The following is a 144179-nucleotide window of genomic DNA, read 5'->3' on the forward strand; positions in this document are numbered from 1 at the left end:
TACTCTGCCCATTTTCCGCTCAAATACTTTCCACATGCATTAACCATAGGCTTTAGTTTAATTATTCTCTCCTAATTTAATGCATCGAATAAATTGAAATGTTTTCATGTTAGACATGTAGAAAAAAAAACACTTTTGTCGCCTCTTTGAATAAACGTCCATTTTCACAAAATGAACCTGCAACTGAATTGAATTTCATAATTTTTCAATGAATACCATTCTCATTTTTGTGAAGAATCCAAACATAATTCAAACAATTACTTTCGACGTCCATAAGCTCTACGGGCGTTGAAATTCTTAGGACAAACAACGCGGCTTCTGTGGTTAGCTCTGCCGGTGAAACTTTCCTTGTAGTTTCTGGAGAGTTAAGTGACATCATGAGCAATAAAAAAGACCGCACTCCTTGTTTTTAAAAGTTCCCGAGAAATGATTGAAGCGCATTCAACAGCCATGGTCGCAATTGGATCCGAGACACAATTAAGAGTTAGGACCATAAACCGAAATTTGAAAGGAAAAAAATGCGTGAGATGTAGTTGAATTAGTTAGTGTGCTAGGCGTCACTTCGTGAAAATTACTGACATTAATCTTACAAAATGAATTGCAATTCACCGAGTCACCTTTCACGTGGCATACACTGAACCGACCTTGATTTCAACAGGCTATGATTTTTATTTCATACGATGGACCAATTCATCCATCTATATAAAATCTCTTTCCATGTCCAGGATGGTTTTTATCAAAATGAATGTAATATTAAATCTCGGTCAATCCAAATTTCTTTCCCACTGACATTCCAATAAGGCAAGACACTCCGAGCATGACTTTACTAATTGTGATTGAACGACTTTTATATTTTAGAATTAAAATAAATTTTCCCAATAAGGCTTTTGGGTCGCATCCAAGGTTGCAGGGGTTGATTTGTTGTTTTCGTGCCAAAGGCCGATTCTCTGCAAATGGGCACGTCATGTTTCTAAGTCTGTGTTCAAGTTTATGGTGCATTTCACCTGAGAGGGGAACTTAGTAATAGCCCATTGGCTAAACATTTCGGCTATTATTAGGAGGATACTAGAGTCCGAATATGTAAGAACTCATCCTGAACACCCTCTGGTTATACCCGACGTCTTAGTAAATCCATTCCGAAGAATATTATGTGAAGTCCAAGGTTTCTGGGAAAACCTTAGACTGCATGCTGCATGTTGGGTGAAATGAGATTTCCCCCATATTAAGAGTGTATTGCCCAATTAGGAGTGAATTATACACGCCGCGATTTGCGCTTTAAATGTACCTATGAATGAACCTATTATGATTGAATCCGTCCTTCAAGAATTCACAAAACTATTATTATTATTATTCGAAAAGGAGAAATTTCACGTGGCAAACTTCATTCGCCTTGGCCAGGACTTGAGCCCGGATCCCCTCGAGTTCGGGTCGAGTGCTTTAAGCAATTAAGCCACCGAGCTACTATTTCAATGTGAATTTGTAGGGGCTTCAAAAGTTCAATATTTTGTGACGTCATCGTGCATTCAATATCGCTATTAATGGTAATCGTGCGCATCGCGCCACAGTGCGCGAGGTTGAAGTCAACTTCAAACGTGTGTGTTCGGACACCCATTTTTAATTATGGGCAACTATTCTTGTTTGCACACATAATTGAAATTGACATGGCGGTATTGAGCTTAAAAGTTAAAGAAATATTTGAAAAAATGGAATGCCTGATTTTGACGAGGTAATTTTTTAACGATTTTAGGCATTATTTATTTTATCTACTACAAATATTAATCATCATAAGGGACCAGAGGAGCGCCTAATTCGAGAGATGAGGATGATACGGCAAGTGGAGAAGTGTACGAGATTTTTCGACAGGTAGTATGTACTTGCTGCTAGGAGTAATAACGGAACTAGGAATGAAACCAATAATGAAATCGAAGATCCAAGGGATGTATTTTAGCAATATTGGTAAAATCGAGCATGCTGGTTTCTTTGGGCGTAGCGACAGCCCAGCGAGTGGAGCTTACAGCTACATCTCTATCTATGTAATACCCCGCAAGCAGTTGCAAGGACGTGTGGTAGGGGTTGGTAGGTCACCAGCCATTCAACATATACTCCCTTTACTTTCTCATGCACCTAGCACCCCGCGATCCACCAAAAACCGCGTGAAAAGGGGGCGACCGAACACCAATCATGCAACATGCCTGCATATATTACTGGTATTACATAGGTAGCAGCTATTCCTATGCCTACACAAAGAGAACAAGAAAAAATATTAAAAGAAAGCTGGCACACATACAATTCAGACACTTATTACCGGCTACTATTCTACACATTCCGGGCGAACAATTCACAAATACGATAGATTTTATATGCATTTACCTACAACCTATCTGGCATGACAAGAGCGCACGGGTGAGGGCGTTCGGACGCCAGACTAGGAGAGTGTTTTGTGAGAATTTCTACTTGCATACCCCTATTTACGACAGCGCGTACTAATTACTTTCTTAGGTGCTCCATCTTTTATTATTTTCGCGAATAGCGAAAAACGAATACTAAAACCTATCTGTTGGACAGACTAACTCTCTCTAATTTTTTGACAATTTTTGGCCCTGCAAATTTAATTTAGGGGCTTAATTAAATCTCCAAAGTCGAATGGAAAACCAAAAATATCTTTGTAATAAGTTTAATCTAGCCCCTAGTCTTCGCATATCTAAAGGTTCCCTACTCCATAGCTAGTAGTCATAGGATTCACGGTTCAAATGCAGGTGACTCAATTGTGCATGCAAAGAAGCATCACCCAATCTGTGTGCGAATTTTCGGATAGCGGGGGAAACCACAGATGCCACAGAGAAAGGATAAGACTGCTCTGTCTATCATCCTATCTCTCATGCCGTGTGAGCTCAGTACGAGTCGATCATCAAGTGAGCATTTGGCGGATTACCCTAATTGAACAGGTTTTGTGTGGGAGTAATTTTAGAGGAATTACATCAAGATCTCAAAGTGCCGTAAGGCGTTGCCTTTTGCGGTTCCGTGTTGTTTTTACATGTTTTTTTTGGTTCCCGTTTCGGGGCACTCGCTGAAAATATCCTGCACCTCGTCCCGTTTGTTGCTACCAGTTTGCCGCTGGCCTCGCGTGTCGGGTAAAGGCAATGGGCGTGAATTTAATCGGCTCGGACTGGCGGTCGTGGCGTCCCTTAGGTGTCAACCCCTCGGGTCATTCTCAGCATCCCCGGTCGTCTCCACGGGGGAAAGAACAATAGGCTTCTTATGCGATTGCCAAACAAATATATTTCTAATCCCGTCACATTAAGGTAGGATAGCGAAAATAAAATGAGAGGAATTAACCGCTGGACCGATGATTTTAAATGTCATTTTGTCAGCAAAAAATGAAATTTCAGAATAATCTTATACGACGGCGGTCAGAATAATATACTTAAAAATTGAGTAGTCTAGTTTGTATCAATTATTGTATTTCATCTGAAGCTTGTTTTATTATAAAATTTTACCAGTAGCTCTTATCTGGTTCGTAAAGTAGTGATTCAAGCTTAGATAATCTTTTGGGCATGAAATTTTTTTGCAATAATTTTACCCATCATTTGAATCATATTATTTCCCAACAAGTCGCTAAGATTTCAGTGACACATAATTTCCCAAAAGTTCCACCATGAAAGCATCACTATTCCCGGACGGGATTCGAATCTATATCCATCGAATACCGATCAAGTGCTTAAGCTAAACGGAGCCGTAGTTGCCGTAGACGCAGTTTCATTGAAAATGTAATTTTTAATGCTGCATGTCTCACGTGGAATCAACCCCTGCCACAAACCTCTTCGTTGACTCGCAGCGTATCGCGTATCATATCCATAATAGTAGATGGTAAATCGCCCCGACCGACGTCGCCCACGGCGGTCGTGCATTTGCATCGCTCCCAGGGCAGCGGTCCGAACCGCAGGTGCCTATACGTATGTGCGTCGTGTGTTTCCGCGCGAGCCAAGAGTGCCGGACTACTTTCTCTCCAAGTCGGAGGACGAAGGGAGGGAGGGGGGGTGCGGACTAGGGGAAGTAGGAAGGGGGGAGATTGTGGGCACCCGCGAAATATGGGACGGCCATGTAAGACACGCACACACATAACGCGTGTACGAAACGGACGTATCGAGTTCTTTCTCCCCCTGAAGTGGTCCCGTTGGAGCTAGAGGCCAGCTGGTGCTGAACTCTGCGGTCCGATCTCGCCAGAATTTCAGCTCCTGCATCATCTCTGGTGCGAGGGAATTTCCCTCTGTTTCAGTCAGGGGCGGAGAAAATTTCACCCGGATGAGATTCCATCAGTTTTGACCTGATCCATCACTACGATTCGCCGGGCCTCGGACCATCCCACTCGTTCTGCTCTTCCGATAAAATGCAACATTCTTTCATCATTACCGATTTCTTTTTAGATCTTATTAGAGTTGAGTGCGGAGTGGTGGCAACGGTAGTGCTGAAATCACTCGCTCGTCGAAGAATTCCTCCAACGCTTAAAAAACGGTGAAATCTATTACTCTAGTTTCAGTGACCCTTCCTGAATGCAACGAGAGACAGGGAAAAGCTCCTCGTTTTGCGTAAGATCGTTATGAACGAACTGATATCGTCATACTATCATTGTATATCCCGAGCAAGGTAGCTACCAGAAGCACTAAGATGACCTGCAAGACTTAAAATGAGTGAAATACACTTACTTATTCTTTATGTTCAACAGAGGGTTCAAGAGAGGTTTCCTTTCAATCCCTCGTCCCTCTCCGCGGGGGGAAATTCCTGCCATCTGCAACGTTGGGTAATATTCCCGGCCTTTTACAGTCTCTTCGGGGGGTAGAGTGTTTTGTGTTGCACGTTCATGTGGTGGGGGAGTCTCGCATTCTTGCTTGTTGTGTCCTGGCTTGCGTGTTGTAGGATGGCTTTCGTGCTGCATCCTGGGGTGCAGTTTTTTGTTGGTTTGGGTTTATGTGTTTGCATGAGTGTTGGATGAAGGGATTTTTGCATGAGTGTTTGCACTGCTGTGGGTATAATTTTCCACGTTGTTGTTTTGCATGTGGTATTGTTACTTTTTACGGTTGGTGACCTAACACCCCCCCGCCACACGCCCTTGCGGCGGCTTGCGGGATATTATGTAGATGTAGATGAGGGGATATGTTTAGCCACGCATCGCACTCATAAGCGAGACCACAAAGAGACGTTAAGGTAAACTGATGGCTGGTGATCTAACATCTTCTGACACTCTTGTTGCAGCTTTATTGGTATATATTGTAACTAATGAATTTAGTTACGTAAGTTTATTGTGTAATTATCAACTCCTGCAGTACCTGTATTTTACGTAAACAATGCACAATGTTTTGCTAGGTTCACTATGTTTGCATTCAATTTCGTTCTTAACGAATTTGATTTTAAAAAAGCCCCTCTTTTCTTGTCCTTTCCTTCGCACCTCCATTTTAAGGAAGGTATGTTAATTGAAACCACCCCATCCGGTTGCAGTGGTTGTGTGTTAGAAGAGGTTCCCTTTTATCAGGACTCGGCAATCGCCTCTGCCGTCTTGCCTCTTGGAAATAGTGTGTATCTGACAAGGAGAAAATAAATATCTCGACACCGGCTAATCACTTTCGAAATGTCCTCTGAAAATTTTCACCCCTTCGTCAAATTCACAAAGTCCATGGCTTGTAAATGGTATTCCATAGTCCTAGCGAAATCCGGAATGAAATATTGTGCGTAATTTCCAAAATAAATAACACACCCTATATGGGAGAGCAACTAGTTTTGATTAACCCGTGTATCTTCATAAGCTAGGGTAAATGATTAGTGAGGGTAAGCAAACCTCTGTGATGATGAGAAATGAGGGGTTTGGCAATGGGTGAAGGTAGGAGGGTACGATTGAGTCGAAGGTAATACTGTGACCTGCGACCGATCAACATCAGATCAGTACAATATGCAATGTCCCAAAAATCTAATAAGTTCTACTTTTAGTACACATTTTTATGAAAAAAAAGACTTTACAGGGTGCCCTCCAAAACCAATGCAATTATTTTTTTTTAATTTTACAATATGGAAAATATATTCAATTGGTTTCTTATGGAACGCACTCTGTATGACTCACACACGCACACACAGGCAAACGTAATGTCCTCATCAGGAGAAATATAAGATTTCCAGGGGAACTGAAAATTATTGTTTCCATTAAAATTTCGGTAAATCTGTAGTTTCAAATGGTCATCATACTTTTCCTTGCGCTGCGTGCGGTGAAATTAAGTTTTATCGATGTGTGTATCGGGAACATATCGTAGTTTAGATAAACTTCATCAGTATATTAATATCGACATAGTTTGCTCGTTAGAAGAACTGGGGAGTACCGCTTGGTGCGCCATGAAACTTTCGTCCAAATCACCCACATTCGTAGTGTGGATGTGATGTGAATACATCACCAAAATGATGGTAGAGACGACATACACGTCGTTTATTTAGCATCAAATTTCCACTCTCAAATTCATGGGCAGCGTGATAGACAAAGATTTAGATAAACTTCATCAGTATATTAATATCGACATAGTTTGCTCGTTAGAAGAACTGGGGAGTACCGCTTGGTGCGCCATGAAACTTTCGTCCAAATCACCCACATTCGTAGTGTGGATGTGATGTGAATACATCACCAAAATGATGGTAGAGACGACATACACGTCGTTTATTTAGCATCAAATTTCCACTCTCAAATTCATGGGCAGCGTGGTCTTTACCCATCCAGCGTATTACGTGAAAATGACCACGACAGTCGTGGGCCAAGCTTTTTACAGGCTGTGAGTCACCCGTGGCCAGCAAAGCGTTTGCAAGCGTAGTATATTAAACAAGCGTTTATTAAACGTTCAAATATTTTCTACAGTATGCACGACTCAACTGCGCAATTGCTCCATTTCACTGTAAGAATTTTTCAATTGCTTTCGCATGATGGAGTCCTTATGGAAACTAAAACTTTCGCACACGCCGATTCTTAAAAAAAAATCCCAAAGAAAACCTTAAATAAACCGCATGAAGAATAATCCTTCCCGTGATCTTTGGTGCAGCATATTACACAACAAAAAGGCTTCGCTTATATCTTTAGTTTTTACAGCCTGGATATTTTTTTTCTAAGCTCCCGAGGGGCAACCTTGGCAATTTCCATCGCATGAGCTCGTGGTAATGTGAAAAAAAATACAGAATGCTCAAGAAAAGATACTTTTTAGCATTTTCCTGGGAGGGCCTCGAAAAATATTTTCGAAAAGTTTGTTGCCGCGTAAATGATACCGATCGCGTTTGCCCGCAAAAATGGAGCAAAACTTGTATCTGCACCTCGGCGGCTTCACCGTAAAAAGTGAGCTGGGCGTGGTTAGAAAACATTCCCTTCTCCCCGTGAGTTTCCACACAGGCGCCGATGACATTGCTTATACGAAACGTTCTCCGCGTTTTCGAGTCTGTTAGAGAGCTAGTTAAAGCATAAATTCGCATACCCTGACCGCAAGTATTTCAAACGTTGCCTTTGATCCGCTTTGAAAGACTTCAAAAAACTAAAATATTGAAGCAATTTTTTTAAAATAACGGCTAATATCTACTCACGTCTCTACGGCACTCGCAGGGGCATGCAGCTCTGGTTGTTAAGAAATTATCAGTATCAATTCCCATAGTTTCCGATGTCATTTTGTGAAGGTGATGTATTTCGAAGGTATCATACATGGTATTCTTCTTTTTAATATCAATGGTAACCATTACAGAATATTGTATATTATATGGTATTGTATATTATATATATGCAGATTTTGATGACGACGGTCGTCCAGAAAAAACGACGTATGTGAGTGTCCTTTATTTGTGTTTCTTGATTTAAAAAAATTTATATGTGTTTTTATATATTTGTGCGTCGCTGAAGAGTGTTCTATTTCGAAGAGATACATATCAATATACACATATATATATATATATATATATATATATATATATATATATATATATATATATAATACATTGGACAGCAACAAACAATATAGAAACACATAAAAAGATCACTCACACGTTATTTCTTGATCATTTCGACGGAATTCTGCTCCGTCTTCATCGGAAGATAGAGAAGTAATGCATACGAAAGCATTATCTATACGTGTATATATATATATATATATATATATATATATATATATATACATACATATACATATATATAAAAACACGTATAGATAATATACTTTCGTTGGTTATCTGTTTGATTCCGCCTACCCCACCTCTCATGTGTTCTTCCTTTATATGTGTTCCTATCCCTTTTCCTTATATCTATTTCCATGTGAATAAATAAATAAATACATATAATACATACATAAGCAACCACATTTACGTTTGCCAGAATCGTGACTTTTTAAATTGAACGAACAGCTCCAGTTAGAGCACCGCCAGCTATAATTTCTCATGTATAGTTTCAGTGCATGCCTATACAATTTCAACTACCACATCAGCTCTAAAAATATCTCTTTTATCACCTTCTGCTTGGTTAGATGAAAAACCAAAGCTTCTTCACTATGCCTCCGACGAATGACAAAGTGCACGCACGTCGTCCCTACCACACTTAGCGAATAACCGATCGAATTTTCATAGATTCCTCAAGTAGTCCTATATTATTCAAGGTTCGTCATAATGTAAATCCAACACTGTAATCAACCATCGATATTCTTCTTGCGATGGCATTTGATGGCATGGCGAACGAGAACCTTTTTATGATGGTACATTCACTGTTATTTTATCAGTATTTCCATTCAATCCATGTACCTTATGGCCTTGTCGTGGACGACGGGAATTGGTATTACAGCATAAAAGAGGAGAAAACGGTTTGAGTTGTGACTCGAGACTGAGAGGCCTATTCTTTTCTGATCATGTGTCAATCGGGTAAAAATATTAAATCTATTCAAAGCAACAATTTTAGAGTGTAAAAAACATTCGCCTTGACCGCGATCCGAACCCGCATCCCTCGATGCCCAGCCGAGTTCCTAAGCCAGTTAGGCTATCGAGGCATCGTCTTACATTCCGAAATTGGTTAACTCGCAAAAGCACTCGACCAGACATCGAGGGATCCGGGTTCGAATCCCAGTCAAGGCGAATGATTTTTACACTCTAAAATTTTTGAATTGAAACGCATATTAGCGGATCGTCAAAAAGTTACTGTTGCGGCATCTCCTGCAGTTTCTTCTAATTAAATCTATTTTTCTTCAATTTGTAAAACCATTTTCGAACGGTAATATATCATTAAAACGATGAAGTGTTTCAAAAATTATAGTTCCTCATGAGTGTTGTATTGATGAGTACCATGTCTTGATATCATGCATTTCACTAACGTGCTTGTTGAAATCATTAGTTAGTGCTTGATGCGGTATTGGTTGCCTACTGTAGGTGTCTGTAGTCATTGGCCTTGACAGGTGTGCCGGGTGTAAGTGGACGGGATTGGCTAAACTCGTCAATATCGTTAGGCTTTTGTCCGGTTTATAGCATACCACATTCATGCCCACTCTGGTACCCTTATGTTTCCTTCCAATATTTTTATATTTTCTGGTGTTTAACAACATTGAAGGAGGTCGTGGAAGTCCACTGGATAGAGCGCTGGGTCATTGACCCGGGAGCCCGAGTTCGTTCGATCGGGATAACGCCTTGGGGCATCCTCAAACTGCACCAAAGCTGCGTGATTTTCGCGGACCAGATCTTCCTGGGAAGCCGCAGGCGACGAAGGGCAATCAACTGGGCCCCTTACCACCCTGATCTGAGAATTTCAAGCGCTGTTTTGCCAAGTACAAGTAGACATCTACTCTCACCTGTGAAATTAATCTTGGGCTTGATTACTGTGGTTGGTTAATAATATTACTATATGTCTTAAATAAATTCAGTGACATAGCAGGCCATATCTGAAGTGAGTTATCCATAAATTTGCATGGCAATGCCTTAATCAGTTCAGGGAACGTTCTTTGTAGTACAAAAGTAAGTAAAAGTCAAATTTGTGAATGATTTTAGAGCGGTTTTAAATATCCTAGGTTCCTCCCTCGATAATATGTACTCTATAACACACTAAGGTGTATAAGATGGACATTTTTCATCAATACGTTTCCAGTAAAAGGCATCCACTCTTCAATTTCGTGCATCGCGTACTTTGACCCTAATGGTGTGTTCAGCATGAATTGCACACTATTAGACGCATTTCCATTCTATATTCTCAACCATTGGAAATATCCGTAAGAGTTAAAGATTGAAAGTATTGGCTCTGACTCAATCTCTCTCCTTGGCATTTGTAATCTGTGGTGATTAAATTATGCCTTCGAAGGAATTTTCACCCTCGGCCACGTGCGTAACATGAAGGGAAAAAGAAATCAAACGGGACGTGCGTCAGTAGCACTCCTCGCATTTTGAAACAAAGTCATTATGAGATGAGGACAAGGGCAAAATTTCTTTTCGATCGGTCTGTGACATGAAATCAAAATTCAATTAGGTGCCGGAGATTTTCTATTCTTCGTAAAAGAAAAATATTTGCTATGTTCCCCTTTGGGTTGATGCAATTTGAAAATTTTTATAACGTTGCGTAATGGTGTATTATTTATGAGGAAAGGGGAAAAAATTCATTATTTAACTTTCAACTGACTATTAATGCATATTAAATTGCTTAATGTTGCGTGTCCTATAGCGAGTTTCACTTTTCGTCATGTCTTGAAAAAACTCTTCTCTAACCTTTTTTTTTACGTCTCCAAGTCGTTATTTTCTCCGAATATGTTTACATATTTTTGATTACAGATTTTTCTAAATCTCTTCGTTGGAGATATTCTAGTTCTTAGGGTACAACAAATGAGAGGAAGGAAGGAGGATGGAGAGAGATATTTCCGAGATGGATATACGGATTATCTCGATGATTCGAACCCCCAATATGTATCTCCTTATTCCAAGTTTTATTTCCCCGATCTGTTTATCGATAAAGTAATAAATCAATGCTAAATAATGAGACTAATTTTATTTCAATCTAAACTGCGATTGCATTCCATTTCCGTTGAGTTCGGGGTGTTCTTGAAACGAATGTCAGGTAATTCTATCATATTTTATAGGGTGTGTTATACTAAATTTTTTTGTGACAAAAAGTTTGGTGAAGGTAAAAAAAGGATTCAGAAATAGACATCGGTGACGGATGCAGTCATTGTTATTTTTACAGGCTGGTCTGAATCTGTCAATTTATCATCGCGTATTGAATAAACGCATTGGCGTCAAAATAAATTCGAGTGCTTACGAGTGCCATTCCGGAAGAACGAAACTCGCTGGGTATCTTCCTGATTGCAAATCATCCATTTTATTTTTTTCGATAATAAGTTAGTACCTACTTCTAGTGACAGTGCTAAGCAAATTTATCGAATAAGATTTCAAGTGTGGTTAATACATTAAATAACAGCATGATGGGTCCAAAATACTTGCTGTATTTTAGACATCTAGACCCAACAGAGAAGTGAAATTATTCCACTCCGTTATTCAAGACTTATATATACTTACCATCATTCTAATGACATTTAATTATCAGTCTAACAAAGTTTTCTTAAAGCGAACTCGTATATTCTTCTTATTAATGCTTTCGATGATGAAGGGTTGGTGGTAAAGGTGGCAGCTATTTGCTTAACGAGTTCCGAGTTATTGAATTAAATCGCGTTTATTTTATACTTAATGTCCATTTACTCATGTTGCTTAAAAAAAGCCATTGATAATTTTCCACACTCTTTTATTAAAATAATTAACCGATTTCGGCTTGTTCACATCATTATCGAAAGTACAAAGTTAACATAATAAACTTAATATATTTATTAAGTGTTAAATGGCATTATTTTGTAAACTATTGATCACTTTTTAATGCTTTTATTCCCCTTTTCTCTCAACCTCTGTCTACTCCCCCCCCCCAAATGAATTGCGAATATTAACCTTCGTTTGATCCAAGGACACGTGGAGTATCCTAAAATCCTCCTCTACCCCTTGCACGATCCCTCTAATTTCCCATCTGGACCCCCCTCTTCTCATCTCACGGGCGAAAGTCACTGAACTGCGCCTTCGATGTTGATGAGAAAACGACGAAACCCGTGAAGTCTTTTAGTAAACGAAGAAAATCACCAAGTAACCAGTGATGCTAGTGATACTATATTTAAATGTTTTTGCGAATAAATATTATTCTGTTCTGATAATATTTTAAATATTCATCGTGATTTTAGCATGAATGTTTTAAAGTCTGTGTTATTTTCCTCAATCCATAAATGTTATCCTTAAATACATATTTAAGCTTTCAATCGAGTGAAGAGTGGAATTCGCAAATTTTTTGTTGCGAATTAAATACACCACATGCGCGAACATTCCTGGTCACAAATGCCAGTAAGCATTTCGTAAATACGTAATTAATCACTCTCAACAAGGAGAAGAAACTGTACAGAGCTACAGAAATATTTCATTCATTGTGAAATTAATGTACGTATGCAGTGAGTCTCCTCTGAGAAATGAACCTTAGATATGAAGACCACTTGCACGTGAAGTGAAATCAACACCACGACGAGATCGTTCAGAAGTGAGTAAACGGTGCAACGGAGTAACTCTCACGGTCATGAAATACAGCAACTACCTAAAGTCAAACTCGGCGTGTGTCACTGTGACTTTCTTTAAATAAATAGCTGATGTAGCGCCGTAACCAGTCGGCAAAATAGGAACCAAAATATTAAAGATATTATTTTCATTTCAAACGTCCACCTCGATTCGTAAATTTTAAAAAAGGTCCCGTTCCAGTTGTGGTGGTTGCTGCTGGTAAGAAAGTCAACGCTCCAGTTTCCCCGTCGAATTCCTTGTTCCCCGAATTCGTGGACGGGACGATTGCGTGACGCGGGCTGATCCAAACCATTTCCTTTCGTGTCGCAACACTCCTGGGGCGCACAAAGTCTTTGATTTTAATTTAAAATCGGTCCCGCGGGTCGGATGGCGGTTTTTTTTTTCTCCCGAATCACTCGAGCAGAAAGCGTCCAAAACAAAAGAGTGGGCCCCGAAGCAGATTCGGCGAAGAGGAAAGTTCAATGCCACGCGTTCTTCGATCAACGGAAAGGAATGATCGCGGACGAAATTCTCAGTGGACACGCTGGTGCCCGTCAGCGTCTCTTCTCTGAACCGTTCTTGGCAGGTCGGGAGATTCCGAGTGAAAGTTGAGGATGCGTCTGGCGTTTTAATGCAAGGGCACTGCGTGTGGCCAAATAAACCCGTGCGCGCGAAAGAAAAGACAACATGCCTCCTGCGTCGCAAGTATTTCTGGAGCGGAAATAATCTGATTGGTTCAAGATTATTTTTCATAGCACGTTTAATAGATAGGATCTAAATATAATATGAAATTCGGGATTTTTAATGAGGCAGTCATTCTCCTCAAGCAAAAACATGAGGAGAAAATCTATTACCGCTAAAAACTTGTATCGATTTAGACGAGTGCCCGTGGCGTTGTGAGTCTCGTGTCCCCAACGTGACTTTTTGTCTTGTCAGGATTTCTGGCAACATGAAACGTTACTTCCGTTCTAATCGTGTATGAAAAGTAACAGCCTCAGTGTACTCAGAGAGATTTTCACGATAGCTAGAGGAGGTAATCACTGAAGAACTCCAGCATCAGAGGGAAACGGGAATCAATTTGGACGATTGGGCGTGACGTTACGAGTCACGTGACCCCAACGTAACGTTTTGTCTTGCCAGGGTTCTTGAAAAAAGAAAACATTACGTCCATTCTAAGCGTTTCAGGAAAGAAACAACTCTTTGGCTAAGGTTGATGTGATGTGGTGTATTCGGAGATTTTAGCGATAGATAGTTGAGGTCATCACGGAAAAACTCCAGCTTTAACTTTTTGATGAGGAATCGCATGATACACGACTAGTCGTGAGTATATACGTATCTTTAACAATCACGGATAAGTGAATCGTTAAGAGTGAAAGTGTTGATTTCTGCATGCAGCAGAGTCTATAGAAACAGGAACTGTCGTGAAATGAATTACCCGTCAAGTCTCTTCAGATAACATTTACTTTGCGTTGAAGAGATCCATTATCATAGTCGGAGGAGTGTTTTCTCCACTTTAAAGTGTACACGAATGCGCACATGCAGAGATAAAATAATCGTGGAAGTGTCATAATAATGACGCCGAGCGTTAAGATTTTATAGGGTGCCTAATTTTTTTAACTCATTACAGCCATTGATTTTAACATGATTAAATGAGGTTTGCAGCAGCATATGCAAAACTGCAAAAATGATGTAATGCGCATTCATGTGCACTTCTGAGATATATTGTTGGATCAGTAATGCAGGGGCAAAACTTGCGGAAAAAAAATGTGCGAAACGTATATAAAATCTGCGATACCTAACTAGTTATTTGAAATTTTGCTAGCGAATTTTATAGCCGTAATTTTCTTTCTGAAGTTAGAAAATAATCGTGAATGAAGGAACTATTGAAAGGATAAATATATTTAATTTACATTTGTTGGAGTAGTAATGTTACTACTCCAACAAATTAATTTTAATAACACTTTAATAAATTGAGTGATAACACTTATTAAGTGTTATAACTCAATTTATTATCAATTAATAACACTTATTTAAGTGTTTTAAATTAATAATTTAAAACACTTAAAAAAGTGTTATTAATTAATAATACTTATTTGTTAATACACATATTATCCAGACGCTAGTGATTTACAGTTGGAAAAATCACTCCCTCATCGGGGTTCGAACTGGATCCCTTGATTATGGATCGCTAGCTAGAGGAATCCTGGTTTCAATCCCATTGAGAAGAAATGATTTTTATTTTTTGAAAGTCTAGTTTTTGTGTGCACATCAGCAAGCGATTTCGCGTAAGTCACTGTTGTGGCGCTACCCTCATCTGAATTATTTCGGCTAAATAGTCTTCCCAATTCTTTTTTAAATCACGCAAAATATTACAATAACTATCACAAAAATAAAATTTTATTGTACCAATTTGACTATAGGGGAAATAGGCCGTTATTATTTTGCATTTTTATGTTTGTATGTGTGTACGTGGAGGTATTCCATAATATTAAATATATAAAAATCTAAATTAATGCACAAAATGTCTAAATTTCACATTTTAATTGAATTATGTGCCCCAAATAGTAGTAGTTATAGGGGAGGCGATCGACAGCTAAGGCTCATTTGCGCCATTAGGAATGTATGGGAAAGGAAGGGTGGAGAGGAGCCCGGCGTCGGCATTAGCCTGCTCTTTACGAAAGGCACCAAGGGGTCCGTAGTTTAACGTCCCATCCGATGGAACACGTACTTACTCAAAGTGCTATCCACAAAGCTTCTCAATTAGAGATCGGGATACCTCTAAAAATTATCTGCCGCCTAAAAATATATCTGGGATTCGAGCCAGCGCCCTCTCAGTGGGAAGCCTGCACGTTAGCCACGGCACCATCCCGATCCCACCTTATGTGCCTCCACTTTACAACTTTTCCCTTTGCATCTTCTATTGAAACAGTCGACGCGAAAACTCGGCATTTCCAACGACAAAAAAACCAGGGTTCTAAATGATTTTTCCCGAATGGATCGGAACCTTAGACGTGGAACTATATTGCGGAACTTATCACTCGATAGGTATCGAATGAAACGGTCGGTCCCGCTGCCGCATTTCTACTGGATCAACTGACCTGCCCCTCGAATCAGAGGCCATTATTGGCAAATTGGCAACCACAATTGCATTCCTGTTTACCAGAAACGTACAGATTGTCCGCAATAGCACTAGATGAGCAAATGTATTACGTCGCGTAAGTGGGTTATGTCGCTCATTGCGGTTTAAATTAGGCGAAAAAAACCGCATCATCACGAGAAGATGGACATTGGTCAAAAAACGTGGACTGATCGCAAACTGTCCCAACCACAATAGAGACTGTTTTGAAACCAATGTCAGGAAAAATTTGCAAAATAGATTTCATTAAGTAAAAACTTAATCATAAGATATTGATGGTGAATATTCTCGTGGATTAGCTCCATGCCGATCGAAATTTGCGGTGTACGTGTATTGCGGGAATTTGGGACGCAATAGGATACCACAAGGTCATAGCTATATTCTATCTATCCCTTGTTCTATATTCTCATTATCATGGTGACCGCGAAACCACTTATAACGCATTTAACTCGTGTTTTCCATCTCATACCCCATGCTCAGTTTTTACATGGTTCTGGCCATTGGTCTTAAGAAGTTGAAATTCCACGCTAGGGAGGGTATTCCCATGCGGTCGGATTTCGGGAGAATGTGGGGTGTCGGTGGACCGCTAGAGCGTGGTCAGGAGCACACATTAAGAGGCAGAGTATTTCATTCTTGTGGGACCGACTGAATCAAAGACACCCGAAAATGATTTCAACAAAAAGCTGCAAATGTCAAAAGTCGCATGATGCAAGGTGGGGCGTGAAAACTCCTCAAGGTGTTCCAGAAAGAATAATGCAACTAAAACTATAAACCTTTTTCTCATAGCCAGCGGCCCAAACCTATATTGCTTGCGTAGGATTTTTTTGAAAGTCGTCAACGCTTGAGTCATTTTTTTCCTTCCTCTCCTCATTTTTTGGATGCAGGCTTGAAATACTAGGTTATGAATTGATTGGGCACAATGCTACAACGATACAATGAAGAATGGTGAAAAGAGAAAAGTGGATAGAATTAATTATAACAACATTGAGCACAATATTACTTTCACTAACAGAGATGCCTCCTGTCGTATGAGAATTACCTCGGCGTCATTTAGAGTATGCATAAAATTAACTTAAGTCCATATTATATCTTCATAAAATTTACAAACGAAAATGATTTTTGATGCAAGATTCGTCTTTTACTGTAATAATACTTAAAGAGTGAATCGAACATTTAATACTGCACATTATAACTTATAACGTTTTACAAAAAATATACATTTGATATACTATATAGTCACACGGGAAATAAAAAATAACGATAGGATGATAGAAATATATATAAACATTTTCTCAACAATCAATAGTTAACAAATAATAAAAAGATGAAAAACCGAAATATATATATATATATATATATATATATATATATATATATATATATATATATATATATATATTTATATATATATATATTAATTCTAAAATAGTAAGTGACAAATTGTGAAATAATAACAAATAAATATTAAACTGGGACTTAACACTATAAAACTCCAAAGCTTTAACAAATATAAAAAAAATATCCTTAGATCCTGTAAAACATACGACTTATTCTTTAGCACTGCATACTTATACTTTTCATCTCCCCTAATGTCTTACAAAATCACTACTTTTCCTCCCTCTACCTCATTTTCCCAGCACTCCCATCCAATCACTGTTTTCAGCTTCACATTGCCTCTCAGCAACCCCTGTATCCGCTTGTCCGACTTTGTTTGATTTCCCCACTCACCATACCTAGAAACCTCACCTTTGCTATCACTTTTCGTCACTTTAATTTTTTCCATTCTTCTCCGCGTCCATATCTCCATGTTCTCCAATCCACGCTTATCCTTCTGCCTCAACAACCAAGTTTCTGAAGATAATAAAACGACGCTTTATATTAAAGTTTTCATCAGTTCTTTTTGATTTCTTTACTTCAGTTTCCCGTTATCAATTCCCGCCTCTTTGCAAAAGTAACTCACAAATGAATTACTGAAGTCTCGAATAGTCATAGCACATACTATTAATAATAATAATAATAATGCAAAGTTATACGTCTGTCGAAACTCAACGCTCAGTCATAATAATTTGAAGGTAATTATTTATTTATGAACTAGTCTTTGTCGACGACGGCCGCCATCCATCCAACGCCGCTCTCCGAGCGGACGACGGGACACACCACCCCTGGTCACTTTCACTCTCACCTCAGCCCTAATCCTGGCCGCGCTGCCAATCTCCATTTTCCCGTTCGCCGCGCTGACCCCATTCCGGCGTAACTATGCACTCAATTTAACACCCCCTTCCCTTTTCCTCCTCCCCGCGCTGCAGGCAATTTAAAGTGACAGCCGTGAGTCCTCGCGCATGTGTTATGGGTGCACGGACTCGACGCACTCCGCTCGGAAGGTCTAAGCGTCCATCGGCCGGCGTCCGACGCAGTTTGGTCATTGCCGGAGATTTCTTCTCAAGAACATCTGTCGCGTGCGCCGAGAATTCCGTTCGTTCCTCTGACGTTTTTACCTTCGGCCAAATCCGCCCTCGAACGCAGAGTCGGCAAATGGCGTGATGAAGAGTCACTCGTCTGATCGGACTTTCTTTGACACCTCTCTCCACTAGGTTTCCCTTTCGTATTAAGAATAGCTCGATCCCCCCAAAAGGTAGAAAGTTATCACGAGTTTTTTTGTCATTATTTTCGATTTCCCATCCTCCCCAGCCATACTTTTCTTTTCGTGGGGAGTATTCCACGACCGTTCCGTTGTTTTGGTCGATCCTTCGACAGCCTTACTTCCGGGAACGAAGTCTCCGGAGCGGAAATTTTTATTCTGCGTGCCGTGCTGGCATATTTCTGATATTCGAGCATTCCCCTAAAATATTCCCGTCTTTTCCCCAATTATCCGTGGTATTATTTCATCACTTTAAATAAAAAAGGAACTGATATGTTCTCTAGATCTGAAATCGGTGATGAAAAATTGCATTTACTTTGGTTAGTCAATGCTTTTCTATTCTGAGCCATCCTTTTTCCTATTTTCTCGTGATATCGTTTTAGTTGTACATGACTCTCCCGTACATAACCGTTTTTCTTTGCTAGTAGAGCAAGGTCTGTTTCCCCAAACAAAAATTAACTCTCAGTTATCGTTTATTTCTTTCGATGAGAATTCATCAGGGAAGGCATTTTCATGGTCGTACCTTGAAAATCGCTAAGTACGTGAGTATAGACGTCACAGTCACGATGAATCGATCACTCGTAACTGCGATGCCGAAAATTGAAGGTTTAAGAGACAAGGAATTTTTGTCGAGACGATCCCATCAATAAAAAACCACCATTGACCCAATATCATTCTTTGACGGAGTGAATTTTAAGGCATAATTGTCGATTAAAAAAGTAATGGATCCCACGGGTTGCCTATCAAACTTCGGTCAAATGGAGAACGAAATAGCAGAGACCGTAAATTTGATTGGCACTAGGTTTGTTTAAGGGGGGAGGTAAAAATAAAATTACAAGCATGAACAAACAAAAATGAGCGAGTGAGTGAGTGTGATTCACAAAGGTCTAACACATCCGAGTGATTGAGTGTCTGTGAACGAGAACTTGGGGCTTTTTCTTTCTTAATTTTTATTTCAATTTGTTTTTCATTCCTGTGCGAGTACAACGGGTCCCTGGCATAGGATATATTCTTTGCAAACCCTGAGTGCGTTTGTGAATGCGATTCACGAGAGTGACTGTTATTCCTTAACACACCTAATTGATCGAGTGGTTGTAGTTTGTTTTCTTATTTATTAATGTTGCATTGTTTGTGTGTGATCGAGGTACACGTGGGTCACTGTTTCCCAAACACACCCAAGTGACCTAGTGCGTGTTCTCTATCTATTGCCTTACTGTCCCCGGCGGAACATCCAAATCTGCATCGGTTGCCTAACCACCAACAAACCCCAGTGGGCATTTTCATCGCAGTCTCACGGTTATTCTTCCCCCGTAAATTCTCTTGGTGGACTAAAAAGAAGCGGAACAAAAGTCCGGCGTGGAATCTGTGGTGCGCAGTGGTCCAAGCTCACAATCCAGTCATTCTCGGTCAAGTCAATGACGGATCCCATGTCGCCTCGCTTTAATTCTGACGAAGGGTGCACACTTTTTATACTCTCCCGGATTCCCACCTTCCCGCTTGATGTCCGTTTGAGTAGGTCAAAAGTATTCCACAGCGACTTTCTTCGGGTGGAATATTAAGCCCTTTTCTTGAAGGGAAAAATACAATGTGTGCGTGGCAACCACCACACTTGCTCGGTACCCTTCCCGCGCCATTTTATTCAGGTTGTCACACATGTGGGACTCTTAAATCACTATCCACCCCCATCTAACACACTTTATGTTATGAATTTCACCTTGTCGTGTATGCGGTTTAAAATCATATCTACATTATTCCTATTGAAAATAAACTAATGTTTGGAACGCTTTACTATGAAATCTCAGGCATAAATAGTTAAAAATACGATTACGTCTATGGCTTTATTTTCTCCACCCATCTTCTTATCCCCATCTCAACTCCACCAAACTGCCCGGTTATTTTTACATCACAAATCTTGTCAACGTCCGTTCGCCTCCTGAAGAAACAAATGCTGCAAGTATTGAAACAAACTTCTGTAGCCAAGTAACTTAAACAATTCTCACTTAATTTCCAATAATAAAGCATGAAGATATACCATGGGACACACTACACTGTTAAATAAGCTACCTAAATATTTTCAGACCTAAACGGAATGGCGATCCATAGCTTAACTCCGATTCTGAAATTAGGGAAACTAAAAAAAATTATATATATAGAAATATATATAACAGGTATACACTGTATATGGTTCAGGGGTAGAGTGTTGGATTACTGACCGGAGAGCCCCGGTTCGATTTCCGTAAGCCTCTCTGGGCACCCTCAGCTCCACCCAAGCTGTGTAATTCTACGGGTACCAGATCTTCCTAAAAAATCCTAGTCGGCATAGGGAAAGGAACTGCGCCCTGATGATGTTCTACCCCTACCCTGATGAGTATGCACCAATTTCACTCACCGTCTGGCTTAGTATAATCGGGCACTGGGTAAACTCCATCCACCATAACCAACCAAACCGAAATTCGGTTTGATTACTGTGTTTATGGTTAATGTATTAATTTGAGGTGCCATGTACCTAACGATACTAAGGAACATCTGGAAACTATGCTCTCGTCTGTTTCCTGAGCAGCATATTTCAATTGAAAAACTGTTATTTTAAAAAAAGTAAAATTGTCTTCATTCTGGCGTAAAATTTTAACTTTGTCTCTAGCTCCATCATTAAGAATTCTACTGCTTGATATACATTTTCTTTGTTCCGGCCACGCAAATATTGTGAAGTTCCAGTACGGAATCAATCATTCATAAGATATGTTCATTAATATATCTGTATTTTGCCTTTTCTGTCCTTAGCCCACTAACCCATTGCGCTCCTTTCGAATCTTCCAGAGGTTAGAAGAAGACGTAGCCAAGGCGGAAACGGCCCAACTGTTGGCTGGAGCCATAGAAGCCGAACAGAAGCTTGAGGCCGGGATCCTATCTTCGGCTGCCGCTGTAGCCGCTGCGGGTCTATCCCCCGGGCCCCCCGGCGAGACCAGCGAGGCCCGCGAGAGGAGGAAGGCCGCCGCAGTACAGGAAATGGGAGTCCTCGAGGACATGGTCGAAAGGGATAAGAGAGCCGTGGAGATCATCCAGGGTATCCTCGGCGGCAGCAGTGGCGGGGGAGACGCAGCCTCTGGCGTAAGTGACGTCCTTCCTGACGCCCCTCGACTTATAAAGCAGGGATAAACCACGAATGCAGAATTTCAAAGGTCTATCAGGGAACTTGTTGAGCGACAAGATGAATCGAATAAAACGTTGTCCGTATTTTCGTACTTAAAAGTTGAACTCAAATGAGCTATCACAGCTAGAGGACAAGAGGTGAGAACCTTGAAAACAATGGAAGACCTTGGCCGTAGTCCTTGTTTATAGTAAAAACAATGAAAGCCAAGAAACAGGCAGATTCATAAGAATGCCCTCGGTTTACAGATAATTGAATCTTTGTAATGTACATTCATTATTTTTAATGACAAATAATTTATTCAAAAGTATATTAGTAAAGCGTTATTGACCGACGGATTTAATCTGCCATTGTCGCAAAACTCACCCATTATTCGAGCGCTCGTTTCGCAATAGGTGAGTGCAAATTTGATTATTACGATAAAATATTCAAAATAAATGCTCAACATTCCGTTAAATTTAGAAAAACACTAGAGCTATTTGTTTTCATTGATTACTTCAGGCAGAATTGAATTTGAAATACCGCGTGTTTTTCGAGTTACACTAGGTTTAAACCGAAATATCTTGAACACCATCCCAGATATCTAGCTCGAATTTGATATTTCTTGTTTTCTTTTTAATAAGATAATTTCGCTGAAAATTGAAAAGAAAAGATGGGTTCAACTATTTTCCAATTTGACGTGGACATGTTCAAACTGTACTACAGAGAAAAATTTGTAAAGTATAAAAATCACATAGTTGATAGCAATTACGTGTGAAGATGGAGCCATAATCCCGGTTTCGCTTTGAAACTGAAACCCTCTCAATCGAAACGCCTCTCGGAAACGTGTAAAAGTTTCCCTCTGGAAAATTGAAATATCTTCAATGCGTCAACGCTCGCTCGAAAACTCGGAACTTATATCCGAAACGCTTCGTTCGGCAACGAATTTCAAATTCCAAAGGTATTAGTTCTGCCCAGGAGAAAAAGGATGGGAAGTGGTGTTGTGGAGGAGAAAGGGACAGGAATGAGATTCCACCACTCTGTCCATTATGTTTCTACCAAGTTCTGCGCTTAGCTGAGTAACGGATGTCAAAATGGAGCAGGACCTCGTAAGGGAATATGTGGGTGGAAACGTCCTAGCTTCTTGGAGAAGATATCCGGTGGATCATTCGGCCAAGACTTCATATGATCCCTTGAATTTAAAACATTGGTATCCCCTCGCAACGATTGCGCTATTGGTTCGTTTTAGATAGCTTAATTTGAAATAACACGGATATTTCCCAACCCCCGACGTGAACTTCGGTGAGGGTTAGAGGAAGAAAAAAGCGTGAGGAAGGTGAGAGGAAGAAACTAGATCAAGTGAGGCTCGCCTAAGATCACTAGTGATCTGTCACTCTACATAATGTTTCTGTGGATAACATAATTGGACGACGTCTCCTTGTGAAAGGCACTTTATTGTGGCGTAACTTTTCCTCGGACCATGGCGATGCTATAAAACATTTCGATCTGTGAGTTTTATGACTACAAATGAAGGTCCCTAGAAGGCACATTACCATCCCCGTGCCACTTTGTATCTCCACCCAGTACTACAACATTCACTCTTCCGAAATATCTAAGTTGTTTTCTATTGAAGTCAATTGGCTGTCAAGCAATGCATATTACTTATTTTAATGATAACTTGAGTCTTCTGTTCATTTGTAAACTGTTATTATTAGGTCAACTAAAAATTAAGATGAGGAAAAATTACTTAAAGAAGCCCACTGCTATCATTAATCTATTCTTTAAATAATTACAGGATATTCAGTTTAATATTGAAAATCTCATTGTACTGCATCTATATTACCTACCCCCCCCCATTAAAACCATTGAATAATATTCAAACAATGAGGGAGGGCTTACATACATTATCAGTGGCATAGCGAAAGTGATAGGACTTCGGAGGAAAATTGAACTGATGTTGTGCAACACTAAAATAACACTGAACTATCATAAGCAGCATCCTATATCCTATTGATATTCCCTTTGGACGCCTAAGAGTCATTCGCTTAACTTATGGCAAATTATTAAGGTCCAGAATTCCCATATCTTATGGAAGATAACTGGAATGATTCTGAACATGAAGGAAAATCATTGATTTTCACAATTTTTTGTCATAATGATTTCCAGAATGAAACTATCAAGTGAAACACATTAAAATGTAGTATCTAAAAAAATATTATGGCAGTAACTATCACTGAAGTTTAACATAATAATTTTTTTATATTTTTATCAAGGTTTAAAGGTATAAATTCACGGTGCTGCAGAATAAAAAGTTTGTGTATAGAAAAATATGTTCAGCAGTCCATTAATCAATAAACAGCATTTTGAGATTTCAATAAGTACTGAGATATTAGTTTTTAAGAGCTAATCATTTAGGCTAGTATTACTTAACATTTCTTGTAGTATTATATGAGTACACCAATCCCATCAGAAAAGTCATTGAGATGGTATTGTATGAAAGTTATGCTGTCAGTTTGAATTGATTAAAATTAAACATGCTTTAGCAACATTTTGGAGAGGGACAGGATGTTCTTGTGGAAAAAGGATAAAGTGACTTTTGAGGAAGACCTGAGTTCCATACCTTGAGCGTTCAAATTTTCCAGGATGCTAAACAAGATGATGGAAGTGGAAGCGGAGGTTCTTCAGGATCTGGAGGCATCCTTTTCAGCCTCATCTCGAGTTTCTTGAGTGGGAGCAGTTCCTCCTCATCTGGATCAGCTAAGGCTACAGATGATGTAAGTACTCCGATGTGGTGAGCCTACCCTAGCCAAGGTATTAAGGGGTCATTATTTGGTTTCCTATATGCTGTAATAAAACATTGGGGAGGGATAAACTTCGTTAAGTTTCTGATAAATAGGGATAAAAAATTAATGACAATTAAAATAATTAGTTATAAATAATACCCAACCCATGCAGTTGTAATTTCACAGCATTTGATGTAAACTTTCTATAGTGTTTATTTCTGAATGTACATTCATACAAGAGGGATAATATTATTAAATTTTCATAATACACAAATATTAAGTGCTATGATAATAAACACCATATTTATAATTCACAATCCTTTTCACTAATCAAAATAAATAATGTGCTGTTCACAATATGTAATCATATATAAACAAAGTTACTGCTGTTATCACATGAGCACGTCACTTTTTTGGGTGCTCTCTGGTGTGTAGTTGTTAATACCCATGAAAATGAAGTGCGCTACCCATAATGATCCAAATTTAAAACTGATGCTACTTACATTATCATTTAATTAAAGATAAATTAGATGTTATTTATACACTGCCATTTCTTATAAACAATAATGTTGTTACTATCACACTTGCAAAACCTTCTTGGAGGTTCTATGTATTCAGTAAGTTAGGCTGCATGAAAATGAAGTTCAGCTCACATGATATTACATAGTTGAAATAATTGTAATGTACTAATCCCTTCATTAATGAAGAGAAATATTACTCCCTTCATGCATTGTCATCACACATTAAACAATATCGTTGTGTAAGAATGTGAATATCACATTTTAACTATATCCTACAGGAAATAATTAATAATAATTAAAATTTATCAAGCTTAAGAGGAAACATACAAAAATATTTAGAAATATGCCACTAATACATGAAAAGATCATAAATAAGGTGAATATTATGAATGTGAGACAGAACCTCACTGAAAATTTTAGGGTGGGATTGTTCAATTCATGTTTAATATAAAGGACAAATTATCTGCAAATGAAAAGATATGAACATACAAAACACAAGTACTTTTTGTGACACTTGCGCTTTCCCATGAAATCACTCTCTAAAAAATCACATCATTTAGGTATTGATAAATTGAGTAGTTTCAGGCGTGATGTGGTGGAATTTTAACATAATAAATAAGAGATAGTTACAATTTTCCTGACCTGAAGATGATTTAATACTTCGAAATGCAGTTGTACTGTTAAATTTATCTAGGGGAAAAGTGTTACAATCTTTTCTTTATTTAGGAATTAGATTTGTTAACCATTATGAACTGCAATTGTTTTCTGATGTACAAAGGTACATAACAACATTGAAATCAGTCACCTCTCTTTCTATGCAATGCATAGGAACTAAAATCGGCATATAGCAAAATCATCTAACCAGCATAAGCATATAAAATTGCAGCATCTACTGAGATCAGCTTTTAAACTCATAATTTTTCCTTTCAGACCACAACTGATGATGAAAGTTCTGGACGTCAATTCAGTGCCTTAGGATTAATCACTAGTTCTGTGTCAACAGTCCTCAGGGTAAGTTTGGAAAAGTTTTTCATAAAAAATATTTTAATGTGAACCCACAATATATTGTTTTATATTCCAAAAATACCTGCTGAAAACTGTGTAATGTTTTCGCACACCTATATTTGTACCAATGTAGGATAATCTATCTGAGCCAGTCGGGAGGTACCAATGTATGAACTAAAGTACTCGTAGAACTCTTAGAAATAGTGCATGAGATAGGTTCCTAAAAAGCAATCTTTGTGAGGATATTATAATCCAAATCAAATTTAAATACTTAAAAATCTTAAGATAAACATTTTTATGTAGAATAGAAACTTTATGATAAATTTATCTGTATTTATATACTTATATTATTAGTTGATTATGCTAATATGTTATTACTCCTTGCAAAAAATACGTTTAATCACAAAAGTAGCATATTATGAGAGTTTCATTGTAATAAGCAATGTTGATGTTTTACTTAATGTTATTTTTTTAATTAATTCTTGACTGAATGATTGAATTTTCAAGTTGACTAAAAATATTGTACATCTCTTTCAGATCAAATTCTCCATCTTCCGCACCTTGTTTTCATTTGTGAAGGGACTGATCATACCGTCATCATAGGCACACCAACAATTAGCATAATACTCATTGTTATGTTTCATCAGTGGCTTTTTTTAAACCCTAAATTTTATAATGAGCATTATTTTATGACCAATATAAATGCGCCAAACCATACTTGGCCTGTTTTCCCCTAAACATGAAGTTTCAACAATAAATTATGCTTCATGAAGATTATTTGAAATGTTAAGGGCTAGTCAAAAATAAACTGGGGCAAAAGTTTCTGTATAACAAGAGCCTAATTTGTGCAGGGAATCTTTGCTGCAATATATTTATAATATCATCGTGGCCTACTTTAATGACAGTATTCTTGCCTAAGTTGATACATATGAATGGCTAACTGATGATATTCAGCATTGATTAAAAAATTGTATAGAATGCAAAATCCAACTCTTAAGTTAGTGAGGTACATTTTCATTGAACTGCATCAGCCTGAGGAACTTTAATTTAGAAAAATTTCATCCGAAAATTCATAAAACTACCAAGGAAATAATTTTAGTCATAGCAGATGAAATTTTACTGCCACAGTAATTTTATTAATTCAATGAGTGCAATCCTATTAGTGGGATTTGCAGGCACCATATTTTTCCGTGGCATGCAAATTATTTTATGCCTGATAATTTTGTATCTCAATCACAAAAAGTAAGATAATATCAAGAAGAAAAAGCCTCTCCTATATCCTGGCTTGGTATTTTAACATTTTTTTCTGAAAACATTATTCATAATTAAGTACTTATCCAAATGATAAGCACATATGCATCATCTTTTTAATGAGAAAAAAAGCAAGTGTTATTTATGAGGGCCTAAGTAATGTGCCTGGTCCATTATTTATGGAATGTCATTCTGCAATAATTGTGGTAATGAGGGAAGGGACCATGGCTTAAGATTGCAATATTTTTGTAAAAAGAAATACCTACCATTTTTTTCCTGTTTCAATGGGTTAACGTTTTTAACTACCGAGACCATATTTTTGTGAAAAAAATTGTTTTTAACATGAGAAGGGGGGACCACATTTTTTAAAAAAAAGCTTCATTGTAGCATGTTTCTTCAATGTGAATATAAGGTATTATTTTGTCTTCAATTCCTCTTCAAATAATATTTATAAATTGGAAAAAGGGGAAAACACAATTTAAAATGATTTGTTCTACAGTTAATTCATTCTTTCTTTAAAAATAGTTTCTCGGTTTTTAGAATCAGAGCATTTGATAATTACAACACCCATTAAAAATTTTATTTGAGTTCTTAGGCTCACTAATATTACCCATTGCAAAGTCATGATTAGTAATAAAGGTGAGCTACAGTAGGTAAAAATCTCCTTTGAAAAATTCCAAATAAAGGGTTCTTATGAGATAAACATTTTGTCAAAGAGCAGTTAAAAATGTGGTCAAAATGGAGATAAATCGATTGAGATATGCTAATTAAAATGGTTTAATTTGTTTCCCATTGCAGCTCAATTTGTATATAATACTATTAAAGTTCAATTGTTGTACAAGTGTGAATGAAACCTGTACATATATTAAAATACATACATACTTATTTCCTAATTAACTAGCAATAATTTTTATCTAATTGTGCGAAAATAAATTACTTAATACATTTAATTTAGAAGCAAATTGCTTTAAGAAGCATAAGCAGGCAATTGAAAATATTATCAACCTTTGCATTTGCCCTTCTATTGTGTAACAAATGTCAAACCTTCAATGAAATTGGTTGTTTTCAGTGAACAGAAAATGTTATGAAATAAGGTATCACTCTTCGCCAAGAGTGATTACACAATGAAAAATGTAATTTCCTAAGCTCAAAACGTTACTCATTCATGTGAGTGTGAGTAAAAACATTAGCATTGATAAATGTTTACATGGAGAAACTTATTTTAATCCACAAAAAACATTTATCAAATGGACTTATATTTTGTTATTTGGTTAGAATTCACCGAAAATTATATGTATTTGTAAAATATTATGTATCAAAATAAATAAAGATCACAAAAAGATTTTTTGTCACATTGCTTTAAATTTAATGGAAATTCCAATACCATATAGCGCAAGCAACAGTGGTGTTTATTTGGTCATGTGCATTTCTAGGGTAAATTCAGAATAGATAAAGTCTCCATATAATTCATACCACGTTGTAATATTGACATGTAAATAGTTTATCAAGCTCTTCCAATCTGATTGTTCCATTTTTTTAACAACAAAGTACATTTGCTCATATTTCTTTTAATAACCATTGACCATAAAATTTCCCATAGATAGGTAAGAACCTTACGGAAAATATGAAAAGTTTCCTGTTATATTTGTAGCAAGGAATCAGTTTCCCTGGGGCAAATCAGATTTGTGTCGACATTAACACAAGTTGAGGGAAAGAGAGAATCTGAAATAAAGGCCTACTTGCATTTCTACAGTGTTGTTTCATCTTGCCTGCCGATGGTTTGGCAGACATTTCTGTAAGCTTCTTTAGGTCCAAATACTGCTGGCCTGAAGACACTAGCTGGAATACCCTTGAAACTTATTCCACAGAAGATGAAATAACATAGAAGAAATGCCTGAAGACCTATATAGTTAATTTAGAATATCTTCAAGTGAATTTATTACCCTGAATAAACCTTTATTTCACAATTCATGGAAATTCTTCGTCTTTTTGTCGGGAAAATATCAAGGTATGTATATCTATATTATCAAAGCACTCGCATGTTAGCAGCCAGATGGCATGCAAATGCTGATAGTATTGCAATAGAATTCATTGTCCTTTCCAAAGTGTTCAAAACTTTAACACAACAAGGTTGTGTCTGTAATTCTGCATAAAGTTTGCAAAAATTTCATTTCCATAATCTTTCTTCCCTTAATTCCCAGAGTTAGGTTAGGCAGGCCATCTCATAATGAATACATGAATATAACAAAGATAGGGGATAGCATAACTGCTTTGCATCATGCAAATTTTAAGTCTGTTTGTGTATGCTATATGTTCCTTATGAGCTGTGTATACTCAATAGTGGAGTGATTTAAGTACAGATTGCATCCAGGCTCAGCCTTGTGACTCATAGGTATAGGATTTTGTAAAAATACTTCATAGTTTTCATGAAACTTTCAATCTAATACAATCATTTCATCACATAGCATAGCATTTTCAGGAACAAATTTTCATGCATTGGTATGACTATTGTCATACATTTTGGAACACTTTGCACCTGAATGTGTCACCTGTGTAATTGCCTGTGAAGATGTAACATTCAAGTTATCAATAGATCTAAAAGATTTTCCTTAATCCTCATTAAATGAAGCCATCAGAGCACCTACAGGATAGTTTCCGTAAGTATATTCCTAGTGGTAAATCACCACACAAGAGAAACATAGGTTAGTAAAAACACACAACTATTTGTGTTAGCTCACACAACCATGATGTCATTAAAATTCTGAAATTGGATATGTTAAGGTGAACATCATGTTCAATTATCTTTTGATTGTATTAAATTATCTCGACCATATTGGGTAATTATTTTTCTTGACCCCATCATTCTCAGGGAATACTTTGTAGGAGAGAGTATGAAAAATCTTTGTTCATTCCCATCTGATGGTATTTTATACCACAGACAGCATATGAGACAAAGATTGAAGACATTTTGGCTTCATTTGGTGTTGATTCCCCAAGATATCAACTGCATCAATAAAGCTACAAAGGTAAAGTAAGTGGCCCCTGATTCTATGGTACCTCCCATAATTACTCAAAATATAGTTTGTTAGTATATTTATGAATAAGCAACAGTGAAGAAAATTGAACCCAAAATTGAATGATTATTAAAAAAATAAGGGGGTCAAGATGGTGCGGTGATTATCATACTGGCTTCCCACCCAGAGGGCCTGGGTTCGATTCCCGGTGGTGTTGAATATTTTTCAGTGGTATCTCAATCCCTACTTGAGGTGCTTTGTGGAGGGCACTTTGAGTGAGTACGTCGTCCGTCTGATGGGACGTTAAGCTGTGGACCCCTTGGCGCCTTTCGTAAAGAGTAGGCTAATGCCGACGCCGGGTTTCTCTCCACCCTTCATCCTTTCCTGTCCATCCCCTATGGTACAATTGACCTCAGCTGTCAGTTGCCTCCCCTAAATACTACTACTACTATTTAAAAGTAATTAATATATATTCCCTCAATTATGTTTCTAGCCAACTGAGGGAGGCTTGTGTTCCTTATTGATTATGGATGTTCTAAAATGATTTTCTCGATAATACATCGGCTTCAAATAAAGTTTGGCTATTCCCATCAACAAGGGGAAAGGTAAAATCATGATTTATGGAGGAAAATGAAAATTAAAATAAGATCACAACTGCTGACACCCAAATGCAAGTTCTGTGGCTGTCTTTAATCAGTAATATGGATTGGATCTCATAGTGCAACAGAATGGATTTCACTATGATTTTGAAACTAAATATTAAGCACTGGTGTAAAAGTAAATACAGTGGCTAAACAAGGTAGGTGATAACATGGAGCTGTATTTTTTGCCTCTGATATGTTCTGTATTTCAGACCAAATATCAAATGAAGCTTTCAAAGGTGTGAATGAAAATAGTTTATTATCAAACAAGTAATAAATCCATAGAAATTATAGAAAAGCAAATTTGTGAAGCAGCTTTAGGTAATAGAAAATATACATAACTACAGATATTATTTAGGTTATTACCTAGATGGTACTAGGAAAATTGCCAGGGAAATGAAATTCCAAAATAAGAAAACTCACTTGGCATATTTTCATTCATAGTAAATGTCATACGGATTTTGCAGAGAGTTATGGTGTATTGTATGGTGTATTTTGTTCTATCCTGTTTGGTATAGCAATGTTAATCATCTGTGATGCAGCACTTAAATAGGGAAGCATGTGAAATGAGTGCTTACAGATGCATCCATTAAAAAGGACAACAGGGTAGCAGCAGTCCTCATAACTTTGCTATTGTGTAGGATAGAGTCAGACAGCCATGCAAGGGCTGGGTCGCCATTGTGTACACCGCAGTGGACAACACCGCATACCAACAAGTCACCAGACAGTCAACAATACAAAAATTTATTTTTCAGATGCTAATTACTGAGGCATGTTTATGCTCAACCCATTCATGGTAGAATTAAGGCATTACAATTTTTTGGTATGATGACAGTGTTGAACCAGTTAGACAAAAGCGAAGAATATTTTAGATAGATAGATGGAGGCCTTTATTTGGGCGAAATTGAGTGAGACCTAATGGTCACTTCTTCCATCTAAAGGCAATCAACAAATTGTCATGAAAAAGGTATCCAAGGGTCACCCTTACAAATATATCACTCCTCGAAATTTTAAATGTGGTCTTGAAATGAATGATGGAAACCAATATTTCAGTGTACATAATTATAGATTTTTAAAAATATAAGAATAAAAAGTCTACATTGTAAGAGCTTGCATTATAAATGCACCTTCTATAATAATTTCCAGGTAAAAAAGGAAAGACTTTCAGCAAGACGGAAGAAGATTACCCTAGCCCTAGGGAGGCCAAACAAGTAGCTATTTTTAGAAAACAAAAATATTGTTGATACAAAGTAAACGCATTCCTTATTAATGGGAAATTATCCCTAAAAATATTGTGAAGCAAATTTGGATAGATTTACCTTTATGAACAATAGGAAATATATAATTTGTCATTCATTTAAAATTTTTAGCTTCTTACCCAAACAAATGGAATATTAGTACCAAATTTTCTGATGCTTCAAAAATGTATCGTGTACTAATTGAATACATTATTTTATAAATCTCTTACATGTTTGCAATTGATTTCTAAGTATTCTTCGCTCAATTTTCACCACCGCTAGAAATAAGTATCCCTAATTGTTAATTTAAAAACATCAACCATTAAAAATGCGAGGAGAATAAAAAAAATATTTAATCATTGGTGATGCCTTTTCCCAAAACCAAACTGGAAAATTTTATGGAACTTATTAGTAAGGTGTAAAACTACCATTCTTCAGATTCATATTCAAAATACTGTCTTGTAAATCTATAAACATAAATTGAATACTTTTTACTTCACTTTGTACATTGCGCCAGTTACGCTCGCAAAAACTCTCCGACAACACGCGCGACATCTGTCTGCGGCGACAACGTTACACGATAACATAGGAGTAATTAAATACGAAGTGCTAACGTACCTACTTCCTTTTCTACGGTTATCACGTTCGTGACCTATTATTAGTAATCCGTGCAGTTTGGTAAAATTCTACTTCGGGGATTAAGTGTTTAAAACTTTTCTTATAGCTGTTTTGTGAAGAGTGTAATGGAGTGTTAGAAGCTCTTATGTAAGAGTGTATGTTTTAGCTTAAGTTTAACAACTCATTACCCAATCTGGTTTTTCGTCGCAGGGTAGTCGGATTGCTAGAGATCATTTGAGTAATTTTACTGATAAATTTTATTACGGGTTTTGTTTGTACTCCATGTCTTAATTTTCTTAAAAATGAGTCGTTTTTGCAATGTCCTTGGTATTCTCACTAAGCCTAATTATCCCCTTGGTAAAACTAGCCGAACGTTACGAAAAAGGTTGCTTAATCCTACGAATGCCTTCTCTTTTGAAAGTGGCAGAAACGTATCAATAGAATCGACCCCCAGATTTTCCTTGATCAAGGGGAATGGACCGAGAAATCAAGTTCTAGGGTCACCAAGGAATAAGGAACTATTTATTTTGGATAAAAAATATATGTCCTCGGTTCCAACACAGTATATTGATTTAGATGGCGGCAGAAAGATAGCCTATAAGTTAACTGTAGGTGATCTGAGGAAACCCACGGTCGTGTACGTCCCAGGCCTTTTGAATACTATGGAAGAAACCAAAGCAGTTGCTCTTCATACATTTTGTGAAAAAACACAGCTAACCCTTGTTAGGTACGTAGAATGAACGCCTATGGTGCTTGCGCGGATTAATCATATGCTATAGGTTTTAATGTATTTCACCAGATTCGATTTTGAAGGAATTGGGGAGTCGCCGGGGAGTATTGAAAAGGTTAATTTCGGTCAGTGGATCGATGACCTCCGTCATGTAGTTAAAGAAATTTGCCAAACACCAGTGATATATGTAGCCTTCAGTATGGGTGGATGGGTTGGTAAAACTATTTTAAATTACATCCTAGAAGGTATGCGTTTGAAAGTGTATTTTTTCCTAAGAAGGTATTAATTGACACCTTTTCAGATTTCCACCAAGATAGCCATTGAAATTCCAGAAAAATTACATTCAATATTGTACGTGGCGCCAGGATTCAATTTTCTCCAGTATTACTATGGAATATTCTACGAGAAACTTCCTCCAGAGGTCATTATCTTCCTCGTGTATAAATTCTGGTTTATATTTGGACTCAACCAATGCCTATAATTTCAATAAAGGCATAGATGAAGTTTTGAGAATGGCTTACTTTCACAGATGATCCATGAAATTTAATGAAAGCACTATCGCTTGACCCTAGTGCGTTGGCATCAGGCATGTCGGTACCTATAGCTATTGATAATGTTTTTCTTAGTTTTATTTCTTAACATTTGTAACCATATGTTTCATTTGTTTACTTGTAGCAAAAAAAAGCCCTTGATGATGGAGCATGTATCTACTTCAATGACCTATTTATGAGGAAAGATTTTGCGACTGAATCGGTGAAGCATCATATCAATTTGAAGGAGAAAATTCCGATAGCTGCTCCAATAAGAATTTTGCATGGAATGCTGGTGGGATTATTTTATTTATCTCTTGAAGATTCAAATAATGTGCTACTTCAATTAAATTCCAGAATTAGTACTTTAATTGATGCATTAAGTTCAGTATAATCACTGCTGCTTGTGTTAATTCAATACTCAACAGGCTGAGCATTTAATTTAGATTTTAGGTATGGCAATATTATTTATAATACATCGTTGATTATTTTCTCACTCCAATTAAAAACGTGCTACAGCTATTGTGGAAAAAATTACCCAGGCTGGTCATAATTTCTAGTACTTGCGAGATGCTGCTGTTCACCCATTTCTCCTATCGGCTAAAATGTTCTTGTCTGCATAATTCTTTGATTTGACGTATGTCTTTTCTGTCTCTAATTTTCCTTGTGGGAACTTCCCGTTCAATTTCTTTGCACTTTTCATTGTGTTGGGTAAGGATTTCCCTGTCATAACTTTCGTTTTTCTCCATTTGCCACAAATCGCATGCAATTTTTCTTCCACTAGAACCTCTTAGTTATTTAACACATACATTTCTTTCTCTTGTAGCACCGCATGTCATTTCTTCCTTTTTCCCATGATAATATTGACTTGTAAAAGTTAAAATTTGATTCATTTTAAAAACCAAGTATGTGTTAAGTATATATACTTATGAGACTATGTTTTGAAGTATTGTTTTCCAGTTTTATCCTTCCCAAACCATTTTATTTAAATAGAACGTGGCTATTAGTCTGGGAAATAATGGAAGTACTGAAAAAGTCAGAGAATATATGTAGAACTGGAAAAAATTTTGTCAAGTTTTAGAATTTATAAAAAAAATACCCTTCTCCTACAGAAGCCTGATCATTCTTATGTTCATTCTGTGTGTAGGAAGGCGATGGGCCATGCTGGCGCTTTAAATTGTGCAAAATAATTTTTTTTAATTTTTTGAGAATGTATAAAATGTTTATTTTCCTTGTGACAGTCTGATAAATCTGGCACCAAATGGTATATAAATCCATTGATTTTCAACCATGTAATGTTTACTACCTGAACATAGTGTGCAGTTGTAAAGAGTGGTTATATCCCACAATGGTTGAATATAACCCCTAATGAGTGAGGAATGAACTTATTTGGGGGAAGAGTACTCAAAATTGCTATATTTTATTTATGACATGAACCATTTCTTGAAAAGAAATGGTTTAATTCATAAAGATAATAAGAAGCCCTAGACATTAATAGCTAGAAATGGTTAAACGTACAATAAGTTTTTTCCCACAGCTGCCTAGGCATGTGTATAAGCATGTTCTGGAGCTTAACAGTTAGCACTAGTTCATGGAAATTCCCATTTTTGATTTTGCTTTGGTGGCAAGCAATGGCAATTTTATAGTTGAATTGTTTGAGCTACAGGTAATTTGCTCCTTTTCCCCTAGAGCTAGTAATCTAATGGCTGATTCATTAAAAAAAATTGAATGTTTGGACTAGAGAGAGTTCAGACAGACATATAAGAGATTGTTCTGAAACTCCACATGTGTTCACCAACAAACCAGCTGTGTACTGCCAGGCAGATATAGCTTTAAGTACAGATTGAACTGAGTAGTTAAGAGTTTCAATTAATTAAAAATTGCTAGCTGGCTGTCATACATGCCACAATGGATTGATAGGATACCAGCTTTCATCCTGTGTAGGTCTGGTTCTGTCTGGGTTAGAAATTTAAGGCTGTGGGCCAAAAAATTAATTGCTTGTTGGCGATCAAATGTAATCGCAATGCCCATAATTAATCACACTGATTCATCACTCTATTCAATGGGATCATCAATTATATCAACGGGCTAACCTCAAATATGGATCCTTTACCTCAAATTCGGTGTACACATTTTGAAAAAAATGTTGAAGTCTAAAAGCATGGCATGTGTTGCTGGTGGGTTTGCTGGAATGCTGGTGGGATTATTTTATTTATCTCTTGAAGATTCAAATAATGTGCTACTTCAATTAAATTCCAGAATTAGTACTTTAATTGATGCATTAAGTTCAGTATAATCACTGCTGCTTGTGTTAATTCAATACTCAACAGGCTGAGCATTTAATTTAGATTTTAGGTATGGCAATATTATTTATAATACATCGTTGATTATTTTCTCACTCCAATTAAAAACGTGCTACAGCTATTGTGGAAAAAATTACCCAGGCTGGTCATAATTTCTAGTACTTGCGAGATGCTGCTGTTCACCCATTTCTCCTATCGGCTAAAATGTTCTTGTCTGCATAATTCTTTGATTTGACGTATGTCTTTTCTGTCTCTAATTTTCCTTGTGGGAACTTCCCGTTCAATTTCTTTGCACTTTTCATTGTGTTGGGTAAGGATTTCCCTGTCATAACTTTCGTTTTTCTCCATTTGCCACAAATCGCATGCAATTTTTCTTCCACTAGAACCTCTTAGTTATTTAACACATACATTTCTTTCTCTTGTAGCACCGCATGTCATTTCTTCCTTTTTCCCATGATAATATTGACTTGTAAAAGTTAAAATTTGATTCATTTTAAAAACCAAGTATGTGTTAAGTATATATACTTATGAGACTATGTTTTGAAGTATTGTTTTCCAGTTTTATCCTTCCCAAACCATTTTATTTAAATAGAACGTGGCTATTAGTCTGGGAAATAATGGAAGTACTGAAAAAGTCAGAGAATATATGTAGAACTGGAAAAAATTTTGTCAAGTTTTAGAATTTATAAAAAAAATACCCTTCTCCTACAGAAGCCTGATCATTCTTATGTTCATTCTGTGTGTAGGAAGGCGATGGGCCATGCTGGCGCTTTAAATTGTGCAAAATAATTTTTTTTAATTTTTTGAGAATGTATAAAATGTTTATTTTCCTTGTGACAGTCTGATAAATCTGGCACCAAATGGTATATAAATCCATTGATTTTCAACCATGTAATGTTTACTACCTGAACATAGTGTGCAGTTGTAAAGAGTGGTTATATCCCACAATGGTTGAATATAACCCCTAATGAGTGAGGAATGAACTTATTTGGGGGAAGAGTACTCAAAATTGCTATATTTTATTTATGACATGAACCATTTCTTGAAAAGAAATGGTTTAATTCATAAAGATAATAAGAAGCCCTAGACATCAATAGCTAGAAATGGTTAAACGTACAATAAGTTTTTTCCCACAGCTGCCTAGGCATGTGTATAAGCATGTTCTGGAGCTTAACAGTTAGCACTAGTTCATGGAAATTCCCATTTTTGATTTTGCTTTGGTGGCAAGCAATGGCAATTTTATAGTTGAATTGTTTGAGCTACAGGTAATTTGCTCCTTTTCCCCTAGAGCTAGTAATCTAATGGCTGATTCATTAAAAAAAATTGAATGTTTGGACTAGAGAGAGTTCAGACAGACATATAAGAGATTGTTCTGAAACTCCACATGTGTTCACCAACAAACCAGCTGTGTACTGCCAGGCAGATATAGCTTTAAGTACAGATTGAACTGAGTAGTTAAGAGTTTCAATTAATTAAAAATTGCTAGCTGGCTGTCATACATGCCACAATGGATTGATAGGATACCAGCTTTCATCCTGTGTAGGTCTGGTTCTGTCTGGGTTAGAAATTTAAGGCTGTGGGCCAAAAAATTAATTGCTTGTTGGCGATCAAATGTAATCGCAATGCCCATAATTAATCACACTGATTCATCACTCTATTCAATGGGATCATCAATTATATCAACGGGCTAACCTCAAATATGGATCCTTTACCTCAAATTCGGTGTACACATTTTGAAAAAAATGTTGAAGTCTAAAAGCATGGCATGTGTTTGCCAACTTTTTGTGAATTCATGTAAGAAAATAAGTCAATATCATCATCATATGGCACCACCAATATGCCTTTTACAAAAATAGGTTTAATTATTCAATTGCATTAGATGTGAAATGTATCTTATAAATACATTTGGCACTGCCCATTAATCATTTCTGAGTTAATGGCAAATAATCATCAATTTAGAAGGATTGAAATGTTTCCCTTTTCTGATACATGGTTTTCACCAGGTGAATATGTTTTAGATGGATAAGTTCCCATGTCTTCCCATGGATAACTCTCATCTGACCATAATAAAACTACTGATATGTTTTCTTACAATCACATAGTTGTGCTTGTAGAATTACAATAACATGTATTCCTGTAGTTAATAATCAGTTTATTGAGGCTTAAAATTTGTATAATACCTAGATAGTCTTAAGTCTTAATTGTATCAATATCAGTGTAAAACTTCACAAAAGGGCCTGGAAATTTACTCTTGCTCTGGAACAATCTGGAAATTTTATCTCGCAGACTTCAGCATCCACCTTTTAACTTGAACATACATGAATGGAAACCAAAGATTTCCTTGTTTTACAACCAATCATTCAATGTATAAATGATCACATTTAACTGAATATTTGACTAGTGATAATTTTTTGAACAAAATTTATTATTTACTAGGGTTAAAAGTGCCTGATTCAGGATTTCAATGCAAGTCCTGTCTTGAGGGTTGGTGATTAAAATGCATTCACTTATAGTTAGTTGTTTTCTACATAAAACATGCTCAGAGAGTGACAGCTTTGGTGCCATGCCATCATTCATTGTCGTATAGACACATTTTATTCTGAAACTATTTTAATGTGGCCTTGAGTTACCCAGCTATTATTTATATGAATCTGCCAGGTTCTTTTTACCTCTTCTTCACTCATCTCAATTGCAAGGAAAGCAATTACGCTAATAAAGACTCAAAAAGCAAAACTAATTGCATATCATCAAAGATATCTGAACTAGTGGTGATGTCTTGGTTCCATGATTTGAGTGGAATTGTTGAGTTTTAGGGTGACATGATGCCCATTCTCCAGTGAGAGAGTGACATGAGAATCTCAGGGCCAAAATTACCACCACAAAGTACACTGTATTTTAAGTGAAGCCAATAGGGAAGAGAGAAAGTAATGGAGCAGGAGAGGTCAATGGAAGTTGACAAAACCAAACCAAAGCCTAGTGTAGCATCGCCTTCCGCGTACACTACACATTTGTAACATACTCACTAGTATTAAGAGTATAGAGAGCTGGAGTTGACTGTATGGGACAAAAATGCTATTTGTGGAACATGAAGCATAGAGGTATTGTCCCACTTTTTTTTCTTGTATGGTGGCGAAAACTAAATCAGTCATCTGGCATTTAAAAGAGTTCAGCTTTCAATGAATTAAATATTTGTTGAATAAGTGTCAATTATTGTTGCAATAATTTGTGTAGCCTCACAAAACCAAATGGTGAAATGCAACAGTTGCCACTTCAACACCATTGCTGCAAGTTATATGGGCTTTACAACTTTTTTATGAATTCTAATTGCAGTGTGAAATGCATTTATGTTTATGGATTGGTCAGATTAGTTTTTAATATCTTCAAATACTTAGCTTTGTTATCCTTATTGGTTCTGTGGCTTACTGAAGATTGATCATCCACAAGTCTAACTGATTTTCTAAATCACTGCCTTTTTTCGTTCATATCTTCAGCTCTTCAAATGCCTTTTTTATCAATTCCTCTGCATTGACATTGTAAAAGCATGTATGAAAGTGGACAGAATCCTGTTTTACCTTCCTGACTGACACTGCCCATCCCTCAAGTGTGTGTATTGTCCTAGAAAATGTGGTTACTGATTTTTGTGTAATTCCCTAGTGTTCTGTATTAAATCATCACTCTAGCAATTATGTTGCACAGTATCATTTCAGAGATATGCATAACTGATAGGGGAATTTTTGAAAAAAATCAAATCGCTCAAAGGGTTATTATGACAAGAAAAGAGTAATCTAATAATTTTAATTATTTCAGGATAAAGATGCTCCATATAAAGTTTCCTTGGATCTTCTCCCTATGTTTGAAAGTTCAGACGTTGATATTTATTTGAGGAAATCAGGGAAACACTTCATGACGGAACCCAGTGATTTGGCAATCATGATATCTTTATTGGATGAATTGGTACAAAAGTATCCCCTGAAAAAGTAATCGGCATAGACATCATGAAGATCATTTGTTCAATTTTGAAAATAGATTTTGTAAAATATTTTTATAAAATTCAGAATGGTCTTTGTTGTACTTTTATATGAAGAAACGGATAATTTTTGATAATTATAACAAGTGAATTTATATCAAATAAGACGTATTTATTTACTTGAGTGTATGGTGGTATTAGTGTTTCAAATTTAAATTTGAACACCACAAAGAGAAGATGCTGGTATTATTTTAATCATTTCCCCAAATCACCTACTCCTTTCCCCTCTTTCTGGCTGATTTTTTCTTTCTAAAAAGATTTGTTCTTTCATTATCATTCATTTCATTCACCTGGTATTGTCATGGAATCACCTTGAATGTTGAGACTATTTGTTCATAGTTAGCATCACAGAGATATTAGGATTTTATTTTAGCCAAATGTATTAAGGATGCTTGTTACTTGTAAAATTAAGTGGTATTTCATATGATTACCATTAGTAATTTTAGTTATTTCCTGTTCGAACTCATTGCCGGGAAAGTTCCCATTTATCTTTGGGTATGCTGCGGAAGAGAAATTCATTCTGATTCCATTGAATACAATCATTCCATATTGAAAAAAACATTCTGTAACCTACCTTATTATCAAAAAGTGGTTTACATTTATGGTGGCTTAAAGGGATAAGGAAATTCTCCCCTTCTATCATCCCCCTCATCATCTATATCTCGTATATCGTATGATTCTGCAAAATTAAAGGTTAGTATTAATATAGTTTTTAGGAAGCCCCAATAAAGTTTGTGTTTGGTGGAATAAGATGGTTTCCGTAAGTCTTCATCAGAACTCAGAGCCATGTAAGGTGCATCGAAGATAGGAATTTTTGGTAGAGAACTTCATTATTTTGCAAATTCAAAGAACTGCAGGAGATGCCACAAGAGTAACTTTAACAAAGTCATCAGTTAATTTGTTTTATTAAAATGCATCGATTTCCAAGTTTTATGAACTTTTCAGATTGTTGCATTGTTTGATACATTGAAAGAGAAAAATGAACAGTTGTCACTAAGATTTCTGGACTCTCCTCTAGATCAGATTTGATTAAAATTATGATTACCCCACTCAGATTTTTTTGTTCCCTTTTCAGCCATTTTTTGCTACACATGAAGAGGACACTAGATGTGGTGCTCACAACTTGCCATTAAGTTGCCCACAGTTTTTATGGGTTATTTTTTTGGCAAAATTTAAGATATTCCTTTGTTGATTTTTCCATACAAATTCTCCATAGTGGTATAAAAAACTTCTGTTTGAATGAAAGCACCCTGTGATGCCATTTTTCTGTTTCTTATAGGGTCACATCATTCCAAAAGATTGGATACAAAATGAAAGATAAGGTTTATTTGATGGTATTAATTATTGCCGCCCGATTGCACATGGATGTCCAATTGCAACTGAAGGGAGTGCGATGATTTGGTCTTAAGGATGGGGGTGGGACACTAATGCATAGGGTAATCTCCATATGCTCCCTCATCATCCCCTCTAATGTACGTAGCTCTGATCATAGTTACCCATTTCTTGCCTTGGCATTATTTTTTGTTGTCACCATGAATAAGCTAAAGATTTGTTATCTCGGTGTAACTTTATGGAATTGGCATAACATAATGAAATGAAATGATTGACTTTGTAATTCCACACACTTTATTTTTAAAACTTATTATTTCTCAAAAAGTAATCAAAAGTTTTCCTAAAGAAAAAAATTCAAATATGCCTTTTACAGTGGGTTCACGCCTTAAGAGGCTGACTCTCGCACTAAAGACTAAGTGCCCAAAAACGAGAGGAGTGGAGTGTATGAGTTAAAGTGCTTAAAATGTAGCACAAAGTATATTGGGCAAACAGGACGGAAATTTAAAGAAAGAATTAAAGAATATCAAACGTGTAAAAAATAAGAACATAGCATCCCTCATTGCAAAGCACGTCATCAAAAATGACCACAAAAGTGACTTTGTGACAAAAATTATTCATTTTGAAAATAAAGGTCAAAGGCTCGATGCTTTGGAGCAGTTAAAAATTTTGAAATGTGTCCTTTAGAGAGATGAACTTGCCAACGAAATTTTGTATCTCTCCCACTCCCCACTCCTAGACCTACCCCTCTTCTAAGTCAAAGATTTAATTCTCTTTTCTTCCCAGCTACATTGTAACCTTTTTACCCCTCCAGCCCCACTCTCTGGCCAACCCCCCTCCCTCAATCAGAAGATATAAATAGCCAGCTTGCTTCTATGTGGACCACCTGATGATAATGTTCAATGTCGAAACCTGGGTCGTGTTTTTAAAATAAAGTATGTGGAATTACAAAGTAAATTATTTCATTTCAATAAGCTAAAGATGTTTAAGCATTCTATTATTTTTATGACTGTGGGCATTCTTTTCTTTGATTTGCAAGGAAAAGGAGCATTTGGCTTGCTGGCCCACCCTTCTTTAGCCTTTACTCTCACTTTAATGCTTTCAATTGAAATCATGTAGCTTGCAGTAATATACTAAACTGTCTGGCAGGAGTTCTGAATAAAAAATAACATCACATCCATCTAAAGTTACATAATGGACCATCAGCTGTTGGGCATTTAGCAAGTGGTGCTAGGACTTGAGCTGTAGATTATCCATACATTGAAAGAAAACCAAGCATGGAAATGGAGGGTGAGAAGTCTTTAAAGAAGATTGTTCACTATGTTAACTCATCCTTAATTTTTTGCTGTGGTTTTGCATACATTTGCGGGAATACTTTGCATCATAACTGGAATAATGGACAGTGAAAAATTTTAATATTTTGTGAGAAAATGTTACATGATGGAATATTTGAACACTTAACCATGAAATCAGGACTCAAAATTCCATTGAAATAAAACAAATGGTTTTTGATTACTTATTGATTGGAGAACTGTAGTTATACACACAATTGCTAGGAATGAAGTAATATAATGCAGGGGGCATTGTAAAAAATTAAAAATATTCCTATTTTAGATAAGATAGGTTTTATTCAAAGATGAGCCTTTTGGATTTTAGAAAGTTTATTTATCTCTTTCCTAAGTGCATGCACCATTTTTATCTGAGACTATTATTTATGTAATTTCTGGAATTTTTGCTGTAAAGCATAAGTTAGTAGTAGGTAAGTAGCTTCAGTTGTAGGCAATTATTGAAGTGAATCGTCCACTAAGGCTGAGGTTGTCTAAAACAACTTGCAATAATCTGTGAAAGAAAGGGTAACTCCCAGAAGTAACTCCCTAATTCATTAACAATGCATTTACTTTTGTGAATTATCAACTTGGAGAGGAACTCTACAAAAGCCATCAATTATAGCACGTTAATATCTATTCTTTTGGCTCATCCCTAGACTACCTTTAGTCAGCCTGCTACACTCGTTACTTTAGTACAAGAAGTGTTCATTACATGGAGAGGCCGTTGACAACTCATCATTAGAGATAAGTGAGTAATTTCAATGCGGTAGGATTTCTGGGGATTGGGGAGCGAGGATAAAGGGACACCAAGCATTAGTGTTAGCTTACTGTTATTGCATGACACCAAGGGGATCACAGAATTCAAAATTCCATCCAACAGATGTTATGTTCCAGTTGTTCTTTCTGCGTGACACCGTAGTAATGATCAGAATACCTCTGAAAAATACTGCCTCTAAATTCTCTAAAATTAATTTAGGGAGAGTATTTTGAAAATTTCATTGAAAGTAATGTAATAGTTCACAAATAAAGTTAAATGAAACAATTTCTGTAGGCTGACAAACTTGCAGAGTGATATATACAAAATTGGAGCTTAATTTTATTCAAATTTATTTCATGGTGGAGACTTTGCTGTTGATGGGTTAGGAAGAAGATATATAGGTACTTCAAGAGATCCAGGAGGGTTGTTGACATTTTTAACAGACATTGTTCCTTATAACTTGCGGCTCAGACAGTATGAGATAAATGTGGCCCCATAAAGAGGGTGAATGAACTATTAAGTTTTCTTCAAATATCTGTAACTATATTATTAAGTAACCAAGCAGATTCTTGGATATCCTCATACTGTCTCTTCTTTGTTACTACCACATACATATAACCGGTAACAGTCCACACAATTCCTTTCCTCACCTTCAAGGTTTCTACTTGAAAATAATTATTTGACTGATTACAGTTATAGGTAAAATTTCATTCCCTGTTTTCATCATATTTACGTGTATACTTACCTTGTCATCGACCAAGATGGCTCCTGCTGATTCATATGGAACAACAAAAGTTTTTGGTGAAACTTTTTCCAAGAAATATCTTTAAAAATATTATTTGTTAATGAAGTCAGGTCAACTTAGATTTAGGATAAAAACTATATGAGAGTATATTGAAAAACAGTGAAACCAGCTCCAATTTTAGCTGGATCTTGCCAGCACTACTTTCTTAGCTGCAGTGACAGTTAAGTAAAATGATTAAAATACTAATGGCAAAGTCTGCCACCGGTAGCAGTTTTACCATTTCCAAGGATTCATGGTATATCCAGGGTCAATGAAGCTGGATTCTTAATAAAATCATTTCAGTAAATGCAACTTGCATTGTGAATTATTTATTTATTTTTTCTTTAAAATACTATATTTACCTTTGTATAAGACAGTGGAAAGATATATCTCATACTGCTCAATTTTGTAGATTTCAACAGCAATTCTAAAGTGCTAGAGTTGCCATTTATGCATATTGCTATTTTATTTTAAATATTTTACAGTAATACATGTTATTGCAATGCCATTATTTTACTCACACTCGTAGCACTTATAACATTATCTTTCTCTCTTTAGAGATTTATAAATGGTAGTAGCATTAATGCTCCCTATTGTTAAACTAAAGTCTTGCTAGCCAAAAAAGCCAAAAAAAGACTCAAAAACTGTTTTTTCCTAGTTGCCCAGACTTATTACATTTTGATGATAAGGTAATGTTAAGGTTTTAAATGGATTAATATATAAATCAACGATAAAAAAATGTAATTAAGTGCTGTAAGTAATTAAATGTTTTTAATTAATTAAATTCTGGAATCCTGCTCTTACATTACCATCAGCCATCTTTTATACATCGCCATGTAAATCCAGAATGTATCAGCTAATTATGGCCAATCAGATTTTTACTCATTACAATTTGTCATCAAATTTATTCCGAAGAGAGGATTTTTCACATTAAATTCTTCTTTCAACTCATGATGCATAGGAAGGATGGAAATGATTATTGAATAAAATATTATTATCTATCAATTTGAATTATTTTAGTCTCGAAAAGGAATATTGAGCAATTGAGTGACTGGCCAAAATCATCTAACTACGTCGAAAATATCCATTGTTTTGACATCAAGCAATCTTGAATTGTGATCATCGTGATATGCTCTTTGAAAGAAAGCGGTCATAACAAAGATGTCGCGCAAGCGCTAATGCCGCAATATTTGTCATTTTCGGCCGTTTCTATCAGTTTACGTTGAGAAAATATTCCATTTCTCTGTTTTTATCTCTGAATGGCTATGTTTTTAAGAAAGCGTTGACCTCTTCTTTTCTTATCTCACTGGTATTAACTCTAAAGCGGTTTAACAGTGTCACCAATTCCGACGTATCGTCCTTTTTATTTACAGTGCACCAGTTTTGTTGCTCTTATATTGTAAGTCATCGCACGTATGGAAGTGCAATCTACAGCTATCAGAAGTTAATTTGATTCCTTCTAGTTGTGGTTGGCCGTTATTTATAGATACCCATTCCGTTTTAACTTAAGTGAGTGATTCGTACGTTGTTTGATCCTTAATACGGGCAAAAATGAATCTCTTTAGAGGGTTTCCAAATATATTTAAACGTATAAATTTTAATGTCGCCCGGCGAAATGGATTCCTATCGTGTCATTCAATATTTTGTGAGCATTATAAAGTGATACCCTTTCCATATTTCGTAGGTATTCGAAAAATGAGTTGTGTCGTGGACACTAGGTTCTTACAAATACAAGGAGAGAGAAAAGTGGCCTACAAGAAAACGATAGGTCCATCATCTCCTACCATTGTGTTCGCACCTGGATTTATGTCTAATATGAGTGGCAGAAAAGCTACGACACTTCAAAAATTTTGCTTAGATAACAGCCTTAGTTGCGTAAGGTGTAATCCCTTTACCTATTTTATTTGGCTTTTATAAACTTAGTCTCTCAAGATTTTTGAAGATATACTAGGTTTGTGATATATCCTTGTATTTTTATTTCATAGGTTTGACTACGAGGGAGTTGGCGAATCGCCCGGTGATGTGAAAAAACTTCATTTGAGACACTGGATGGAGGACCTAAAATATGTAATCGAAAAACTTACCAGTGGCCCGGTTTTGCTCGTGGGTTCAAGTTTGGGTGGTTGGGTATGTATTCATTCGTTCGTTATTGCGATAGCTTTTGCAGAATGCCAAGATCTCTCAAAAATAACTAAACATGCTATAAAATTGTTATTTCCAATTTCCAAACAAAATCATTCCAATCCTAAACTATTTTAAGGTCCACCATCTCTGGGGTTTAGTCTACTTTAATAAACCAATGCGCCCTTCCAAAGTACCGAAAATGATAGAAAATACCATTGCAATATATTTGTAGTAGAAGATAGTTCCTTAAGTTTAATCCAAGTAAAAAATGTAAGGAATTATAATCGGCATACCACCGGTTAAGGTAGGTTTTTTGATTGATACAAGCAACCAAGTAATTGAACGGTACAGTGACAATTTCCTTACTTCTCATAGCAACACATAAACCAACACCCAACCCTACAATTAGCCCCTATGCAATGCTGTATACTTCCTCCCTTCATTCCTTCCAACATGCCTTTTCTATTCCTACCCCTTCCTCATTTGCTTGATTTGACTCATTCTCCCCTCTGTCACAGTCATCAACATCCCCTTACAATCAGAATGCTCTGCACCCATCTCTCCTGACTCCTTTGGATTTCTCCCAACAATCCTCTCTCCTCCCCCACCATATCCAGCAATCCCTAATTTGTTTTCTTTTCTGTTCAATTCATCCTCTCCACCCTTATCCACACCCATATTTCAAAACCCTATCAAAGTTTGAAGGAGCCTTTCCTTAATATTCTTTCTCAAAATCTCTGCCATGAGTTCTATCCTCCTTGTGATAGCTTTTTTGCTTAATGTAATTCTTCTCATTATGTCCTTACTACTTTGACCATTTCGGTCCAAAACACTTTCAAGATTGGTAAACTCTTTGACCTGCTCTAGTTTTTGCTCTCTTATGTTAACATTTAGATTAGCTCTTCTCTTTCTAGAAAACCATATAACCTTTATTTTATTTAAATATATTCTCATCCCCTATACATCACACTTAATGTCCAATGTACTCTGCAATGTTTGCTTGTTCACCCTTGGCTAACTGACAAACTACCACTTGAACATCAGCAAATCTAACTTATTTTATGAATTCTTCACTGACTTTCATTCCTTATTTCCAGTTCTTCCCTTGCTTCTTTAACCATTTCCTCCACACGTACATTAAATAGAACAGGTTATGATGGACAACCGTACCTCAGTCCTCTTACTAACACAGCCCTGCTGGACTCTCCATCCACCACTCGAACCTGAACTGTTTGGGACATTTACAGGTTGCAGATAAGTCTCCTATCCCTTGAATCTAGTCCTATTTTGTGCAATAAATTTTTTAATTCAATGCGGATTGTATTTGATGTTCCTCTCTATTTATATAAGAAACAGACATATACATTCTGATAGTATTCTATATTCCTATTCCTTGTCTCTCCCCTTCCTGAAGCCAAATTTATCAACCCGTATGTATTCATTTGCCCTGCTCTCCAGCCTCTTGTTGATAATTCTGGGAACCACTTAAGCTGTGTGTAAAGCCAGACTTATGGTTCTGTCATCCTCACATATTGCTGCCTCTTCCGTTTTTTGAACTACGACTAAAACTGATCTGACAAAGTCTCCGTGGCAATTTATTCTCTCATTAATGCTATGAGTTAGTCCATGAAGACTCATCCTCCCACATTTTTCTAAACCATTAAAGTGTTCTGCAGAAATTCTGTCCACACCCATACCTATTTAATTTAAAATCCCTTAATGCCCTTTATATCTCATCATCAAGTATGCCTGGACCTAAGCTATCCTCATCTACATCATATTCTCTCTATATATTTAATCATGCTGGTCTAATTTGTTTACCGTACAGTTCCCCTATGTATTTCTTATATCTCTCTTGGATCTTGTCTGGTTCAACCAATATTTTTCCTGAATTGACTTTGAATTATAAGGAATATCCAATGTATTTATATCATTCAAGATTTTCTCCTTATTTAAAGGTAGGTTTCATATTGTCCCTGATGACTTTACTTCTAAGTATTGGGAGAATTTCCTCTTTCCTTCCCCAACATTATTTCTTTCTTCATAACGTTTCTGCCCTCATGCTGTTGAAAAATCATACTGACTGCCTGCTAACCCCACTTCCTTCCTTCTATCGTAGCCTTCAACATCATTGTACTTTTCATTGTTCCTTCAATTCACTTTCTCTGCCTTTTTTGGATATCCTCCACTAACTTCCTTTCTTCACCCGCCCTATAAGAAACCTCAGTGTTTGTCTTCCTCTATCTATGCCTTGCCACGCCCACATCTCAAAAGCTGCCAATCTACGCTCATCCTTTTGCCTAAAAGACAAAATCTCACATCCATAAATCATTACACTTAATATTTGTCATTTCTAATGTCATTTTCATGCCTTTATTCAGTGTACCTATCATAACTTCCCTTCTCCTCGCAAAATCCTCCTTCACTAATGTCCTCCTTCTCCTAATGTTGTCACTGCTCTACCCATTTTTCTCTAAAATATTGCCTAAATACAGCAACTCTCCACCTTCTCTAGTTTATTGCCTCATACTTTATCTCCAACTTTAAAATTTAACTTACTTTTCGTATTTCTTGAGATTTCTATCATATGTTTTTTTGTGGTTCGTCTTCAAGGTATATTTTTCACATTGTTCATGCAAAACACTTAAAAATAACTGGGATTCTTTGAAGAGGTTACTAAATGCTATATGTAATGCCTCTGGCCAGAGTAAATAAATATTAAATAAATATGATGCAGATTTTCAATGTAAGCATTACCGTTCTCAAAACTATACCAGGCTTTTGATTTAGTGGCAAATAGAAAACCTTCGGTGCAATAGTTGGTCTTTCATGTTTTAAAACACAAGATTTGCATATGCAAGTTCACTTTGTAGTTAAAAACCACCCTAAGTTGCTAAAAAAATAAACCCAGGTAAACAATACAGTATTGTATAATGTCTTTAACAGTGCTTGAATTTGAGCTCCACATATGTCAGGTTTTTGCCATGTTTGTTGCCTTGAATAGACAACAGTTCACCTGCATACCAGCTTTTGTCTTCTGGTCAAAGGTAGATTGCTGTGATGAATTTGATAATTTGAAGCTCTAATATAAAGTTTTTGTGTGGAAAAAATACCAAGGTTAATTATTCATTGTAGATTTCTGTAATTTTCACTACCATTATGCAGGCCATCTCATCTTGTCACTGCCTTCCGATTGGTTAGTTGCTGGAGAATTCTTTTCAATGCACTTTGTAGTAATCCATATTTGCAGTTGAAATTTTTGGTGTTTTTTTTAGCTCTACTGCCTCTCTTAGCAATCCTGTTAGCTTCCTTCTCTAACTAAAACTCTCATTTCTTCACCTTTGATATCATCCCCTGGTTTTCTCCATTTAAGTATTTAAAAAATGACAAATAGACTGTTCAGCCTATTATCCACAGGCAAATGTATTTCATACTAAAACACCTGTGGGAAATGCAACAAATAAGTAAAATGTATTTGCATAAATTGTGGTACTTATATCCTGCAATTTTACCTTGTTTTAAGAACAAAGTTTACTTTACATCTTTACCGTCACCTATTTACTGTTATCACTTTCCTTTGTAAAGTCTTTAAAAATGTTTTATATTCAAGTACAAAGTAATTTATGCAAGGTACTGTACCTACATAGTTTGGTAATGATAATTAATGATTGAATGAAACATGTAGCAAATTACATCTAAAAAATTAACGAAAAGCATGGAATCCAAACTCAGCTACATAGGTGAAAGTGTGCAGTGGTGATTGCATAAGGCTATCGTTAGCCTAATATTAAATAAAATAAATGGCAAAGTAAAATGTACTATGTACAAAATCAACCTTATATATTTCATGCCATTAGTAGATGCAAATTATGTATAGCCTTTTACAGTGGATATAGTGGGGTAATCCTCAGGCCACTGTGGAACTATGTCCTTGGTCAGATAAATGAAAGATTGTTTCCTCTGAATAAATTCCCCCATAAAGGACATTCCCCCTCATCTCTGAACCATAAGTTTTGGAGGAAATTCTTGAATCCAAGAATGGATCTTGCATTTAATATTCGAAAGAGGTTACCAGTTACTTGATTAAATTAGAAAAACTTCAACTGCTCTGTATTTGTCAATCAATGCTATTTCTTTTAGGATGCAATTTTATGGAAAGAATGTGAATGCTAATATTTATGAAATAAATTTATTTATTTATTTATATCTGACTAGACCTTGGAAAGTATTTACATTCAAAACTAGAGCTTGAGGTCTCATTAAGACATTTATGTGTTTAGTTTTTATGCTGGTCTACCTCCTGAGCTCACTTATGGTGGAGATAATGTCTTTTCTGTGAATATATTTGTTATTGAGTACCATTTTATTCTGTTGGGCTCATAATTTAGGAAGCATTGGCAGTTTCACCTATGCAGATACCTATTTAATTTAGATCTGGAAAAAAATATGGCTAGATGAAGTGTAAGATAATTAAGGTAAAATCAAGGTAGATAAGATATACACTGTAGTAGATCCTTTGCACTATGGTAAGCTGATAAGATATCTTGAAGGTAATAAGAATTAATTTGAGTATTTGAGAGGACATAGACTGTGACATTTTTCTTTTAGTTTGAATGATAAGGAAGTGAGCACATTTTTTTATCAGTTTAGATATTGATATCTGTCAGAATGCATTCAAGAACTAATTCGTCATTCTCTCTCCAATTTCAGATTTCAATTAGCGTCGCTCAGAAAATTCCTGAAAGGATTTGGGGCATGGTACTTGTTGCGCCTGCATTGAATTTTTTTGTGGAAAAGTATCACTTTATCTACAATGGTGTTTCCCCAGAAGTAAGGTGTATTATATTTTATTAGTAATTTATTTGTTTGCACTAATTAACTATATTTTGGAAGAGGGGAATGCCCTGTATTAGACCATCACCAGTGGGGGTTTTTATGATTACTTCCTCTGTCCTAAGCCATCTTATTTCCCTCTGTCCACACAATCTGCCCCTGTTTATTGCTCAGCCTTAACCAAAACCCAATAATATTTTTTAGCTCCTGTTTCTTATAACCTAAAATTTTGTCTTGTCAGGAGAAAGGTAGCCTCAAAAATCTGACCAATGTTAAATTTTGTGCTTGAACTTCAAGTGGACCTAAGTAATGAATATATAATCATATTCTGTTTAACCATCAACACACAATCAATGGGAGGTTTTTATCATCCAAATCATTATTGATATTAAATGTATATGAACAGAATACCCAAGACCCTGGAGTACCTTCATAAAAAAGTATGCATTTTGGAATGCATCAACACCTCATTTTTTTCTGAGTCAATTTTTTAATACCGATTCTCGCTCTAATCTTATTTAGTTCAAATCAAAATAGTCACAAGGGTAGAGTATGGCTTTCAATACTTATTTTAACGGATCCATACATTGTTGAATTAGTGGTAAATTAATATCTATGCACAATAATTACTTCAGAGTATGCTTTACACATAGTATCATTTATTGTGGAATCAATCAAATGTACACATAAAACGTGGGTCATTCAATGAATCCTTTGGAAAAATAGGATGCAAATCATTTTGGGCAGAGTTTTTAAATATAATCTCCTTTTAGCTTGATTTCCTTTTTCCAGCATTTTTTCAACTTTTTGAGGTGGTCCAAAAAGTGGAATTTTGGAAGGTCCTCCAAATAGGCATCTGTATTGTGATAACCTCCTCATTCGATGTGAATTGTTTTCTGCAGAGTTATTTGTTTAAGTTTGGATATAAAATAAAGTCACTGTGGGCCAAATCTGGTGAATAAGGTGGATTTTGTAATAATTTGAACTTTAATTCCATGATTTTCACCATTGAAACTGTACAGTTTTGCACCCATGCTTGTCTCAATGGAAGAGATTTTCTCACTTTGCCAAATGAGGATATTTTTCTTGATTTCTTCGCTCAGCTGGTGCAATAATGTCGCATAATACTCTTGATTTATTGTTTATACTTTTAGAAAGCAATGTTAATGATTCCGTCTGAATCCCAAAAACATTGGCCATCTCCTTGTTGGCCGATTTACTGTCTTCACGTTCTCAGTAGTCGTGTCTCTTTTAGAAAACCCTTTGTTTTTACTTCCTTTGTCTCTGAAGTGTGGTAGTATATACATGTTTCATCCACAGTCACGTATCTAATCAGAAACTGGTAAGGATTGCAATGGAAATGCACCAAACCAGCCTCAGAATCAACCACGTGATTGCTTGATTCTCCACTGAGAGCAAATGCGGTGGCACCCATCTTGCTAAGATTATTTTCACCCCCAGTTTTTCATGCAAAATTAAAAACAGTAATTGTGATATTCTTGTGGCCTCAACTATTTCGTGAACTTTGAAAATGATAACTCAAAACCAGGTCGTGGATTTTTAAAAATATTTTGGAGGAAGTCACTTTAACTGGACCTTTCAAATGATATTCATCATTTGTGGATGTATGGCCATATTGGGCAAATGGCCGCAAACACAGAAGAAGATGTGCTATGAACTTCATTCAACTCGGCTTTGATATCTTTCAGTGTTAATCCTTATAGATAGAAGTGTTTAGCCACCGCATGAAACTCTTTTTTTTCCATTTTTGTAAATAAACAAAAGTTTGTTGCTTCAATCAACTATGAAAATGAAACCACATGATGGGGAATAGCTGGAACATTAACAGCACTCTAGTGAGAGATTGAGGCTCACTAAAAGCAAACCTATTCTGATACCTTAAGCACCATTGCATGAATTTTCAAAGGAATTATTGAATGACCCACTTACAATAAACCATTGTCTAGGTGAGTACATATCAATTTTAGTTCCACTAAAAATATTAAAGTTTTGCATCACTCAGTTTATTCCCAGTTTCACCATATCTTTCCATTAACGATGGGACTCAGCCCATGTGATTTTTTAGTTCTTTTGGAATGTGTGTATTTCCCCACAGTAAACTAAAAGAAATTGAAACTCCTGCTATTTTGGGTATATTGAGGATTTTTAATTTTCAATTTGTGTCCGAGTAACTTATTTTTCCATTTAATGGATACCTAAATTCTTTATATACTGCTAAAAATCACCTTATTCATGAATATTTTTGCTTTTTGTATTATTTTAAGACCTTTGTATTTTCCTCATGCTCAGTCTAGAAGCCAGTCATGAAAGCTTTATTTTGTCCCTAACAAACGGAAGTGTATGGAGAATAGGGATGGAAGAGGTAGACAGAGGTGTAAGTTAGGTTGTCATAGTATCGATGGTACTTCTCTACTTTTGCACTGAGGAAATTTTAAGGGTAGCATGAGAAGGGCTTGAAATGGGAATAGAAGGGGATGGTCAGATAATTGAGTTAGGTTTTCCAATGTTCATGCAATATTTAGTCTGACAGCCAAGGGTTTGCAGTAATAACTGGTTGCTTTACAGAAAGAAATTTACAGGCAAGTAAAGTATGGAAGAAAGATTGATGAAAACTTCAATACTTGAGACCTGATCTTTCAGGCAAGAGAATGAGAAATGAAAAAATAGTAACTTTGTGATTCCACTGAAAATTTATTATGATACGACCTGGGTTTCGACATTCAACATCATCTTCAGCTTCATCTAAGAGAATGAGCTCAGAATTGAGGCTTTTGAGTTATGGGTGTGGTGAAGAATAATGATAATATGTACAACAAAGAGGAGAATTCTAAAAAATTCTTCACAGTTAGTGGGTGGGAGAAATATTTTTGAAGATAGTGTGATGTTGAAGGCCATGTTAGACTGGAGATGGTTAGGTAAGGGGGTTAGAGAAAGGAAAAGATAAGGCCAATCAGGCAGCAAGAAGGCAGACTGAAGTGAGTAAGGAATGAAGAAAGAAATACTGTAGAATAAAGAAGAGAGAGGTCTTGCGGTAATGTGGAATTAAATAGTCATTAGGTACCATTCAAAACTTACCTTTGATTGAAGGAATATCTTGAATGAATGAATATGCCATTAGGTGTAGAAGAATTGAAATTTGAGAATATTTAGCATTGAATTTGGGACGACTAGAGGTGACATTTTATCTTCATGTCTCTCTCTTCATTGCAATCAACCTGTCAAAAACTACATGCATCAAACTTTAGCTGTTTAAATTGGTGATTGATTCATAATTTAGGGATTTGATTGAATCCTTTTGAATCAATTGATTTGATATCAAATCCTCAAAAAAAATTATCAAATTTGAGCTCTGTTTGTGAATGTTGCTTAGGCAGTAGGTCTTGGCAATGACAACGTGTCCTAATGGTGGACTCTTATTGCCTCCACATCCATTCAATTTTGCAATGACTCCAAATAATATGAGAGGGTAGGCACGCCTTGAAGGACCTTGCTGATTGTTTTGTAAAGTGAAAGAGACATTGAGATAAGCATGTGAGGTCCCAAGGGGGGTAATTTAAAGGGTACTAAGGCCTTATTGTTCTAGGTTGGTTATTTTTCTCAAAATATTGTATGGCTGGATCATTTCCAGACAGACCTCATCTAATATGCATCAATTTGAAATACGTTCCACTTCAGTCAAGGGGAATAAGAAAAAGAGAATGATAAAATTAGCAATGAAGCAAAGCATTCTGTCGGAGGCACTTGGCGATGTCTTTTTCTATCTTGTCCAGTAAGTTTTTGAACAATGAACCCGTTTGCCCAAAAATGACTTCAGTGCAATTATTTCAAAAATTTCATTGAATATAGAGAGAATGAAGAAGTAAAGAAGGAAATATAGTAGGCAAGAAGTAAATATAAATATTCAGACTGTCACTGAGTTAGTGCTGAGAAATCCATTACAATGTATGGACATACCTATTATACAAGGATATCTTGTAGCTTTGAGGAATTTTCCATAATCTCAAGTTCAACAAGTTCTGTATGATCTACTAATTTTTTTTCCTGACTAACTACTTGTACCGGAAAGCTGAAATTTCCACTCTTTCTAATCATAATCTCCTTCTAGATGTACACATTTTTCACAATGCTTGATGTCATTATTCCATGGCCACTGAGAAGCAGTACAGCTTCATTGGAACTGCAGCAGTTCCTTTTTCCCAATCAAAAAACTGGCAGGCCTGTGGCTGAGGCTTCTTGGGTTTGTTGTCACATGATATTCAGCCTTCTCTGAACTGCCGCACCTACAAACACACATATTTCTCAATAATAACACCATCACTGCTTCTCTGGCGCCATTGATGATGAATGTTAAACCAAGCAGGCGGCAAAAATTGATAATCATGTGATTTTGGTCTTGTACATCACATGATACTGTTTTTAAGTATTGAAAACACTTGGCACACTATCGGCAGCTACACAAACCTTGCATACTCTACTGTACAGCCATCTGTGTCTTGTATTCTTAAAGAATGGCTGCAGATTTCATACTAAACCTCATCTTTATATCTATTCCCCATCTTTAAAAAAAATGGATGACCTTAGAGCTTCAATGCACCTCACATACTATGTATACTTTCTCCTTGTGAGATTAGTATGTATTGTGATGGGTAGTTAAATTTGACTTAAAAATTTAATTCTAAGCTTAAAACGTTAATTATAGAATTGAAAATTTAGTAATATTATGTATTTTTCTCTTTTTCATGTTTGGTGTATTAGCAAAGGGCGATTTTGGACAGTGGTGAAAATCTTTTGTTAAATGGTCCCTATGGAGAAATATTTATTCGAAAAGAGTTCTCGGAACAGTCTCGGGAAGAGCATATTAATCTGAGTAAACCAATTCCATTGAAAATGCCAATCAGACTGATTCATGGAGTGTTGGTATGTTCTTTTCATATTAGTTTTAATGGCTAAATAGACACTTTCCTGAAAAGTAAATTGTTTCATGCTTGATTACTTCAATTTAATAATTGGTTCAGTTTATTTTATTAGAACATAAGCTAATATTAATAAATACAATGAGGTTATAACTTTTAAAATATATCAAACAAGCACCAAGATTGGAATAAGAAATCTAAAGCATGAAATGCAGACTAAAATGTCATTCTCACCGTGGTCAAGATCCAAGACAGAGAAAATTCACTCATGATGCTAATTTAAGGTACAATTGTAATTGCACAGAAAGTTATGACTATGTGTCATTGTTGTCTTAGTGTCATTAATTTGTCATTTTGCCATAAATTTTGCCACACATCTGCAGGGTCAATTATTATTTTGATATTCTGACCAGAAGTAGATGTTATGTTTCTAGCAGATTTGGGAAGGATTTCAATCACCAAAACGGAGAAGTTTGACTGTTAGTTCTTTGTTTGAAGAGAATCTCTGTCCTCAGGGGAAAATTTTGAGATTGTGGAAGAAATGGAAATCTTATGGAGCCAAATCAGGCTAACTAGGCAGGTGTGGCAACAATTCTTATCTTAGTTCACATATGATTTTTGCCATGGCAACAGCATTAGTTTGTGGATGTGTATTGTCTTGATGAAAGATGGCTTTCTTTCTTACCAAACCTTGCCTTTTTTGTGTATATTTTGCAGTAGTTGGTCCAGGAGGTTAGTATAGTATTTTCCAGTAATTATTTGACCAGTGGGAAGATAATCTTTTGGCAGAATCCCTTTCGAATCCCAGAAAACTGAAGGTATTACCTTTCCGGCCAACCATAATGCCATTTCTTTCTATGATGGTGGTGAATTAACAGCTTCCACTGCTTTGACTGATGTTTTGTCTCTGGGACCTAATTTTCATCTGTGGTCACCAACCAGCAGAGAAAGACTTTCTGGTTGCTCTTAAAACGAGTCAAACATTGTTCGGAAATTTCCATTCTGATTCATTTGTGATCCTGTGCCAACAGTTGGTGTAATCTATGGAAGTACAAAACATTTTGTCATCTTGTGCCCCAGCCAGCATAAGTCACTGAGCCATGGAATTTATTCATAGATGTTAGATCATGAAAAAGAGTTGTGCAATCATTTTAGTTTAGTTGATCATATGGTATATACTATCTTCCTCTTTCCTCCATATGACTTTCTTGTCAGCATATACATCAGGATTACCCTTAGATTAATCAAATCTGCTTTCATTTCTAACAAATAAGAATCTTCATTCACCTGTTCTATTGGCCTTCTCCCCATATTCAGTATAATGGCTACCTAATGTTGACTCTTCTTGCCTTTCCACTTGATATTATTATTCCCTATTACTTCAATAATCTCTGCCATCTCTCCATCTCACCTTTCACAAAGCTAAGGTGCCTATATTTCTGTACTTAAATATGCTTAAGCAAAATTTGAGGAAAGTGGTTAATAGGAGTAATTCCTAAATTATCTCATCCTTGATTTAATGGTCTCCATTTTACATTGCCAGGTGATCAAGAAAACATTGATATACCCCCTTTTTATTATGCATTGAGCAAATCTCATTGAATTTGAGTGCCTGTTAGTGACTCATGAGCTGGCTGCTCTCTCTGTGGTTGCATGTACTTTACCTGCTCTCGTCCTCTCCAACTTGCCCGTGACCATTTGTGACAAGGGCAATGAAGTGTAGGTATGCTTTATGTAAAAAAAATCAATATTATATAAGTAATATTGATTCTTCATAATCATAAAATAATTTCAGTGTGTAATAGCAAGGTTTTTATGTTAACTTCATGGAGACAGCATCACTTTTCTTCTGGTTTAATTTAATTATTGAATTTCTGGCAATCTCCCCAAATCCATCTATAATGGTCAACCAAAGCTTTATATGTTGTAGAATTACATTGCAGCAAATAATTTTCCTAGGTGAAATTAGAACCGTATTATTGATTTCCATTAGCTTAAATTATGCGAGTGATTATCATTGATGCAGATTCAAGAGGAATAGGTGATTTCTGTGAAAAAGATCAAACTTTTGTAACTTCAAGGAATATATTATAAAGGAGGCAATACCCATTAGCAGTTGACTGAAATAAATCCAGTGAATTTTCATGTAGAGCTATTTCCCCTCAACTTTCTGGATTGATCCTTTGTGCAAAATATCAGGGCTTGTTTCTGAACTACTTATTCTTAGAAGAAATAAACCATTATTATTAATTATTATTATTATTGGGTAATCTACCGGTTAAGGTAGGTTTATGGATGGACATAATTACTAATTAAAATAATTTGTGACCCCTAGCAAAACACAACATCCTACTCTACATCAGGTCTTTTCAGCTCTGAGTACTTTCTTCCATCCTTCATCCCATCCAACATCCCTATCCTGTTCCTTCCCTTTCCTCGTTTGCCTAACATTCTCCCTTCAATTACAGTCTTCAACATCCTGCTGCCGGTCAATACCCCCTTCATCCACTTTTCCTGCATCCGTCGGATTTCTCCTAACAAACCCCTCTCTGCGCCCACCATACCAAGTACTTCCTCATTTGTTTTCTTCTCTGTCCATTTCACCTTCTCCATTCTTCTCCACGCCCACATTTCAAAAGCCTCCAATCTACGTCTATCCTCCTGCTTCAATGACCACGTTTCCGCACCGTACATAGCTGCGCTCCATATCAAAGTTTTTAGGAGTCTTTTCTTAACATCCCTACTCAAGGTTCCTGTCATTAACTCCCTCCTCCTTGTGAAAGCCTCTTTGCCTAGCGCAATTCCTCTCCTTATGTCCCTGCTACTTTGACAGTGTTGGTCCAAAACACTACCGAGAAACCGAAATAAACCATTATTGGGTAACAATTAAATTGATATTTACTTAACACGTTTTTGTTTTTAAAATTTATTTTAGGACCCTGATGTACCATACAAGAGGTCTTTGCAGTTGGCACCACTGTTTGAAAGTGATGATGTCGATGTAATCCTGCGGAAAAATGGGGAACATCAAATGTCTGAGGAAGCTGATCTGGCACTGTTGTTGTCAACCATAAATTTATTAATTACTCCTATTACATTTTCAAAGCTTTGAATTCCATTTCAATCTATCATCATGCTATGTACATTTTTTTGGTGTGCACAGTCATAGAAATATTTGATATTTTTTTATAACTTTTACTGTTCGCTTTCATCAATTTGTTTAAAATATTCTTTTCACAGCATACCATGCTATGTTGGAATACATTTTTATGTCTGTTTTTGAGATGAAAGTTTTCCTGAACTATTTGCTACAGTCAGAGTGTGCATTTAAAATAGCTTAAGGTAAAGTACTTACTTAAGGGAATGTGTAAGGTACCTGATTATTTTTGTTGAAGTCGCCTCATGGTCTCTTGTAACTCTTTTTTTAATAAGTTACAATGCTGGAAAACAACATTTGATCTTAAGGGTTCCAGTGATCCAATGTTTCATTCAGTTCATCCCACTTTTTATGTCATAGTTATCAATATTGTAAATAGTATGAGATATTTGTAACTCCAGTCAACCTGGACTTAATTGAGGTAATAAATGATGAAACTTATTGAATGTTAATTTAGCGTTCAAATCAATTTAAAAATTGTATGCAATAATTAATAACCCTTCACTGTAATATTTAAAGATACAACTTAATATCCTCGACAAATTGAAAGTTCACGAATTGACTGAAGCATGAAATTTATAGGTTAAGTAATATAATAAGTAGATAAACATGCTCAGAATTACAGCTCAATCAAGATTTCTTTCCATTTATTTGTAGTTCTCTCTTATTTTGGCCATCGCGTTTCCGACTTCCTCAATTTTCAAGTATCGCCTTTAAGTTAACTGCCAAATAGGTTCAGAAAAATCAGGTTCCTGTAGGCAAACTTGGGTAGTATCTTTTCATAATTTACTATCAGTTTGACGCTTGAGAAACTTTCACTTCTCCAAACTTTCACCTGGTATATACTGTATTTTCCCAACGATAATGCGCACTCAGAACTTTGTAGTTCTCATGAATTTGTATAGATACCACACGCCCAGGGCTTTATAGTTATCTTGAATGTGTATAGAGGCCGTGCATCTGTATATATATATATATATATATATATATATATATATATATATATATATATATATATATATATATATATATATATATATATATATATATATATATATATATATATATATATATATATATATATATATAATATATTTATATAATATATTTACATAATATATATATATATATTATATATATATATATATATATTTTTTTAAGGTAATCTACCGTTTAAGGTAGGTTTTTGGATGGACATAACTACCAAACAAATATTTTATTACTCCTAACAAAACACAAAATCCATCATCCTACTCTATATCAGGTCCCTCTTCATCTCTGAGTACTTTCTTCCTCCCTTCATCCCGTCCAACATCCCTATCCTGTTCCTTCCCTTTCCTCTTTTGCCCAACATTCTACCCTCTATCACAGTCTTCAACATCCCACTGCCGGTCAACACCCCCTTCATCCACTTTTCCTGCCTCCATAGGATTGCTCCCAACAAGCCCCTCTCTTCGCCCACCATACCAAGTACTTCCTCATTTGTTTTCTTCTCTGTCCATTTCACCTTCTCCATTCTTCTCCACACATACATTTCAAAAGCCTCCAATCTACGTCTATCCTCCTGCTTCAATGACCACGTTTCCGCGCCGTACATAGCTACGCTCCATATCAAAGTTTTTACGGGTCTTTTCTTAACATCCTTACTCAAAGTCCCCGTCATCAACTCCCTCCTCCTTGTGAAAGCCTCTTTGCCCAGCGCAATTCTTCTCCTTACTTCCCTACTACTTTGACCGTGTTGGTCCAAAACACTACCGAGATACATAAACTGTTCTACCTGCTCTAGTTTTTGCCCTCCTATTTTAATGTTAAGCTTGGCCTTTTTCTTTCTAGAAAATCGCATAAGCTTTGTTTTATTAATATTGATTCTCATCCCATACCTGTTGCACTGAATTTCCAATTCACTCAGCAATGCTTGCAGCCCCTTGGCTGACTGACAAACTAAGGTCATCAGCAAACCTAACTGATTTTACGAATTCCCCGCCCACTTTCATTCCTACCTCGAGTTCTTCCCATGCCTCTTTGATCATTTCCTCTGCATACAGGTTGAACAGCAACGGTGATAATGGGCAACCCTGCCTTACACCCCTTCCTAACACTGCCCATCCTGACTCCCCGTTTCCCACCCGCACCTGAGCAGTCTGAGACATGTACAGGTTGCGGATTAGCCTCCTTTCCCTCCAATCTATTCCTATTTTATGCAGAATACTCATTAGCTTTTCCCAATTCACTCTATCAAACGCTTTTTCGAAATCTAAGAAACAGGCAAATACCTCCTGGTTGTGTTCTATATTCCCCTCGATTAATAATCTCATTACTGCAATGGCATCACGCGTACCTCTCCCCTTCCTAAACCCAAACTGATCATCCCCTAAGTAATCATTTGCCCTACTCTCTATCCTTTTGTTTATGATCCTGAGAACAACTTTAGCTGTGTGGGATATCAAACTAATTGTCCTATAGTCCTCACATGACGTGGCATTTACCTTTTTCGGAATAGGAACTAAAACTGATCTCACCAAGTCTTCCGGCCAGATTCCCTCCTCATAAATACTACGGATCAGCCCATATAGCCTCTTCCTCCCACATTTTCCTAAGCATTTTAAAAGTTCCACGGGAATGTTATCTACCCCCACGGCCTTATTTAGTTTCATCTCCCTTAATGCCCTTTCTATCTCATTGTCTAGTATGCCTGGACCTAAGCTGTCTTCCGTGACATCATTTTCTTTTTCAATGTCTAACTTTGTTGGTCTGAGTTCTTTACTATACAGTTCTTCTATATACTCCTTCCATCTCTCTTGGATCTTTCCTGCGTCAACTATTACCTTACTCGCCCTATCTCTAACTGTTAGCATAGCTCTTCCTTTCTTACTTCCCAATAACGATTTAACTTTGCTGTACAGCGCACCGATTTCACCCTTTCTCTGCAGACTTTCCATATCCTCGCACTGCGTCTTCCACCATGCTTCTTTTGCTTTATTTGTTGCCCGCCTCAATGTATTGTTCAATTCTTTGTACTTCATTTTGCCTAATTCTGTATTTATATTCTTCCATTTTCGCCGCTCATCCATCTTTGTAATCATCTAATCCGTGATCCATGGTTTCCTGGTCCTTTTAGCGTTAACGGTTCCAATAGTGTCTTTTGGGGCTTTAGACAACCCTTTCTTGATACTTTCCCATTTTTCTTCGATGGTACTAAGCTCTTTGTCATCCTCCATGATTTCCTCTACCGCCTGTTTGTATTCCTTCCTTTTCAAACCATTTAATGCTTCTACATTCCATTTTCTAACTCACCGCCCCTGCCTTATCTTTTTGAAGCGTACGCTACATTTCATAACAACTAAATTGTGGTCTGAGTCCGCATCCGCTCCCGGGAAGCTGTGGGAATTTATCACACTGTTCCTAAACCTGTGTCTAACCAGGATATAATTTAGCTGATACCTTTCTGAGTCTCCTGGCATTTTCCATGTATACCTGCGTCTTTTGTGGTGTCTAAACCAAGTGTTGGTAATAACTAAGTCCTGTCTCCTGCAAAATTCAACTGCTTTCTCCCCGCGGTCATTCCTCGTGCCTAAACTGTAGTCCCCCACCTCATCACCATCCATTCCTTCGCCTACCGTCGCATTCCAATCCCCCATCACTATCAAATGTTTCCCTGCAGGAACACGCGCGATCATGTCCTCTAACTGATCGTAAATCCTATCGACCTCTTCTTCCTTATGGTTGCTCGGTGGCATGTATACCTGAATAATAACTAAGTTCGTTGGTTCTGCTTTTATCTCTACTAGTAGTATTCTATCCGTTACCTGCTCTATGTTGACTACGCTTCTTCCTACCTCTTCATTTAATACTATGACAACCCCTCGTTGGCTCTCGTCCCCACCATTTATATTATTCTATACTTATCACTCCAGTAATCCCAGCTATCTTTCCATCTCACCTCGCATAGACCTAAAATATCTATATTTCCCCTTTCCATCCTTCGGTTAACATTCTCCAATTTCCCTGTCCTCAGCATTGTCCTAACATTCCACGTTCCTATTCTAACTAATTTGGTCTTCTTCTCCTGCGTCTTCTGATATATGTATATATATATATGTATATATATTTATATATATAAAAATATCTTCGAAATGAATCGCTCTTCGGCGGCGCACAAATATATAAAAACACAGATGTAGATTTTTAGAATATAGAGACACAAAGAAAGGACACTCACAATTTGTTATTTGACGTTTTGACAGCTCGGCTGTTGTCTTCAGAACCTTAGAACAGAACCTGTCTTATATATATATATATATATATATATATATATATATATATATATATATATATATATATATATATACATATATATATATATATATATATATATACATATATATATATATACATACATATATATATACATATATATATATACATATATATATATATATATATATATATATATATATATATATATATATATATATATATATATATATATATATATGCACGTAAACATTAAATACAGTGTGTGTAAAAATGCATTTATATCAGATGTGTGTGTAAAATTACGTCTATGTTTGAATTTTTTCAATTTTCATTACATAATGCAAATCGTCTTTTTTCGATCATCTGAACATTTTTGTGTAGATAACGCACACGTAATCGATGAAAAAATGTGGTAGTTCAAAATATGGGCAACACCTACATGTATATGCAAATAGTGCCTTACCGTGAATTTTGTTCGAATGCATTCTAAACAGCATAATCAAAATTACCATGGTATAATTTTCTGTCTACATTTCTGTGTATAGACTGGATTTATCAGGTATTTCCTAATTTTAACTATTAAGATATTTCCTATACTTTAAAAAAATCGTTTCCTCTTAATTCTTGCAGCTTTTATGGTATGTTATCAAATAAATAATAAAATAAAATAGCCATACAATTGGTGAAATTTAACATTTTAATAATTCTCTCACATATCCTGGTTTAAAATCACAATCTCTCGCATTTCTTCCTGCACAGTGGAGTAGGATAAAGAGTTTTCATAAAAATATGCTTAGCATGATATTGTCATTTAGACTATAGTTTGTCTCATGTTTCTCAAATGTCTAGTACAAGATATGTTCAAAAAAAGATGAGACTTTAGAATAAATGCTTGATTTTATTAGTTACCCTTCAATCATGCTTATAGCCTTCAAAATACAGCCGTTAGCTGCCAATACACTGCTCCCAGCGTTTTCTCCAGCTTTAAAATGCTTCTTTCGGGATGGCCTTTAAGTCTGCAGTACAATTTTGTTGGATGTCTTTGATAGTTTCAAATTGGAATCCTTTCAAGGTGATTTTCGACTTAGGGAATAGAAAAGAGGTCACCAGATCAAGATCCGGAAAGTAGGGTGGCTGGGGGATCACCGGTGTACAGTTTTTGGCCAAAATATTTGGACGGAAAGTTTAACAATCAATGAAGTGTGCCCTGATGCATTGTCGTGATGAACGCACCGAGACTTTTTTTTCAGATTTGTGATCTTTTACGTAACATGGCATGTCTTAGCCTTCCCATAACCTCTGTATGGTGCTGCCTATTCACTTCTTGTCCTTTGGGGGCTTATTCATAATGAATAATCCCTCCCCAATAGAAGAAAACATTCAACATCACCTTCACGTTTGATTGTGACATCCAAGCTTTTTATGGGTCGTGCGGAAGATGGAGACTGGACCTTGGTTTCTACAAGGTGGCACCCAAAAGTGGTAGGACTGATTTTTCTACAAGAATTTTATTGACGATATACTTACATCGACTTAATAATCTTCAAAGTATGCTCCTTGAGCTGCTACACACTTAGTATAACGTTGCTCCCATTCCCCGTACGCCCACGGGAAATTTTCTTTGGGGATGCCGTTGATGACCCTCGTCGAAGCCTCTTGAACGGCCTTTATCGAGTGAAAACGTCGTCCCTTGAGCTGTCTTTTCATCAGGGGAAGAAGAAGAAGTCCGGTGGTGCCAGATCGGGAGAATAGGGCGGGTGCGGCAACGTGGCAACGCCGTATTTGGCCAGGAGCTGTTGGTCGACACTCAGAATTTTCGGCACCATCTTGGCGCACACCTTGCGCATGGCCAAATCCTGTGAAATAATGCGTTGGACGTTGGATGCAGACAGACCCAACTGGTCTGCAATTTCTTCACTGGTTAAGCGTCGGTCTGTGTTCAGCAGTGTCCTCACTCTGTCCACATTCGTGTCGGTTCTTGCCGTCGACGGCCGTCCGGAGCGATGGTCGTCTTCAACGAGCTCCCTACCCTCTTTAAACAACTTGTGCCGCTCAAATACTGTGGAACGGCTTAAGGCAGTGTCCCCATAAGCCTGCTTGGTCATATCGAGGGTCTCAGTTGCCGTTTTCCCGAGTTTCGCACAAAATTTCACGGAATGACGTTGCTCTAAATTCAGATTCATTTTGTTTTTCGACGCGGACAAAAAAGTTGCTTCACCAAAAACGGTGTCCTCACTCAACGACAGCCCGCAGGCGACTGAGGTTGGTGTCGGTCTGTTGCTAAGAGCCCCCTCCACATTATTCTGCCAGGCAGACCCCCCTCCACCGCTCCGTTCGCGCCAGAGAAAATCAGTCCTACCACTTTTGGGTGCGTCCCCCTATATCATAACCATAAACCCTGGTTTCGTCGCCTGTGAAGACTATTTTTAAGAATTTCGGTCGTCGTTTGAACGATCGACCAGATCCTGGCTGATGTCGAGACTTTTTTGGCCCCAGTTCATCCGTTAACAATCGCGGCACAAATTTGGACGCGACGTGCTGCACGCCCAAAACTGTTGCCAAAATGGTGACACACGATCCAACACTGATGTCAACTTCATTGGTAATCTCCCTAATATTTAACTAACTATTTGGACGCACTAAATCATTCACAATGCTAACGTGGGCGTCATTTTTTGACATCGATGGCCGTACACTTCTCCGTTCTTTCTCCCTGCAACCCCCTCTCCTTCCCTGCTAATCCCAGTTTCTCACTAAGAGGAGGTAAAAATTAACTTCCGTGAATTCATTAGGGGCGACAGATCCATCGTACGGGTGACTCTAATTTTTCCTCTCCAAGACGCATTGCACCCTTGATCCTCAACCTGCAGCGGAGACCGTTTAACCCTGAGCCTCCATCAAATCGAGGCGTACGAAACCGTCTGTGACCTTTCGAGAATTCCTCCCATGGATGGAAACCTACCAACTTTGTCCATAACGTGAATGAAATGACGCAAATTATGCTAGTTCCCTTTGTGAAACCGGTTGCGGTAGCCCAGTGGATGGAGTCTCTGGCCAGAGGGCCCCGGGTTCATAATCCCAAACGATGCATTTGAAAAATCACAAAAAATAATCCAAGTGATTTTTTCTCTAGCCAGAACTAGTGCGTTGGTGGCCGAATCGGGTGTTGGCTTCGGAAAGCTTTGCTGGGCTGATATTCACTTGCCTTATGGCGTAAGTTTGGGGTGATCTCTATCTTCACCTGTCAAAACCATCCTTCGGGTTAAGTACTGTGGTTGGATGACTCTGTAAAATTCAAGGGTTAGTCATGGAGTAGTACCGTGGTACCAAGAAATAACTAGGATTCTTGCCGTATGTGCCAGTTTCGCTCTTTTATTGCGGAAGGTTTGCGCCGTTATAACAAAGAAAATGTTCATTTGCAAAATATTCATGATTGTTCATTTCAACGAAGATTTAATACGATTTCCCTCCCCCCATGCAACGATGTTGCCTTAACCGTTCGCACACAATCGCCAATATGTAAAAAAAAGTTACAATTTTCAATATACTTTTCGAATATTTTGATATCACTACATATGAACTGAGAAGAATCTAGCTTTCCTACCCTAATTAGCCTCACCGAGGACCGATACCCTGGAATCGTGCCCCAGAAACTGATACGAGATATATATTTCTTATTCTAGGTACTTTCCCCAGGTAAAAACTATCTAGGCGGACTTCGGTCCCGCCTTGGTCGGCTCCATTTAACCCCTCTAGCTCCGCGCGAATCAAGAATCACCCACGGCCCGGCGATTCTCAAATAAATGGACGACGCCACGAGGCCGACCAAAACATAAACTTGACCTTCTTCCTCCTCCTCTCTCTCTCACGTGGTTTCACTCTCCCCTTTTTATTTTTCAGTTCGCAATATCCCACTCGGAAGGCCATTCGCCAAAATGGTTTGCGCTCCTTCCTTTGTTTCGACCGGTTTGTTCGGTCATCCCTCTTTTTCCCTCATTGCCTCATCCTCACTGCGTCTCGACTCCCTCGTTCTTGTTCACTACACGTCTCCCGTAGTCATCCACCACGCCATCCACCCCATCAATCCGTGAGTACCCGGCCCCACTTTCCTCAACCATTTCTTTTCGTGCATGAGGAGGAGGGTGAAATCCCTCGCGTTCGCTTGGAGTATTGAGGGTTTTCCTTGCTTCCTCTAAACACCTCCCTCCCACCCACACCATTCCTCCCTCCTCCTATTGACGAGTTATCATCGCGCGAGAAGATAAGGGGCCCAAGGGTACGCGAAGAGGGGTGGGAGGTGGAGGAGTAAGTTGGTGGGGGGCAGAGGTGAAGTGTCAGGGTAGGAGGGGAAGGGTCACAGGACATCGGCTGACGAGGAACTAGCCGGGCGTGTGCGAACCAGACAGGGAGAGGAGGCAGTGGCGGAGGACCCAGTGTCGAGAGCGGGCGTCCACGAGTGGTGAAGCCCAAGGAAGACGGTCCACCCTCGCGACACTGCGTTGTGGTTATACCTCTGTGCCCACGCACTTTTTCCTTTCTTTCTCTCTCCCTCTTTTCGCGAGGATGTCGTGTGGCGCGGGGAGGAAGGTTCTGGTCGCCGCCTTGATCGTGGGTCTCTTCCTCGTCGTGGCCGGATTCATCATGGGATATGTCGTCTTCCCGACGGGGATAAGGCTGCACATCATGCAGGTCTGTGGATAATCTTCCTCTTCCCCCTCCGGTGTCACCCATTTTCTTTATGGCCGTCTGTCTGGAGAGTAGGAGGTCCGTGTATAGAGTATATTGTTTAACTTTGCACAAGTGAAGATCACCTTTTCGCCCTCCTCGGCATATTATACGTAGCCGTAACCAGTCCAGCCAATAAAATACTATTTAAGGCGCCATCTGGGTGACCAAAAGGTTTGTCACCAGGAATCGGGAACCTGGAGAAAAAAATAAAATAAGAGAATGAAAATATGCTATATGTATCTGAATTATTAGTTAGGAAATTGAAATTAATTGTAGTTTTGTCTTTATCAATCGAATAAATATGTATCATAAAAAACATTTTCATGAATATACGTGAAACGAATCGGCTTCTTTAGAAATGAATAAGAATATAAAATCTTTGAAGAGTAGGTTGCCCTGTAATCTTTAAATGTGTGATTTAGTTTCTACTGCTGGAATTGGAAACTAATCGGTGTCGTAAAATGTTTCGGAGATAATTTTCAACTACAAGAAGCTGGGTTTTGCTAAAAGTGCTAATTTACAGCAGAATGTTATTTGTTCAGCGTGGGAGTGATTTCGAGTTTTCTCCCCCCCCCCCCCCCCAGTTTGCGGTCAAATGCAGAATATGAGTCAGCCGTCCCAGTGCGATTTATGGAGAAAAAAGGAATTCGCAGGGGCAATCCGTCTCACCTTCGTGTTCGAAAATTCCAAGTGTGCAAATTCTATCGCGGAACTTTTCGCATGGAAGGTATCGTATGGAATGGCATTAACCGCTATCGTATTTGTTACGTAAACCCTGTTATGTCCCCGAAAAAGTGCCACGAGGTGTGAAATTTGTCAACGATGGATGCAATAGCTCGTGTCGCTTGTGAATAGTCAGTTTACTTTTGTAAATAGGCGTCCAGCGATCCCCGTCCTTGAGCCGCCTAATTTTTTAAATGGTCCATTTAACGAATATTTTTCGTTATAATATTATTCTTCGTCGTCTTGTCTCCTGCAGGCCTTCCTTTCATCCCCACGTACCTTAACCTTAGTCCTGGCCTCGTAGGACGTCGTGGGCTTGGCGCGCAGTGGTGTAATCACTTCGTATTTCGGAAGGGGGTGCGAATAAAGTATTATCCCCCTTCTGTTGGGCGACTTGAACGTGGTGCTAGGAAGAGGCATGGTGCCTATCATTGCGGAAACATGACGGACAGTAGCACCACCACCAGATAGCTGAAGCCTAGAAAATATTTTTTTGCGTAGGAATTGGAAGCGTTTGATTGAATAGCTGCTTTTGTTTGAGGTCTGCAGTTGGCAATAAACTCTTATTAACCGTTTACCCCTCTCCCCACGTTTTCAGTTATTTCGATACTTCAATGCTGTGTTTACCATCTATGTTGCCCGGTGGCAGTAGAACAGAGTTAATAATGTCCACGACAATTCATCACTGGGCCTCATACCACATGGTTTAGATGAGTAAATAGATTCATTATATTAACCATGATAATGAAACTCTCATTATTTTGAGACTAATTAGTGAGTAAAAACGTTGACTATTATGCGAGTGGTGCCCAAATTGCGGCCCACTGTTTAGATCCGACCATGCAAGTTCTTCAATCCAGCCCTCATAGGCCGTCGAGGGTCTGAAGTAATGTTTATATTATGCTAGGAATGTATCCGAAAACTAAGCAAATTTATATCTTGGCCCCAAAAGAGGAGTAATAACATTTATATGTAGGGAATTAACTAGATATAATTTTTTTTCATGTGGAAAACTTGGCATGGATTTGACCAGCGTCGTCGGGTCAAAACATTGGACCGTGCGAGCATTCATGTAGTGTGCCTCAGCCAAAAAGTCGCAGAATTTTTTTTATTTTATTTCCGCTCGAAATTACCGCGTCATAATAATCGAATTTCAATAGGAAAGAGGAAGCACTCGGCCGGACATCGAGGGATCCGGGTTCATATCCCGGTCAAGGCGAAATGATTTTACCCTAACTTTGTTACATCGGCGTACACGTTAAAAGTATTAGTTGATGCATTTTTATTTGATACCCCAAAAAACTAAAAAAAACACTTTTCTTGTCTCAGTTTATTAGTTAGGGAAACTAGAAAACGATTCGATGGAAATATTTCGCGTGTATAAGTTAGGAAACCAATCGCGTGCTCAATATTTTTATCATCAAAATGGCATTTTGGCATCTATTCATCGCGTTAATATTCTCGAACACTTTTCTTTCAATTGGCAAAGAATTTTTAGAATTAAGATAGACATCGTACAATAATCTTAGTTAATATTCGGTATCTAAGTAACAATACCAACTGCTGGATTTTACGGAGCCGCAGAAATCAACCAGAAGGTCGAATTTGTTCGGTGAAAAAGAGTTCAACCCTAACCTAACCATAGGGAGTGTGATATTCACATCCCTTAATGAGAGTAGGTTTAATGGGAGGACGGAAAGGTTTTCCCCCTGTGACATCATTTTGTTTCTCACGAAGTTCTAGTGACAAACATCGTTTCGATTTAGAACAGGGATGCCAATGGCATCAAACACTTCCCATCATTTAAATCACCGTTGGACACCCCGTTATGCACATAAAAACTTAGAATTTTTTATATCTTTGAAATAATATAGCTTATTACGTATTTGGGCGGTCCGATCACTCATCTCGGCAGCAGTGGTCGCAAAACACCAGTGACGCCATATGCAAAGTATACATATGTATAACTTAGCGAAGACTCATTCTAGGTCTAATGAGGAAAGCAGCGTATTATATGATATAAACGGCCGACACTATCAAAGATACCGAAAGACAACGTCACAACAAGGCAACTGGAATTACAGAAAATGCGATCGACTCATCTCAACTGAAAGATGGCAATATACAGTTTCCGATGAACACCCTATTGAAGCACATCGTGTCGTTCTGAACGGATATTTAGAAGTATTTAAAGTATGCTGCCTTGAAAAAAATGAAAAACGTTTAGTCGCTTAGGTTGATATTATTAAAGGTAATCTACCGGTTTAGTTTGGTGAGTCAAACTACCGAATAATTTTGTTGTTTATCAGACTTACTGCTTTGCAGTTCTCGCATAAAGTATCCTTCACCTTTTTCGGAATAGAAAACAACGCTTATCTCACAGTCCTCGGGCCAGATTCCTTCCTTATAGATATTACGAACCATTCCATATAGATTCTTCCTCCCACATTTTCCTAAACATTTCAGTAGTTCTGCAGGAATGTTGTCTACCACCACGGCCTTGGTATCATCTCCCTTAATCTCATCGTCGAGTCTTTCTGGACCTAAGCTAACTTTCTCTACGTCATGTTCCTTTTCTATGTCTAACCTTGTTGGCCTTACCTCCTTACCATACAGTTCTTCTAAATTACCCTTCCATCTCTCTTGGTCTTTTCTGTGTCAAATATTATCTCACCCGACTTATCTCTGTTAGGACAGATCTTCTCTTCTTCCTTCCCGATTGTCATTTAAACTTGCGGTATAGCGCGTCTTCCACCATGATTCTTTTGCTTTATTTGTTGCTTGTCTCAATTTATTATTTAACTCATTGCACTTTCTTTTGCCTAACTCTACCAGAATCACTAAGCCCGGTAATTACCACAAACTTATTTCTTGGAATATCAACTTTTACTTTTTTTAAATTATGCTCCTTAGCAACGCGAACTTTAATATATTCTTGCATGATAATTTATTATAAATTTTTAAGGAACTTAAAGAAACTTTCAAAATCTTTTCAAAAAAACTTGTAGCATTATAGGTTGTTTTGAATTACTATTGCAATAATAAAATTTTAAATAAATTAGGTAATGATTTGTGGCAATATTAATAGCTAATTTAGGTATTAATTGTGTTTATATCCTTCCATTTTCTTCTTTCATCTGTCTTTGTAATCATCTCATCCGTGATCCATGGGTTGCTTGCCCTTTTCCCATCAACGGTTCCTACTTTCGCTTCTTTTGCCATCTACAATATAATGATGGGAATTTGTACCAGTCGGTGCTGAAATTTTTTTTTCTAGTGTTTTGTCAATTTTTTCTGATGCTATATTTATTGGTAAATAAATTGGTAATCTTGATTATCCCGGTGTTGGGAGGCCTAGCCCTGGCTCACTCCTAAGCCCCACCCAATAAATACCGTAACACTGAGGAATACAAAGAATGGTTTTTCCAATTCCACTTACTTTCTATCTCACTTCATGCTGTTCAGCATACCTTAACTTATTCTCCCCCTGCATCACTTGCAATTTCTCCCAACGACCATGTCCAATACGGTTTGAAGAGTTTCTTCGTTTTTTCCCTTTTCGTATATTTTGCTGATTTCTCCCATTCTCTTGTAACGCTGGATCACCATAGTCTTCTATCTTCGCTAATCCTCTTTCCCCAAAGATCTGACCAATGATTTTCAGTGTGCGCGCCTGATAATCAGCTCGGTGTCACAGGCTGCTAAAGCTATCCGGGTATTTGGGTAACACTTTTGATCATTAAAATGGATCATAAATTTGATGTGCAGGATTGACTATGTGGAAGATTTTGTCGATTGTCAACAAAGTTCGATACACCAGATATAATTGATATTACTCCATATGCATACCTACGATGTATTTTATTTGAAGATGGCTCCATAACGCCGGTTGAGGCCGTAATTGTTTGGTATGCACTATATAGCTCAAAAATATAATTTTTATAAACTCAAGATACTGGATATCTTTACTCAGTACATATAACGGTGCTTTGTGGAGGGTACTTTGAGTGAGTACGCCGTCCGTCGGATGGGACGTTAAGCTGCGGACCCCTTGGCGCCTTTCGTAAAGAGTAGGCTAATGCCGACGCTGGGTTTCTCTCCCCCCTTCATCCTTTCCTGTCCATCCCCTATGGCGCAAATGACCTCAGCTGTCGGTCGCCTCCCTTTAATACTACTATTTATATCATGGTCTTAAGCGTTGGAATTTGAAAATCAGACATCTGCAACTTTGATTAGTGCACGTTTTAAGATCCCATGAGTGGCAGCATGTGAAAAATTTGCAGTGGTGGTTTGTCGGCTGGTTCGTTTCCACATTAGTTTAACGACCACCATCTCTCCATCCATAACCATTTTTTTCTCAAAGTCACCATACTTGACCGCCACAGTGCATTCCCCACGTATCCAAGGACGACCTCCTCAAGGGCTTCAGTTTTAGTATAGGAGCGACACTCACAGCCCTCGCATCCAACTGCCTCGCCCAACCCCTACACAAAGACACGAGCTGGTTCACACACACACACACACACACTTTTCCCTATAAACCAGTCCTCCTATTTCCTCCGTCTCACCTTCCCTCGTGCGTACGTACGTGTGTGTGTACATACACGGCGACGCAACTGTGTTCCGTCTCTCCATGAATAATCACCAGTGAAATCGAAATACATCAATCAAGCAAACTAATAAAGCAAAGAAAACAAATGTGGCGCTCAACCCAAAGAAGCCAAGGTGAAAGCCACTCCGGGTAAACAAGACTTGAAGGAAGGTGAAAGGATAGACCACCTTTGCTTATAGGGATTTATTATTATTTGCATTATTATTATTTGCATTATTATTAAATTTTGCATTATTATTATTTGCATTGTAATTATTATTTGCATAGTAATTATTATTTGCATTATTATTATTATTTGCATTATTATTATTATTTGCATTATTATTATTATTTGCATTATTATTATTATTTGCATTATTATTATTATTTGCATTATTATTATTATTTGCATTATTATTATTTGGTTTATTATTATTACTTGATTTATTATTATTATTTGCATTATTATTTTTATTATTTACATTATTATTTGTATTATTATTTGTATTATTATTTTTTGAAATTTACCTGTTTTTGTAGGTTTTGCATGGATATACGTACAGCCTATACAATTAATTGTACAAAAATATATATACCTGCCTCTCCCAACAAAAAGCACCGCTTTAGCCCAAAATTCTCCCCTCTTGTCAGTCTTCAACACCCTACTGCCAAATTCCAAAGAAACTAGGGCAGATGCCGCAACAGTAAGTTTTAATGGAGTCATCCGCTAATGTGCATTTCAATGCAAGAATCGAAACGCTCTGAATCCATCTTTCCTGCCTCCTTAGGATTTCTCCCAATAATTCCTACTCCTCCCCCACCATGCCTCATACTTCCTAGTTTGTATCCCTCTCTGCCCATTTCACCTTCTCCATCCTTCTCCACACCCACGGTTCAAAAGCCTCCAATATATTCTCGTCATCCTGCTTATATGACCATGATTATCGGTGTAAAAAAACCACGTTCTCTAAAACTTTTGCGATTCGCTTCTTAACATCCTTACTCAACGTCTCTGTCATCAATTGAATCTCCTGAGCTTGAAGTGAAAGCTTCTCTGCATAACGCAATTCTTCTTTTAACGCCCCTACTACTTCAACCATTTTGGTCCAGAACACCTCCGAGATAAGGTAAACTCTTACGCAAAACGTAGGAATATGCCTCCCTCTTCCGAGTTATCCGCGGAAGCAAATATTTGGGATTCACAGGCAAAGGTTATGTAAGGAATCCAAATTTTGCGGGTGAAATACGAAAAAGGCAAATAATTGGGTGGAGGAGATACGAAGAGATAGTCGATCGCTATTTTTTTTCAAGGTATTCAACGCGTTAGTTAGGTTTTGGGCTACCCTTAACGGTTTGTTAGTTGATTGTGTATCTAGCGAGAGCTTCCTATTATCTTCCATAAATTGGTATTGTTTCTTCGTATCTTTTGGCTGATTTCATACTGTCTAAACAGGCTCTCTGCCTTTCTCTACCCTGATTGCCCGACTAATCAGCATCCCACTACCTTTCAATATTTCCTTCCTACTTTGTCTAATTCGGATTTTCCCCAGTAAATTCCTCTATTCGCGCGCCCTATTTAAAATACCAGCTTTTATCTTAATGTCAATTTTATTTTTTCCGTTTACCACCACATACCCCTAATCTACGGCCATCCTCTTACCCATAAGACCAGGTGTCACATCCAGTTAGCGCTACGCTCCATATATGTTAACGTCTTTTACCGTTTTCTTAAGATAAGTGCTTGTCAATTTTTTGCGATGTGCTTTGAGAGTTGCAAGAACAAAATCTACCAGTGTCAAAAGCACAATGTTTCCATAGTTTCAGGAAGGATAGGCCTAAAAGTGGACATTAACATTTGTGAAATGTAGCAACAGGATAAAGTGGCTCTGTTTAAACCTTTGAAAGTAAATACAATCCGAAAAATGACCTGATTAGAAAAGGTAGAGTGGAGTTTCCGGATATTCGTAATTGTGACTATGGAACTTCTTAGTTACTATGGTAGGAATTACTTAGATTAGCGTTCACGCGGGGTGTATCACGTAGGCACCGTCCAAAATCTACCTATATTAAAGGAGGGCGTATGATGTTAAAAGAACGATTTAGATAGTTTAAATACGACGTGTGGCAGGTGTGTCAAGGTCATTCCAAGAACAATAGATGTATAGGAAATCGGAGAACTATTCTCTCTCCAAACACGAAGTTGGTGAGAGAGATATTCGGCGATTGGAAGGAGTATTTTATTTCATTTTTTGAAGCAGAGGGAATTCTCAGCTGATGTCCACCTGATTCTTAGCACCTCGCGATGGCCCCCAGTATCATAATGGGAAGTGATAACAACTACTGCCCCACAAACTCTCGCGGTCGAAGGCTGGACGTAACATTTCGGCCTTTGAAGGTTGTTCTTCATTTCAGGCTGAAAATCATTTTTAGTATGCAATAAAATTAAAAAAATAAAGGCATTAGTTGTGGTATCGGGAAAAAACAAGTAAACATGAATGACGATTTATGGACTCGAAAATTGTGTTTTACGTAATGATTCACGTTGCTAGTTGTACTCCAGCTGGTGAATTTATTCAATGTCGACTGGCAGGTTCCAATCTAGTGGCCTTATTTAATGATTATTTGATGCCTTTTATGATTTAATTATTTCATCCCTTTCCAAGCATTAGTCGGAAAATGTTAATAATTTGGCTAATGTCTAGCAAAAGAAGTTGTTACGAATGGCTCCACTCTGCCTGGAAAGAGATGTATCACACCAAATAAATATAATTTTTATTCATAATTTTTACGTAACTATGGAAGAAGCACGAGGATGTCAATTCGCCATAATATCTTTGTGCACGTTATCCTGTTTCGTGGAATACACCGTGGAGAAATATCGTACTTAAGGCTCTGTGCTCAATCTCAAAAAAATGTCCAACGGCAGCATACAAGTAGACCTCAAAAGTTCCCCAGCGCAAACACCAGTTCGGTTTGAAATATCACATGGTTAATAGATTTTTTCTTAGAAAGCCATTTCAATTTATATGTCAATGAGCACATTCAATTAGTGAAAATTTTAGTTGCTTTTCATTCAAACGAGTATTTTTTCTCTTTAACTTTATCAACATTTGACTCTTTACCAGCTGATAAATGAATTGAACACATTAATCCTGGAAATTCCATTCGTTACGGAGAGCTACGTGGAAATACTTTAAGAATACGTTTCAAACTTAATTTTGCACTAGCAAAAGTCTTTAATCTATGATTGGATGTTTTTAGAGCGCTCGCTGTTTTGGCTATAAACGTATATGTTTTTCGGTGATTTCATGATTCGTATCGGAGCATAAAAATTACCGATACTTCCGAGACTCATATTTTTAAAAGACAAAGTTTCCGTCTGCACACTGAGAAAATCGGCAAGGAGCTGAAGTGCTTTTTATATTCAGTCCTTGCGTGCTTCGCTCAGACGACTGTTGGGCACTTTAGACCATATTAAAATAGGCGTAAATGAAGGAAGACTAATTTTGCTAATTCCATTAGAATTTTTATTTTTTCCTCGTGATATTGCCTTGTGGTGAAACCAGTCTCTCGTATTTAAATAATTTTGAAATATATGTAGTGGGTCGTCATAACTCATTGATAGGTTGGGTCTCCCACAGACCTGAGACCATGGCAATCATTCCTATTTAAATTACATACCTTTTAAGCTTTAAAAATAAATTTTAGATAGTTCAGATTCTTGAAAATTTCTCCTTTTAGCCTTAACTCGACAAGGAAAATGGCAATCATCTCTCAGAAAGGTGTATGAAATTTTATAAAATTTTTGAAATACCTTATTTTTAGTGTTTGAGCAGACGGTATGAATTAGTTTTACATTCCTTCTTTGCATATAATTTATCAACTATCGATGGCAGAAATAGAAAAATTCGACATGACCTTTAAAGGCAATCAATTTTCCTTTTAAGGGATATAACAATTAGACTGTTTTAACACATCCAATTGTGTGTTCCAGCAGTCAATCAGATCACCATGGCAGGCTGAGCTAAGGCAGAGCTTTCTCGTCAATGCGTCCATCGCCCCGGCTAAGTTTCTGCGGTTGCTGTAGCGAACAAATATTCTCTCCGTACGTCATTTGTTCATCTCACATGAAAAACATTGAGGAAGTGTCATCGTCATCTTCGGTCTCCGCTTGGCGTTGCCTGGACTTAATGTCGGTGACGTGAGCCAATGTGACAGCGCAAGGCAAGATCAGATATTTGGAAACCAATGTTTTTTGCGACATAAGTGAGAGAAAGCGGGGAAATACTGTTGCATGGAGTAAATGAATGACGTTACGGGACTCTTCTCTTATCTGAGTACCGCCATGAAGCAGCTGCTGAATATTCCTCCCCTACCCATACCATCCTCCTCCAAGATCCCTTCCCCTCTCCCTTTCTACTCAATGTCCGAAAGAGAAATGATAAGATTAATTTTGCAGAGGCGGAAGACATTATTTTGACCAGAGGTTTGCCACCAAGGACTTTTTATCAGGTTTTCCTTTACGCCGGCCGCAAAATCAGTGCTAAGCTTTCCTCCCCTCTCTACTTAAAACATCGGGGCGAAAAAATCTGTGAAATGACGTTCGATATGGCGCCTTCCTCTTGATGAATGGGTGGAAGCTGACGTGGGTGTGTATATATATAATTGTAATATAATTTTTATATTCTATACAATTATATATATACACATATATATAGAATATATATATTGTGTATTATGTATATTATATACTAGCTGAATAACCGGCTTTGCACGGGTTAGGGAGAAACAGTAATATACCTAAATATACTACATAAATAAAAACAACAAATTATAAAGTACAATAATACACTACTTCATACAAATTTAAGAATCTTTTTTATTCAACACCTGTTTATAAACTACATTTTTTGTTTCATATCCAGAAGAGAGAATATATAAATTTTTAGGCGAACCTACTCTGGAGCAAGCAACATAAAGTTGCCCGTGGCTAAAACATGGCGATCTTAGATCAACACCACAAAACTTTAAAGACTGTCCCTGTGATTTATTAATGGTAATTGAAAAAGCTACCCGGACTGGAAACTGTAATCTTTTAAAGTTGAAGGGAAGATCAGTTGGGATTAGAGGTATCCGTAGAATAAAAATTATTTCACCTTTTCCTTTTCCAGTTAAAATGACTGCCTGGATTATATTTTTCATTAATTTTGTCACACACAATCGTGTCCCATTGCAGAGTTTTGGTGGATCTAAATTTCGCTATAAAATGATTGGAGATCCTACTTTAAGTATAAGGCGATGTTGTGGCAATCCAGCTGGATCAAGTGAATTTAGGAATTCCGTTGGATAATTGACGGCTTCGTCAGCATCCACTACGGTATCAACCGATTTATATTCAATCACGTCTCCTGGCAGCATGGCTAGTATCTCCTTGTTAATTTCATTAACATCATCGTTCTTAGGAGCAAGAATGGCTCTTTCTCGCAACCATTCTAAATTTTTATAATTTTGATTAACGTTAGGATAGACTGCTTGTATCATATCGCGGACAGTTTTCACCGATACACATAAATCTGATGACAATTTTATCATACCAGATGCTTCAATAACTAATCTATCTTCTCCAATCTCCAAAAGTTTATTTGCAAAATTTTGAGCATTCCCATCTCTTAAGAGGATTCGCATGTTTTGTTTAAGGCTAATTTCTTGGACAAGATTCCATAGAACAGAATGTTTTAAACAGGCATAAATTTCATCGGCTGGAGTCGAATTTGGAATGACAGGCAGAGTTAGACGGAAGTCTCCACACAGGAGTACCAGAGCTCCTCCCATTAAAATGCAGTTTCCTCTAAGATCTTGAAGTGTTGCGTTGAGGGCCTCAAGAGATTTTTTATGAGCCATCGTACACTCATCCCATACTATCAATTTACATTCTATAAGAACTTGTGCCTGGCCGCTTGATTTATATGACATGTGGGATTTTCTTGTCGGGAAATATTAAGTGGCAACTTAAGGGCAGAGTGGGCTGTTCTTCCTCCTTCCATTAATGTCGCTGCAATACCTGAAGATGCAACGGCTAGAGCAATTTCTCCATGAACCCTGATTTCAGCGAGAACTAAATTAATTAAAAATGTTTTTCCCGTGCCACCAGCAGCATCAAGAAAAATGATACCTCCTTCTTGTTTATCTACTTGATCCATTATTGTTTCGTACGCGAATTTCTGATCTTCATTAAGAAGTGGCTTTATATCCGCGATGTATGCTTCTAAGTCTAAGACATTGTAGCTAGTTTCACGTATATAATCTGGATAAAATACACCCTGTTGATCTTGTACAGGTGCAAAAAGACAGAGTTCCACTCAAGTCTTGTTAACCATGGTGATACACTTTTCCTCCAAAATAATCAAAGTTTTATTAAAAATGTCGGAGTTAAACGTAATATCCAATGTAGGATTTTCACTTCGAACTTTAGCCAGTATATCCTCACTCATTGATTCTTTATATTTTTCCCATATTGTTTTTGGGTTAGATGGATTACAGGAGGTTATTATGATGGCAAACAAAATTCGGATTTGTCCTGGAAGAGAAATCAAACTGGCCTCTCGCAGTGAGTCATCCCAGTGTTGATCTCCTTCTAGCAACCCTAAATTCTGGCAAGCTTCTCTGAATGTCTCACATATTTCTCCGTTTACCGTTCTTAATTCTGCAAATGAGCGAGGTCCTCGAATGATATGTAGAAGCATTCTTAAAAAATAACACTCGGCGTTGTTAGGATGGACTGTGTAGACTCGGCCCAATGCGTCACATGAATAAATAACTAACAGGGTTCACTTTTGGCTTGCGTGGTCCGTTGCAAGTTGGCTGCAATGTTTCATTTCTGATTTAAATGTTGGTTGCTACAACAATTAATACCGCGCGGAGGAAATGCCTCCAGATCCGATTACTGCTAGTATAACTGAAAATTATAATTCACGCCTTATATTGTGGCATATTATCTGCGATTATCAACGTGGATGAAGAATGAAGTCATGGTTGGCCTTGCGAGCTATGCAATTTATCGTCATTTGAAAGAATGAGGCCATGTAAGTAAGCCGCGTTCCATTTGCTATGGAAATTGTATATAGTGTTCCTACTATCTTATTGATTATGCCAGCAATGTGATGAAATTACCTAACTTTGCAGAGGACTATTTCCTTCTGTATTAGTGAGGTCATGACAAGCCCCAGCTTTGAAAGACGCGTCAAGATCATCAGAATGCGATTGAGGAAAATAATTTATTTGATTCGAGTTCATATTTTACTTCTGATTTAAAGTATTTAATTTAACGGTTATGTCATGGACTCTCTACGCCAAACATAACTTTGCATCAGTCGAGTCCAATTTCATCATCCTTTAGCTAGTATTCAGTAGCTTAATCACAATCTTTAGCTAGTATTCAATCAATTAATCAGGATTTTATTTGAAATTAATCAATCATATTTGTAATTTTTTGTTTCATTATTTTTATAGTCGTATTCACTTTATAGTCGCTCAATTAAAACCTTTTCTACAGATTAATCTTTGCCTTCGTTAGTGAAATGAACATTGACCAAATGATGCGATCACCACGGTTTGTCGCTGTTTATACCCGGTCTAAATCTTTGGCATATCAAAAAATTCTACTACAGCAAGAACCTAGACGAGAAGAATCAGTTTTGTGGGTCGAACGTTCGATATATCGATCGATTTACTGCTAAAAGACTATGAACCTTTAAAAATTCGATTCCACGCTGTTTGTTATGTATAACTCTCGAATAAGATTCTGAATCAAACGTTCTTCCCACTCAACAGTTCTTGTTGTGACTTATGGGATGGGGGTCGTGAATCGATAGCCATGGCGCCATCAACGCAAGAGTTCAATGCTAAGGTTCATTGACTGACCACTTAATAAATTTTAGCTCGCACATCATCGTAAAAAAAATCCACTCATTCGTGCGTTGCCGACTACTTAAAAATCAATTTAGAATGGTACCTGTGCTTTTTTATGAGGGATAAAAAATTATTTTGTAGTGTGTGTCCATCCAAAACCAACCGGTATATTACCTATAATGAAATTAAATTAAGAGACTAAAGTTTTTTCATTTTATTCCAGGCAGCATACTTGAAAAACTACTAAATATCCGTTCAGAATGACGCAAGATGTGCGCCAATCTGATGTTCATCGGAAATTGTACATTGCCATCTTTGTTGGGATGAGTCTATCGCAATTTGTAAATCCAGTTTCCTTGTTGTGACGTTGTCTTACGGTATCTTTGATAGTGTCAGCCGTTTATATCATATAATACGCTGCTTGCCTCATTAGACCTAGAATGCGTCTTCGCTAAGTTATACGTATGTATACTTTGCATATGGCGTCACTGGTGTTTTGCGACGACTGCTGCCGAGATGGGTGATCGGACCGCCCAAAATATGTAATAAGCTATATTATTTCAAAGATATAAAAAATTCTAAGTTTTTACGTGCATAACGGGGAAATCCAAATGTCATTTAAATGACGAAGTAATGGATGCCTTTGGGCATGCCTGTTCTAAGTCGAAGCGTTGATGTTGTTTGGTCACTAGAACTTCGTGAGAAACAAAATGATGGCACAGGGGGAAGGAACTTCCTTTCCTCCCTTTAAACCTACTCTCATTGAGGGATGTGAATATCACACTCCCTATGGTTAGGTTAGCGTTGAACTCTTTTTTTCACCGACCAAATTCGACCTTCTGGTTGATTTCTGCGGCTCCGTAAGATCCAGCAGTTGATATTGTAACTTGGGTACCGAAAGGTAACTAAGATTATTGTGAAATGTCTATCTTTTTGTTGAAAATTCTTTCCCAATTGTAAGAAAAGTGTTCGAGAATATTATTGCGGGGGGATAATGCCAAAATGCCATTTTGGTGATAAAAATATAGAGCATGCGATTGATTTCCTAACTTTTAGACGCGAGATATTTCTATCGAATCGTTTGTTAGTTTCCCTAACTAATGAACTGAGACAAGATAAGATAGTGTTTTTTAGGTTTTCTGAGTTTCAAATTATCATGCATGAACTAATACTTGAACGTGTACGTCGATGTAACAAATTTAAAGTGTAAAAATCATTTCGCCTTGACCGGGATATGAACCCGGATCCCTCGATTTCCGGTCGAGTGCTTTAGCCAGTTAAGCTATCGAGACTTCCTCTTGCTCATAGAAATTTCGGGGGCTTTCCCGGTCAAGGCTAATGATTTTTACACTTTCAAATCATAGCGTTGTAATGCGCATTTAGTGGTTGACTCCGTTCAATGTTGCAGCTTCGCAGTTTCTAAGAAGTCCTCTGATGCCGCATCATGTGAAAATTTGAGAAGTATCGGAACATTTATTTAGTTCCTACAAAATTATAAAATTTATTGCATCTCCAAACTGAACTCTTCCCTTTTCTCGCTATATAAATGTCCCTTATTTCTAGTATTTTCTGTAATTTTGATTAACACTGCTCTTAAAGATGTTCTCAAGGTTTTCTCTTGGCACTTACCTGCACTCGATACTTATTTCCTTATTTTTTTTGTGTGATTGACTGGTCCCTGGCAAAGGAGAAATCCTTGCAAACCCTAAACGAGTTAGCGAGTACGATTCACAAAGGTCTGATACACCCGAGTGATTAAGTGATTGCGTGTTTATGTAAGTCCTTTCTGTATTTCTGTTTGATTGGCGGGTCCCTGGCATAGGAGAAATCCTTGTAAACCATGAACGAGTGAGTACTTGTGAACCGCAAAGGTCTCTGTTTTCGAACACACCTGAGTGATGGAGTGAATGAGCGAAAGTATGCGTGCATCCGTTTTATAATTTTTTATTCATCTGTGTAATTGACGGGTCACTGGCATAGGAGGGATCCTTGTAAACCCTGAACGAGTGAGTTTGTGCGATTCACGAGAGTCACTTTTATTACTTAAACCAACCTAGTGATCCAGTGGTTGTAAGTTTGTTTTATAGCCTTTTTGTGCAGGATTGAGGTATACGTGGGTCAATGTTTCCCAAACACACTTCCCCTTACTTGTAACTTTGTTTTATTCCCCCCCCCCCTCCTTTACAACCTAGTGTGCGGTTTCGGCAATCTCGCTTTCATCAACACCAGGGTAATTTGAAAAGTTCTCGGAATGGCATAGAAAGAAACGAGCTACCTTGGTGATTTTTTTTTTCAATGTAGGCTCCCTGTGCACTAATTCTCTTCGTCCAGCGATGCTCCAATTCCTTGATCCAATTCGAAAATTAGATTCCTTCAGGCCTGCAAAATACCAGTCTACTTCGGATGTTAGTTCTTTGTTTGAAGATAATCTCAGTTTACCGAGGAAACATTTTAGGGCGTGTATGTATTGATAACCTCATTCCCCTATTTGCAGGCTCATTCAGAATCACTCATAAATATTGTTCAAGGGAATACCACTCTCTTTATCTGTGGTCGCCTGCGTAGTCAAAATTAACTTTTCTTATAATGTCAACATCTTTCAATATTCGATAGACTAATCTTAGAATCAAAGAATCTGTTACCCCTAGGTACCTAAGCATCAATTTCAAACACTGCATCTTACGGGGCCGCAGAAATCAATCTGAAGGTCGATTTTGATCGGCGAGTGTAGAGTTGTATAGGATTTGATATCAGTAATAATACCTGAAAATATGATTTGATACGTCTCTTATCACATAATGATATTTCTCCTCCAGGCTCCTGAAAATCTTTACTCGTTCATTTTATTCGTCCGCAGTATTTATATACTCGAATGTAATGTGTTAGTCGCAGAAACCATCTTGTCATCGCAGAAGACATTTCATTCACCTTCATCATGGCGAAGTAAAGGAAATGAGGTATTTATCTATTAATCAAGATCATCATCAGTATTTTAATCCAGATATTAGTTTACTGCAGTCCTCCTCTATCCAGTATTAATTCCTTCACCCTCTGACAGAGTTTCCGTAATTCTTAATTTGTCCTATCCACTTATCTCTTGGTCTACCTAGCGAGATATCTTCCCTTCAGTGTTCCCTGCTATTATGCAACTGTCTAATCCATTTGCATCGAGGTTTATCCAATCTATTTAGTTCTTCTTTGCCGTAGAGTTCTCAATATGGTCCTTCCCTCATCTGCTCTTATACGTATATACTCTCTCGTTCCTCGCTTTGTTTGCCCATTCGATCTTCTCCATTCTCCTCATCCTGCTCCATGATTTCAAAGACTTTTCTTTTCTGGTCCACTTTTCCAGTGTTCCATGTCTCTGGTTCGTTGAGTTGAGTGCTCCATACCAACAGTTTGACGAATTGCTTTCTTGAGCTCTACACGCTTCTGGAGTTCTTTCAGTGTTTGTTGACTCGAATTGATAAATATTTTCGCACCATGTAATAAAAAAGTCTTCTGGAAACCAACCAATCAGAAAGCAGCGATGGGACCAGAAGGCATACTTATATGATTTACCTTCGACCCGAATACCCCAGGGGGAATTTTAGCGAAAATATTTATCAATTCGAGTCAACAAACGCGGAGAGGCATGGAGAGCTTATCTAAATCCATGCCGCGGGGACCTCCGAAAAAACTGCTTCCTGATTTGCAACCACAGGCTCTTTGAATGTAGTTATTTCCTCTTCGTCATGAGCGCCTTCTTATTTGAAGCTAATATTCGCTTTATTTTGGTCGAACTTCTTCCATGCAAAGCTACACTGTTGCGCAGGTAGATGAGATTCCACTTGCTCTAGTTTCGCTCCTCGAATTGTGTGGCTTGTCTTAACCTTCTCGCTCCCGCACACAAGAATTTCAGTTTCCTTATTGTTGATGCTCATTTTATATTCCCGAAGTACTACTATTCCACACCATCGAGTTATTTGCAAGCCCCCTCGTGTTTCTGCAACCACTATGATGTCATCATCTGCGGGATAAAGCATTTCGTCTTCGCCAATCACGTTGACTCAGTTGATGACCGATTCTTGTGCCTCTTTTCAGTCTTCTAATTATGCATGCACATTGAATAGTGATGGCGAAAGATTACGTTCTTATCTAAATTCTTCATTTTTGGGCTTCCATTTTCCCTCTGGTTTTTATTTGCATGGTTATTAAACGATTCTTGCAGAGGGGATGTATTATTCTTCTGTCGTTGTGGCCCATTCCATACGATTCTCTGATATTATTCTGGAAACCCTTGTTCCAGTTGACATAGTAGGTATTCTCCAAGTCTACGAATGCCACATGTAATGTCTTGTTGCGTACAATTATTTTGGCCACTACTCTCTAGCCGAGTTCTGTCCAGCTTGCTCTCCGGATTTCCGTGAGGCTCGCTTCTATCTTTCTTACTCGGCTAATTATTCGAGTATACAAGTGTATTTTCGAAGCTTGCAACTTCAGTCTCAAATGTTCTGGTATATCACTCTGGTATCATATAGTACATACCTATGATTTAAATTTAAGAAAATAAATATGCAAAAAAGATTTCCCTATTGATAGAAGTACTAGTATATTGATTTTTGCGCCAACATGCCCATTAGAAATTCGTAGAAATGCCTCGGTTTTGTTAACTGTTGTCATTCTTAGTGTTAGAACTTCCGCGATTTGATTGAGGAAATGTAATTATTGCTTATATTATTGCGCGAATCAAACAATCCCAACTTCCCCCAGAATATACTTGCATGAAGTTTTAAATTAATGTGCGCATATTTTGGAAATTTGCTGTTTGCACGTCTGAGCGTAGTGAATCTCGCTTCCTCTTCCTCAGTCAGTCATAAGTGCTCCTCACGGTACTATGTCCTTTTAATCGGAGTCAGCGAGGTCAGTGTTCATTCAACAACGGTCAGCCGATCTTCTAGCTTATCTCTTGACCCTTTTGGTCCGCCGAAGTCGGAGGAGGAAGGTGACTCCTGCCATCTCGTCGGTGTTGTCTTCGGATCTTCTCCGCGCCACCAGTTAGAATGAATACGTTTACTTGTGGATAGTATATTAATTTTCGAACGCCTTGGTAGAGCGAGTTCAAGGCGAAATTTGCGTCCTTCGAATTATTATCGCATCTTGAGCGGTGGGGAATGGACGGGGGTTAGGGTGACCAAACATTTTAACGGGAGGCCTCGCACTTCGTGACGCCGGATATCAGCCATTTCCCGCGAAGGAATTTTTCATATTGCGATAGCAAAGTTCTGATTACGATTGGGCGACGGTGCGAAAACAAACATACCTGCTTTGTAACCGGAGCAAGTCTTAATTGGACGCCGAACGTTACTTAGTTTTTTAGTGAAACATTATATCTGTACGTCTGCTAACTGTATTTAAATTCTAAAAATCATTTTGCCATTCTTATCATATCTTCCTAAATTATGAATTGGACGGTTTGGTGTGGCAATGAAATATCCGTTTATCATTTCCGGCTAATCCAATTAACGAGGACTTCTAGTTTTGCCCATTATAAAAGAATATGAGTATATCAAGGGGCGTGTTAGAGTAGTGGATAGACCGCTGGGCTACTGAACTGTGGTCAGCCTATCCTTTAACTCCAGGTGACGGCTCTGAATCCTCAACTTCATCCAAGTCTTGTGATTTTTTATTGGAAACCAGATGTTATTGGGAAAACATAGGTGACACTGGGAAAGGAATTGGCTTACTTTGTTAACGTGACAATGACTTTAAGCTTATCTTTTCTTCACATAATTACTCAAGGTCCTTCTCATCAACACTCTTCAACTGTAGATAATGATATACTGCAAATATTAAATTTATTCTGAATTAATCCTGAAGTATTTATCTTATTTTTTAATTGCCCCATAAATTTGGTTTTATTGGAATGTTAAATTTCAATGTTGTTACTAATTTTAGTATATTCATTAAAAACAAATTCTGTTAATGAGTGAATTTTAGAATATAGTCTTATTGCAATCGTAGAATTTTGATTGGCGATGGAATGTTGAAGGCTAATGAGAGGGGAGAACGATAAGGAATGTGTGCGGAATCGAAGAACAGCTCGTAATAGTGGAGCGACAGCTTGTTCGGTGAGGCTTAGAAATGTTCCATCCAAAACCAACCGCAAACGGTAGATTAATAAGTATTCAACCACAAAGATCTTGTGGCTTATACAGTTGCACCAATGTTCCAAGTCTCGGAACCATAGAGCGCCATACCCGGCACGAAAGTCTTGACGAATTGCTTCCTTGTTTCCAGTCTTAGGTTCTTTGAACATAGTAATTGCCTCTTCTTCATGAATGCGTTTTTAGCTTGGGCTATTCTTCACTTGATGTCGGTCGAACTTCTTCCATATCATGTTATGCTGCTGCCCAAGCAGATGGATTCCACTTGCTCTACTTTCCCCTCGCGAATTCTGATATCTGCAAAAAATTTGAACACCGAAGAATAGAACCCTTGAAACATGGTGCTGGAGGATAATCCTCATGATTAAATGGAGAGATAAAGTAAGGAACGAGGAAGTATATAGAAAAGCAAGAGGATAGGGCCATATGGAGAACTTTACAGCAAAGAAAAAAATAGATGGATTGGACACATATTGAGGCAAAATGGATTGATTAGGGATATAATAGAGGGATAAATAGAAGGGAAATTTCCACGAGGAAGACCAAAAGACATGTACGTTGGACAAATTAAGAAGGATGTAAAACGGAGAGGGTATCAAGGGTTTAGGGAATAGACATGAAAGAGTAGAATGGAGAGCTGCAGTAAACCAATCCTAGGATTGAAATACTGAGGATGATACTAGCGACAGTTCAACCCAGATATATGAAACTTCATTAAAGGTATAAAGGAAGGTGTAATCTAATTCATGATAACTTATTAAATTTATAGTTCTGAATATTTTACTGAACTTTCTTTGGAATTCTGGGTACTTAGGAGTATGGCTATGTGGATAATGATATTCTGTTTTATCTGGCTTGTCCGGTGTATTTTTGGGTTGAAAACAATTGCCTTGGCATCGAGTGGACACACAACATTTCCTGCCATCCCGTTTTATTTCAAAGCCGAGGTGAGGAACGATGAAATCTTGAATAATAAGTCGCGTTTCAAACTCGAGATGTCCCAACTTGGTCTCTCCCCTAGCGGAGAGAGGAGGACATGCCCTCGGCGGACCCGGCGTCGGGCGGGTGTGTTTCCTTATCTCTAAGTGCCACCCCCGGACAAATCCGTCGTCTGGAAGGCAGCGCGTAATATCTATCCTATAACCCCTTTGGGGCATCTCCTGACAGAAAATATTTTGATACGACGATGCCGTGGGAGAGGGAAGACACGGCGGGAGATGTTCCGACGGATTTGTCGGGAGGCGATGAGGAACATAGTTGGTTTCCCTTTTCTTTTATTCCTCACTGCCGAAACTTTTTGGTTGGCTGGCCCTCTTCGGAAGATAAGCGGAAGTGGTGGCGGCAACGACTAGACAATTATAAATATTCTAGACCCGAAGTGGCCTCTGGTCCATGACAGCGACGAAGACAAGTCTGTTAGAAAATATTATGTCACGCTCCCGGTTGCTCCTATTTTCCCATACCCTCTAAAAACACAAACCTCGACACGATACAGATAAATCAAAGCTAAAACCGAGACGTAAATGGTCTGGATTTATGAAGACGATGTCTAAACTGTGCTTTGCCGCAGAATAAATTATTTTTAGAAAAATCAAATTTCATGGTCACTTGAAGGTACTTAATTTTAGGAGACGAAATAGGTCAATCAATTTATACGGGCCATTTTCAATATTTTTATTTTTGTCGAAAATATTTCATTACTATGATATATAGTAGGGAATAAGGATACTTTGTTAGGGTGGATTTAGGAGTAGAGTAGTGTGGGACCTCAATTTATGGTATGTAACGTACATACCATACATTGAGACTAATACTAATAATAATCTAAATTGCGACAGTAAACATTGATAGTAAAATATTATCTGTGAATTTTCTCTCCCTCACAATTCACGATTACTTATTTCAGGTTAAGCTTAAGAAATTCATACCTTTCACAGGATATGTTGGGGTGTTTATATTTATGCATTAGCTTATCATACGTGAATATGATAAATTTATCACGCAAAGAGAGTAAAGTTTAAAAGAACTTCCTTGTTAACATTTTTCTCAAGCTAAGTGGAAGTTTTCTAATTACACTCATTATTCAGTCGTCAATCACAAATCCAGTGAAAAACTGTTGGATTTTACAAAAGTTTCACATCCGAAACTGAGCTTCTAGATACATAGATATCGGTTATATATATTTACTAAGATGTTGATATAACAACACAACTATATTTCCCCTGGGAATAAACTGGAACAGAAAACAATTTTAATATATTTCACACTAGGGGATGTGAAAAAACATGATTGAAAAATTGAATTCAGGTTTCGGTGATTTGTTGGGAAATGATATGAAGAACTGAATGACAAAAGCTGGTAATGAATCTAAGCTTTGTTGGTTTAATTGCCTTGCCTACTTGATATGCGAGTGCGGTTCAATAGGTACCCGTGTTAGAAATGAAGAAACCATTTTTTCAAAAATTTTTCTTTTATTTTTCAACATAGTCCCCTTTTGGAAAGATTCACTTCTCCCAACGTTCCGACCATTTTTTTTACCCCTCCAAAAAATAGGATTTGTCGAACTCTCCAAAATACGCCTCTGTCTCGGCGATAACTTCCTCGTTTGAGCTAAATTTTTTTCCCGCGAGCCATTTATTCATGTTAGGGAATAAGAAAACGTCGCAGGGAGCCAGATCGGGTGAATACGGGGGGTGCGGAAGTAATTTATAACGTAGTTCATGCAGTTTGGTGGCAATCGCGGCGCGGCAATTGTGAGCAATCGCGGCACCCATCGGGCCGACAATTTTTTGATCGCCAACTTATCATGTAAAATATTAATTGCCGTTCCGGTCGACACACCCACGGCCTCTGCTACTTCGCGCACTTTCGTTCGTCGATCAGCGAGAATCATGGCGTGGACTTTTTGAATGATTTCTTCGGTAACCACGTCTGCCGGGCGTCCTGGTCGCTCCTCATCAAAAACAGATGTTCGCCCACGTTTAAATTCGTTGAACCAATATCGAACTGTGGTCATAGATGGCAAAGTGTCCCCATAAATAGCATCCAACTTTCCTTTTATCTCCTCGCATTTCTTCCCATCCAAACTCACAAAGTGAATTACCGAACGACACTGCTCCTTTTCCATCCTAGCGAAAATCCCGAAACACGTCTTACTCGAATGGCTGCCAAATCCAAACTAACATTTAAATCAGTCTGAAATTTGTTTCACCGTCGTTTAATAGATGGTGGCACACGTTGATAACATAAACTTCCCTCAGAAACGCCCTTTGTCGTCAAACACGGGTACCTATTGAACCGACTTCGTGTACGTACCCGAAATTTCGCAGTATTATTGCTGCGGTAGATGCCAAACTACGATAATTAGTGAGCATAACTTTGGCGTACTCTAATAAAAAACACTTTTAAAAGTAAGAGATTTTGGCATGCTTCTGTAAAATCACCTATCAAAGGTTTTATGGCAAAGATTCCACCTTTTAATTCACATTATTCCAAAACTCTGAGAAAACATGTGTTACGCTTCAATCGGTTGCTCGTAAGCTGAACCGAAGTGGTGAAGTAATTCGTTAAGTTCAATTTCTAGATTGAAATATAGTTAGTGATAAATAAGAAATTGTTTTAATATTCGAATATGAGAATACGGAGAAGCTATAGTATTGAGCCAAAATCCTCCCGTTTCGTAAAGAATATCCTCTCAAGTAACCACGCATACTTTTATTCCCGATATTGAAAAAAATCTGAGAGTAATAAGGCATCCTTGAGTAACTCTAAACATTCTGACCGCGTGCGTTAATAAAATATTCTCAGGTATACTCAAGTCGTTGTGCTTCTTTCCAAATTTCATTTATCACAAAGTAATGTCGGTTTCCTTAACAACACTCCGCCTTAAATCATACACCATTTGAGTTTTAATCTATAACTAATCTCTGCTAAACCCGCTATTCTCCTACCCTTGGAACTTGGGAGTTGTATAATTGATTCTCAAGACAAAGATGCTGCCTCATACCAGCATCATTCAGTATATAATAGTCAATGCAAAATGTACAAGTAATTGAAATGAAAAGAATTACGGGCGGCAGTATACTACCTTGATCAAAAGGTTCCCGGAATAACCACCGTGTGGCGCTCCCATCGTTCCGATTTGAGTTCTGTTTTTTTTGTTAAATTGGTACATCTGTTGTTGATATTCCCTTTAAATCTTAGTGTCATAACTTGACATTTGCAAAAGTTACGTAGCCAAGAGTACATCTATCTCTGTGTGTGTTGGCGATTTTTTACAATTGCAGAAATGGATTTAAATTTGCAACAACGAACTTGTATTAAATTTTGCGTAAAAAACGGATTTAGTGGCGCACGGACGTTGGAAATGTTGGAAAAGTGTTTCGACAACGATTCTCTAAACAAAACGGTCGTTTACCAGTGGCACGAGCGGTTCAGAAGTGGTCGTGAGTCAATCGAAGATGATGAACGCAGTGGCAGACCATCGACATCGAAAGTCGGTGAAAAAATTGATAAAGTTAAAGAAATGTTGGTCAATAACCGCAAATTAACCATCAGAGAAATAGCGGAGGACTTGAACATTGCCTATGGATCCGCCCAAGACATTGTGGTTAATGATTTGGGTTTCCGTCGTGTAGCAGCAAAGTTGGTGCCAAAAGACCTCAATTTCATGCAAAAAAGAGACCGTGTTGACGTCGCAAAAGACATGATTTGCGAGGCTGAATCCGATCCCACATTCATCAAAAGGATCATTACTGGAGACGAGACGTGGGTTTATGAGTACGACACGCAATCCAGACATCAGGCAAGTGAATGGCGTTCACCAAATGAGCCGAGACCAAAAAAACCACGTCGTTTTCAGTCAAAAAAGAAGGCAATGCTGACGGTTTTCATGGATTACAACGGTGTAGTGCATCATGAATTTTAGCCAGAAGGCCAGACAGTAAACAAAGAGTATTATTTGGGCGTTATGAGACGTTTGCGTGAAGCAATTCGCCGAAAGAGACCAGAAATGTGGGCAGAAAACTCGTGGATTTTGCACCATGATAACGCACCGTCGCACAGTGCTATCATTATTCGTAATTTTTTGACGAAAAATGCAACAAATACCATCCAACAGCCACCGAATTCACCTGATTTGGCTCCCTGTGACTTCTTTCTGTTCAATCGAGTTAAAAAACCATTACGGGGAACGCGTTTTAGCAGCCGAGAGTAAATGCGCTTTTTTCTTTCATTTTTTAAAGAGCCTGTTTGATGTATTAAAATCAGAATGGTGGAGGAATATAACTTGAGAATCCTGACCAAAGGAGAGGGGGACAGAACAGCCACAAATGACCTTGCGTAATTCAAGGAAAATTCCTGAGGAGTTTACCGTGATGAGACGACCGCAATACATCAAGGAATATGTTTATAAACAAGTAAAATGACGCTCAAGAATTTTCGGGGTGCGAAACTCAATGGCTCAGAGAAACAGAAAAGAAGGTCAGAGAAGAATAAAAGCTTCGAAACTCTCGTGCTGAATATAATATCGCGGACAAATAATTTGGAAAAGGAGAACGTTCTTATTTTTGAAATTGACACTCCACATTTCTCGTCCGGAAAACTCAAATTCCACACCATATTTGGATTGACGCTTAACTGTTCAGAAACTTTGAAAACGACAACAAGGTCATTGAAATAATTCTGCTTTTAGTTTTCAAAGTCATCTATATTGCCTGAATTATGTGAGCATAGAATTACATAATCAACACTGCATTTGTTGAAACATGTTTCGTACCATTTCTCCAGATTAAAAGAAACGGCATCAATCTTAAATGGCGGCGCGGATTGAGCGAAATACTGGAACCACTTACACAATGTACCCTCCTGTCGCGTCATTCCTTTTATCGATGGCCTTGGGTAAAGTTCAATAGAAAACGTGATCATTCAATGTTTTCTATCGTCCTATGTAGACTCTTGGCGAATGAATGAAAAGGCATCATGTTTCAATAAATATCCTCGAAACACTTTCATTATTGTGCGTTAGGATACTTGGAATCTTGAGTAATTTCAACGAGTTTTACTTCGCTTAAGTCGGCTTCAAACACTGACATACGTGAATGGAATATCTTTTTCATGTTGATTACGGGGTACATAGGTTGCCTTGTCCTACTTCGCATATGGAATAGCTAGATGGTGTTGCCGTTGTTATATAAATTTTTATTCTTGTCCCTCTTGTTTTAAGATTAACATTTTCTCTTTCGAATAAATTTTCATAGTTATGTATTTTTTTTCAAAGTAATAATCTTCATTTTAACAAACATTGATTATTTCCTAAAAAGTGAGATTTTCCCTATAGATTTGTCATAAGACTATGAATTATGATGTAGCTGTAATTTTCCTTCGATAGCCATCGCTTTGGTTTTCAGAACGGATAAGTCAAGGTTGTGTTTTTTGGCGATTATTTCTAATCTCTTTACAAATCCTGTTTTTTTCCATAAACGTAAGGTTTTCGTAAAGTTATCCTCATTTTTTTTGTTTATTCCTATTATCATCTCAAGTGTTCGTGTGAATATGCGTATGTGAAATTTCGGGCACCACCTGTTTACTCACAAACGGTTTCAAGTATTCTTGAGCTCTCTCTTCGAGGTACTTTTCAACTTACCCTCAGGGTACTTGTTCGCTGTCACTCTCGTGGCCGTTGTAGGTGGAATACTCTTTCCAAATTTTAATAATTTAATCTGCGCTCTGGTTGATATACAGAAATCTCGTGACACTAATTAGGCTGTTCCTAATATGATGCTCTTACTCCTACCAGTAATAATTATAGTCATTTTATTCATACATTTTACCGAATACAGAGTCGGATGTGGGTGGTATCGAGCGTGGTAAATATTTCGTCAAAAGTTAAACCACTTTCCGTAGTATGCGAGATACTGGAGCGTACAAGACTGACATTTGTCAAGTTATCTATTAAGTGCACTTGAGTCTTTGATTTATAAGGGAAAAGATCGATGGCACCAAAAGTACATTGTTCAAATGTGCCAAGCATCGGGCCAAAGAAAAATAGCTGCTGGTTCACACTTTATTTCTTATGCTGTTGACTTCTTCCCATCCGCGCGTGGTGGCGTGATTTGTCGGTGGCAAGGGTCATCGAACGATTGACGGTCGGATTAAACGGACGAGTAAACAGTTCCCCCCCCTTCCTTATCTGTGGAGAAATTACGCAAATGACAATTTTTCTAGAATGGCTACGACTGCACTATTGCCAACATACATGGTCGTCCATTTCGGTTGTGCGAGGGAGGGACGGGGTAAACATTCACGTCGACATGGAAGCGAGGGTTAGTTGCGGTGTTAAACGTGTTTTAGATTGAATCAGAAGAGAAGGTATATATTTATTTCGTTTCATGCAAAAATTGAGATAGCATAAAATTAATATGAAGCGTCGTATCAATTTTACGAATGCATCTGTTATGAATATTTCACCGTGATGACCACCACCACATATTCAAGTCTGAATTTCATTCGGAGTTCTACCAGGCAATATTATTTGACAGCGTTTGTAAAAGGGTAGTAAATAAGTAATAAAGTTAAACATAGCATCGGATTGAGATATAAAATGTTTGAATGACCATGAAGTTGATGCAATTCCATTGATTAAATATTTCCAATCCGCAATAACTTTCATAACCTCCGTTTATTAACGTCTTCATCAGTCAGGCGTGTAAAGAAATGTCTTTGTCTGCAGGTCAGTGTAGTTCTTCGTTGTAATCATGCAGGTAACCGGTGAGAATTGTTGAATGTGGTCTCCATTTAACAATGCTTAGTTCAGAACGTTTAGTTATTAATTTATTATATGGTATAACTATAATTATTTATTATACATACATATATACATACATATATGTATATGTATGTATATATGTGTGTATGTGTGTGTATATATATATATATATATATATACATATATACATATATACATATATATATATATATATATATATATATATATATATATATATATATATATATATATATATATATATATATATATATATATATATATATATATATATATATATATATATATATATATATATATATATATATACATATATATATATATATATACATATATATATATATATATATACATATATATATATATATACATATATACATATATATATATATATACATATATACATATATACATATATATATATATATATATATATACATATATATATATATATATATTACATACATTACATACTAGTGGTAGCTTATTTAAATAATCCTCTTCCACACACAAGCGAATCTTGCACACCAATTTAAACTCGAGATTAAATTTCTCATGTAGATTATATTTATTTCAACAAAAAATAGTTACTCTGCCCTATATTATGGACAGTGAATGTTCTAAAACAAGCATACGTTTGATCAGAAAAATATTAATCCATACCAGCCGAAAAATTTATTAAAATGCTTTGAGGTAAAAATAAATATTGACACATCAAATAAATGCACTCAGTGAACATTTAAACCAAAAGAGCAGAAAATATCGCACAAGCAAATTCCTGTACTCCTTTTAATCATAAAAATAGAATAACAATCAGTTAAAAAGAGATGAATAATACTTGCCTGCCATTATTAAGGAATAAATGCTTTCAACGCTTAAACCTTAAGAAAAGTGTGCAGATCTTGGTGGCAGTGCATTAATGGCGTTAAATTCATGACCCACAGAGTGTCCAGCTGAGCAGAGGATCGGATGCCTTGCAGCGCTACATAAAGACACCCGTGCCCGTCCAGGTGAAGGTGTACCTGTTCAACGTTACCAACCCGAGCGAGGTTCACCACGGTCACGCACCTCCCTTCCTGCGGCAGGTGGGACCTTACGTCTACGAGTGAGTATATGGTGCTCCCCAATCAACACCATCCATTTCGGTCTTCAAATTTCTGTGCGGATGAAAATTATGTTTACTGTCACTAGCCAACGTCAGAAAGATAAAGAATTCTGATGGAATCAGTCGCATCGACACTTTTGAGGCGGGGAACATTAGACTGTTCTTGAACATACATAAATGTGTGTGTGAAACAGTGCAATGCAGACGAGAGTAGTTAGCGAGGATAGGGCAGCAAGCTATGGTGTAATTTTTCTGGAATAGGTGACTAAGCATGCTGAATACTCAGAAAGGGGATGGTGTGAATCTCATGGAAAGAAACTCTTAGTCTGCACGGCTTTTTCACGGTATCCAAAAGTGCTCCATGATGTCAATTCGGGAATATTAAAAAAAAACATTGAAAATGAAGAGGATTAGGTTTTAACTTCGGAGCAAAACATTTTTTTATATTAAAATTGAAAGTGTATGAAACCCTTTTGAGCCAAACAGTTGGAAATGATCGATTTATTTGTGATGCAACACACTAGTAGCAGTATTAAATCGAAAAAAAAAATTTGTCATCATGAAATGCATATCTTTCAAGCTGCTCTCTTTTAGTTTAAGAATACTGTCTAGTAAATCAACGATTTTAGCTTAGTGAAAGTGTAACTTTCTTTTTACATATTCTACCACAGTGACATATCTTTGCATTCATACTCCTATTTCGCCTCTTACACATTCGCACATTTGAAACAAACTATTCAGTTTTTTAGTTTCCTATTCTATTTTTAGTTTCTCTTATGTCTTGACTATATCCATCCCCTTCTTTCAGATTATATTCTCTCTGCGTTAACTATCGAGGACACTTCCATTGAAATGTCGCGACAAGTCTTATTTGAATTCATTAGCTCCCATTTATTGCCTTATATTTGCTGAACGAAGAACTTTTTCATAGTTGGTAATGCGGTATCTGTTGGCTCAAAAGAACCTGGTCGTTTGTTCCAAGTTAACTTTTGCCTAAGGGTTCACATTTACTTGTATTCACGAAATTTTCACTTTTTTTGCCTACTTGAGTACATGAAATCTAATTGTCAACAAGAGTGCATGTCTGACTCTTTATAAATGATAATATTAACTTAGTTATCACTAAAATTCTCATTTCCTCCATGTCATAACTTCAGTGTATACAAGGATAAGGTTGAAATGGAAGAGGATTTTGAGTCGGACACCTTGTCTTATTTCCTGAGGAATAAGTACTATTTCAACCGGCGGCGTTCTATTGGCGACGAAGATGATCCAGTGACTGTCCTCAACGCGCCTCTCATGGTGAGTGCCCATAGCGATAAAGGAGGGTCGTGGTCTGAAAGGTCGATGAAAGATCGTTAGGGAGTTCATTCACGGTACTCCAAAAGAGCTCGAACACTAAATATTGCTGAGCTCATTCGCATCACTTGACTTATCTGTTGTACCGTTATGAGCTCAGCTATGATAGACCGAGCTCTTAGCTAAATAGCTTAATTATTGACGATTCACTCATGGGAATTCGTCCCTAGAATAAGCTCCTCACCTATTTAAATTTTTCCCTCCATGCTTGCAATGACCACATCTTCTACGTACGTTGAAAAGCGTGGGTACATAATTCCATTGTATCTGGAGGCAATGAAAGCATGAAAAGGAATACGAACGACGAAAATTCTCAGTGGACATTGGAATTATTGTAAATTAAATTGTATATTCAAATTGTTATCGCGTGTAAGTAAACACGTAAGTAATTATAGATTATTATTAAAGGGAGGTTGAATTTCAATATGCCTTAGGATGTATCGCCATAAACTTCTATGCATAGCATACATGTCGTGAGAGTTTCAACTGATTTATTAGAGGACACCGCCTCAGCCTTCTCAATTTCCACAGAAGAGCCCTGGCGAGTTATCACGGAAGGGGAACAGAAATCCTTCCATTAATTTTATGCGAATCCACCGCCCACTTAAAAAGGAAAATTCGGCCTTTTGCAAGGGCTGAACTAGATCAAATAACCGGAGGAAAGACATTCTATCCTAGGAACACACGGCGGCGAGTTTTAATGATAGAAATCTAAATCCATTTATCTGCTGTTGCACCGAAGACTTTCTAGAGTATCATTTAAATATAACAAAGTAAAATACTTGAGTAAAAATGTAACGCTTTAACTTACCAGACCTACTTGTAAGATAATTGCTTCCATTTTTTAACCTAAGCACTTATTAAAACGACTTTCTACCGGTTTAGCTTCTTTATCGTCAAATCTTTTGCATTTCCACTATAATTATGATGTTTTGCACAAGCCAAAAAACGTTGGGAATGACTTTTAATATCGAAATGAAAATAATATATCAAATTAAAAGTTTCACGCTAGATTAGCTGATGACCAAAACTATGAATAAATCTAATATCTTACCCAGTAACTCCACCGGTTTTTTTTTATTTTTGGCATAAATTACATGAAATACAATCTGCATATTAAATATGAAGAGATTCGTGAGGTAAACAGACATTTTGGGTTGAACACAATCGCAGCCCACCGTGATTCTCGTAAATATTCTCGGGTAAATATTCTCGCTACCAGTGATCTCTCCATTCTCACCCGCCAGGGGTTAATCGAGAAGACGGCCAGCAAGTCTTCCACCATGCTCTCCTTCCTCAACACCGTGCTCGCGGAGTTGTTTCTGTCGCCGGACGAGATGACGAGGCCGGCGTCCCATCAGCTCTCTCCCTTCCTGGACACCACTGTGGGCGGACTCCTGTTCCACGGTGTGCCCATAAAGTGCTCCCGGAGCGGTTTCCTGCGCGGCTTCGTCAAATCCCTGGTGTGCGCGGCCATCGGTTCCGAAAGCTCGCCCTCCATGCGAAAGTCAGAGGGAGACGATGGGTTTGACGAAGGAGACTATCTCTTCTCATTCCTCTATCAGGTTGGTCGCTCTCGTCTTAAGGAAGTCACATACTTGTCTAGTAAATTTCATTTTAATAAAAACTTGTACTCGCAACTGCACCATGACCAACACCCGAAATAAAGTGGTGGTGCAGAAACACATGTCGTTCTCACGAAAAACTGATAGCATATGCTCCACTATATCCGTTGTAGTAGTGCTAACACAACAGCATATCCTCCATTTGGTTTAAATGATATTAATAACCTGTAGGAAGAAAAGTCAAAATGGCATTGTTTCGAAATTCCGATGCACGGGACTAGTCCAGAATACGTTTTACAGCACGCTTCAAAAATTAATGACTTACTCAAGAATGATTTAATAATTTTATGTTAGGATCATCTGCCTACGAAATGTGCATGAATGGACGTTGCGTCCATCTCATCACGTGACATTAATATTTATCGTCTTGTGCTACACCCAAGCTATAGGATATTTTAAAGTGCCATCTAACTGGACCCCCGCCAATTCCGTGTGGATATCATCGGATATCCGGTATAAAGTAACGGGAGTTACACCCTTTTAAAGCCTTCGAGTTGATGGTCGCGGTGTTTTTATTGTAAAATGATTGTGTATCCACCAAGATTCGGGTATATCCACTAATAAATCGTCAATATCGGGTAGTGGACATTAGGTAACTTTAGTAGGTCTATTAAATGTAATGAATAAATGAAAAATTGATGTTCTAATCTTAAAGTGAACTCGGTGATACTTGTGAAAAGACAAGTCTTGAGAAAACTACATCCTCGTACACTCGCACTGTTAATAGATAAACCAAATCTCCACTAAATTCATCCGCCTAGTTACGAAGCTGAATCCGTTTATTGGCAAAATGAGTTTGCAAGGAAAAACATTAGGTACCGAATTACCGTATATTTTAAGAGAGCAATTCAAGGTATAATTATTTTTTTATTAATTGGGATTTTACTCGTTTCCTTCTTCACACAGTTTACCGTACAAACAGTCCAAAAAGTAAATATATTGATGACCATGTCACCTGTGTCGAAGTCTGCTCTAGCGTCATAAAATCTTATGAAATTAGCAAGTGCTCTATTTGAGAAAGTTTGAGGCTGAAATTCGCCATTGTAATCAAATGTATTCGTCAGAGATATGCTTATTATCTACATCTACATAATACCCCACAAGCCGCCGCAAGGGCGTGTGGCGGGGGGTGTTAGGTCACCAACCGTAAAAAGGAACAATACCACATGCAAAACAACAAAATGGAAAATTACACCCACAGCAGCGCGCACACTCATGCAAAAATCCCTTCATCCAATACTCATGTAAACACATATGCCGTGGATCAACAGACAACTGCACCCCAGGATGCAGCACGAAAGCCATCCAACAACACGCAAGCCAGGACACAACAAGCAAGAATGTGAAACACCAATACCACATGAATATGCACCACAAATACACTCTACCTCCCGAGGAGACTGTAAAAGGCAGGGAATGCGACCTAACTTTGCAGGTAGCAGGAATTTCCCCCCGCGGAGAGGGACGAGGGATTGAGAGGGAGACTTACAAACAGATGAACAGAACACTAATGATGTCATTCGGAAAAAATGATGATTCTATGGGTTATGGTAACAAAACACACGAGGTTAGTGGAAAAGCATGCATTTAAGTAGAACTAATTATTCTTTAGACGCTGAGGGTGGCAAGTGGAATTTTTGCTATCTATAACCCTGCAGTTGCCATCCCGTATTGTCCGTGTTATTATTGATTATCATGTAAGAGTTGACCACGGGCAGTAATTGACTATTGTTTTTTTACCCAAATTAGCCAAATTAGTTTTCTTACTCGCGTTGGTCAACTGTTTACCGAAATTACTAGCCAAATTAGTTTATTAATTTTTTATAGCCTTAACGAATTTGCCCGGATATTACATGAATAGCAAAAGAGAATATACCGTGTGGTTTTACATAAGATGATTGTCAAGGCTTTGAGACGAACGTTAAAATTTTCAACATTTGATTTCGGATTATTGTCATGCTGACAATGATCCGAAATTTATTTTAATGCATCAGATTTTGCGTGCCATCACCGCTGCAGAATACGTCGGCGACACACCGTAGTTCCATGCCAGCGAAAGTACTAAGAGGAAACGGAAGGCGGCGGCGATCCATTTTAGTAAAAAATGACGGCCGGCGTGCGTCGGTTTTCGATGCTTCGCTGCGATTACTACTATGCACATTTTATCCAATAATAATATACAAAAATTAAAGTGTGACATCATTTTCCAACTTAAAATCCTTTGGTTTGTTAGGAAATACCTTAATCGTTGTTTACTCAATCGCCTCTTCCACGTTGCAGAAGAACAACACTCGCTACGGCCCGATCCGCGTCAGGAGGGGTCTGTCGGATATCGGCGCGATGGGACAGGTGGTGAGTTGGCAGGACCAGGCGATGCTGAGCGTGTGGGGTCCCCCGTACCCCGAGAAATCCCACTGCAATGAAGTGTCCGGTACGGACGCCTCCGTCATCCCACCATTCCTTAGCGATAAGTCCATCATCAAAGTGTTCCAGCCTGAAATGTGCAGGTGGGTGTGCGCGCAGAGGATGGACACAAAATGAAGACACTTCCAGAACACCCGTTCATTTGGTACCTACAGTACCCTAACTTCAGTCTTCGTGAGTGGGAAAATTAAAAGCAAGGCTCTCTTAACTTATTTCAGGAGGAAAGTGTGTGTGGCATAATATTTCTTGAACTCGTGAAAACAATGCGCTCATACGCCTACTTAATCAATTGGAGCATGAAAATTAGTCAAAACGGACAACATCTTAAAATAGAACAATTATTTTCTGAGTCTCCCGGGTAAAGTTTAAAATTTGAAGATTTTTATTAAGAATAAGCCATAATTTTTAATTTTTTTTTTTAAATCTCCTCCATGAGAAATTTCAGAATCTTAAACACAACTACGGTTTTTAACGTATTACATCATCTTAAGGGACTGTTGAGTCAACTTTCAGAAAGTCAAACCCAGAAACTGAGAGCCCAATTTTATTTCGGGAAATTTTCTCCCCTTCATTTACTTTTTCATACTGCCAACTCCTTCTATGCTTCTTTAACCAACCAGTCAGATTCCATCATTTTTTCATGCTAGCCCTTCTAGTTCTGTAACTCGCGAGTTTCCACCTGTTTGCAAGGCTCATTAGCCACATTCATTCATTCGTCGATACATTTGGTACTTCTCTTAGTATGCTTTCTATCAATCAATAATATTTTTAAATGGAATATTAATTTCGATTGGAAAGCATGTGGAAATGAGCAGTTAAATAGTGTGGGGTATCTTTTTGGTTGTGGCTTGGAAGTTAAGAGATGATCAGTCTGCATCCATCCAAAGTTATCCAATCAATGTTAACGAAGTTTTTTGTAAAATTTTAAGAATTCACACCTTTAAAAATAAAATCACCGTAAAATATCGGCATCCGACCAAAGGACGTAGCGTTTTTACAATTGTGACAATTGCTTCGTATAAAATGAAGCGAGAGGGCGAATCAAATATTCCAAGCACTGCGGGGGATTCTGCGACGGTTACTTAAATGGGGGCATCCTCTGATGTGCGTCAACATGCAGGAATTTCTCAGTTCAAAACTATTATTATTAGATAATCTACCGGTTAAGTTAGGTTTTTGGATGGCGAAGCTACTTAATAAATATTTTGTGACTCCTAACAGCAAAATCCAGCATCCTACTCTACATCAGGTCCCAACATCCCTATCCTGTTCCTTCCCTTTCCTCGTTTGCCTAACATTCTCCCCTCAATTAGTCTTCAACATCCCGCTGCCGATCAATACCCCCTTCAACCTCTTTTCCTGCCACCTTAGGATTTCTCTCAACAAACCCCTGTCCTCAGCCACCATACCAAGTACTTCCTCATTTGTTTTCTTCTCTGTCCATTTCACCTTCTCCATTCTTCTCCACACCCACATTTCAAAAGCCTCCAATCTACGTCTATCCTCCTGCTTCAATGACCACGTTTCCGCGCCGTACATAGCTACGCTCCATATCAAAGTTTTTACGAGTCTTTCTTAACATCCTTACTCAACGTCCCTGTCATCAACTCCCTCCTCCTTATGAAAGCCTCTTTGCCTAGCGCAATCCTTCTCCTTACGTCCCTACTACTTCGACCCTGTTGGTCCAAAACACTACCGAGATACCTAAACTGTTCTATCTGCTCTAGTTTTTGCCCTCCTATTTTAATGTTTGGCTTAGCCTTTTTCATTTTAGAAAATCTCATACTACTAAGTCTTCCCTCCGCTATCAAGCTGATCCGAATGATCGAACTGTTTGTTTGCCTAATATTTAAAAAATAATCAAATTATTACATCTATTTTAGTATGCTTTCCTTCTCTTTCCAATAAAGAAACAAATGTAACCTAGTTTTCACACCCTCTGATATGTTTTATGTGGGGATAATTGTATTTGATTTTGTTAAATTAAATTTTTTAAAAACTTATTCATCCAACCCTATAAATTTAGTATGGATTAAAGATTTGAAACCTAAAATAGTGAACTGTATACATTCGAAAATTCCAGCGGGTGATAAGTCAATTCATGCACGTTTTTATCATATTTTTCATTGACGATTGATGCAAAATGAATTTTATTCTTATCCTTACCCCCACCCCCCCCAATCTGGGGTCAGGTCGTTGTCCGCGTCCTTCGAAGAGCGCGTCGAGTACCAAGGGATCCCGGCCTTGAAGTTCGTGGCGGACCCCAACCTATTCGACACGCCTTCCCGCAACCCTGATAATTGGTGCTACTACCCCACGGGGGACGACAAGTGGCGGGACAGCTACTGGGCCGGCATCGACTATGGAGTTCAGGACATATCCTCATGCGTGGGTAAGTGCAGCTGATCCTTAGCGTAAGGTGTGTAGGTCTGGCGAGACGTCGTGAATTTGCCAAAATATTTCCATTATCTGTAATAAGGAAATAGATGCATACTGCATCTTGACATATAGAAAATGTATCGCACTAGTCAGCGTGATAGATAATGATAAATTATTTTTTATGATGATGATATAATATTCTTACGGGTAAAACTTATTTCATAAATCGTACAAGACTTCCGTTAACCTTCCTCTTTCTGTTTGTGGTTTTCCTCTAGTGACCGCTTCGACACGCGCGTTATTTCCCTCATTTTACCTTGTCTCCCCTCTCCCTGTCACCTCTTGGATCCTTCGATACGTTACATTAAAGTTTATATTAATTTAGGCTGGTATTATTATATTATATTTATTTATTTTATTATATTAATTTTATTATATTATTTTATTATTTTTAAACACTGTCTTGAGAAATACGATGCCATTTGAAGTTCGCAGGAAATTATTAAAAAAATAAATTACATTTTCATAAATTCACAATGCAACCCCTGCCAAAGTAACTTGGGCTATTATGAATTTAATAGGTTGATATGTCCTGGAAAGATAATTTTTTGCTGTATTTGCATTTATAACATTATTACTTATTCAATATAACGTTCTATGAGCCAAGAAAGCACTGAGACACAGTGCTACGAGGCATTGGTCCTTAAGGGATCACGTTAAAAGCACCAAATTTAGGAAGGAACGTTTGAAGACGTAACTTGGGGAACCCAATTTTCGATCATTCCAGTTGATAGCGTGCTTTAAAGATGCAAAATTAAAATTGCAAGAATATCTGTATCACGTAGTAGTAACATATCACGATTTGAGAGCCTGTTAATTTTCCTATTTTCTTCGGTTGTCCAGGATTATTAGTTGTCAGAACAGATTTTACAATGTATCAATTATTATTCAAAGTATGAAAATCCTTCCAAATTATTGCAGCCCAACATATTTGGAATGAAAAATGTTCCCTCTTGATTTTTTTTAACTTAGGATTTGCTACTATGAATTTTATATTAATACCATCACAATTTTTAATACATCTCAATTTTCAGCAATGATTTGATTAGGATTATTGATAAGATACATTAATAGAATGTAGAGTGCCGAAGATATAGAAGGGATATGGACCAAGGAAAATACCAACGGAACAAAAAAAGATAAGTGAAATGGGGATGCTCCTGTCCAATTAAAATTCTCAATTTTCCAGGTGGGCCTTTGGTTGTGTCCTATCCTCACTTCTATAGCGCCAGTAGCAAGTACCTGGAGTACGCGAAGGGTCTCAACCCAAAGAAGGAAAAGCACGAGACATACTTGGAGATTGAGTCGGTGAGCATAAGTATATACAATTAACTAGTAGTACGTAGTATGAATTTTCACTTGTTACACCAGTTGGAATCTTATTCATTACTTTTACCTTACGGTTAAATTAAATTTCCATGAGATTAAATTTTTGGCTCGTCTAAATCAGCGTATCATCAACATGAATTTAATTTCTTCCGAAAGAAGCCGTTTTTCGTTTCGTAGCAGGCAAAATTGTGAAGGGGGGGATGATGGGCATGTTAGAATATATCAAGCGAGGTAGAAAGTAAGCGAAATTGAGCTACACTTAAGTGTAGTATGGAAGTGACAGGTTCTGCATTTTTACGAGGGCTGTCAAGTCATACTTTTTGGCCTGGCGTGGCGGTGTGTAGTGGCTAGAGCCACCATCTTTGAGTCTAGACGTCCCTACATTCAGCACGCATCCTGCTGTGGCAACTTTCTGGCTGTGGTTCTTCTACTGCGAGCAATATATTAAAATGTGCGCTGTGATAGAAGATCCTGCGAGTTGTCAGAGAGGGCTGTCCATAGAGTGACTTAAGTTTTGAAATAAAATATGAACCTATTGACAAGACATTTTATACATTTGTAAGGCATATTCTTTAACTATTTATTTGCATAGTCGCCATTCAAACTGAGGCATTTATCACAACGACACTCAAGCGGTTCAATTCCGTCGTTAAAGAAATCTGCAACCTTACATCTTAACCACTTGTTTATTCCAGCATGCAATGGTTGCGTCACTGTCAAAGCGCTGTGTTGCAAGCCACGTCTAGCGAGAGATTTCTGATTTTCACCTTGTTTTTCCGTTGAATTTCACCGCCAGTTCATCTGTCACAAGACTAGGCAAATCACCGCGGCCCTAGTCGTGAACATTTCTGCAGCTATTTTTAAATTGAATGCACCGTTGCCTTTTCTTATTCCGTCTCCGCACACTTCACAAAGTTCTCTGAGAATTTCAATTGGCTTCTGGTTTTCTTGCCAGTAAAAACTTAATTACAGACCCCACTTGAGAATTCGCGGGAATTTCTATTGCAGCGGACATTTTAACAGTTCGCAGTGGGCAAAGTAGAAGATCCACAACCTGCACACTACCACAGCAGGATGTGTACTGGGTGTAAGGACGTGTAGGCATAAAGACGGTGGCTCTAGCTCTACCCACCACGCCACGCTAGGCCGAAACGTAAGTTACTTTCTGGTCAGCCCTCGTAGGTTAGGATGAGTAACGTAGCGGTAGATAGCGTGTCCATCAAAAACCTTTACTGAACGTTAAACCACCGTAATAATAATTTATATTGGGAAATGGGATTGTTTTATGGAATAAATGTAGTGGAGGCAAGAAAAATGGATTCAGAGCATTTTGTTCGGAGATGAGATGTTGAATTCTCTGATAGAAGTGTAAAGGTTAGGCAAGATAGGTATCGGGAAGTAAAGAATAAGCATGTTAGACAGGATTAAGGCATGTAGAATTTGAGGGCTCATTGCAGTGAATGGTGTCGAGCTCCGTCGTTAGGTAAGGATTAGGCATACGTGCAGCTGTAGTTTGTAGTAGTAGCAGCAGTACAGCTGTAGTTTGAAAGAGCCCATCTAATCCATGCCTTGCGTGGTATACCAAAATAATAATGTTTTCAATTTCTGACTAGAAAGGAAATACTGCATAAAAGTGGACGTGACATGGCTCTTTTCGAGGAACAGTAGTTTTAAGCTGCTGTTAATCGAACGCTACCAAACTTTCTCGTGTGATGATTCTGTGTTTTATATGCGTACAACCCTCTCTCCTTTTCAGGAATTGATCAAATATTTCGGGCCTAAATTAGTTTGATATCCTTATTCAGAATAAATACTTGCTACAGTTGTGCATACACAACACAAATTCCTCTATCCATTTACATGCTTGAAAACCAAAGAGCCTGGACACGTTCAAATCTAAAGACAGGTGAATGAACTAATTTTTGCTGTGTCATCAAAGCTCTTGAGAAAAGTTTTGAAACCAAAAAAGAAACTTTATCCGTCGATATTTTTGATAATTATTCAATGAGAGTAGCGAGATCACAGCTAGGTGGTCTAACTATTGAAATGAATAAGAATCATCGATCGGCGTGAAAAAAAAGTGGAGGCAGAAAAATGCTCATTAAAAATTACACGAAAGGTTACCACAGCTCTGGCAGTATTTTTATTCGGGTCCCTCTTGTGTCTCATTTCAGATAACCGCCACACCTTTGAAAGCAGCTAAGAGGTTACAGTTCAACATACCACTGAAAAGGAATAGCAGGATTTCTGCTTTGAGGAATGTCAGTGAAGGTTTATTCCCAGTAATGTGGATAGAAGAGGTGAGTGGATGTCGAAGAAACAAAACTGACAATCACGCGAATAAACTGTACTAATGGGTGAATAGATTATCATGGAACATGTAGTACTCAAACTATTGGGTTATCATTGTTTTTATTATTAATTGGCAATACTCCAGGCGGAAAATATTCAGCTGTTTGAACGTTCGCTCCAGCCGTACGATACGGTTCACTTTCTCTCAAAAGATTTTATAAAATGGAAAAGGGTCAGCTGGTAGCGAGTCGGCCCATAAGGACCCATATTTGCATGGAAGATTTGTCGATATTCCTTACATTTCATGATTTTTTCATATTCATGATATTTTCATGATTAAAGATGTAAGGAATATATGTAATAATTTGATTGATGTGTGGTGTATTCTATGTAACAGCTTAATTTTTTTTAACTTATCTTTTTTTTCTTGCTGATTGATGGATGTAAATGAGATGGGGATTCTCTTGTTTTGTTAGAGAGATTTGTGTTTGGAAGTTCCCTTTTAGTGTACTTTTGTTTTACGGACTGATTTTATTTATGATCTTTTGTGATTATTTGGGACTCGTGTGCCACCTGACACTATCTATCAGCAAATGTGTATTTTTAATAATAAATAAATATTTAACTTTAATGGTATCGGGGTGAATTAGCTCGTCAAATAAGTTTAATATTACGTAATGCTTACTGTCCTAACGTCTTCATGGCATGTTCTCGCGCTCAATGGAGCAATAGCATACGCTAGAAAAAAATATCTGCCTAATGGAAACAGAAAATCTAGGTCTAGCTGAAGTTCCATAGTGTTGACGCACATAAATTAAATTTTCTTATTCTAGAGTTTTATTTCAACCAAAAAAAATTGCCTTAATATTGCAATGGCCACTTTCGCACGTATATGTAAAAAGATTTCATTGTTTTAAGGATGCTACTGTTCTTATTAGACGGAACGTAATAGTTCAAATTTGAATGACAATATGCTTAGCGTTCAATTAAATATCCATTTGTTTCTGTTATGTGATCATGATAGTAAAACAATTTTTGTTACCCTGCGACGACTAAAACAATTGGAGGGGGAGTTCTACCATCTCCGCGTGTGGGTCAAATCATGGAAGTTTGCAATTTAAGTGGATTGAGTACGGTGTCATCGTTTACAGACAAACATAAGGAATGGGTTGATCACATGACATAGCGCAAAAGTACGCGCATCGCTAATGCGTAAGCAAACGCACTAATAATTAATGGAAAGGCCGTTTATAAATTATAATTCCAACAATTAAACGCACAAATCAATAGTAAAAGTGAATGTTAAACGCGTCCTGTGATTATCTCGTAGTTTAAAGAAAGCTGCCACGTCGGAAAAATAAAGATAAATTTTCGGAACTACTCGTTCAAATATCGTAATAAAATAAAAATTGCGAAGATTCAAATGGCTTGTAGGGAATGCTAAAATCTCTTAGTTTCTTGTAAGACCGGCAGTCACAAAATCAATTATGATGAAATAGTATTCAATGATGGTCGAAAGATATAACAAGACATGGAATTTGGGAATAAAATGGCTATATACATCTGCGAGTGTAAGATATTAAGACGAGCAAACTATTTCTAAATATTTAGGGAAATAAATTCTTATTTTTGGTATCAACAAAATCCTAAATGAAAATTAGGTCCAAAACCGAGTTAAATCGATATTGAAGTCATGCTCCTATATGATAAATATATTGTACCTGCCCTATTAAAAGATTTAATTGATATTCTTGATTTAGAATTTTCAAACGCCGTCACTATTTGACCTTGTCAGGTGGTACTCCACCTTATACCTCACTTAACGTGTAACCCTGGCCATTCACCAGGTATTCGCCATCTCTATCTATGCACTACTGATCTAGGGATTATTAGACATGTGCCATTTTTGTCCTCTCGACCCTCCCGATGAAAATGTTTTGTTTTCAACGGCGAAATTCTTTTTGTTAGAGCTTTGTCATAGTTTTGCAACCCGGGGAGATAACCAAAAGATAATACATTCCTTTTTTTTCTTCTTTCAAGGCCATGAATTTGGAGCCGAAATATACGAACCTAATCAAGGAGAGCTTATTTGACGTCATCCATTTGCTGGGTATCATCCAGTGGGGAATCGTCGCCTTGGGAGTCATGGTCATCATCGTCGCTCTGATCGTTTCAAGAGTACGTATGGAAGCTTCAGAATTCGCACACGCCCTTTGCGGCGGTTTGCGGGGCATTGTATAGATGTAAATGGATACGTGGATAACTTCCTAAAATCTATCTCATTTAAAAATATAATGAGATTTATTCGGGGAAGTTGGTATTTGGACAGTAATCATTCTCCTTGCACTTCCAAGCAAGAGTGAATTGCCACCTCATTAATATGGTCACAAGATTGTGACATAAGGAAATGCCTTCACAGAACAGCGGCGGCGTGGCTTGATAATTTTATTGTTGTGAGTTCTAGTCAGATAGGGCGTCGATAAGGGCAAATTTTATCCATATCTTTCGTGGGAAAATTTATCCATTGGTGTTTTATCTTAAACAAAGTCACTTAGTCAATTCTAAAGCTCTCTGGCAGGTTTGGTATATCCCCATCGTATACTCGTAAACTGAATAGACAGCGAAGTTAGCACTGAATACGCCTGAATTAGGATTTTTTGAGAGAATTGTTAGTCAAAAATTGTCTTTCATGCAAAGGTTTTTTTTTATGACAAAACGAAAAATTTGGCTGGTTCCAAGAAAGGAGTCCATGAGGTACATTTTATTAAATTTTAGTGATAGAATTTATGCATGATTGTCATCCTCCTTAATAATTTCAATCCTGTTCCTGAGTTGTGAAAGAAAGTGAAAATGTTTCTGAATAAAATTGTCCGGGCGTGTTTTGATGTAGATTTTGAAAAGTTTATAAATACATCAACAAAGATTTTACGGGATGATTTCATTAAATTACTGATAATATACCGTTTAAGGTGTGTTTTGGATGGACACAAGCTACTCTGGGGTAGAACAACATTCACCCCCCCGCCCTGCCTCTATATAACAAAACACATCCTAGCATCCAAAATTGCAACAAGCCCCTTATCAATTCCGCAAACTTCCTTCTTCCCTTCATTCTATCCAACATGACAAACCTATTTCTTCCCCTTCCTCGTTTGCCAAACATTCGACCGCGTATTTTTTTTTATAACTTCGATCTTGCCGATGAAATTTATTTCAACTTTTTTTGGTTTTTAAATGCCCTATTTTTACCCCTTCAGGTCAAACGCAAGCAGGGGTTTCCCAGGGTTTATTGTGCCTTCCAGATGAAAACCCTAATTTGCACTCGAATAATACCATATTCATACTCCATAACACCCGAGTAGTTGCCATTCGCTGAAAATGATTATTTTGACTAGAATTTAAATAGGTCAACCTCGTTCGCTCGAATGGGTTGACTGTTAAATAGTCGTTAACGAAGAACGGCATTATCGAGTACGACTTAAGATATCTAATAAAATTACGCGAGGTTAAATTCGGAGCAGACGAAGCTGTCACGCTCCGAATATTTTTAATTGGTCGTTATATTATCGACCGTGGGCACAAAGAATTTCGAACTTGTTGAATTTCATTCAAATGAAAAGAGATGTTTCAGGCAGGATATGGTGGAATATCATGATTGATTAAAAATTGGCGATTATCCGCAATAACTTGCGGAAAATTGCCAATTTTTAATCTATTCATTCAAATGATTTGATTAAACGTTTTATAACTCATGATGAAATTTTAAACACAACTTAAATCAATATATTTATATATATATATATATATATATATATATATATATATATATATATATATATATATATAACCATAAACACAGTAATCAACCCGAAGATCGGTTTGGTAGGTGATGGTAGAGTTCCCCAGTACTAAGCCCGACGGGCGTGTGAAATTCACACATCAGGGTAGGGATTTAATATAAATAAACACAAATGGTGAACGTGGATGAAGTGTGTTGGCAAACTATGAAATCACATTACCATATGCAACATTTTTACAATCACCAACCATACACAGTTTTGTACAACATTTGTGCAAATTTCATGTTTTGGCAATAATCATGGGAGACGCACGCGTATTGTGCGTGTATTAATCAAAGTTAGAGATATCAATGCTCACAGGAAGATGGGAAGGGGAAACAACAGTCAGGTGATATGTTACGGGTGGCGGTTTAAAAATGTTTCGCACTAGTGATTTCACGCGAAAATTAAGATTTTCAATTTACTGAATCTTCGTGGAAATCATTAGCAGTTGAAAGCAATAAGTTTTCTACAGAAATAATGCTTTAACGAGTCCAGGAAAATAACAATACTGTAGCAATGTAAAATAAATGCTACGCGGTGCATTATTTGTTTTGAATATCGACCGCTATGGCGCTATGCGAAGTATTTCCCATTCATTCAATCGCTAAAACTATTCGTCCAATTTCAATTCCCTGCCATTATGTAAATAAATTAAAGGAACGAAACGAGTAATTCCTAAATTATTTTCCTGAATTATTATCTCCTGATCAATGGGTGTAGGTCACGTGATATGGTATTCTTCAACAAACGATGTTTACCCCGCTTGGAGTGACGCCGTGCGCACTTGATAACTCTCCGATATGACGCCGTTAATGCGCGCTTCTAATTGACTCCGATTAATAATATAGAATATTTCGTTAGGCAAAAAATCGGTCTCTTATGAATTTTGCCACTTTTTGCAGATTCAAAATTGTCCATTTGTCAGATTCATGTCCAGCATAGAAAATGAATTCCTCAGGTTTTCTTCTCGAAATATTGGTTCTACTCTGCGCGGTCTTGGGAATAATTCCTCTCCAGAAGTCCTGTAAGTAGACATTATGATAACCCTCTGATATGAGTTAGTTTTCAGGCAAATTTATTCTATTTCTTGGGTTAATCTCCGCTGACAAAGATCGCATTAACACCACGCCACCGCCGGGTCAAGTTGACCATGTTGGGCAAGGGGTCACGCATCAAATCTTAACGAACGCATCCTTCACGCTCTTATCGCCACAGGGAAGTTGGGGAGGAGGCAGATCAGGCAACGCGGAAGATAAGAAGATGAAGGAAGCCAATCAGCTGCCGACGATCGAGCTGACCGCGGACGACGGCTCGAACTGTCGCTACGGCTAAGCGGTGGAAGAGTAAGAGGGAACTGAGTTCCCCCTTAGTTCCCCCTTGCGCACGGAACGCGGAGCGACCACGGGGAGACGGGAGAGATGAGGAGGCGAGATGGGGGGGTTCGTTTTTGAGCTCTCTCGAGGACCTCTTTTGACTCCTCATCCACGACTGAATGTCTTAAAGAAAAGAAGAGAATCTACGACTCATCCGCAACTTTGATGAGCTACCCGAGTCGATTCTGGCTCGAACTGCAGAATCACCGGTCGACCGTCAACTCGAGACTGTTTTGCAAAGTATTTTTTAAGAGTTTCCAATATTTGTTTAACACACGTGCATATATATTTTTTAAATTGATTCTGTAAATTTATCACTCATTTTCAGATTTTAATGATTTAGTATGAGATATTTCTCTGAAAATTAATTTCCTACGGTTTATGTTTCGATGTTCGTCACGTGGCTGTAGATTTTTTTGTATGCGTAGAGTTTCTTCTTGGTATTTTTGGCATAGTTTTATTTGGTCGTGTGAAAAGATTCTGTGGGGCGTCAAGTGTCGCGATTAAGTTGTTTCCCGTTGGTCGCGAAATTCAACTCGGAGGGACGAATCATTTTATGTCATTAATCTCATCTCCCTCTGTAGCATATTGAAGAGCAGTGCAGGCTAAATGAGAATATCGGCTTGAATGAAGTAAATTCAGGTTTCCTTTGAAATAAATTGAAATCAAATTACTTAAAACATATCGCGTTCCAGTGGAAACGTTAGGTCTCGTACATGCATGGAGTGGGTGCGCCCGTATTGACTGATACTTTAATATATAACTGTGATATGTCTGGGGATGCTAGTTCGTTTATTTCTCTGGAATAGGATTTCTCATATGTAGAATGCGATGAGTTTATCCTGTTCTGTAGCTCTTCTATTTTGTGTACATTACATTTGTCAACCTTCCCCCTCCTTAATACTTGGGATAAAAAAATACGGACAAGATATTCTTACGAAAGAAAAGGTAACCGTTTCGGTAAAAGTTTTATTTTCTTTCCATTACTTTGGAGGTGGTGTTATATGCTACCTGAAAAATCAATTTTGCAATATATTTCAATTTCACTTTGGTTTAGATTTAAACTTTAATGAACTCTATATTTCTACGTTACTATGAATAAAATTGAAAGAGTTGTTCCCCATCGGTTGGTAAGATTTCGTCAAGAACTTCTTTTTCGTGTCCAATTTGGTTGTGCTATAAGTGACAAGCAACTACTCTTCAAAATCAATAGGGTAGGAATTTTTTTAAGAGCTCCCAATCATGACTCTTTTGCAATAGTTTTAGCGCACACACCCGAGTGTCCGGAAAGATAGAGATTTCGATTTGAGTGCTGGAATGAAGCCATCCACATTGAATCGTGAACCAACTTGATTCATGTGGTGACAGGTTTAGATGTAAAAATTTTTTTAAATAACCTCTCGGTGAATCAAGGAATTTTGGTTGTCTTCATTGAATTGCCTTCTTTTGGAATAAAATTTACTTAAGCTAATGTAAGGTTTGGTTGAAAATTCAAATGGTCAGTGCTAAAAATAAAAAAATGGTTTCTTCCTGTTGTGCTTCCATTATGTTGCCATATGGAAAACATTAATGTTGCAGTGGCCACCATATGATACTCTTCCTTTAACTGTTGTGCAGCGCACTTACTAAAAATGTTTTAATTGCGCACAAGTAAGGTTTCAGTTCTCCAGATGGTCCCATCGGCTTGCCAGTGCAGTTTTCCCTCTTGGAGTGAAATCACTCGCGTGGACGATTCCCAATATACTCAGTTTTTACTCTCTATACCGAACACCTTGGGCCTACATCCGAATTTTTCATCCACCTCCACCAGGAAGAACTCATGCCGTCTTTTCCATAAGATAGGCCCAAACGTTGATGGATGGAAATTGCACTGGGCAAAGAAAATGTATGTAAAATATATAAACTGAAGTGAAAAATGTAGAGTTATGTTGTGGAAAGTTGTCAGAGTGCTCGGTCACAAAAATTGCTCATTCATTCGTCGCTTCCTGGAATAGATGAATCTTGATTCTGGATTACTTTCAAGGTTAATCTTCCCAGCATTGAAGTTCCTGCTGCAAATGTACCTCATTGACAATAATATTTATGTGCTCACAGTAAATAATTAGTGTACAGTTGTTATTTTTTATTGATGTCGAATTTATTTATTAATAAAAGCGTTAAATTTTATTTCTTGTGTGTGTCATTTGAATTTACACTGCTGGTTAATGCAGTAGAAGTTACTTCCACGGGGAATAACAGAGATCCTAGAACACTTCCCCGGGGTGTTCCCAGGGGATATATTATAGGGTTTCTCTTAACTATAATTCCATGCCCCTTTTATTATTTATTGCGTTAACCAAATTAATTCTGTGGTCTAAAGCAAGATAAGTTTATTTGAAGACGCTACAGTAATCCACCAAGATATCCATAGTCCGGAGAAAAAAGCAGTTTTAGCAGATGACCTTAAGCTCGAAAACACTTCTGCGACAAATAGAAATTGGATTTTTAACTTAAAAAATTTCTCGGTGATGAATTTTGGGAAAAAATAGGGTCCCTCCCGAACGCAAAGTGTATTAGGAACACCCAAATGGAAAGTGGAGACTCGATTGAATACTTAGACTTTACCTTCTCTCACGACCTCTCCTGGGTGAAACATAAACTGCGAATATGTGGACAAGCTAACAAATTTAGGAATTTTTGGAAGAGTACTGGGTAAAGGTGATGAAAAGGTTATGGAGAAACGTTATCTTTCGCTGATTAGGCCCGTATATGTGATCATCTTGAAGTTATCAGATTGCATAATTGGATCGCGTGCAGCATCGAGGAGCTAGAGCCGTAAAACGTTGGTATGGTAAAATAATTTAGTAGTGTATTAATATTTTTAGAGAAGCTATCATAGTTTCATAGGGAATCGCTCGTGGAGCAAAAGTTAAATTACAGTTTAAATCTTTTGCATAACTTGGGGGATGTCTCTTTAGCAGTGATATCAGAAATGTATTGTTTGCCTCACCGTAATACGGTAGAAGAGATCATGTAAACAAAATTACAGAGATTAATTGTAGAACACGCAGTTAAGATGTCATATTTCCCACGATCGTTAAGGGATCATCATAGCGTTGTCCGACCGCGCCAGGAGGGAAAAGAATTTTGGGTCAAGAGTGGTCTGGTTTGTAATCACCCTCTGCCACACACACTTGCGGTGGTTTGCATTAACCAATTTCAAGATTTTCAATAATTCAAAGCCGTAACGTCCACGATTAATTCAGGCATTGATTTTTCTAATGATGGGTGCATTAATGTATTCACAACATTAATTTTTCAACGAGGATATGCTTTCGAATTCGGAATTGCATACTTGCCCATCCTTAATTTTTTCAATCAAGAGCTTTCCCTCTAAGAAGTGTTCCTGGATGCTAAGCAAATCCAGATTAGTTGGATTGAGATCGCAGGGAAATATAATTCTAAAAATAAAATGCTTCGCTGTGGAATTAGACAGTGAAAAGTACAAAAGGCATGTTTATAACATTTATTGATGAAAAAAAAATTATAATACATTCTAATGAAACTATATACAAATGTCTAGATTACAATAGTTGAATGAAAGAATACGTCGTCAACATTATATCAAAGTAATTACAGGCGCACAGCATACTTGTATTGATCTATTTCATTGCTGGCAATTGAGGGAATTGTCAGCAAAATATTTCCTTTGTTATAGCAACATCAAAAGATTGTTAAGAGTGCCTTAACTTATTGTTCGTTCTTCTTCAAATTGGTGGAATAAAAGCGTCCATGACATCGTTCGGAATTCGCCATTCGAAAGACTCCGCGAAGAAATGGTCCCCATGTATTTGTAACCGCGTCAGTATCTGTCCTGTGAAGTCCACTTGGGCCGTCTCATAGTTGCGCATGTTGAAAAAGAAACCGCGTAGTTTATTTTGGTATAGATTTTCTGTAGTTTAAAATTTTTAATGTCGTCTTGCTGTATGGAAGTTTTCTTTAATGTCTTGAGTCTTTGTCTTAAAAGGACGACCTCGGAGAGTCACTATTAAATGTTAAAGATTCAGCTGATCGATTGGATTAGTTCATCCTCCAGAATAGCAAACCCAAGCATACTTTTAACAATAACGATGTCCTGGTGTGATGTTATCGCGATCGTGACGTTGTTCAAGGCCATAATAACCTAGCTTGGAATGTGAAATTAGCGTTCGCAGGTCTTAATAGCCGTTTTAATTACCGCACAGGTGTATGCAATACGCACATTACGTATACCTAAAAATTTTAGTCATTAAAAAATTTTTTTCATGGCAAAAAATATTTTCTAAAACCCTGATCACGAAAAAATGAACATTTTACTTTAACAGGGTTGACATAAGACCTTTGATAATTTAAGTGGACAGCTGACATGAAATGAACTGCACCGTCAAGTCACACATTCCCGCATTATTTCCGAGAAACACTTTTCAAGTCATTTAAGCTTCGCACATGGAAAAATACTGATTTTTGCCTACATTCCCTACAGCGTCCGAAATATCGACCCTCAGAGTAGGTGTCCCAGTTTGGACACCTTGTGGTCCACTATCTTGCCCACCGTGTGCACTTTGTGCGCCAGCGCTTTGCCCGCGAAGTGCGCCGTAATGACGACCGGCTTGAGGACGGGCGCCGCCAGCTTGGCACCCTTCACCACCGCCGCGATCACCGGCACGGGGCCGAGAGATGAGAGGGCGGAGAGGACACCGGCTCCTCCAAGGGTACCCGCCGCCTTGGCCGCGGTGCCCGCCTTCGCGGCGGTGACCGTCTTCGCGCCGGCGGTAATGGGGATGGCTACCAGCTTCGTCTCCGACTTGCCGTGGAACGCTTTCGAGATTTCCTTCAAGCTCCTCCTCAGCCTTTTCGAGTCGTGGGCTGCCGAGGGTTTTTCTCCACCGTCCTCGGCATTCACGCCTTCTCCGGCTCCCTCGTGTTCCCGCACGGCAGCCGGCATTTCGGCCGCGGATTCCTCCACCACTGCCTTCTCCTCCTCGCGGTGCGGGAGGTGGTGCTTGGCCGTCCGGACGGCGTCCGCGACGGTGAATTTGGCCGGCTTTTCGCGCGTTCCCTCCGGGGCAGACATCGCGGCGGCCGCGAGCAGGGCTACGAGCAGGAAAAATGTCTGGCGGAAGAAAGAAACGAATGATATGATTTAGAACATTGCGGTAGACGTTTTTTGAGTTGTGGATTTGGAAAAGGATGAAAGATACAAAAGGACTTAAAGGAATACAAACGACGAAGTTCTAGGCACGGTACGAGAGAAGATATTAAATGGGTACAGTGAAAAAGGTGGATGGTGGTGTAAAAGGGCGAATGGAGATGGCATGTGATTGTGTTTCAAGTATATGGGATCCTCACGAAGTTGGATTGATTGCCGGATTGGATCGCGTGCACCGTAGAGTAGTCAGATTTGAACACGTTGCTATGATAAACTTAGCAATGTATCCAAAATATTAGGGCAGCTTGGCTGGGAATCACTCACGGAGCGAAGGTTAACTTACAGATTAAATCTCTTGCCTAAGTTGGAAGGACGTCTCTTCAGCAGTGGTATTGAAAATGTATCATTACCCCCATCGTACTACAGTAGGAGAGATCATGTCATTAAAATTAGAGATATTAAGTGTAGAAAAATAGATTTAAGATTTCATTTTTTCCACGAACGATAAGGGATCAGAATAACATTGTCCGATCGCGGTAGGGTCATGTTCTGGTCAAAATTAATTTGGTATTTATTCACCCCCTGCCACACACCCTAGCGGTGGCTTGAAGGGTACTAAAATGAATAATAAATAAATAAATAACGAATTATTGTAACAAGCTGTATAGAGTTTAAGGATATGTTATGTCGTGCTGGTAAGGGAGGGATACAAGTCCAGTAGTGTGTATTGCCAGAATAAATTGAAAATACACCCAAACCCGTTACTGTAAATATCGATATAATTGGCGGTGCCCGGCGTAATTTGTAGAGTTAATGAAGAGTTAATGATAAGAGTACTAAGTTATATTCCCAACAAAGGCATGTTTATGACTTAGGTTTCGCCGCTTGGCAGCTTCAACTTTCAAAACCTGATGATTCTGCTGAAAAACATGTCCCAGATGGTCTCTGGCGCGTCTTAACCATATAAGTATAAGTAAGTTCCTTCTTAATAAAAAGTGACCTTATGATGATGTATACTTTTAAAATGTTAAAGAAAACCGTAGGTTTAACAAAGAAGAGCAAAAATGTATGCTAAGTACTTTCCTCTTATTTTTAAAACTCTCTTCGCAAAGCATCTTGAAATAATTAGATATATCACATTAATAGGAGTAAATTAGTAATAAACCCAGTGAGTTTTATTTTTAATTTCAGATTAATAAAGAGCAATAATTGCAGATATTACGGAGCTAAGTCTTGGTGGTACACCCGAAAAAAAAATTGATTCCGCAATTGATAAATTGGAGAACTGGTAGATAATTTGATATTTCGGGCAAGGATTTTTTCATGCCTCCGTAAAAACGTTCCTCCTTGGAAAATAAATTAAATGAAGGCTTCTCATTCGTATTTAAAAGGATCTCAACCGGTTTATGAATATTTCATTGCCCCTAGAGAGTCATCAGAAAGAAATATTCAGTTAAGCTAGGGATTAAATTCACCAAATCTGGGAAATGAGTGAATCGCTGATTAAACGGCTATCATTGGATCAGTGAACTAACACTTTTCACAGAGGTAAGAGCACTTCCTATCCACACGAGAAGTTCGTCATTTCATGGTCGTGATTTCGTCTTACGAAGGTATTTACAGATAAATCGAAACTGCTCTCGTTCAATGAAAAATTTTCTGTGGAAATACAAAGATTTTTTACCACAGTACGTCCCATTTACATCAAGTAACCCCTGAAAAAAATGAATATTTTAGAAAATATTATATTAATTCCCCATGTTTTTGTTAGAAACGACGCCGAATGATTTTGATAAACCGTTAAACATACCGAAAAGTATTAATTTTCTCGTAAAATAATATACTGCTAACAACATTTGTAGTGAAATTTAAATTATATTTATTAATTTGTGATATCCTAAAGGTAACTTCAAAGGATATATCTATTCCACCATGATGGTTCACTCCTATCGATGTACTATTCGGAACTCATTTTCCGCACTCTCTATGTCTCCCTCTTCACAAGCTGACCGCAGGAACTCACGCTTTCCAAGTGACATTGTATAAATTTCACACCAAGCTACAGTTTCACTCACCATTCTCTTCATGGTGCTTCCTCCTCTAGGAATCTTCGTCAAGAAAGAAAGAACAAAGGGCGACGCTGGCTCAAGAAGATTTGTTGTCTTACTGATGAAGTACCTGAAGTTCGAGGATTCTTATATATGTGCCACCGTCGGAGGTGCGGGGAATGGAGCACGACCCAAGGGATTAAGGGGAGGTCGAGGATTGGCAAAGTTGGGAGGGATTTCAGACGAGGGGGCGAGAGGAAACGCTTATGGGGTTGAGGTCGCCCGTAAACGTTGGAGAGAACGATAGAAAAGTAATTCCTGAACTCTCTTGCCCACACTGGAAATTCCCTACTTACATTTCACTTTCTTCGAACAAAAATAACACTGAACTCTCTCCGATGTTCGATCCGGGAAATTTTACCCACTCGACGGTCGACGAAAAACACCCCCTGGGTTCACACATTCAAATAAGCCTTTCCGCATGCTCTCGCGAGCCGGCGAAATCGAAAATTCCCCGCCGCGATTCAATTATGTAATTAATAATTCATGATCCATATCACAATTAATTGGCAATTAGAAATAAAAACCCTAAGGCCCTAGTGATATAAATTATATAATGCATAACCTCAGAAATCAAAGTAATGATCATGTTCAGTTTTCTCTTTGGTAAAATCATCCACCGCGATATATGCAATAAATCAAGTTGCAAGATTATTTATATGTAGTGATCTCAACAATATTATTGTTTGGTGTCAGGAGTAAGGTCTCTAATCATACCGCAAAAAATACAGCGGTGGAACTCTGGAAAATAAATCCTTTTTCTCTACAACCAATAGACCCAGAGGGGTAGAAATAAGATCTGTAGGCCAATTAAAAGGCGTTACGGGAGAACATCACGAACACCTGCGGAGCAGTGTTCGTGATGCGGGAAGAATGAGGTTGACAAATGATTGAATGGGAAATATCCTGATAAAAAATATTTGGGCGTTATTATATTTCACATGAGAGATTGAGTTGTATATTGTTCTAATGTTTTGGAGCCCATTGCTGAGCTTTTATATAACTAAACAGGGTAGAAATGAAATCTGCACGTTTTGTGAAGAATTTGCACTAACGAACAGAAATCGTCTTCTTTTTGTTGGGGGGCTTTCTTTGGAACTCCCAAAAAATAACGATTGCATGCGGAATAGTGCTAAGCGTCACATTACATTTATTGAAAGACCAATGGTTTAAAGTTGTGGGATATTGATCTGAAACTAAAGTCTGAGGATAAGAGATGAGAATAACTGGAAACGACCGCAATTGGGGAAAATATAATTATTTTTGGTATAAATACACTTGCCCTGTATAAGTGTCCTGGAATATTGTCATTGTTTCAGGCCCCGTTGGCGGCGGGGTAACATCCTCGTCTGCCAACTCAGTGGTCGCGGGCTCACTTCCGCTTATGTGAGTTTTCCTCCACCTAGGGAGTGAGTGTTTGTAGCTGTATTATTCAGTGTAGTGTCTAAGGTGGAAGAAGGGAATCTAGATTAGAGAAGTCTCAACCTCGCCCAATTAAGCTGTTAAATAAATAAATAAAATTGTTCTATTTAGGCCTAGATACCGCAAAGCATGCATCGTATAATGAAATTCCCTCCATTAATGAACATATTTTATATTTTAATTCGTAACTAGCAATTATGTAAACATACCTGTATTTTGACATTGTTCAGAACCCTGTATGCCTGGTGTGGAATCATTCCCTGCCACACATCGTCATGGTAACTTGCAGGGTATCATGTAGATGCCAAACCTATCGATATTACAGTTTTTCCCTCACACATTTCAAAACAGTAGGTTTCAAAACATGGTCTTTCAATCTGGCTTCTGCTTGTTTTGAACATATTTTGTACGTACGTCTTTGGAGATGCATGTGAGCTTGAAAATATATATTTATGTATACCCCTTTACAATCATGCTCATCATTGTTATATGTATATTTGTTGGGCATGTTTTCTACAGTGATATTTGAAACCTTTGCGATAAATAAAATAACTGGTGGATTGGGAAAGACATAAGATAATATTAAGCGAGAATCAAGAGCCACATCGATTTTGGAAACTTCATGGTAGCCGAAATGGAATCGATTCGATTGGGTTCGGGGGAATCAGAGAAGCTACATGCAGGAAGAGGAAAAGCTTCGGAATATTGGTTCTCTAGTTTTTTCCGCGGTTTTATGAGTCACAAACAGAAATCCTCGGAGCCTTATCCACTACCGAATCACTCCAAAAAGATGAAAGCTGTATCAAACTAGAACAAATGAAAATTGGATGCACTGAAATTGGTGCATAGTCGGTTAATTTAATGCAATTAGCACGTGTTGGAAACCAGTCATATTGTGAGAAATGATAAAATATTCCCAGTAAAATATCAACGAAAATAAAATTGCATTAAATAGAATATTGAGAGGGAAAAGTATTGAAGCCTAAGGTTTTCATGAGCTGAGAATTGTAAGTACATATAAGAAGTTCATCTGTGGGCTTTTGAAGAAACCACTATCTTAGTACTACATCTAAGCCCCACCTGAAAAAACACTACATGAATACTCTAAAATCTGGATTAAATAAACCATTCTTTGACTTCATATACTTTCTCTCTCCGTTCATTATGTCTGACATGCCTTATCTCTTCCTCCCCCTTACTCGTTTACCCAACGTTCTTATCTTCATCACAGTCTCCAGCATTCTATTGCTATTCAATATAACCTGAAGTTACTTCCCTTGCCCTCTTCGAATTTTCCTCGGCAGTAGTCTCTTTATTCGCCTACCATGCATAGTACTTCTTATTTTGCTTTCCTATCCGTTCATGTCAATTTTTTAATCCTCCTCCACAACCACATCTTTGCATATACGAGCATCTTGAACTTTGCATCTCGTACTCTTGCCTTTGAGTGCCGCGCTACACTCAATACCACCCTTCTTATTTAAGTTTTCAGTTTTAATTGTTTTTTTTTCTTTACTAACTGATCTATTGGCCCATTGATCTACTCTGAACTATCTAACTGGCCCATTGATCTACTCTCTACTATTGGTGAACGATTCTATGCATTTATCTGACTCTCTTTCTCTTGCAATGTCCTTTTTCGGCCAACTAACAGATTTTTAAAAGCAGAATTCTTCTACCTGCTCTAGTTAATTTGACCCAACATTTTATTTATTGTAGCCTTTTATTTACCGATAAACTCATAAACGTCGTTTTTATCACTGATTCTCATCCAATATATAGCATCATCGAGATTCTATAATGCGCTCAAGGATAACCGCAAATCGAACTAACTGAAGTTTGGTAATTATCTAGCTGATTCGATGAGATGCCCACCTACTTTCACTCTTTCCGCCAATCCCATCTGCGCTTCTTTTATCATTTCATCAGCGTTTACTTTGAAAAGGATGGGCAATAGTGGACATCACTGCCTTACTTCTCCGTCTTAACGCTGTCCGTCCCGACTCTCAATTCGCGTTGCATGAACTATTGTCAACTTGAGACGTGAAGGGTTTAGATAATATGTCACCTATCCCTCCAATTTACTCATATCTTCCTCAATTCATTCATGAATTCCACCAAATACACACAATCTATCAAAATATTTCCCTTAAAATGTTTACTATCCTGGATTATCATGAATCCTATAAAAAAAAGAGATAGGCAGCAGTCTTTTACGACAACATAATAACAATTTAGGATTTCACCCGCAAATAAGCTAGAATCATCAACATCAGAATAGAGTAGAAGCCGAGCGATTAAATAGGTTAAAGTTTGGTTTTAGAAAGGGTAGGGATACGAATGATGCCAGAGTAGTTATGAGGTCGCTGAGAGAAAAGGATATATCGCAGTAACCATCCAGGCTGTATTTGTTGCTTCAAGGATTACGAGAAGATTTTCATTGAGATAGTGTAAAGCGTATTGATTTTTCTAAGAAAGGTACCGTGCAAAGTGTTCCATAAATACATATTGCTAACCTACACGGATAGCAACGAAAATAGGGAGGACGACGAATCGCAATTTTTGGGAAAATTGGAATTCGCTGAATTAAAATCCAAAATCACCTCCCTCCCTCCCACGCTATGGTTATGCAAGCTGGGAACTGGGGATTGAAATTTCAAAAGCGATGGACGGGCGCGTGATTTGGTGGACACCACAGGTATGCGGACACTTAAATTTTCAGTTTCCAGAGATGCTCGCCACATGGACACTCATCCATGAAACTTTCCCACTTCACATGGACGGACATCCCGAGATTCAGGTCGTCTTCCTTTTTCCAGCCGAGATTCGGATATATCCCTCCATCTCGCCCCCTCTCCTTCTGCCCTCGCCCTTGAAACTAGCGGAGAAATGTGCATGGTTTGGGCACTCTTGTCGAAAATAACAATCGCGAGCGGAGGGGAGGCGTGGCGAAGGGGGGTGAAAGTGATTTCCCGACGGTGGAAGGTGACAGAGGGCTTGGGCACTAAAAGTCCCGATATTAATGACGAGGTTTCCGAAATAGTTTCCTCCCCGCACTTTCTCTCTCTTTGTCCGGAGGAAGCGGTATGAGGGGAAGTACGGGAAGAGGGAGGACGACGAGGAATGGGCGAAACGAGGACGTGCAGTCCGATGGGTTAGAGAGACGCGGGAGGAGAGGGGCGGTATACCCCGGGCGCCACTCATTATCGTGGGCGGCACTTGTGGTCTGGAAATCGGGTTAAAACATCCCAAATGTGGTAAAATTGAAAATCTAGAGAGAAATGAAGCCTCGATAAACATGCAAATAACATTTGCTGCGACGCTACGTCAAAGCCTTTCGCAAAATATTCGTCCAAATTTATCTTTAATTCTCTTGCGGTATACGTTGGTGCTACGTGCTAACCATAGCGAGCGTGTCCTATCTTTGGATATTGTGCATTTCGGACGGGATGAAGGGAACTGAAATAGGGTTTATTTCAGTGTGGTGTCTTTTTTAGCCGAGGTTTGGAATTGTACTGGCAGTTAGTGTCCACCCAAAATCAACCTGAAAACGGTTCACTACAACGATAGCAACAATCTCCATTGAATGTGTACCATTTCACAAATCATTTACGTATTTCCCTACAGAGGGACGATTTGATGCGTGTTGAGATTGGTGGAAACTCAGGGACCACCCCTGGTGGGACAAAATGACCTCACAGGCACGCCACAGTGAAGTTCCCTCCAAGGGGTTCTCGCTATTCGTTTATCGTACGTGTATAACTCAGCTCTCCGAACGGCGTACTGTATTCCGATGCCTCCACGCTGTCAGAAGCATTCCATACGCACGCTTGGTGTTCCGGGCGAGGGTTGTGAGATTCGCTCCGAATTCTTGCGCTCCGGGTAGCGTGCGGACAATTAAGAACGTTGTATCGTGACTTTACTAGTCCACGTGTGACCTCCGTTCATGCTCTGAGGACGTATGCTGATAAGTAATGAAACACCAATTCCCGCGTGTTTCTTGAACAGATGTGAGAATTCAATCTCTTATAATGTGAATGTAAAATTTTTAAGCCCTTCAAGAGGAAGCAGGGGTCACTCAGAGGCGTGAGCTGGAATCGAAACAGGGCCCGCATGTTAAGCAGCCCAAGCGCCATCTTCCTGGATTAGCACATCGACGTTTCGGAAATTATTATAATACACAGTAATCAACCCGAAGGTCGGTTTGGTAGGTGATGGCAAAGTTCACCCAGTACTAAACCCGACGGCGTGTGAAATTCACACATCAGGGTAGGGGGGCCAGTTCCTTTCCCTCTGCCGGTTATTGTTTCCCAGGAAGATCTGGTACCCGAAAAATCACAAAGCTTGGGTGGAGCTGCAGGTGCCCAGAGTGCCCGGGACTCGAACCCGGGACCCTTCGGTCAGTAGTCCAACGCTCTACCCACTGGACTACCGCGACCCACATATATATTGTTTATATATGTATATATATATATATACATATATATATATATACATATATATATATATATACATATATATACATATATATATATATATATATATATATATATATATATATATATATATATATATATATATATATATATATATATGTTCACCCACCTCAATTATCATTCCCAAGATTAACATGATGGACTATACAGAGATTTTGAGTCCTGGCAACTACGGAGCTAGGCCCAATCGGCCTGTGTCGTGCCCGGCAGCGGGGGAGGCAAGGCTTCCGCGGTCGTCATCCCACGAAACTCTTGCAAGGGAAAACCAGCAGCAGCAGTACAGAAGACGCAGGAGAAGAAGACCAAATTAGTTAGAATAGGAACGTGGAATGTTAGGACAATGATGAGGACAGGAAAATTGGAGAAGGCTAAGCGAGAGATAGGAAGGGGAAATATAGATATTTTAGGTCTATGCGAGGTGAGATGGAAAGATAGCGGGGATTACTGAAGTGATAAGTATAGAATAATATACAGCGGCGGGGACGAGAGCCAACGAGGGGTTGCCATAGCATTAAATGAAGAGGTAGGAAGAAGCGTAGTCAACATAGAGCAGGTAACGGATAGAATACTACTAGTAGAGATAAAAGCAGAACCGACGAACTTAGTTATTATTCAGGTATACATGCCACCGAGCAACCATAAGGAAGAAGAGGTCGATAGGATATACGATCTGTTAGAGGACATAATCGCAGGTGTTCCCACAGGGAAACATTTGATTGCGATGGGGGATTGGAATGCGACGGTAGGCAAAGGAAGAGATGGTGATGAGGTGGGCGACTACGGTTTGGGCACGAGGAATGACCGCGGGGAAAAAGCAGTTGAGTTCTGCAGGAGACAGGGGTTAGTCATCACCAACACTTGGTTTAGACACCACAAAAGACGCAGGTATACATGGAAAATGCCAGGTGACTCAGGAAGATATCAGCTAGATTATATCCTGGTTAGACACAGGTTTAGGAACAGTGTGATAAATTCCCACAGCTTCCCGGGAGCGGATGCGGACTCAGACCACAATTTAGTTGTTATGAAATGTAGCGTACGTTTCAAAAAGATAAGGCAGGGGCGGTGAGTTAGAAAATGGAATGTAGAAGCATTAAATGGGTTGAAAAGGAAGGAATACAAACAGGCGGTAGAGGAAATCATGGAGGATGGCAAAGAGCTTAGTACCATCGAAGAAAAATGGGAAAGTATCAAGAAAGGGTTGTCTAAAGCCGCAAAAGACACTATTGGAACCGTTAACGCTAAAAGGACTAGGAAACCATGGATCACGGATGAGATGATTACAAAGATGGATGAGTGGCGAAAATGGAAGAATGTAAATACAGAATTATGCAAAATGAAGTACAAAGAATTAAACAATAAATTGAGGCAGGCAACAAATAAAGCAAAAGAAGCATGGTGGAAGACGCAGTGCGAGGATATGGAAAGTCTACAGAGGAAGGGTGAAATCGGTGCGCTTTACAGCAAAGTTAAATCTTTATCGGCAAGTGAGAAAGGGAGATCCATTCTAACAGTTAGAGATAAGACGGGTAAGGTAATAGTTGACGCAGGAAAGATCCAAGAGAGATGGAAGGAATATATAGAAGAACTGTATAGTAAAGAACTTAGACCAACACAATTAGACATTGGAAAACAATATGACGTAGAGGAAGATAGCTTAGGTCCAGGCATACTAGACAATGAAATAGAAAGGGCATTAACGGAGATGAAACTAAATAAGGCTGTTGGGGTGGATAACATTCCCGTGGAACTTTTAAAATGCTTAGGAAAATGTGGGAGGAAGAGGCTATATGGGCTGATTCGTAGTATTTATGAGGAAGGATCCTGGCCGGAAGACTTTGTGAGATCAGTTTTAGTTCCTATTCCGAAAAAGGTAAAGGTTACATCATGTGAGGACTACAGGACGATAAGTTCGATATCACACGCAGCTAAAGTTGTTCTCAGGATCATAAAGAAAAGGAAAGAGAGTAGGGTAAATGACTACTTAGGGGATGATCAGTTTGGGTTTAGGAAGGGGAGAGGTATGCGTGATGCCATTGCAGTAATGAGATTATTAATCGAGAGGAATATAGAACACAACCAGGAGGTATTTGCCTGTTTCGTAGATTTCGAAAAAGCTTTTGTTTGTGTGAACTGTGAAAAACTAATGAGTATATTGCAGAAAATAGGAATAGATTGGAGAGAAAAGAGGCTAATCCGCAACCTGTACATGTCTCAGACTGCTCAGGTGCGGGTGGGGAACGGGGAGTCCGGTTGGGCAGTGTTAGGAAGAGGTGTAAGGCAGGGTTGCCCATTATCACCGTTGCTGTTCAACCTGTATGCAAAGGAAATGATCATAGAGGCGTGGGAGAACTGGAGGTAGTAATGAAAGTGGGCGGGGAATTCGTAAAAACAGTTAGGTTTGCTGATGACCAAGCTTTAGTTTGTCAGTCAGCCAAATGTTTGCAAGCATTGCTTAGTTAATTGGAAATTCAGTGCGACAGGTATGGGATGAGAATCAATATTAATAAAGCAAAGGTTATGCGATTTTCTAGAAAGAAAAAGACTAAGCTAAACATTAAAATAGGAGGGCCAAAACTAGAGCAGGTAGAACAGTTTACGTATCTCGGTAGTGTTTTGGACCAACACGGTCAAAGTAGTAGGGACGTAAGGAGAAGAATTGCGCTAGGCAAAGAGGCTTTCACAAGGAGGAGGGAGTTGATGACGGGGACGTTGAGCAAGGATATTAAGAAAAGACTCGTGAAAACATTGGTATGGTGCGTAGCTATGTACGGCGCGGAAACGTGGTCATTGAAGCAGGAGGATAGACGTAAACTGGAGGCTTTTAAAATGTGGGTGTGGAGAAGAATGGAGAAGGTGAAATGGACAGAGAAGAAAACAAATGAGGAAGTACTTGGTATGGTGGGCTATAAAATATATATACTACTATACTACCATATATATACTTACTATAAAATATAAGCATAGAGTAAATAAAGTATGTAAAATATATACGTGTATTCTCATACACGCAAACACTAATATATATATACACATATACGCTTCTTTATATCTTCATAAATGACGCTTTAATTTAATTTTTCGACGAAATCATTAAATGTTGGCCTTAAAAATAAAAATATTCTGGTGCTTGGGTCAGACTTTATCATGATTTGGCATCATGCGAAGGAAGGACGAAAGAACGAACACATTTTTTTATCAAAATAAATCTTCAAAAATATGCTCAATCATGTCCAACTGTTTTCTAAACAAGGTGAGATGGCAAGTTTTTTGGCGCTCAGATAAATCTGTCTCGGAAGGAAAGGTGGTGGAAGATAGGAGACCTCTCGTACAATCGCACCTGCGCGGAATGGTGGGCCATTCTACAGCGCTTGTGCGGAATAAATCAGATTTGAAATGTCTCGTCCAAATGCGTCACACATCAGCCGAGCGTTGGATCCGGTTCAAAAAACTGCCGACTAATTGTTTTTATCGCCCGTAGGTTTTCACAAAAGTAACTCACGCTTTAAGGAGGCTGCATTGAAATGTGAAACACGTGTCATTTTGATAAAATTTGATGAATCTGTTGTTTCAATTTCACTCAATTTGATTCATTAAAAAATTCAATCCTTTGGATTCCTCAAAATAGTGTAAATTAATCAAAAACGTAAGAAAAAACAACCACTTGGTCATTATGCCTAAACCTTTTGACAGTCGTCCTTCAATTTTACCTGTTTCTCTTTTTGTCTAAATATTCGTACTTCGGAAGGACAGATCATGTAAATTAAATGACAGAGAGATTAAAGATAAAACAGATATTATTTTTAATGATATTATTTATCCTATAAACTATAAGGGATCAAAATAACCTCCGACCACGCAATGGGAGGAAATACTTTATGTGGTATATTACAAAATACTCATATGCAACCGCTCTCTTCAACACAACCTAGCGGTGGCTACGAGGTACGGGGTAGCGACTACGGGCATCGAGATCTTGCGGTGGCTATCGTACTGGCTTCCCACCCAGAGGGCCCGGGGTTCAAATCCCGGCGGTGTTGAATATTTTTCAGAGGTAACTCGATCCCTACTTGAGGTGCTTTGTGGAGGGCACCTTGAGTGAGTACGCCGTCCGTCGGATGGGACGTTAAGCTGCGGACCCCTTGGCGTATTTCGTAAAGAGTAGGCTATGGCCGACGCCGGGTTTCTCTCCCCTCTTCATCCTTTCCTGTTCATCCCTAATGGCCGCAAATGACCTCAGCTGCCGGTCGCCTCTCCTAAATATTACTACTACTACTACGAAGACTACGCTTGACCATGAGCAGATGCCAATTAGAGTAATGAAAATAGTTTTGACGATGTTAAGCATGATATTACTTGTATATAGCAGTAAAATAGTACCATTTTGACTGTGGTGGCATGCTTTCTTAGTGCGCCATCTAGCTTGTTCAGTCGCGGAGAATGCTCTTTCTTTTTGGAGACCGTGAAAGGGAACGCCTTGGGGTTTACTCACGCTGCTCGCGTGGGCAAGGTCCCTCACAAGTCCAGCCCTCCTACATACAGCGGTAGTGTCGTACGCGAGTCCTAGGGCCGAGGGAATCTGGATTAGTATTCTTTTTCTAGAGGTGGTTAAGTTGTGTGGATGTTCGAGTTCCTAAGTGGAGAATCAGAAGGCCTCCTCTACGCTTGCCAGCCCAGGGATCGGAACTCCAGTGCATTCAGCCTTCATTTAGGTAAGTCCTGCACTATTTGCATTACTTTATTAAATTATTTCTTCTTAACCATTTCATCACATTTCCCCAAAACTTTTTTAATAAATTCAAACTTTTCGTAGCTTTCCCAAATATTCCTCGTATATGTTTCACCCAGGAGATATCATTAATTTTTTAATAAAGATAATGTAACAAACACTTTGGGCTAAACTTTTGTATAATTTGTAGAATTTTTTATTTTGCATAATGTTTGCATCTTACGAACTTGGCAATAGATCTTCCTTTTTCAAGGAGGATTATGAGGCGGTTTATAGTCACCAAAACGGCTTAATCGTTCTGAGCGGAGTAGGAAAAAAACGCCCTTGGTGAGAGTCGTAATGGTTTTGAGGTCGGAAACATAAACAGTCTTGTTCGATCGAATATCGTAAAAAAATAATGTCGACCGTGACAGGACTCGAACCTGCAATCTTCGGATCCGAAGTCCGACGCCTTATCCGTTAGGCCACACGGTCATGTCTGAAATGCCCGACTATTTTGAGATCTCCAACGGGTGGTCTACATTTGTTTTAATATCGACCCGAATGTACTTACGGTGTCGTCTACTTATCGTGGTGGATTTTGAGTTTGATATTGATGTGGAAAACGAAGACAATCCGCCGACGGATGGTCAACAACCACAAACCTGTGTGAATAGATGACGCTGGACGTACAGTTTTTTCTAACCCTAATGACATATAACTTATATATTCTTGTATCTTCCGGAATTTTCCGAGTGTGTCTGGGTACACTGCGGTGTTAAATCCTGAGCTCGGCGTAGTTGAGTCTTTTCCCCTCATATAGCCTGTGGTTTCATCACCGCGACCATTTCATGAATCTTAACCCTCAACGAATACATATTAAGGCTCAATGATTCGTTTGCAACCGCATGAAGCCATCAGAAATCATTGGTTGGTCGGAGGAACTAAAATCTCCAACCAATCACGTAGAATCGCAGACCTCCGACACGCCATCTTCCCTTAAAGAATAATCAAATTTTATTGAAAACGAAATTAATTTTCATTTTATTATTTTTTAACTTTTTTAGTATCCTGCGAGCCACCATAAGGGGTGTGGCAGGGGTTGATTACGCACCAGATTACCCTTGGCCCAAAACACATTTCCCTTCTAGCGCGGTCAGACAAACATTATTTTATTCTGATCCCTTATCGCTCGTGGGAAAAATGGCATCTGAAATATATCTGTTCTGCATTTAATATCTCGAATTTTATTCGCGTCATCTCCCTTACCGTAATACGATGGTGCTAATAAAACCTTTTCAACCATATTGCTAAAAAGACATCCTTCCAATTTATTTGCATGCTGCATTAAATCGTATAAAGTTTCCCAAGCTGATGAAAGACTATGGAAATTAATATAGTACAAATAAATAGATGCCATCAAGATAGTATATTTTTCTCTGGTTGATAGTATTTTACGATATGTATGATATAACAGCCTGGGGATCCACTGGTTCTACAAAAATTAGTTTATGTACTAAAAAACAGCAAACAATCCTCGAGAAAAAGTCTGAGGGTAGTTTCAAAAATACAGATATTCTAGATTGAAGAAATATATTTGGAAAATTTGGAATTCTGCCTGAAAACAAACTGTATGTCATCATAATAGAAAACTATTTTAATGACAAATTTAAAACGCCTGATTTAAATACAAAGGAATCGCCATTAATGGAGAATATTAAGTATTTAACAAAAAATATTCATGCGCATCAAGGTAGAGGAAAGTTGGAGTTTACTGCATCTCTAATTTTTTAATGAAATACCCAACGATTTAAGAAGATTACAGTCAGTAAATGCAGTGAAAAAGAGACTAATAGACTGTCTATTATCCATAAGAGAGTAGGGCTTGGAACAAAACTTTATTCACCATAAACGAGGTCTGTAAATTAAGTAATGAGACTGGTTTTTTGTATTAATTTTTTCATTCAATTAGAATAATAATTTTAGATTGTCACCCTCACAATAACTTCCTTCTGAAACCACACAGTGCTGGAGACTGTTCTTCCACTCCTAATAGCAGTGTTGGAACTCCGATAGTGGAATAGCCTTTACCTGGTCGCTTAAGGCCGTTTGAATGTTTTCGACTGTCCCAAAATGAGTTCCCTTGAGGTGATTATTCAACTTCGGGAAGAGAAAAAGGTCATAAGGAATCAAGTCAGGCGAATAAGGAGGCTGAGGAGCCACAGGAATGTTTTCACTGGCCACAAACTCGTTAATTGAAATAGCTTTGTGACAAGGAGCATTATCGTTATGCAACAGCCAGTTGTTCATGATGTTTGGTGGATGACCATTTTTCGAAGTTATTCAAGAACCTCCCGGTAAAAGTGTTGATTGACCGTTTCGCCTTGAGGTAGAAACTATTTGTGGACGATTCCGTGGATATCGGAAATACAAATCAACACGCATATCCTCTTCGACATCCTCATCTATGTTCTCTATCTTCACTGTCATTTAATTTGAGTATGTGTAGGTGTATTCTTAATTTATATATGTATATGTATGTATGTATGTATGGGTGTATATGTGCGTAATTATGTATGTATTTATGTATGTGTATGCATGCATGTATGTATGTTTATGTGTGTATTTGTGTATGTATGTGTGTGTGGATATGTATGTGTAGGTGTGTGTATGCATATATGTATGTATGTTTGTGTATGTGTATTTATGTGTATATGTGTGTATATATATATATATATATATATATATACACTCATATATACAGAAACATATATAAGGAAAAGGGATAGGAACACGTATAAAGGACGAACACAATAGAGGTGGGGAAGGCGGAATCGAACGGATCACAAGAGTAAAAATATTTCCTCAACCGGGACTCGAACACCGGATCTTTCCACTTGCCGGGCGGATGCTCTTAACCACTTGAGCTATCGAGGATATGTAATATACCCTGAGATCCGTGGGTCTTATATGTCGCCAAGCGCCCCGATTCTTTAGCCAAGAGATGGCGTCAGGGGGCTGTTTCACCCACCAAAGGAGAAATAGACAATACACAAGAGGAAAGGTCAGTGGTTAGAATTCATACAACATCATACAGGAAAAGAACAGTGCGTTTCGTGGCACGCATAGCCAGAAGGGAATATAGGGAATATCAACAACAGATGTACCAATTTAACAAAAAAAACAGAACTCAAATCGGAACGATGGGAGCGCCACACGGTGGTTATTCCGGGAACTTTTTGTTCAAGGTAGTAATTCTACCTTCCTCCCAGGAACATGTGGACCTGTACTCTAGAAAGTACCGCGTTCGTGCTACCAAAAATAAACGAACCGAAACAATTGAATTAGAAAAAAATCAAGGAGAACTTGAAAGCTCACTTGTCTGAATATTCAAAAAAATGCATCATGTGACTAAATACGTATAAGAATTAAAACTTGTACACTGAAAGCGCGTATTTCAGTCTCCATGTTGGAAAACATGCATGACGCGGGTATTATTATTATTATTATTTGGGATACATTGCTGTTAGGCGATAAGCCGGGTGGCAATGACATGATATAACAAACAGTAGTCATTCTTAAAACATATCACAGTGTCATTAAATAGTCGTATAGTAGACTTACAAAATAAAAAAATTAGAAAAAACAATATATTTTGATACAGCCATACACCTTCTGCCGTATTGCATTTAACAATCCCATCATGTATACCTTTTGCATTCACGCCTAAATGATTTAATGATTTTGGGTAAGGGCTTAAAGAGTTCATCAGGCAGCTGGTTCCACTCTTTGATTCCCATATTTAGGAACGAAAACTTGGCGGTGTTTGTCCTTTGGGGCACGTATTTGATTTTAAGCAGGTGATCATTCCTGCCGAGATAACATGGCTTATTTACACTCTCGTTCAGTTCTTTCCAGCCTCCGTCAGCTTTCAATATTTTAAAAATGGCACACAGTCTATTCAGCTTCCGTCTGTTCTTTAGTGACCCCCATCCTAGTGAGCCTAGCATGTCGCTTACACTGTCAGTCTGCCTATGTCGCCCTAAAACGTACCTGGCAGCCTTCCTTTGCACTGCTTCTACTTTTTTCACATGCCCTATTTCAAAGGGATCCCATACTGTGGTCGCATATTCGACAATAGGCCTTACAATTGTTTTGAAGGCCAATTCTTTAGTTGATTTAGTGCTTCCTTTGAGGCTCCGCATGACCCAGTGGAGCGATTTAAAGGCCTTGCCTACCACATAATCTGTGTGAAGTCCCCACCCTAAGTCTTTACTTAGGTGTACCCCTAGATATTTACAATTATCTTTTGTTACAATCGTTTCTCCCATTATTTTATATACCCTTCCCTCACCTGCCTTCCTTTTGGAGAATGAGATGTGGATAGTTTTTGCAATGTTTATCTCCATTTTGTTGATTTTGATCCAATTAGCCACGTTATCTATGTCACCCTGCAGAACGTCGCGATCACTGCTGCTGCTGATTTCCCTATAGAGTATACAGTCATCAGCGAACAATCGTATTTTGGAATTGACACATTCAGCAAGGTCATTCACGTAACAAAGAAACAGAGCACGCTACCCTGAGGTACTCCGGATGTGACGCGGGTTTCTTCTGAGATTTTGTGCCCAACACGAACCTGCTGGGTTCTATCTTGTAGGAAGGCCTTCGTCCATAGTAGTACTCTTTTATCAATATTTAGTTTTCCAATTTTATCTAACAATCTGTCATGGGGAACCCTGTCGAAGGCTTTTGAGAAGTCGAGTATAACTGCATCTATTTCTTTACCTTTGTCTAAGCAGTCTGATATTTCCTGGCAGAGTCCAAGTAGTTGGGTTTCGCATGAGTACCCTTTGCGAAAGCCATGTTGGTATTTAAATAGCCAGTCCTTATCCTCCCAGTGGTCACGTAGATATTTTGCGACCTTCTTCTCCATTAGTTTACAGGTTACAGACGTTAGGCTAATGGGGCGATAGTTCACTACACTGCTATTGGTCCCTCCCTTAAAAATTGGTATTACATAAGCCTTCCTCCAATCATCGGGGATTTGATGATTATTTAACGTGATGTTAAAAATGGTGCGCAGATACGGTATCATTGCCTCTGACCCTAATTAAAGTATGTATTTAGTAGTTTTCTCCAATATAGACGGAATACAATGGCAGCGCAAGGAGTTCGTGTAAGCCTGAAACTTAAAATTAGTGCAACTGGTGTATATCCAGCAAAATTATTGTGAAACAGTATACCTATCTTGGGAGTGTTTTCGACAAATGTATCAAAATTAGAATAACCACATAACAGAGTCATCCGCTAATATGCGTTTCAATGAAACAATTTCAGAGAGTAAAAATCATTCGCCTTGACCGGGACAAGTTACTGTTGTGGCATTTCCAGCAGTTTCTTTGGAATTTGCCAAGGTATAAACAGCCTAAGTGTTTAAAAGTTGGCTTTAACCTCGTGAACTGTGGTGCAACTACGAATGCCTGTGACATTGTATGTTCGGTATTTCGTCACAACATCTTGTTCCTTTAAAGCCCCCAAAATTTCTGAGTTTATGAGGACGCCTCGATAGCTTAACTGGCGAAAGCACTCAAAGACCAGACACTGAGGGATCCGGGTTCGAATCCTGGGCAAGATGAATGATTTTTACACTCTGAAATTGTTGCATTGAAACACATATTAGCGGCGGTAGTAGGTTAAAATTTACTGTTGCGGCATCTCCAGCAGTTTCTTTGGAATTTGTATGATACTTATTCAAGGGTGCCGATTCTTTAAAATAATTTTCATAAAATACCATTTTATCAATACGATATACTATTGATACTTTTACAATTATGGCTAAACTGTTAATAAATCGTATTCAATTGTAGTAATAGTATTAATGTGATATTCGTCGATTCTTGTTTTATATTTCATCTCGGAACACTAATGATCCAAGGACCACTGTTTGGAGAAAATAAAAAACGTCAAATTATATCAAAATGGTGTATTTCACTAAAATAACTGTACAGATGAGTATGACCCTTGACTATTGTCATCAGCCACAACCATATTATAGAGTACTGATTTATGCATTAACATTTATTTATTCATACATTAGCACTTTTTGTGAGCTTTTTTTAATAAATTTATACTTAATAATGAGGAATAAATACAAAATAATGCGTAATCACACTCATATGCACTTTTAAATAAGCGTACTTTTCACATCAAGGGACAAAATTTCACCCATATATTCAAATCAATGTGATCTGTTATTATTGCATACATTGAAGAAAAACGGTCCATTCCAGATTTGCATCTGGAACCACAGCATGAAAAGTCAGTAATAACATTGGTATAATTGATGAAGAAATACGTTCCATTCTTCCTGCATTTCTTCATAATTATTTCCTCCAAATAATATTTTTAGGTTTTAGATGCAGTTTCTCTTTCGGGACCCTTTCTCTGCTTATCGCCTCTTATATTCCTAGTAGTAGTTTTGAGGGGAGGCGACCGACAGCTGAGGTCATTTGCGCCATAGGGGATGGATAGGAAAGGATGAAGAGTGGAGAGAAACCCGGCGTCGGCATTAGCCTACTCTTTACGAAAGGCGCCAAGGGGTCCGCAGCTTAACGTCCCATCCGACGGACGGCGTACTCACTCAAAGTGCCCTCCACAAAGCACCTCAAGTAGGGATCGAGATACCTCTGAAAAATATTCAACACCGCCGGGATTTGAACCCGGGCCCTCCGGGTGGGAAGCCAGTACGCTAGCCCCCGCACCATCTCGATCCCCTATTATTTTGCTGCGGAGTACAATCAGTACATAGCCATCTTAAAATATCTGCTTTAAGGTTCTATTTTTAGAAGGAAGTGCATATAGTATATCACTTCAGAGGGAATCTGCGAATTTTTTTTTCTTATTTGCGTCATTTTTCTAATATTTGCATGAATCGTATTAGTTGCGACAGTGCAACCAGAAGTAAAATCCTCATAATTCTTATCTTCCGGTAGTGGTAATTTTCTTTTTAAAATAAAATAGACCGATTTAAAAAATATTTTTTTTTAGTTTGATTTAGCTTAATCCCTTAAAATCATTTTTTGAAGCTACGACCTGGGATGAAGTCCTCGATAGAAAATGAATTTCTATTTAGCTTGAGCTAATTTCTAATTTAGCTGGACGATTCCTCTCTCCGACTTTCTAATTGGTTCTCTATGATACTCTTTCCTATTTCACCAAACTACCTTATTCAGTAAACAAATAAAACTACGGAATTAGCTCTGCGTGAGCTATAAACTGCCTTATTTGTACACGATGTAAATTTTTAAATGCGTATGAGGCATCGTGGAGGAAAATTGGAGTACCTTAAATATCAAACCCTTCCATACTCTTTCGTTCGCAAAGATATTTTAACAAATGGGGCAACGAAATAATACTAAGGAAGCATATGTTTTAATATTTCTATAAAGGAATTCAATTTACGCAAAGTTTTCGGCCATGTTGCGCTCAGTTATGCAACAATGAGGTGCTACGTGGAGGCTACACGCGCTAAAAAAAAGTTTTCCTTCATAATACCATGCAAAATGATCTCGCTGTATGTACACTTCGATAAGGTACTCAAGTTCTATACTACTTGCAGGACACAAAGACTAAATAAATTCTGTTCCAAAGACTTTAGGGCTTTGATTTCTTGAGGTATAATTTATCCCAATCCTAGTAAAAAGGTTCCTAAAATATTGCCGATAGATATTGTTGGGTAGCAAAGAAAGTTCATCAAGAGATGTATTCATAACTGGATTTGGAAGTTGGACTATTGAAATAGAACCAATTAGAATGATGAGGCTATATTTTTTTATTTTTGCCTTAAATAAATAATAACCTTTTTTGTATGGATCAACACTCATGCGTATTGATGAAATAAATAAGACTTATCAAAAGAATTATTAAATGAGACGGGAGAAATTAGCGAAAACATTGCTTAATGGACGTGAGGGTTGTTCTTCCGCGTTAATGTAGAGCACGCTATTCGAACTTCCCTCAACATTTAATGCTCCTCCAGTCTCTCATTAGAACACCTTGAGTCAATTCGGATACAGCACTGAACGTGATCTGATCTAATTTCCCCACATTTCTCTTCCCATTCCGGATGGAGCCGTGGTTCACGATGGGTTCGCGATGCTTACGATATTTGTCCAAACTCCCGTGGCCATCCCCACCACTCCGAAGATGATGATGCCGAGGTTTTTCCAGAGGATCCAGTAGAACTTTCCCAGTTTGTCGTACCTGTACACTGTCTCTATGATGGCCGGAATTATGATCCCGGCGGTCGATAGGCACACTGCTCCAATGAGTCCCATGAGAGAGTTCAGGTTCGGTATTCCTAGGGCTACGCATCCTAAGGACAAAAAAAATGAATTCATTTTAGATCTTGGCTAAGCGGGATAGAGGAATGAAAAGAATAGACTTCTCAGACAGTATGAAGGCAGACAGAAGTTAACGAAGGACTACAGAAGGAAATAATGTAGTGCAAGCAAGAGGAAGTTTTCGTGACATGTAAAAAAATAATAGACGCTTGGAAAAGTTAAAAAACCTTACTTATTAAGGACAATGTCTTGAATTAAATGAATGGAAACAGAATAATTGACAAAAATTTGTTTTATGCGTCGATAACCTGTAAAAAAAATATTTCAATAAAATCGAATTAGAATATATTTGGCTACAAATAAACACAATTGTGTTTGGTGAAATGTTGTGTTTCGATTGTAATTGTTGGAATATTAACTTGCTTAGTTGAGATTGAAATTGTGTGGAATAAAGGAAGACTTTAGGAAGCTTTCGGTGACTGACTTCTCTTATCTCATCTGACTTAGTATTTCTACATAGTTTTGGACTCTAATAATTTCCTCCTTTTTACGAGTGAACTCCAATGTTTTCACTCGTATCAAACCTTCCTGAAAGCCTCTCAGTCTGGTGGAATGCGGACCGCCATCTTGCGATCAGTTGAAGAGAGGACACGCTTTGCGTCAGTTGAGAGAGTCTCATTAGGATCGAAGTAAACTATCTTTATTTTTGGGCTGATATTGTTTTTAAGATTTGTGCACTTTCCTGGTATAAAAAACCCCAATGTGGTCGAGATGGTCTATTTGGTGAAGCAATAGGCTGCTGGCCGGATACTTCGCTTTTCATCGCGTTGATTTTATTCCTATTTGCTAATTGGACAAGCTGAATAATGTATAAGTTTTATTTAGTAGATTTCAAAATTTTGTTCGATGGATTAAATATGGTAGAATTAATTAATATATTGCAGAAAATAGGAGTATATTGTAGGGATAGGAGACTAATTCGCAACCCGTACATGTCTCAGACTGCTTAGGTGCGAGTGTGGAACGGAGAGTCGGGATGGGGAGTATTAGGAAATGGAGTAACTCAGGCGGTCCCTTATCGCCTTTGATGTTTAACTTATATGTGGAGGAAATGATTTAAAGAGACTTGGGAAGAACTAGAGATAGGAATGAAATTCGGTGGGGAATTCATGAAATCTTAGGTTTGCTCACGATCAAACTTTTAGTTTACCAGTCAGGCACAGAGGTTGCAAACTCTGCTGAGTGCATTGAAAAGTCAGTGCAATAGGTTTGAGATGAGAAACAATGGAAACAATAGAAAAGTTACGTTGTTATTCAGATAGATGAAAGCTAAATTAAACATTCGAACAAGAATTCATAAAATTGAAATGTTGGAACTGTCGACTCATCTGGAAAGTGTTTTGGACCAAAATGGTCACATTAGTAGGGGGATGAAAAGAAAATATGCATGAGGCAAAGAGGTCTTTACTAGGAGGAGGGAATTGATGTTAGAATAAATTTAAACAAAACAATAATCATGCGGATTTCCAAAGAGAGGATAACTAAATTAAATTTTTAAATGGGAGTTCAGAAACTAGATCAGGTGTAGCACTTTGTATCAGGGATGTGAACCTTCAAATGGAGTGAATTGATAACAAGGTAGTTGAGGAAGGATGTTTAGAAAAGGCTAGTCAAAACTTGGATATAAAGTGTGGTTTTGTACGGCAAGGAGACATGGTCGTTGAAACAACATGATAGGCGCAGATCGGGGGCCTTTGAAATGTGCGTGGAGAGAGGGATTGAAAGGATGAAATGGGCGGATAGGAAACTACTGGGAGAAATTCAAAACAGGCACAGGAAAGGTGGAGTATTTTGATTGGCGATGATACGTTGAAGACTGTGATAGAGGGTAGAATGCCAGACAAGCGAGGAAGGGGTAGGAATTATGCATGTTGGACGGAATGGAGGGAGGAAGGAAATATTAGCATTTGAAGAACTGTTTTTTGTATTGTCGGAGAGTCAGGTCTTGTTTTGTTTTGTTACGAGGGGCAAAGAAATGTGTCGCTGCACAGTTATATATTGCGTGCCCATCCAAAGAGAAACTCTATCGTTAGAATAACAATAATAATAAGTAAGTAATAGTTCATCAATACCGAGATTTGTCGAAGATGTGATGCCTAGGACTCGTCATTTATTTGGGTATATATGATATAAGTACTCCTAATGGAAGTTACAGAACAAAATTATATTCTTCGATCAAAATAGATTCTTACAAAGCAAACTAGTGGTATTCTGCTGTTTTGGAATCGTTTCTTCCATTAATAATTTCAACAGAGCTCCTTTTTTTACATTATCTCACTCGCACATTTTTGCATACTCATGGACACTTAATTACGCGTCAGAAATAGGCACCCCAAGAATTAAAGTGTACATTACTTGTAACAAAATGTTGGACTCACCTGTAAACAGCACAAATGCTAAACGGAGGATATGTTCTGGTTGGATTGGACCCCTCCAGACCTTATCGCTCACTCCCAGTTTCCTGGATAATGTAGGCCAGGTTAAAAGGACGGGAACGAACATCTGAAGGGGATAGGAGCACATCACAGCTATCGCAACCATGAGTTTCGACGCCTGAGACAACCTGTTCAAGAAAGAAATCCAAATCATCAGTATTCATGGGCAAAATAGGTAGTTTTTATTGATTTTGAGACACTTTATGTATTTATATTGATTGATTAAATGTCAAGGTTAACAGACTTGAATATTCTGCCGGATAATAACTATTTTCAGGTATTTCTGGTGTGCACTAAGCATGCATTTTAACAGGTCCTTTTATGGCAATATTTGAAAATACGCTGTTCTTATTGAGCTTACTTTGCATGGTACATCATAATTATAGCGAAAACTTGAATGGGCTAACAGAATTGACAGTTTCTTAATGCTCCTTTCGTAGTGTTGAGTGACATTGACAAAAGCCGCCTGTTGGTTAATACGTAGGTTTTGGCTGATATACTATAGATATAGTATAGCAAACAAAAATTGAGCAGACATTTTCATATATAAGTATGCAAACGATTCCAAATAAAATAATCGTCAGTTGAACTGGTAACACTAAGATGAAAGAGTGCTAAAATAATTTTTTGCACGGAAATAAATGTGCATAATTGAGATACATAAATTATACCTACTAAGTAGGCAATGTTACTATATTTATCGTGCGCAATTTTCTTCATAGGTCGTAGATGGGCATTCTTCCCTCATTTTTCATTATTTCTAGTTGTCGCAAAACTTCATTCTCAATGGTTAGCATTAAACCTTTTGCGATCAATTTGTGGAATATTGTCTGGACGATGGTTAGCGCGCTCACCCAAGAGAGCGCCTCTTTTAATCGGAGATTAATATATTTAGAGCATGGTTTCATTATTTTTTTCGTATAAATGGCTTGGATACTTATTTATGATACGATATGACAATCGGAAATGAAAATACTTTGTTCTTCCACATATATTTTATTATACACGACCTAGGTTTAGACTTAAAAAGTCATCATCAGGAGCCAGTTCCTTTCCCTGTGCCGGTGGTTTATTAGAAAGATTTGGTACCCGAAAACTCTCATAAATTGGATGGAGCTGAGGGTGCTAAGTGAGGCTTGCCCGGGAATCAATCCCGCGACCTCCGGTCAGTAGTCCAACGCTCTGGGATACCGCGAACCACACACACACACACACACACGCGCGCATATACATATATATATATATATATATATATATATATATATATATATATATATATGAATTTGAATGTATGTATATATATATATATATATATAATATATATATACATTCAAACACAAAATCCCGCCAAACGGCGAATTAAATACTCATTTATATAGAAACAGATATAAGGAAAAGGGATAGGAACACACATAAAGGACGAACACAATAAAGGTGGGGAAGGCGGAATCGAACGGATCACTAGAGTAAAAATATTTCCTTGACCGGGACTCGAACACCGGATCTTTCCACTTGCCGGGCGGATATATAAAACCACATATACAGAAATATATATATTTTTAATCATATCAATAAAAATTATATATATATAAATATGTCATATTTTATATAATATTATATATATATTATATAACATTATATATGTATATATATAATATATACATATATAAAATATATGAGTATGTATATAATTTATCAGTTACATTTTATAATTTGAATCGCTACATATTAATCTACATCGCCACGCTGTCCTGCAAGCTCCGGCATGGTGCGAGGCATGGGGTAAATCCACATCTTGAAAGTACAATACGTGAGGAGTTGCGATCACGCTCACACGTGGAAGACTGGTATTTGCAAAAACCCTCGTCGTATTAAGAAACGAAAAAATGACGTTTTTAAATTTAGCGGAAGAACAACCATAAACATTAGAAGTGAGATAATGCATACAAAGAAAAAATAGAGGCTCTCCTAAAAAATGTTCCTGGTACATATATTAAGGAATATTAAAATTAATAATCGCTGCATAATAAAAAAAGAAAGAAAAATATTTTGACTTTTAGCCCTGCAATGGGTTTAATGCCGAGGGAATGAGTTAGAAGAATCGAT

General features: G+C 37.9%; 4 protein-coding genes, 1 long non-coding RNA gene and 1 other non-coding gene across 8 annotated transcripts in view; 4 read left to right on the forward strand and 2 right to left on the reverse strand.

The window, feature by feature from the left end:
* Positions 1-21401: 21401 nt before the first annotated feature.
* On the forward strand, positions 21402-26642 carry LOC139698088 (uncharacterized). Its single transcript, XR_011702845.1, has 4 exons — positions 21402-21482; positions 24144-24275; positions 25736-25816; positions 26348-26642. It is a non-coding gene; the product is annotated as an uncharacterized lncRNA (long non-coding RNA).
* Positions 26643-32733: 6091 nt separating this feature from the next.
* Positions 32734-40281, forward strand: LOC139697982 (palmitoyl-protein thioesterase ABHD10, mitochondrial-like). Of its 2 annotated transcripts, XR_011702838.1 has the most exons (6): positions 32734-33299; positions 33372-33513; positions 33604-33723; positions 33832-33888; positions 33978-34127; positions 39943-40281. XR_011702838.1 is itself a non-coding variant. In XM_071596836.1 (5 exons), the coding sequence occupies exons 1-5, from the start codon at positions 32875-32877 to the stop codon at positions 40114-40116; spliced, it is 1011 nt and encodes a 336-aa protein (XP_071452937.1). In that variant the 5' UTR covers positions 32734-32874; the 3' UTR covers positions 40117-40277. The 2 variants fall into 2 exon arrangements, 1 of the variants encoding a protein (XP_071452937.1); XM_071596836.1 differs by lacking the exon at positions 33832-33888 and having other exon boundaries at positions 39943-40277.
* A 5281-nt stretch (positions 40282-45562) lies between these two features.
* LOC139697983 (palmitoyl-protein thioesterase ABHD10, mitochondrial-like) lies at positions 45563-59824 on the forward strand. Of its 2 annotated transcripts, none has more exons than XM_071596838.1 (6): positions 45563-45869; positions 46045-46240; positions 46346-46487; positions 51195-51314; positions 56094-56255; positions 59187-59824. In XM_071596838.1, the coding sequence occupies exons 2-6, from the start codon at positions 46056-46058 to the stop codon at positions 59361-59363; spliced, it is 786 nt and encodes a 261-aa protein (XP_071452939.1). In that variant the 5' UTR covers positions 45563-45869; positions 46045-46055; the 3' UTR covers positions 59364-59824. The 2 variants fall into 2 exon arrangements, with proteins under 2 accessions (XP_071452939.1, XP_071452938.1); XM_071596837.1 differs by having other exon boundaries at positions 45563-45759.
* An 8255-nt stretch (positions 59825-68079) lies between these two features.
* Positions 68080-115498, forward strand: LOC139697777 (sensory neuron membrane protein 2-like). Its single transcript, XM_071596619.1, has 10 exons — positions 68080-68354; positions 96489-96649; positions 97807-97951; positions 99256-99573; positions 101914-102140; positions 104250-104449; positions 105686-105804; positions 108000-108125; positions 110158-110295; positions 113175-115498. Exons 1-10 carry the CDS (start codon positions 68229-68231, stop codon positions 113289-113291), a joined length of 1677 nt encoding a protein of 558 aa, XP_071452720.1. The 5' UTR covers positions 68080-68228; the 3' UTR covers positions 113292-115498.
* A 16157-nt stretch (positions 115499-131655) lies between these two features.
* On the reverse strand, positions 131656-131728 carry TRNAR-UCG (transfer RNA arginine (anticodon UCG)). Its single transcript has one exon. It is a non-coding gene; the product is annotated as a tRNA-Arg (tRNA).
* Positions 131729-137158: 5430 nt separating this feature from the next.
* LOC139698124 (proton-coupled amino acid transporter-like protein pathetic) overlaps positions 137159-144179 on the reverse strand; it is a 9003-nt gene continuing 1982 nt past the window's right edge. Inside the window, exons 3-5 of the mRNA XM_071597047.1 lie at positions 142017-142201; positions 139399-139610; positions 137159-137176 (exon numbers count right to left, since the gene is read on the reverse strand). Of these exons, the coding sequence (XP_071453148.1) occupies positions 137159-137176; positions 139399-139610; positions 142017-142201 (415 nt within the window). The remainder of the gene's footprint in view (positions 137177-139398; positions 139611-142016; positions 142202-144179) is intronic.

Source organism: Hetaerina americana, unplaced genomic scaffold, assembly GCF_022747635.1.
Source record: "Hetaerina americana unplaced genomic scaffold, ioHetAmer1.1.p SCAF_8, whole genome shotgun sequence".
NCBI lineage: Eukaryota > Metazoa > Arthropoda > Insecta > Odonata > Calopterygidae > Hetaerina > Hetaerina americana.

Coding starts and splice junctions, on each gene's coding strand:
- LOC139697982 (XM_071596836.1), top strand. CDS start 32,875: ATGAGTCGTTTTTGCAATGTCCTTGGTATTCTCACTAAGCCTAATTAT. Junction 33,300..33,371: donor ACACAGCTAACCCTTGTTAG/GTACGTAGAATG, acceptor GTATTTCACCAG/ATTCGATTTTGAAGGAATTG. Junction 34,128..39,942: donor GAATTTTGCATGGAATGCTG/GTGGGATTATTT, acceptor TAATTATTTCAG/GATAAAGATGCTCCATATAA.
- LOC139697983 (XM_071596838.1), top strand. CDS start 46,056: ATGAGTTGTGTCGTGGACACTAGGTTCTTACAAATACAAGGAGAGAGA. Junction 46,241..46,345: donor AACAGCCTTAGTTGCGTAAG/GTGTAATCCCTT, acceptor TTTATTTCATAG/GTTTGACTACGAGGGAGTTG. Junction 56,256..59,186: donor GACTGATTCATGGAGTGTTG/GTATGTTCTTTT, acceptor AATTTATTTTAG/GACCCTGATGTACCATACAA.
- LOC139697777 (XM_071596619.1), top strand. CDS start 68,229: ATGTCGTGTGGCGCGGGGAGGAAGGTTCTGGTCGCCGCCTTGATCGTG. Junction 68,355..96,488: donor TAAGGCTGCACATCATGCAG/GTCTGTGGATAA, acceptor CATGACCCACAG/AGTGTCCAGCTGAGCAGAGG. Junction 99,574..101,913: donor TCTTCTCATTCCTCTATCAG/GTTGGTCGCTCT, acceptor TCCACGTTGCAG/AAGAACAACACTCGCTACGG.